At 48.4% G+C, this 109,807-nt stretch overlaps 5 protein-coding genes across 7 annotated transcripts; 2 read left to right on the forward strand and 3 right to left on the reverse strand.

Moving 5' to 3' along the window:
- Positions 1-752: 752 nt before the first annotated feature.
- Positions 753-10,801, forward strand: LOC122364431 (sushi, von Willebrand factor type A, EGF and pentraxin domain-containing protein 1-like). Its single transcript, XM_043334790.1, has 7 exons — positions 753-995; positions 2,485-2,679; positions 3,163-3,375; positions 3,793-4,664; positions 5,026-5,261; positions 5,679-5,845; positions 9,489-10,801. Exons 1-7 carry the CDS (start codon positions 911-913, stop codon positions 9,596-9,598), a joined length of 1,878 nt encoding a protein of 625 aa, XP_043190725.1. The 5' UTR covers positions 753-910; the 3' UTR covers positions 9,599-10,801.
- A 617-nt stretch (positions 10,802-11,418) lies between these two features.
- On the forward strand, positions 11,419-17,634 carry LOC122364432. Its single transcript, XM_043334791.1, has 9 exons — positions 11,419-11,577; positions 13,322-13,683; positions 13,891-14,013; positions 14,312-14,351; positions 14,515-14,645; positions 14,877-14,996; positions 15,253-15,331; positions 15,523-15,723; positions 16,100-17,634. The coding sequence occupies exons 1-9, from the start codon at positions 11,565-11,567 to the stop codon at positions 16,261-16,263; spliced, it is 1,233 nt and encodes a 410-aa protein (XP_043190726.1). The 5' UTR covers positions 11,419-11,564; the 3' UTR covers positions 16,264-17,634.
- A 7,816-nt stretch (positions 17,635-25,450) lies between these two features.
- On the reverse strand, positions 25,451-37,241 carry LOC122364428 (protein stoned-B-like). Its single transcript, XM_043334784.1, has 15 exons — positions 36,688-37,241; positions 34,870-36,275; positions 34,238-34,412; positions 33,571-33,731; positions 32,989-33,148; positions 32,540-32,664; positions 31,744-31,844; positions 31,167-31,376; positions 30,702-30,852; positions 30,246-30,415; positions 29,852-29,965; positions 29,286-29,452; positions 28,843-28,994; positions 26,978-27,173; positions 25,451-26,392 (listed from the first exon to the last, which is right to left on the reverse strand). Exons 1-15 carry the CDS (start codon positions 37,239-37,241, stop codon positions 26,242-26,244), a joined length of 3,993 nt encoding a protein of 1,330 aa, XP_043190719.1. The 3' UTR covers positions 25,451-26,241.
- Positions 37,242-37,315: 74 nt separating this feature from the next.
- LOC122364430 (protein stoned-A-like) lies at positions 37,316-49,903 on the reverse strand. 2 transcript variants are annotated; one of them, XM_043334788.1, is made up of 2 exons: positions 49,862-49,903; positions 37,316-40,647 (listed from the first exon to the last, which is right to left on the reverse strand). In XM_043334788.1, exon 2 carries the CDS (start codon positions 40,628-40,630, stop codon positions 37,316-37,318), a length of 3,315 nt encoding a protein of 1,104 aa, XP_043190723.1. In that variant the 5' UTR covers positions 40,631-40,647; positions 49,862-49,903. The 2 variants fall into 2 exon arrangements, with proteins under 2 accessions (XP_043190723.1, XP_043190722.1); XM_043334787.1 differs by lacking the exon at positions 49,862-49,903 and adding an exon at positions 46,800-46,919.
- LOC122364429 (serine/arginine repetitive matrix protein 2-like) lies at positions 49,900-72,088 on the reverse strand. 2 transcript variants are annotated; one of them, XM_043334785.1, is made up of 4 exons: positions 71,879-72,088; positions 60,257-63,469; positions 56,782-56,956; positions 49,900-50,127 (listed from the first exon to the last, which is right to left on the reverse strand). In XM_043334785.1, the coding sequence occupies exons 2-4, from the start codon at positions 63,421-63,423 to the stop codon at positions 50,083-50,085; spliced, it is 3,387 nt and encodes a 1,128-aa protein (XP_043190720.1). In that variant the 5' UTR covers positions 63,424-63,469; positions 71,879-72,088; the 3' UTR covers positions 49,900-50,082. The 2 variants fall into 2 exon arrangements, with proteins under 2 accessions (XP_043190720.1, XP_043190721.1); XM_043334786.1 differs by having other exon boundaries at positions 71,870-72,088.
- Between the last annotated feature and the right edge of the window lie 37,719 nt (positions 72,089-109,807).

A 109,807-nucleotide genomic window follows, 5' to 3' on the forward strand; every position in this document is an offset into this window, starting at 1 on the left:
TCGCGCACAAAACAACCCCGAAACGTTGTGCAAAACTTCGCAAACAGAATATTGCACTGTACAGTATTTCCCCAGATTGAGATAACCTCACAAGTTTCCCACAACAATCACGGAAATGTTCCTTATCTCAACTGCCAAGTATCAAAATTATTGTACCATATCATAATAATATCATAACGCTCGAAAATAATATTCATCGCCTTAAACTCAACAGCGTCGCCGCTCAACGCCCACGTTCCGTTGGTGACATGCACGCACTGGCGGCTTCATGTCACTTCATGAACTCGACAAACCCGCGTTGCTAAGCAACCGAAACAGCTGATGCGTACTCTTATCGCCCGCGTACTCTTACCCGCCCTTACCCTATCACTGCCCGTCCCCTACGCCACCCCCATGCTTGGCGCTTCGGTATGACGCTGACCGTATCACAGTGTATGACCGTATAACCCGCTGACCTCTGGCGAACACATCTTCAACTTCAGCTTCTCTTTGCCGTCGCCAGACATCAGAGTCTAGTGACGTCAGTTTTACGCATGTCACGCCTGACGCTGGACATTTGGAATGCTGTTCTACATACTCTGTTTATAGCCACTACCCTGCTCAATTGAATCCATTGATGAAAAATAATCTTAAATGTATGAAAAAAACATTATGAAATGTTCCAAGTAACTATGTAGGCAAAGATATCAAGAGGATTTTTATTACGTCATCAACCGGAGTTTTCCTCACTAAGTCTGAAAATGGCTTCATATTTGCTATCCTTGTTAGTATTGTTTATGGTGGTGTGTGTTTTATGCGATTGGTCGGCCATTGATAATCGGATTGTTACTGTTCATTGCAATGGATTTTTGTTCAATTGACCACATAAGCTTATGACTTTGCACAAGGATATATTGACAAAACATCGAAGATGCTGAAGCTAGCGCTGTTTTGCCTAGCATGCAGTCTGGCGCGACTATGCGCTGAATCTGTCTCAGTGGGTGATAATGAAGAAGGTAAGAGATTCCTGGTTTTCTTTTTCATGTTTATTGTCTGTATTTATTATGTATATTTCTAAACATCTGAATTGGTAGACCTATAATTTTTAGAAAGGTGATGTATAATTGTGTGGGGCTCTTCTGTCCATCGCGACCCTGAAATTCACGGCTTTCAGAATCAGTTCGGCTAAACAGTGATAAAAATTGGCACATTCGCGAGGTGTGATAGTAAGGTGGGATAATTTCAGGTTAAGCAAGTGGAGGGTGGTTGTAATAAGGTTTGTTCAGGTTGTTTTACACATTATTGCTGGAAATGTTGTGTATGGATATTGCACTTTATGATCTTATCTGAAATCACACTTTTTTCTAACTTGGTGATATTTCTGTTGTCATTTGTGGGTACATAGGTACCTTATTGATTGTTTGAGTTTACCAGATCATGGACACAAAAGCAGAAGAGAGGGCAGCAAATAACCCCAGAAACATCTATACTTTTAAAATGCACCAATTACGGTCTACTTCTTGTAAATCTTAATCAGTCCCCTAGTACTTAGGTACTTAAGCTAAAACTCCTTTCTCTGTTATATAGAGTGCTTTCTTCCTTATTGATAACTCTCAAGTTTTCTTCGACATCAGCAAGCCAGCATTTTTCATTTATAAATTTCTAAGATAGAGGGCTTGTATCTGAATTTCCCTTGCCCTTTGGATCTGTTGGTGCACCCATCACCCTGCCTTTTAAGGTTCCATCTTCCTTATGAAAAAGTTCACTAGGAATGGATCATGCTGATATAATGAAAACCATTATCTCTGTATTGTTTCATATGGTGAATTGGTTTCTGTTGCATCTGGTGTTTTTCCTGTATGTTTTTGTACTATGAATAGACAGCATCTACAATATTTTATCATGTCATGGTGGAGCAAAACTGTAACATCATCAGACTTTTGATTTAATTGCATAGTTTCACGCTGCAGTGAGCAGTCTGCACTATAAGGTTTATCTTTTCTTGATTACACCCTTTGTTTTTGTGCTTTGACTGGTACATAGCTTGTGGCTTATTTGGGTAAGGAAAAGGTGTTCCCAATAATTTTTTTTATGAATACAAACCTCAGTATGCACTTCTGCCTTCCCGCCATATCATATCTTATTGTTAATTTTAAGCTACTCTTGTGGCCACATATTTTTGGCCTACTTATGTCAGGCTATGTTTCTTATTATGCTATTAAACCTGTGGACTTATTTTATAAGTAGACATCTAAGCATGGTAAATGGTTAGAGTTGATCATATGAGCATAACCTTATTCTTAAAAGTTGATGGTTAAAATATAAAAAACGTACATAAATTGGACACTAGCAGCAAAATTCATTATTATTTTCATCATTATCATCATTACCATTATTTAGGTCCCCTACCTCGGCCTGCTCTTTGAAACTAGGTCTTGCTGCCGACTCCCTCCCCTGCATGGCCCGGTCTGACCTCCTCCCCCGGCGCCCCGTGTGCTCGTGCAGTGCGGTGCCCGCCGCCGGCGGTGGCGCACGGCCGGCTGCTGCAGCTGCAGGCTGTCTACCGGCCCGGTGACGACGCGCGCATCGTCTGCCGCGAGGGCTACCACCTGGACGGGCCCGAGCGGGTGACGTGCGACTCGGAGGGACGCTGGCGCAGCGAGCTGCACCCGGACCCGCACCGCCTGCCACAGTGCACCAGTGAGCCGTCGGCGGTGGAACGGGAGCGGGGAGAATGCACGGGAAGGGGAGGAAAATGTCGCTCTATAAATGAACAGTCATAGCTGGTCGTAACTCGTACGCATTAAACTCCGAAAATAGTTTGAGTTTAACAAAAATAAGTTTGGTGACCTGCAGCTGCTGCATAAGTTTGATTACTGGATGGCTGGTGTTGAAGCTCGGATTGGCTTTCATAAGCTGTTGGAAGTCTGCTAGACGTTTGAATTTTCAACTAAAGTGGGAGGATGCAGTCATTTGGTGCTGGCTTTCAGTACACTTCTGTGCTGAGGTCGTGGGTATGCAAAATGGTTTATCACTTGTCATATAACCACATTCATGGTAAGGGGCCATGGCCCACCCACTGCAAGTTCATGTCTCAGAAATCTGTGTATTTCCTTGAATTAATAACTTTCCCCGAAAATTGTACGCCGATCCGAGTTACATTTCCCATTTGTCTGCCCGCAGAGGTGACCTGTCCCAAGCCGCCGCCCCTGAAGGCCGGGCGATGGGAGGTGGAGGGTCTGCGCGCTGCAGACGGCACGCGCTTCATTCAGGGCTCCATGGTCATCTACCGGTGCGATGAGGACTTTGAGCTGCGGACGGCCGGCGGCGCGGAGCAGCGCACTGTACAACGCGTCTGCGTCAACGGCCACTGGCTGGGAGAGGAGGCCGTGTGCGGTAAGTGGAAGTGTATGTTGGGGAAACAGAAAGTGGATTTTTAAGGTGATTTTGTTTGGTTTTGTAGGGTTTGACTTTTAAAAGTGATTTTATTAGAAATGTTGGCGTTTATTTAAAGTCATATCATTGGCGATCTGTACAATATACACAGTGTAAACAAAAATGCTGTTTTTAATGAGGTAGTGATATATGAATGCTTTGAAACCAACCGTGGCGTTGTTGTTGATGTTAGTTATTCGTCGCTCGCCGTTTCGTTGTGCTGTGTCACGACCGCTACATGTGATGCATAAAATTAACATGCTAAACAGTGAGCAAGGACATTGCTCAAATCAACGACAATCGTTTCATGTGCCTGACGACAATGAGCCCATCGGTATATCCCTTCTGCCATGCTAATCTCGCCCGTACCCTTCCCAGCACGGACCGTGTGCGGTCCACCACCGTCGGCCAGCCAGGGCTACTTCATGGAGCTGCTCAGTGACGGATCAGCCGTCCTACCTCACCGCGACGTGTACCCTGTCGGCGCACGGGCCGTCTACCGCTGTAACCCGGCTCACGTTCTGGTTGGCACCGACACATACCAGTGTATGAGCGGCGGTGAATGGTCTCCTCCCGTGGCGCCCGGCTGCCGCGCAGAGCAGCCGGACGAGCCCCTGCCGTCTCCGGCGTGCGGCCTGCCCGAGCGACAGCCGCTTACCACCCAGCGACTGGTGCGCGGATGGCTCTCAGATGTTGGCGCGTCGGCCGGCGCCGTGGTCGAGTACGCGTGCACGGAAGGGACGCGGGACCGGGTATCGCCGTGTCTGCCGCAGCGGCTGACATGCTACGGCGGGCGGTGGGTGGGCCGCCGGCCGCGCTGTCAGCCGGTGGCCAGCTGCGTCTCGCCGCCGGCCGTACCGTTTGGAGAGGCGTATGGAGGCGGCCGCTCACCGGGCGCAGAGGTGTTCTACACCTGTCAGCCCGGGTACCGCCTGCTCGGCCCGCGCCGGCTGACGTGTGACGCCGGTGGCTGCTGGACACCGAACCGAATGGCCCCGGCGTGCGAACGACAGCCGGCGCCGGCCGCCGCCGAGCCGGCCCCGCTCCTCTCGCCCATCGGCGTCACCCTGCTGGCCGTCACAGTGGCCGTGGTGCTGCTGCTCGTCCTGCTGCTGGTGCTGCTGCTGCAGCGTCGCGCCTGGAAGCCGCTGCGCCGGCCGCCGCCGACCCCGCCGCCGCCCGGACCGCGGCGCACGGAGGACGCGGACCGGGTGGCGCTTATCGCCTACCAGGAGGGGTCGGGGTCGCAGGTGAGACGGTGCGGGCACTCGTGTGGGATGAACTATCGCGGTGGCATTGAGCCTTTGGTTTTGAATAGCACGAAAAGCAGGTTCAAAACAAATAACCGCAGCTGTGCTCTTTCTGATATTGAATTGGAGTTGTCTCAAATTTCGATTAGCCCATGGCTTTTCCATCTGACTTTTGACCACTTGATTCCACCTGGTGTTGCTTATCAGCTAGCTTTGCTATTCGATTGTTCAGACGACTGATGTCTAATATGTGTACTCGCTGGTTGTCGTCTACGTCTGACCTGACGTTGACCACCTGATCACACCACCCGACCTTGACAATTGGTGCCCCGCCGCTCACTTCCCCTCTCCCTCCCGGCAGTTCGTCCTGCCCACCTACGAGGAGGCGGTGCGCTCGGAGCGTGCCCCGCCGCCCCACTCCGAGCACGGGGCCAGCGGACTGACGGGCGCCCAGCTGGCAGCGCGGTTCCACCACCACCACCGCAGCCTGCCGCCGGCCTCCCGCCGGGAGCGCCTCTGGCGGCGGGAGCAGGAGTCAGATTCGGTGTCACAGCGCTCCGTGCAGAGCCACCACTCGGCCTCCAGACACAGCAATACGTGAGTCGGGGGGTGGGAATATAGTGGGGATGGGTTGGATAGGTGTGGCGATTGGTGCAGTAAGACTGGAGTTAGGATCTTTCCTGGATTCATTTCACTTTAACACAGGGAACATTGTGATGATACACTGTCACTCAATCAGTCAACTTTAGTTTTACACGAAATATTTCGTCCCATGGAACCTCGAACTCGCCATTCATTTCATACAAAGCACTCGTGCGTTCTTGTGATAATATGAATTGAATGGATCATTCCAGTCAGCAGCTGATGCTTGTGAACCGAATACAAAACTAGCGTAACTGTTCCTTCCTATGTTATCGTGTCCCCTGATGTTCAACACTAGTCACCCCTGACCGGCAACGTCGGGCGTCCCCTGAGCTCCGTCCCTCCCTAACCCCTCCCTCCTCTCGTATTCAGGACCTCCAACGCCACGCCGTCCCTGCTGGACAGTATGGGCTCCACGGATACAATGGCCACCAGTGACGCGGCATCCAACACACTCAGCGCAGCGGCCACGGCCAGTGTGCGCGGCATGTGCGGCAGCCTGGCCTCGTTTGACACATCGTCCGTGCTCAATACTGAAGGTGGGTGCATGGCGCAGCATTAATTGATGACGTGTGCGCCCACCCACGTGATGCAGACGTGTCCTTATAGCTCTGTTGATATTACGGGAGGTAATTGCACTCACATCGGAATTAGTCAGTATGGGTTTTGGCTCAAGGGGTAGACGTGTGTGGTGTCTGAGATGGGTGAAAACCTGTGGTGATTGTCACCGAATGCATAAACTTATACAGCCTCGTCTTGGACAAGACACTAACCTGTTCCTGTCGGTGCCAACTGCCATGCCCAGCTTTAACTCCTATATCGGGAGTCTTAACCCGCGCCCTGGTGGGGGGGGGGGCTATTTTTTGCCCCCCCCTCCAGACTTTTCGATATATCTCCAGAACCGCTGCGCCGATCGTCACCAAACTTTCAGTACCCTCCCGGACATCAATTTTACACATTGTGACCAAAAATTTATCCAAAGGCTATGATAGGTTGGCCGGAAATGACGTCAGAGTGACGTCATGTTCTGCCGTTTTCGACCCAAAAAAGGGTTTCGCGGGAAGAGCTGTCAGGCCTATAGCTTTGCAAATACAGAAAAACGATAAAGACATAAAAGCTGTAGAATCGACAGGGCTACAAAACTGCTATCTCGAATTTTTGAAATTTTTGGATTTTGACCCCCAAAAAATCAAAAAATAGATTTTTTGATTATAATAGCCGAAAAATCCAAAAAGTTTTTTGAATTTCGAAAAAACCGGAATATATGTGATAGTCCTTACCGCCTTCTATCAACATACCAAATTTGAGATCGATACCTCTTTTTTTGGCCAAGTTACAGCGAAAAAACTGTTCAAAATTGATGACGTCAAATTTTCAAACTCAATTTTTTTGCAATTCTAGACCTCGTAGCGCAAAACAAAGACCACCATTAGACTCCCCGTGACGAGCTGCATCGAATCAATACCCATTTTATGCAAAAATATCAACTTTGAAATTTGACCTTTTTTGACCTGACCTTGACCTGACCTCCACCAGAAAGCGGCCTAAGCCGTACCTGATAGTCTTATAACCAACACCATTGAGTTGGAAATGAAAAATTGGCCATAAAACATGCATCGCACAACCTTAGTACCTAGTTAGGTTCATGTGACCTGACCTGTGACCCTTGGTGACCTGACCTGTGACCTGACCTGGTAATGTCAGTGACCTCTTATAGCAATATATGTACTAGGCAACTGACGCCCTATCGCTGATTCTCGACAAAATGCGTTTTCTTCGGTGTTATAGCGCATTCCCTAGATGACCCGTGAACGGTGAAACATTTCATCTTTGACCTGACCTGTGACGTCATCGGTGACCCCGAGGTCAATGAAATTTGGTTTCCCTCGACAAATTTGACAGGCCTTTCGAACGCCGTTTGAATTTTGCGGATCCGTCCAGTAGTTTCGGAGATACGAGGGGGGGGGGGCAAAAAATAGCCCCCCCCCACCAGGTTGTTGTTGTTGTTGTTCTTCCCTCCGCTTCTAATGAAGTGTAGCCTGTCGGCTCTGGGCGCCTCTGGCGGCCGCCGCCAGGGCCGCCACCACGGCGGTCTCCCGGACCTCCTCCGGTTCCGGGTGGATGGTGTAGCACGTCCTTGATCTCGTCCCCATCAGGGCGGGGCAGCGGAGGAGGACATGGTCCGGCCTGTCCGGCTCCTCCCGGCACAGGGGGCACCAGGACTCTCTGCAGTCATCTCTGTTGCACCCCTGGCATCCGCCTGGGATCGGAGACGGGGAGCGACCGATTCTGTGCAGGTAGGACCGGGCACCAGACCAGTGCCCGGCCCTCAGCTGGTGGACATCCACCGCGCTGGACCGCTCCAAGCCGGTAACTCGGGGCGGTAGGCGGTCGCCCGTCACGGACCGGAACCACCCGGCTGGCCAGTTCTTGATAGTAGCCTCTCTGGCGGCTCTGGCTACTGCTCGGCAGATGGTCCTGGAGTCGACGGGGATGTCCTCCTGTGGTAGCTCCGCCGCTTCCTTTGCTATGGCGTCTGCCCGCTCGTTGCCTTCGATCCCGCAGTGGGAAGGCACCCACTGAGCGTGAATCGGGCGGTGACCCTCCCGGGACAGCCGCGAGAACGCCCGCCAGATCCTGACGCCTAGCGGTGACGTCTGCGCGGTAGGCCCCGCCCGGAGGGTAGCCAGGGAGGCCATACTGTCCGTGCAGATCACGATGGGGATGTCGCGGTCTCGTGGATTGTCGAGCAGGTGCTCAAGCCCGGACGCCAGGGCGAGCATCTCTGCTCGGTAGCTGGAGCAGTGTCGTCCGGCCGGTGTCTTCAGGTCTTCCTCCTCTCCGTCCGACCAGATGACTACTGCTCCAGAGCCTCCGTCCTTGACGCCACCCTCCACGGAGCCGTCCGTCCACAACCAGGTTGCTCTCTGTGGTAGAGCGGCAAGATGACGGGTGGCAGCCCGTATCTTCTCTCCTTCTGTCGCACCGGTTCGTAGTGGCCCCACGTCCAGGCAGAAGGTGACGTTTCCTCCGCGCTCCCACGGCGGGATGCGAGGAGGCAGCACCGGCTCGATCGGTGCGGTGACCTCCACCTCAGCCAGCATCTGGCGGCCCAGCGTTCGCCACCCCCGCACAGAAGACAGCCTCGAGGGCGCCGAGGCCTCAGCTGTCCTGCGCAGGGGGTCGGTCGGCGGTAACGCCAGGGCACGACCCAGTAGCCGAGCGGCGAGGACTTTCTTCCGCTCCTCCATGGGGGCCAGCCTCGCCTCCGCCATCACCGCGTGTGTCGGCGTGGAGCGGGGGCATCCGGTGACGATCCGCGCGGCCGCCCTCATCTCGCGCTCAATGAGCTCGGCGTGAGATGGCGCGGTTGCGGGCAGCCATGCAGCGGCAGCGTGCTCCAGAGCCCCCCGAACATATCCGTTGGCGACTGTTCTTAGAGCCTGTTCGTCCAGCCCCCAGCTGCGGCCGGCTAGGCGTCTCAGGTGGGCGACGCGGGGGCGGACTCGTCTTCTCAGACGGCGGCAGTGTGCTCCGAACTGGCGCGTTATAAACAGACCCCACCAGGGCGCGGGTTAAACAATCATTTGATATAAACCGAACCGAAATATTGGCAAAACATATAAAAGCCAGGTAGCACTTGATGGTTGAAAATGTTGAAAAATATTATCGTTACTTTTTTAAAGGCGCACTTTAAGTGTTTGATGCGGTAATTATAGCGATGTAGGGGAAAACCATTTATGCTGCTTTACAACCAGAGCGGGTTAATTTCTTACCAAGATAGCTGTTACATTCACTTTTTCTGCTAGCTTGAACCTGTCTGCTACCATGTATGTAGCCATGTAGCTATGACCTTCCCAGTTGAAAATGAATTGATGCAATTTAACTTACTATATATTTGTGGCGTTTGCTAATGGTAACCTGATTCTGTGTCTGACTGTTTTTTTTTTTATTAATTGAGAGCCAGTTGCGCTTCTACTAAATAGTAAATTGACGCCCTGTAACTGTTTTATGTACCGTTGCAAGCTGAAACTGACTTATGAATTCATGCAACATCCTAACTTGACACATCAAGCTACCATTTACGAGATAGAATATGTGGCTACTCGTGAGCTTATACTGTTTCTCATGTTTTCTTTTCTGTGTGATATTGCCACGCTAACGTGTGTTTTTCTCTGTCAGGTGAACCCCTGCTGGAGGAAAATGAGACTGAGCTGGAGGGCGCTGAACAAGACGACTCCCAGTCCTGTGGCAAATCTTCCTCCGCCGGGGACACCACCTCCAACAAGTAAACTGCGTTGTTAAAGCCGGGCGGCATCACCCTCATCGAGCGGATGGTAGCTGCCACAGAGCGGTGAGCCCCAGACGGTCGAGATTCAGTAGACTGAGCTGTCGGTCCCCGCGGCAGATTGGTCGCCGGCGGACCAACGGGCGCCCAGCTAGCGCTAAGTCTCTGTGCGAAGAGACAGCCGTGTATGGCGACGAGCTGACAGTTACAGCTCGGTCACCGTCGGATTGCGTGCGAACATGATCTGATGACAGAGGAGGCTGATGTACAGGACTTGCCGCCGTGACTGAGGCGACGACGCGCAGCTTTAACGAGATTATCGTCAGATCAAACTGCGCCGCTGTGCCGCTCGCGCCGCCGCGTGGCGTCGCACCGACTGCTGGAGCTGCGCGACATGAACTGATGCGTGGCGGGCGAGTGACGCACTGGACGCGAGCTGTGTATGTAAGAGGTGGCGACGACGCTGCACTGAGGTGGTACCATGGCACGGAGGCGTGATGGGAGCCCAGCAGTGCCCCGCCCACTCAGCTTCAGTGGTGCACACTCGCGGCAGCGCCCCCTGAGACTCACTGCTTATCGTCGGTCTGTCCCCTCGGTGGTCGCTGGAAGCGTAAAGTTAAACACATGTCTGCGATACTAGTCTATGTCAATCTTCTTCAGTGCGTTAAAACGTCGAAATGGTTTTATAGGTGCCGTGACATGCCTGGTAAATCAAACGCGATAATGTCCTCAGAGTGCGTCCCACGAATATTTGCGTTGGCTATGTATTCAGTCTGAATTGTAAGCCGGTCGTGAGCATATTTTGACTTCATTGTTTTTTTCGTGTTTGCTATAAACCTTTTTTGTAGTTGTGCTCTGTGCCTTTTGCGCGACAGCATGTTTACACTCCACGTTTTTGTCAATTTCTGGTGCGCCTGCCTATTCGCAGGCCTTGTTTTGTTCCAGTTCGGCAGCGGAAGGGGAGACCCGCCTGCGCGCCGCTCCGTTCAGACGTTGTGGCCCTCCGGTTTAGGAGAGCGGCCTCTGGTGATCTGTTCAGTATGTGTTGGCGAGACTGCCGGCAGTGCGGGCCGCTCTGTGATTGGTTGAGCGCCCGTCAGCTCGCACCGCGGTCTGTTGTCGGTAGTTGCGAGTCCCGGCCTCTGCATGGCCCCTGTTCCGCTGTTGTTGTCATTAGACCTCTAATAAATATGCCAGGAAGCCGAAACGCGAGTGTGGTAAGACGGCCAGGTTCGATGCGTGTTCAGTGGGTTCAAAATTGAAGACCAGCCAAGGTTTTGCTGACTTCTATCGACTTATCGTAGGAGATATTGATATAGTTTTTTTATACAAAATTTTCATGTTCATTGCTTAGTGCTTACCATTTATAGTCTTATCCTGCCAACCTAGCCCAGACATTCATAACTCATCATCGTTTTGTACAAACTCCTGGATGATAATCGAGAACGATGTAATCCTGTAGTCTTAGTTTGCCGGCGTTCAAGGTCAACACATGTGGCTACGAGGGACTATCAACTACTTTTAAGTGATAAAATAGCACGTCAGTACTCGCTACTCAGTCCCAGTCTTCACATGAGCCTTCGGGGAGCGTTTTTCAAGACGTCCACATTCGGGGGGGGGGGGGGGGGACTGGGAAGATCCTCTCCTGCTATCTCAACGTTGGTAACAGATACTCCGCCTGTTATGGTGAGGAGTCGAGGACACACTTCCTAAAGCCATTCATCCCGGTTGTCTGTGTGTTGTTGAGGCGCCTCACGGATGACGTCATCACTATAGTGACGTCGCCTCCAGTCGGTGTGACCCGCCTTCTGGGGCGGAGCTTCTGGAGTTCCTTCGATCGGAGCCATCGACTCGAGTCAGCTGGCTCTCCGGCGTCGCGCGCAGCGTCGCAATCGATGCCGTTTTGCGCGAGTCCTGCGCTCCGTTAGCCGCATTATACAGGGAGAGGGCAAAGACGAAGAGACGCAGCCATGGCAGTTAGAGGTGAGTGGAGGCCGTGTGTGCTCGGAATAATAGTATGTCTAATGTCTTAGTTGGTCTAAAGTAGACACTAGACGTGGAATCCGATATTGCTGCGCTTACTGGCATCATGACAGAAATTCGAGTGTATGAATGTGGGTCGAATGTTACTCGGTTAGGTGCTTCTTTGTATTTTTTTTTTTGCATTTGATGTTTCCTACAAACACAAAACAAAACAAAAGGTATGCTCAATTTATTACCAAATACCAGGTCATTTATTATTGAAGGTCAGAATCAGCCTAACTGAGCAGCTGTGGCAATCTTCTCATCTCGTTTCTCTGACGCACACATTATACAGATCAGACGAACTTGGGGCTCGCGATGTGCCGTGCGGCACAGCCTACATTCGCAGGCGCTAACTGCTGCTGCCATCTAGGGACAGGAAATCGCAGCATACGCTCGCAGTAGCGGGCGCCCGTCACGGAATCGCTACTCACTGAAATCAACTATAAATAGAGCTGAGCATTTATTGCTCTGAATGGTCTTCTTCCGCACAGTCCGGCTTGAATGTCAACTAACGTTTCGACTCTGCTCATCGGCGGTTTTTTATTTACCTCACAACGCGCGTCGCGCAGGCTGGAGGCTCCCATGGTATTGCAGTATGCAATGCCAAACAAACACTCCGTGCAGTACCAATAGTTTTGACGGTAAACTTAGGTAACTGAACATTTGGGAAAAGAGGATTATCATTGAAAACAACATATCTTATTTACCGCTCCAGTCGCTCAAAGTATACCTAACACGCTCATAGCCGTTCAAGATAAGCAAGATACGTAAAACGCCCTCCGAGTAGAAGATGGTTGCTAATGAATTAGCATTGAAATAAATATCCTCTCCACCTATTTTATGTCATGTTTACGTACGTTTCGAATGTTTTTCTAGCTCGGTTCTGACAGCCCCTGAACAATTATTTTGTTTTGCTCGGTGAGAGCATTACGGCAACTCTCGTTTCTTTATTTACCTCAGCCCATAAATTAGTTAAATAAATGTGCCGATTACAAATGGATCCCCGGCCGATGCTCATTACGATATCCGTTTGTTATTGTATTGCGCCGTGCGCACTGTTTACTCGTCTCTTGTATCTACCGTAATTGTCATTCTACACCGGTTACGTGGCACAACCATCATCTCCCCATATTCTGAGCGAGGAGCACTTATGAGAGTCAGACCGCCACCATTGTCTGTTGGCTCGAATGTCTCCTACGTAGCAGGCTTCTCTGGCTGTCTGGCTGGCTGGACCGGCCGTCTGGGCCGCCGGACGTCACGAACCATCGATCCTTGCAATTACAGTCTGCAGTGTCGGCAACATCGAGCGGCTCTCGATGGCGCCAGGCAAACGGCCAACTGCGCACTGGAATGGGTATTGTGTGACCGGAATGGTGTTTTGTGAGGCGGGTTTTGGGTAGTAACGACGAACGGTCAATGGCGGAATGGTCACCAAAGTTCTACGTGGCTACAAACTCCACGTTTGTATCAAGAACACTGTAGAATTTACGAATGAATTTATTTTGTTTATGGAACTTATGAGATAGCCTTATGCAGACAAAGACTTATGCACTTATTTTATGCAGACAAAGACTTCCCCTTTGTAGCCTGTCAGGTATTTCCTTTCATCGGGATCCCCCACATACAACCCCCGAAAAAGATGTTCGCCTCGTTGAGTGAGGTTCCGGCTGATTGTGACCCTCTCTCTTCGAATTTGTTCCAGACGCACTGCTGCTACTGTCTCTGATGGCCATAGCGGCCCAGGCCGTGAAGCTCCCAGCCCTAGAGCGCAAGACTGAGAGGCAGGAGCGGCGGTTTATGGAGCGGCACGGTCATCTCAGGACCACAGTGCAGCCACCAGCCCCTGCGCCTGGCTCACAGTCTGGCAGTCTGGACAGAGCTCCGACAGCTAAACCGGGGATACTGGTGAACGGAGACACCGAGAAGGAGACAGAGAAGGTGGCGGGTCAACAACAGGAACAACAACAGGAACCGAAACAGGACCCAGAGCAGGGACAGGAGCCGCAGCCAGAAACGGAGCCCGAGCGAGAGGAGACACCAGATAAAACGCCTCAAGAATCCAAGGTAAGTATTCGATAGGTTCATGATCGGTGTTCCAGTGCACTTATCTTGTTTTGACATTCATCGCAAGATATTTATCGTTTTTAGAGTTATGCAAGCCCGTATCTCTCCGTCTAGGAGGTGGCGAAGCATGCCCTTGGCTAACATTTACCCAGCTCCTCGATATATAGTCTGTAGTGTAAAATAACTTTTGACCTCTCCTCTCGTCAGCCTGAGGCGCCAACTGAAGACCAGGGAGTGGAGGGAGATGAGGTTCCCGCCGGATCTTCCAACCGTCAGATGGCGCCACAGACGCAGCAGGTCGACCAGCCGAGCGTCATCGACTCAGATCAGGTAGGCGAAACGTCCTCCAGCGGTTAACAAATTATCCCAGTTAAACGGTGTGGGTGGAAAATGCTAAATGAAGAGGCTTCAGGAGTCAGGACCCATGGTTGAACATATATTTTGTTCTATGGCTTATACTGATAAATGATTGTTCTAAAGAAAATAAAAAGAAGACTGATCTAATGTAATTTTTGCAGTAGGCACATGCACAGTGGTGTATGTAAGTACGTTCGAAATGGTCTTGTGGAAATGGAGATGTGCTTCTTGTTTCAATATGAAACTTAGGATTTTTGATGTCTTATTTCAGACAAACAAGAATGCGGCAAAGGAAACCACAACCACACCAGGTACTGTTTCGGTTCTGAGTCGACGTCTGTTGTAGCCTTTATTCTAAACATTTTCACGAGCTGGAAAAATCACTTTCACAGCACCTAAAAATCTCGTTCATGTTCAGCTCATCCCATATAAGATATCGGTACAGACACTTTGACCTTGACTTATTTTCTGTAGAGGTGGTAACCTACCAGCCGGTACCAGACAACGCGTACGCCGTGTTCGACCACCACGGACGGATCTGCATCCTGGCCACCATCAACGCAGACCTGGAGATTGTCTACTACACAGAGTACGACGAACGAAAGGTTAGTTATGTAATGTTTTCTTATGCCTGAAGTACGTAGTGTGATATAAGTTAGTTTGCTATAGATAGAAGCAAGATCAACTTTAATGTTGAAAATAAATCGTTTCAGTTTCCGTCACACAAAAAACTAACAGATAAAACAATGTCCATATTTCACGTACATACCTACTCTGCAAGTATCGTATACCCACTTATCATGATACTTTTTTTACGTCATACATTTCTGCCTCAGAAACTCACTGTTCGTCTGCCTGATGACGCCGAGGTAACGGGCGCGTGTGCCCGCGACAACGCCGAGCCGGTGATCAGCCTGCGCTGGGACCACTTCGAGTTCAGCATGTTCTTCAAAGAGGTCAGGCATTCAGCTTGGTGGCTGTTTTAAGTGGCTTACATTTGGGTCGATCTTGAGTGGTGAACTTGTTACCTGCTTTGGAAAAAAGCGCATTCGTATGAGCAGTATTCATGGTCAGTTGAAAGGCATTCTTCGAATGCATTGCTTCCTGGCTCATGTATCATTTTATACATAATGCTTATAACTTTAATTCGCATCTTGATATTCGCTGCCCTGGATAGTATACGGTGATGGTTATTTTTTCCTTTGTTCTCAGAATGACATCGGCAACACGTGGTACGTCAGTGACATGAAACTGGAGTACGACGCCGACCAGTTTCCCGAGGCAAAACCAAGTGAGTTATCGCGCTATATGTGCATTACGCATATTGCACACGCTATTGATTCCGCTTACGACGACTTGAAGTTGATGTCAATGTTTCACACGTTCCACTAATCAACCTTCTCCCCTCTCCCTCCTCAAAGGAGTGGGTCATCAGACACTCTCCCCGTTCCACTAACCCCTCTCCCTTCCTCCCCTCCACAGGAGTCGGCCGTCAGATGCTCTGGATGGACCGCCAGATGCTCCACACGCTCCACCTTTTCGGCACGCCCGTGGACAAGGCGTACTTCTGTACCTCCAAACAGGACCTCGATTTGTACAACGGTGACGGCGTCCGCTCTGCCAGCGTGATCCTGTGGGACCTGCACCTGCAACCCTACGTGCGCAACGGACAGTTCGGGGCCTGTGAGTACACGATAATCACTAGAGACGGCATTTAAAAAATGTATTCTGTTTCACTACACAGAGAATAAAATAAACGATGTCTGTCTCTCATTTCAAGCTTACTCGTTTCCACTCCGTTTTTTCCTTTTAGCATGGGTGATGCAGCGTTTAGAACAGGCAAACTTACATAGCTGCCGCTAGATGGCACTACTCGTCAACGCCTGAAGTGATATGCTGTACCGCAAGACCTAACTCTGACTAGCGCATCGTGGGCTGCCGGCGTGGAATGGGATATCACCCAAATGTCATTATAATAATGTTTACGTTTCTTTTTTGTGAGGCCATCCTAAAAGAACTTCAGATTATTAAATACGTTCCTGCTTTCTCATTCCGTCAGCGGTGAACTGCCCCGGCGTACCCGTCGGCCGGCGCCGTATCAACGAGACCGTGCCGCTGGCCGTCGGCTCGACCCTCGCCACCGTCACCGTACTGACCATCGCTGGCTATGCCGTCTGGAGACACTTCAAGGTCAAGAAGTTCAACTACGACACCATGGAGTGAGGCGTGGTCATACTCTGTCAGTGATAGGTTCAGTGAAGCGGCAGACAGTCCTTGTTTAGGAGTACGAGACTTGAGTTATTAGAGGGTGATTTTATTCACGTGCTTCTCACGTGGGTATCAATAGTTCAGGCTAAGGTTATTTTACAAATAGTTCTGCCCTTCATGAGGGCTTAGTTTCTTTGCACTGCCATAACATTTCGATAATGACTCTTGTAGCTCAGGAGCCGAGCCAGATATTGTGCATGATAAATTGCAACTGATTTTGTTGATGACGATTGCAAAGTCTATCAAAGCACTGCGCCTGTAGAGCGAATGTAAATTCTTTTCACCACTTTATTGCTACCGAGCATAGGTTTGCAATAGGTGCCCTAGGCCAGGCATATCACAGGGAATGTCTTCAGTCATGCGGTGGGGGAATTTGCTGAAAAGGAAAGGTAGCGCAGGGGTTACTTCGATGTTCATATGTTAGTTTATGTTTGTTGTGACGTGGTACTTAGTCTCTCCTGCTGGTATGTGTTGTTCTATTGCTTACAGCTGACAACCTAACAAACTCTAAAAACATATTAGTGATGAGTACAGTACTTCTAAATGGCACATTCTAAACGTTTGCCATTAAAAGTCATGTGAATCACGCAAGGTTTGACTGATATTCACATGCTTAAAGAGCACTGTTTGTACTTTTGGAACTCAATCTTTGCTCACGCAATCATTAACGTTAGTGACAGAACGTACTTTGTATCTTATTTGATCTTAGCTCAGCTACTGTATAGTGTATATGCGCAATTAAGTGGGTTATATTGCTCCTCTTCTATCATATTGTTTGATCTGCACCATTCCGCAGTATTGCTGCTGCTGCTGCTGTCACTATTCCTTACAGCGCTGCACATTGCACATGTCTTCCACGAGCACTTTGTTGTTCGCATGCGGTGGTGAGCTGAATAGTAAATGTTTGACATTTGAAAACGTTGGCCGGGTTGTTATTGTGGTTACTGAGAGGAGCGCCCGTGAGTGTCGTCTTTGTTGTTTTAATCATAAAATGCGCTTGAGAAGTGTGAAACAGCCTGCGCAGTGCGCACAGATCGTTGTTGAGGTGTTCAGTGTGTGCGCTTGAAAATTATGATTTGGATGCTTCAGAGGTGGGCTTTGCTTTATTGTAAGCATAACTGTACTTGTAGATACCTACGCTTTCTGCAGTAGCAAATGACGCTTACTTTTGAATATTCTGCATGCTGTATTACTTCGCTAAGTTGACTCATTTGACTAAAAAATCGCAAAAAATCGCAATCACACTCATTTGACTTATTGTTCCTAACCTAATCGATGTTTGCTGTTTGTTTTCGGAGTTGCACTAATACACGGGATATAAATATCAGTTTTTACAGGAAATTACGATTCTTTGTCCTTTTCCTGTACTCGTAGATAAAAATATGTATAGGCGTCTTTTAACGCACATAATAAGTGTGTCCAAATCGCCTCTAGATAAGCCACAATTCGCCGATCTGCGCGCCAGTCTACTCAGTGTAACACCCCGTCCACATCTGTACATTTATTAGTATTGTGTTGACGAGAACGGAATGACTACAGCCCCCCCGCGGAGGCGCGGCGGCGGCGGCGGCCGTCCCGGGTAGGTTATATGGCACGTCATATTCACGGGGATATGCAGCGACGTTCCGCAATACCATCCAGGGTCGGGGCGGCGCGCAACGCAGCGCGACACCGACCGAACAGACACAGACAATCGAGGGGGAACGCAGCAGTCCACATCACTACAGAACGAAACTCGCGCTCACTCGCTCACCGCGCCGCCACTTTATTGGTCTAAGCCGGCCCCTCTAGGAGAGACCGCGAACTGACGAGCGTTACCACTCACTCACCACTCGCTAACTCGCACTCCGGAGTCGAAGATCCGAACAAACATGGGATATATAACAGACGACAGCGTGGGCTACACACATGGTAGGCATTAACACGAGGCGACATACTGGACTCGCACTATAATGCTGTTCTATCACGACTAGCGCCGCGGCGACGACCGCTCGACTACACCGGAAAATAGTGTGGTAACATTACACCGTGCTGCTGATGCGGAGAACACGCATACATGTTCCTTACACGAGATTACACACGCTCGTAGATATTCACATCACTATCGTCTGGTTTTAACACTCACACCCAAATATGCACAATCCACAGTTACACAATTCGGTATGCTCACGCACAACGGGCTGGGTACACCAATATACGCATAAACTCGGAGCTAGCGCCATCACATTTTATTCCGTGCGGTCATCTTAAATCATCGGGCCGACGATGAACCGGCGGTCAACGCATGCTCAAACGCCGGGTGTTTGACAAAACTACTGCCGTTAACCCGCGCCCCACTGGGGTCTGTGTATAACACGCCCTACTGGGGGGGGGGGGCTATTCATAGCCCCCCCTCCTAACTCCGAAACTACTGGGCCGATCGTCAAAATTCAAACGGCGTCTGATAGCCCCGGAAAAACTGTCGAGCGAAACCTAATTTCATTGACCTCGAGGTCACCGATGACGTCACAGGTCAGGTCAAAGTAAAAATTATTAGCACTTTGGCTTGTTCACATTTTGGGCTCTGGCCGCCGTCTTACAAGTCAGATCAGGCTCATTTTTGGTTTCCACACTCGTGAACAGATGCTCTAGATACCTTGAGGGTACCAAACTTGTACTTTGATTTTCAGGTCAGGGTCAGGTCATCACAGGTCACGAAAATAATATATCATGCGTCGGTCACGTGACACATGTTTTATGGTCCATTTAGGCCATAGATTTCGAATTTGATGTCGTCTGTGTCATTCAAGGTCATTTTGAGTCGAAATTAGCTTAGGTCAGGTCACTTTCAGGTCAAAAAAGGTCAAATTTTGAAGTTGAAATTTTTCAACAAAAAAGTTGTCTATTGGATGGAGTTTGAGCTCAGGAACACGATGGTGCTATTTATATTGGTGTACGATGCGAAATACGTACTGAAAAATTGATTTGAAAACTTAATAATTGTGAATTTTTTGCAATAATGCGTATAACTTGGCCATTTTTGAAGATATTTAGCTAAAACTTGCTAGAGTTAGTCATAATCATGCGTTCTGTCACATATATTCCGGTTTTTTCGAAAAGTCAAAAACTTTTTGAAAAAAATATAAAAATATAAATTTTGAATATTATTATATAAAATTTTCGAAATTTTCAAAATTTTGAAAATCCGAGATAGCAGTTTGATAGCGCGGTCAATTCTGAGTCCTTTCATGCAAAGAAATTGGATCTAGCTTAAAAACTGAGCTCTTGGGAGCGATTGCCGTGGTTCAATGTTTTGCGTCGAAATCGGACGAACATGACGTCACTCTGACGTCATTTCCGGCCGACCTATGGTAGCTACGAAGTTCAAATTTTGACACAAGGTGTTAAATTGATGCAGCCGAAGGTACTGAAAGTTTGGCGTTGATTCGTCAAGCGGTTTGGAAGTTATTGCAGAAAAACGGGAGGGGGGGCTATAAATAGCCCCCCCCCCCAGTGGGGCGCGGGTTAACTGCATCACAATCACATGGCGCACAATATTGTACCACCAGATTTGATGTACGCTTGGGTTAATCAACATAGAAATGTGATTGAAGTAAATCGAATGACATTTACAACCACGTCTGAGCCTTAATTTACATACAAAACCGGGTTCTAAGTTTTTAAGTCCGTCTTAACTGTGCAATCGATGACAAATCATGCGATTTATTGGAAGGAAGACGAGGTGCACTATAATCCCCAACTCATGACAATCCTTTGGAAGCCTAGTAAGTGCTTTAAAGAAAAATTTTACGAATACATCATATAGACAAACCGCTAGCCCGTTATTACCGACAGACTATATGCAGTACGCACATCTCACGATTCTCTTGCACACGACCAATGCAATACACACTCACACAATCTCAACCCCCCACCCGGTGGATGTGCGCTTGTGTTCGCACCACACCGTCTTAACCTAATGACTAGATTGCACTCACCCGGCCCCCGTGAGCAGCGGCTTGCGTCGCCTCACATACCGGGATACGAACACGAATACAAACAACACGTCACTCACACACACAGTTTTAAATAAATGTTTAAATATGGGTACATTGAGATCAGTACGGAGGATATGTGAAAACACATGCAAAAATAAAACAATATACTGATTAAATAAATAAAATTCATTTCGAAAACAACAATGAAAATGCTAAAAGTGCAAAAAACATATAACACATCAATAAATAAAAATAAAGTCACCAAAATAACGGTAAAAATAACAATGATGATAACAAATGATAACTATTATTGATAATGCAATAACTCAAATTATGGTTAACATGACAAGTAATCACATCGCAAACCCGACCGCCATGTGTCATATTCGTCGACAAAATAATCTAAAGAATCACGAACGAATCATTAGAATGTTGAAAAAAATATGAAAAACGCGTATCCATATTAGCCGTTTTCACGACGGACCTTTCGCAGAGGAACTTATTTGATACCTGAAAAGTACCTACTCTTTGAGGCCTTAACATCCCTCAAACTGAAATATTTTATGTTCAAAATAGTTTTAGAAGTTTAAATCCGGGCATTCTTTGCCCTCAAATCACTTATTTATTTACAAACACAGCAATTTTCGGTTCTAGTAGCCCACCTTTCGACTATGAGGTATCAAATCAGCGTGGCAACTTGCTCCCTCTTTGCTCCCTCGGGTATCTAATTCCGGAATTCTTAAAAACAAGGAAAGTATATATCGAGTTCTCTTTCATACCTATTCAGTTATGTTTTAATGGTGATTAAAATATGGCAAATTTTTTAATTACATTTCATATAAGAAAACACGCAAAACAATGAAACAAAAATAACTACGGCAGATAATTACCTTCAGGTATCTAATTCCGACCAATCAGCACCTCAGTAGGGTATGACGTCATACAAGAATGGTGGTGAAGGCCGTTTGCAGTCCCGGCCGGTAGGTCACGTGACCGCCGGGCGCCTCGGGTCACGCGGCGGTCGGGAGTCGGACGCGGGGCGTGGTCGCGGGCGGACGCGCGGGGCATCATGCTTTGCTTTGCTTGCTTTGTCAACTTCATATAACTTACTATCGCATTCGTGTGAAAGCCAAACACTGCTCAGTGCCCTTAGAAATTGAGTTTTGGAAAGCTCAAGTCCCTATAGCTCCTCAGGTCGGCAACAGTTGAAGCCTCATCTGAACCCATGTGAAAAAACGAGGGTAAGGAACCTTGTGTTGCTTTTTCTTTTACCGTCATAATTATCTCAAACCATCACAATTTTGAGTTGCCACATTGTCTGCTTCACTACATTCGTGTAAAACTTGGGTGAAGGCTGGTGGCTCAAAGAAAAGTGAAGATATTTCTTTAAGTGCCTAATCCGTGAAATATCCCGGCTTTACAAATCTACACTTTTCATTTTCTCCACGATACATTTTTTTAAATTGTTTAAATTTAATCTACATTTGTTAAAATCGGGGCTTTGGTTTTGTGTAAACTAGATCATAAAGTTTACTATAGTTTTGTGTAACCTGATGGCTGAAGAAAATAGTAATTTTGCTAAAATGATGTGCGGAAATTTGTTGCTTTCCAAATCAAATTACTCATACCTATATTTCATTCAAAATTAGGAGGAATTATTACTGTTTTTTCTTGTAACATGAACTGAGTTTGGGTACGGTGCTCCGGAAACGTTGTGGAACTTTAAGCTAGCTAGAGCAGTTTCCATAAAAATTGTTTAGATAGTTGACATGGCTTGTTGACAACTCTTTTGCTGTTTCTAAAAAAGTGAAAAAAAAATATTTTCCTGCATTAAGCACACAAGGCATGTTATTCTCATAAGCTATCGAATGTGTGTGTGTGTTTTTTAAGCTGTTTTTGTAAGCTTTTAAGCTGTAACTTCAGTTACTTCACTTTAGAACATATTGCCCAGAATGCGTCACTGATCATGAGCTGGTATATCATATCATATGTAGCAAATACATAAATGAGAATAGTGTGTCATGAATTTTTGTGCATGCTTCTGGATCATCTGTAATTACATCAAAGGCTCGGCTCAAGAGTGTCCTGCCGACCAGCTTATGCCCAACCCTTTCTGTCCGCAGAACGTCGCCTGCGACTCCCGCACGCCGTTTGCCCCGGCCGTCCGTACTGGTCTTCGCGCTGCGAGCCGCGCTGGAGTTCGCGGCGGCGTCGTGGAGCTCCCATCGGGACGGCGTGTGATGCCCGCGTCGAGCTTATAAGCCGTGAGCTTCGATTGGCGGCTCACGCGGTCACCAGCTGTATGTACAGCCTCGGCCCCGACGACCCCGCTAATGGCCGAGACCGGCATACCCCCGGCATGGGTCCGCTGTCCGGCGCAGCGCTGGCCGACCGCATGCTACTTTTGGCTGTATCGCTGCCCAGCGGGAGCGCGCTCCACGCTGCGGAAGAGGTACACGTTGCGACCCGACTGAGGACCGCAACCGGATGGTGACACGTCGGCCTCTGCGCCCTGGCCGGGGCAGGCGTGACCGACGTCACAGTGGAGGAACGCCCAAACAAGACCAGCCCACCGTCGGAGCAGCATGGAAATATCATGTTCTGCCTGGACGTCGGACCCGGCGGCCGCAGTGCACCTGCACACGTGCGGAGAGGGGCGCTGGAGGCTACTCTGGAGCTTCTGCCATTCCGCGGCGCGACTGCTGGCAAAACGGCGGCGATTGAGGCGGTTGGGAACAGCTGCAGCAATGTTGATGGCGGTGATGGCGACATGGCGGTTTGGGACTTCATCTCAGCGCGGCCGCCGCCCAGGCGCCGCTGCGCCCGGCTGCTCAGCCACCTACCGGATGGGGGGGGGGGGGGGTGGCCCTTACGGCCCTCACGCCCGTTCGGTCTGCGGCCACGTTGTGGGGTGGCGGTCGCGGGGTTAGCGGCGTTGGACTTCGTCCTTTATCCAGACTGCACCGTACCATCTGAACGGATGGATCTGCCAAGAAAGATGACATCCAAGGCGGCTATGAGGCGATCACAAAGCTTCACCAAGAGCTTCTCCTTCATGGAGCCGGCCGGCCGTTAAGTCGCAACACCGGCTGCCGAGTGCCAACAGCTGCGTGCGCTGGCGCCGACGCGTTGTGGGCCGCGCTGCTGACGCCCAAGCTGCGATATCAACCATCTATGAATAAGTGGCAGCGGTGGCGGCTTGTCAGTTGTTAACGTGCCTTAACAGACGTTGCGAATAGCCCGCGTTGGAATCGCATGGTTGGCAACACAACGCAAGTAAAAATGGGCTTCCTTGATGAACCTACTTTTTAAGCATTGTAACCTTTGTAATTTTGGATGTTTTGCTGTAGATATTATTTTCTACATATATACTATATAGGCACCCACGTGCTTTAAATCGCGCAATGGAATTGAACCATGGTAAAGACAATGATAAATGAACTGAGAGCTGACATGCCCCATGCTTTGTGTGTGTATGTGTGTGTTTTTTTTTTTTTTTGGCGAGTCGATAAAAGTGGTTTTGGACACTGGATGAGTTTTTAGGGGTGTGGTGAGGGGGGATGTAATTCCACAGACCTTCTGTCAGATTCACTAATGCAGTAGGTCTGTGCGGTGTTTAGTTATCGGAGCATTCTTTGAAAGTCGTGAATAGGGCCACCGAGTACCTAAAGCCGTGATATTCCCCCACAAAAACTTCTTTTAAATAACCGGGGATAGGTACATGAGCAGAGTAAATGCTATTACGAACGCCTATCACAATGCTGAGCGAATAGGAAAATCCATAGATGGAGAATTGTGCCGCGTTACGGGTGCTCGGGCGCAGCCAATCCACCGTTACCCCAGCGGTGACCTTGACCCGCATCGTCTGTCTCGGCTCCAAAGCCAAACCGGCGTGGAATTGGGAGCGTTCGAGCACTCATGGTCCAGCGCAATTCTCCACCTAAATCCATTCCTGATACACATTTGCTTGCTAATAGTCATGTAACCCCGGTAAATTCACCCAACTTTCATATTGGTCGCTCCATAGACAGATGGCCACAGAGATCAACTTAAAAGGCCATTGTTGCATTCATTTAGTGGAGATCATTAAAGAGCCGTGACAGGCCACAAGTCGCGTGACATCATACGTGTAACGACCAATGACGTCGGCCTGCAAAACCCAATGGAAGCGGCTAGCAGCGTGCAATAAAACAGGGCGCTGCTTTCTAAATGTCTGTCGTGCGCCATAAATGAATATATTCTTTGTAGCCTGGCAACTCAGTATCTTTTTTTAACTATTGTACTAGTATTTAATAATTTCATAATTTTATAATTGAGCTTACGTTTTATGTTGATATTAGTGATAAATCCTTAGATAAAGTAAATCGATGTGATATTTAATAGAAAAATAGCAAACTAACGCACCATTCATTCGAAAGCTGGGGAACCTACTAAAAAGAACTACTAAAATTCCTGAGGAACCAAAGGATCAAATGGGGATTAAATAGATGCCTGCTATTCCGTCGTGAAAATGGCCATTATGTACATTTTCGTAGGGAGCTTGACTGAGTTAATTTTCACTCAATATACTTGTATCCATAGCAAAAGTGTTTGCCACGAACGAAATTATACAATGATCACAACCATGTGGGTGGCTTACGTTGACTAGGAAGTCAAGTTGACTAGAATACAGGAACGATATCATATTTTCACGTAATGCTAGTTCTGGGCCCTGTTTCACCGGTGATAGCAGCAAGCTGCTATCAAATTGCGCGAGCTGACGTAATGTGATGACGTCATACTGCTGACGTAAGGGGCAATTCTGGCGCACGATTGCCGCAATATTGTTTTACGTCATCAGCTAAATGTTCGAAGTTAATGTCAAAATTTTCCCTAAACCCAACTTCTTTTAAATACATCATATTGAAAAAATATATATCAAAAATATACATACTATCATGACTGCGTAAACTCTTACTTTTAGGCTCATACGTCACTTAATGCCGCCGCCAAGGTCGCGGCAATCGGGCGCCGGAACTACCCATTACGACAACAGTATGGCGTCACGACATGACGTCAGCTCGCGAAACGTGATAGCAGCTTGCTGCTATCACCGGTGAAACAGGGCCCTGACCAAAACACTCTTCATTCATCATCGGTACTCGATCGTCATTCCCGAAATAAAATTTGTAAAATGCCAGAAGCACATGTATCTAGAGTTGAATTGCAGTGCAGCTGGCACCATGAACGACTGTAGGCGTGGTATGTGGGGCACAGGATCTACATACTCAGCAGGATAGGTGTTTTCCAGTGATACAGGTCTCTCACGTGCACATTCAGCCTAATTTAGGATCCAAATTTATACGCAAACTGATTAACACTGCAGGAAGCTGCTATCATAAAACCACACAAACAGCCACACATACAATATTCACTAACAAACTCACTGGCATTAGCTCACTCACTCACTCTCACTCACACTCTCACACACAAACACATTCATCCCGATTTCCAGGGCACGCCTGTCGGGCGCCGTTCGTCCCCAGTGGCTTCTCGCCATGTCTTTGGTATCAGCTGCCGATGGCCCGTTGAGAGCCGGGCTGGACAAGCACAAAACACAACAACACGTACGAGCACAGTCTATACACAGGTGTAAACGTATTTACAGCGCGAGGGCCGGGCCCGCCGCCCGGTCCCGCGCGCCTAATGGAATGTTACAGTATGGAAAACGATCGCACAACACGCACATACATACACTGAGCTGCGGGCAAACAAAAGCAGCCAAACGCAGCAGCAGATCGCAAGACTCGAGTTACATCGCCATACTGTGCCCGATTACGCGAATACAGTCAGTCAGATCGAATTCCAGAATCGCTGATTTTCGCCGAGATCAACTCGAGATTACGTGTCGTCATTCAGAAAGCTCAGACGCAGGCTCACCCTTTCCCTCTGAGTCAGATGGTGAGCAGCGATCCGACTAGTCGGAGTCGGAGTCGGAGTCGCTGGACGGCGGCCGAGGAGGTGGTGGCTCAGCGGCGGGTTTGGAGGCGTTGCTCTGTGTGGCAGACAAGTACGCTGCCGGCTCGTCTTTGGAGTAACAGAACTCCATCTCCACCTTGTACTCATACCTGGGGACGAGGAGTGAGTCGTTTGACATCCAAGTTTACGTTAGACCCTGCCAGTCGATCAAAAGAAAGCTTATCGTTCGGTGCTATTTTTTGTTTGAATTATGTGTAGGAATATGAATATCCAGCGGCCCTGGCCGCCACTGCTGAGTAAAGCTGCCACTTTATCCCCTGGACGGCACGACCGGCCAATCGGCGGGCCGGGGTCACTCGGTCGATAGGAGGCAATCGGCCGCCTCGCCGGCTCAGAGACTGTCTAAGTGAGTGTCGGACGCTTGAGCCTGACGGCTACTCGGCACTCGCCCCCTATACACCACGAAACAAGCAGAAGACTGTTTGAGCGCAGTACGCTGCTGGCGCTAACTGAGCATTGAGACGCCACGCCCATGCCTAACCGGCATGGGCCGTTTAGGCATTAGACACTTTTAGGCCTAGACACCGTTTAGGCCGTTTGACACTTGTTTGAACAGTTTTATTTTTGTTTATCGGTTGTCCCCAATTGGTAGAAGGTAGACGTAATGGTAGGTTACTGCTACTTAAATGCTATTAGCAGCAATGGCTAGACATTTTGAATAAATGGTGCCTTACCTGGCGAGGTACCTGACGTATTTCTCGGGCGGGTCGCCGCTGCCGCCACTGATGGAGGCCGAGCGACACACGGTGTGTGACACAGTGGTGTGCGGCATGGTGTACTCCACAAAGCAGAACCTGTCGAACGTCTCCGGGATCTGGTCGAACGACGTCAGGTTCAGCTTGCACGAGAACGTGTGGTTCGTGTAGGCACCTGCCGGTTGAAACAGGATGTGGTGAGGCTGAGGCACTTATCACGCGTGGGCGTTAGCTTGTTTGTGTTGAGCTGGTGAAACGGCGCAGGGAAGAAAGAGGATAGGATAATCTCCTCACTTATGCTGTTTTAGCGTTAGATATGCACCATTTACATGCTGTTATGCTCCATTGAGAACCGACCAACCTTTGGAAATTAATCTGTCAATAAGGAACTATCAAAAAGTTCTACATTCTTCTGTATTTAGCTAGTTTTATTAGCCATAGCCAATAGCCATGTTATGTTAACCCGCGCCCCACTGGGGGGGGGGCTATTTATAGCCCCCCCTCCCGTTTTTCTGCAATAACTTCCAAACCGCTTGACGAATCGACGCCAAACTTTCAGTACCTTCGGCTGCATCAATTTGACACCTTGTGTCAAAATTTGAACTTCGTAGCTACCATAGGTCGGCCGGAAATGACGTCAGAGTGACGTCATGTTCGTCCGATTTCGACGCAAAACATTGAACCACGGCAATCGCTCCCAAGAGCTCAGTTTTTAAGCTAGATCCAATTTCTTTGCATGAAAGAACTCAGAATTGACCGCGCTATCAAACTGCTATCTCGGATTTTCAAAATTTTGAAATTTTCGAAAATTTTATATAATAATATTCAAAATTTATTTTTTATATTTTTTTCAAAAAGTTTTTGACTTTTCGAAAAAAAAAACCGGAATATATGTGACAGAACGCATGATTATGACTAACTCTAGCAAGTTTTAGCTAAATATCTTCAAAAATGGCCAAGTTATACGCATTATTGCAAAAAATTCACAATTATTAATTTTTCAAATCAATTTTTCAGTACGTATTTGGCATCGTACACCAATATAAATGGCACCATCGTGTTCCTGAGCTCAAACTGCATCCAATAGACACCTTTTTTGTTGAAAAATTTCAACTTCAAAATTTGACCTTTTTTGACCTGAAAGTGACCTGACCTAAGCTAATTTCGACTCAAAATGACCTTGAATGACACAGACGACATCAAATTCGAAATCTATGGCCTAAATGGACCATAAAACATGTGTCACGTGACCGACGCATGATATAATATTTTCGTGACCTGTGATGACCTGACCCTGACCTGAAAATCAAAGTACAAGTTTGGTACCCTCAAGGTATCTAGAGCATCTGTTCACGAGTGTGGAAACCAAAAATGAGCCTGATCTGACTTGTAAGACGGCGGCCAGAGCCCAAAATGTGAACAAGCCAAAGTGCTAATAATTTTTACTTTGACCTGACCTGTGACGTCATCGGTGACCTCGAGGTCAATGAAATTAGGTTTCGCTCGACAGTTTTTCCGGGGCTATCAGACGCCGTTTGAATTTTGACGATCGGCCCAGTAGTTTCGGAGTTAGGAGGGGGGGCTATGAATAGCCCCCCCCCCCAGTAGGGCGTGTTATACACAGACCCCAGTGGGGCGCGGGTTAAATTCTCTCGAGTCATATCATAGGTCAGGCTACATATGGTAGCGTAGCCCTTTTTTACAACAATGGAGCGGTGATTTTCGCTAGTCGCTACCGAAGTACTCTTCTAAATTGTTGATGCCATGATCAATACACATCACCGATACACCACGAATACGAAGAAGCTTTCTATTTACTACCGCTGTCACCAATCCCGACTGACCTTGTCCCTCCTTGGGCAGCCGCGGTATCCTCCAGGCGATGGCCCGGTGATGGTGTTCGTATTTGGCGCTGCCCGATGATACTTCCATCAGGCTCTGCTCCAGAGTGTCCACCGCTCCCAGGATCCGCTCAATGCCCTTCACCTTGCCCTGACTGTGGGCAAAGAAAGGAGGAAGTCAGCCGGTGCACTGCTGAAGGGCGAGGAGCGTGGTAAGTCTAATATTTTTAGAGCTGTGGCTTTCATGTGATTGATAAGAAACGTATACTTTGCGTGGCTATTCCCTGTATAAAAATAAATGATATGGTAATTTGAGCCTCCTACAAGACCTAACATATATAAACATTCGTCCACACAAATAATAAGGTCACGATTAATCACGCTGCGTAACATGTCAGATTCCATATAGCGAACGTACGTAAACAACGTATAAACAAAACACGTACCGGCGATGGGAGGCCTTCACTGATCCATAGCGGAAGTGTTTCTCGACCCGGAACATATAAATCCAGCACTCGGGCAGAGGCATTCGGACGCACACATCCTCGCACGGAATCTGGCCCATCTTCCTGCTGACGTAGCCCGGCACGAGAATGTCTGCGCTAATATCAACCTGTCATGAACAATGAAGACGTTATGAAACATTTGTGCACTCCGCTAATTTTAATGAAATAGAACTGGAAATTTAATGAACTACTTACAGCGAAGTTAGCATTGCTCGGCACTGTCAAGGCCATGGCACTGTGTAATTTCAAGCAATCTCAATGACCAATTATTTTCGGAAGTTTCCGAATGGGTTGCACGTGACGAATAAAAAACGACGCATGCTCTCGTCCTCTTGCTAAAAATATCGGCGTGCTGCTTATAACGATCTACCATCGGTATGCGGAGAATAACTCGTATTCTATCTTCTTTGAATATCTACTGGAACATTACATTTCAGAATTGCATAAGCATAGATATTATATAAGGCAAGTATGAGGACGATTGAATGGCCATGGCGCCACCTTACCTTATTCTGAAGGATGGTGTATTTGACTTTGACCTGGAGAGGCAGCTCCCGGCTCCTCGGTGGTCTGACTCTAAACCGCATCAGTTCAATATAACAGCCATCCGGCGGTTTGAACTGAAAAATAAACGTGTATTATCAGTCATCACAATTAACTAAATATAACGCTACGGAGCATGTTCCGAGTGAGCGAGGACCATATAAGTGGGTATTGACAATCAACGAATGCACCATCGACCCACGTCGAAATTAGCTTCACCGCATAAACCCACGCCTCAATGATTGCCCACTTATATAAAGTCATTCTATGAATAGCAACTCACACGTCAACGCCAAGTGAAGCTATTTCTGGCGCTCCACTCGCACCACCACGCGCTCGAACCACTCAGCCGCCTACCTTGAGTATCTGCGACTCCTTGAATGCCTGTAGGTCGATGATGTTGTGGAACTGCACGTCCTCGAGACGGATCCACTCCTCAGTGGCTACGGGGATGATGTCGTGACGGCCGACCACCTCCTTGCCCTGACGCCGCAGGTCATTGATGCCCAGCTCCACGTCAGGCATTCCTGGAGGAGGGATGAAACGGCCGTGATGGTCTGTCACTGGGACAGAACTTTAATGGAATTTAGCTTGCAACTACGACGTGCAGTACGCAAACATGTGTCAGTCACTGTCAGTAATAATGGAATGTGCGATTTCAGATAAAAGATGGCTGAGAACGTTTTTAAATTGTTTAGATATAAATTATTGTCATCTTTGTTCACTGAAGCCTTGTCAGTTTCGTTGAAATTTTGAACCCGCAACGTTATACCCGACATACATGCAAACGACAGCAACAGCATTTGCGCTTACCGGAGAGGAAGGCGAGGAAGAACAGCCGAACCCTGGCTAGCTGCTTGGTGACCGCTCCCGTCACGTCTTGTTCCAAGTAGACCTCGTCCACTCCCGATATCTGGATCTCCTCGGTCTTATAGTTGAGTGCTCGGTCGCGGTGCACGTTCACCTGACGGCGGTGAGGTTGGTATGGTGAGAATAGTTTACAGAATGTTGTCGGTGGCATGTGAATCAAGGACGTATAAGCAACTGAGATGGCGTGATTAGAAATTACCTGAAATATGCTGAATTCATCGTGATACAATTAATATTGCAAGGAAGCCACTTTGTACCAATCGGTATGAAACATCCAATTGACATGTTTGATTCCAAACATCAACGAGTGAAACGTTTTGTATCTTTTCCTCAAAGCAAAATAAACAGGAGAACTGCATCAAGGAAAACAACCAGAAAAAATCTTCAAAAAGCACGATCTTATCTTGCCTTGAACAGAGTTTCTTCCACAAAGCTGGCGAAGCGTTTGACATCCTCGTAGTGCTGGGTTCCGAGTTTCAGCAGCTGTGAGATCTGAGGCGCGTGCTCGACCGGCATTCCCAGCTTGCGGACGTCGCTTGCGAACTCCTTGACACGATCGTAGTCGCCCTCCCAGGCTGAGATGGCGAACTGGCCCAGCTTCTTGGTGATCCGCTCCGCCTGAGAAGGGAAAATATAAAGATATTCCATTGTGCATTGTGCAAACTACACGAACATCCCATCATATTCATAGTTAAATAGTGAGAAGTCGAAATGGATGGAAAATGCTGCTGCCATGGAAGCAGCGCGGGAGTTAAGACTAACTTAAAAGTGACTTTTCGCGAGACGCGAACAAAGAGCGAGTAATTGTAACTTGTGAGTAATTGTAAGTAATTCTAATTATCCGGCCGATACCTCGGCTGGATAATTAGATAATAAGGCCGGATAGATAATTCGGCCGATACGTCATGAAATTAGCTAATGCGATACAATACCAGAGCTCATAAAGGACACTGCCACCCGAACAGCGCCGTTGCTTAGTGCTTACCTTAGTCATCTGACCCGGCCGCACTCCAGGTCGCTCCTTGTAGAAAATGTACTGCAGCTTGACGGTAAAAATCTTCCCGTATTGATCGTACTGTTGAGCTCCTGTAATCCGGGATAGACTTTCGTCAGCAGTCATGTACTTTGGAAAGCAAATATTCTGACTCACACTGCAACGTCACGCAATATTTGAGTTTTGACTTTTGACGTTAGGACTCAATCTCTGGTAAGAGTTGAGAACAATAGATAATGTCCTGCTTCAATAGCCAGGCAGGGTCCATGTATATTTTGTTATAAGGACATCAGAAAATTAAAGCAGTTATTTTTGGATCAGGATCCGTGGGATCCGATCCCGGATCCATTTTCTCGGATCCAGGCACATGTCTGATAGCATGACAGTCGCTCGTATGCGATCAGTTGAGCGCTTATACAAATAGTTACTTATCAAGCACAAATATTCCGTTATAAGAAAGCTGACAGGTAAGCTGGCTGATTGGTCTTAGCCAGGTTAGAACGTCCCAGCCAATAGACTGGGCTGCTAGCCTGCCGCACAGCCCGGGGTATCGTATACTCGGGGTATCCTCCATGGTATCGAAAATCTTCCGTGGCATCGACACCAATAAAAGAGGCCTGGCTGGCTTCGCTAAAGACGGACAGCTGGCCTGGGCTCGCACGAGTTGTGAAGGCTTCAAACTGCGTGAATGGTATTCATGTGCACCTGAGGGATAGCAAAAAGACGCAATAGAGGGCCACAAAACGTTGAGTTTCGATTGAGATTGAGTTGTGAACTGAGTACTGACCGACATCGGAGACGGAGTAGCACGCCTGCAGCGGTAGCTCCTGGAACGGATCGGAGTCATTTCTGTCGTTGAAGAGCTGCAGTACTGCATTGTCCGCCAAACGAACAAACACCTTCTTCCAGAACCTGTGAGAGCAGTGCGAGATGTTGATATCATTTGGGAGCGAAGGTAGGTAGGCAAGGGCGGAAAGAATTCAGTGGTTGCTGCTGACCGTAGACGAATATTGCACAGGCCCTATAAATGCGTGGCTAATGATAGCTATCCCGAGATGGCCAGTGTGTCATCATGAGCTATTTGTGATATGATATTGGCATACCAGTAATGACCCAAATAATTTTGAAGCAAAAAATTAGCTCTATCGCAACATAACAAAAATAGGGCAACTAAAATAAGCAAATTTGCAGGAAGATGGGATTAGGTATTATACCGCTGGCGACCAAGCCACTGACCTCTGTCCGGTGATTTTCTTCTTGTTGGGCTGCCGGAGATACATGTCAAACTCTGCCTTGTCCCAGGTGGTTCTCGGGAACGGCTCCAGCGGCTGTGAGGTGTCCTCGTCGAACAGCGGGGTCTCCGGTGGGCTGCCCGATTCGGGCTCCGGACGCTCCACTGTGGACACAAAAAGGAAGTTCGTTGTGATATAATGAAAACAAAATCTGATTTTTGTCTAAAGCTATTGACGCACTTTCTCGTAATTTATCAATACAGCTTATCATTTAGTCGGATACCTGGTATCTAAGCAGGCAACTAAAGTATTGACGCAACAACAAAAGCAATAAGTGTAGAGCAAAATTTACTCCATTGCTTTATTCTGCCCGGAATAAGAAGCGTTTTCCCTCCCACTTTTCCTCGCCCCTCGCTCCCGTCGGCTCTGCGCTGTTGACACACCATTACCCAGTCATGCACAGTGGACCGTGCGTACTACACCCCTCCGCACACATCCTCCCCAGTCCCCAGTCCCAACCGTAAGTCTATCGCACTGCGCCTGACCCCCCCCCCCCCCACCACCAGCACTGTGGCTGACTCCTGACCTTTAGCCTGCGGTAGGTCCAGCGAAAGGTCGGCTGCCGGCACTGCGAACGGGTTACTGCCAAGGGTGTCGGCAGGGGCGTCCTGGAACGCAGCGACCGCTGGCTTGGGCGGTGGCGCCAGGGCTGGCACGGGAGCTTGTGACGTCCAGCTCTGCTGTGGTCTGGAAAGGTGCATTGGTGCACGATAAGTAAGATGTGTTTGTGTTGAGCTTTGGTCAATGGAGTAGTTCATGAACAAGTAGTTCATGAATAGAAGGTCATGCATGGTGTCCTATTTGAAAGCCTATACAACAGTTTAGAGACAAAGGTACTAAGCTCAAGAAAAAGCTTAAATTCATAACTGAGCTCATCTTTCATCCATGCGAAAATCACTTCCAATGAAAGTTCCTATTTCAACATGCTAGCCATCTTTGAAAAACTTCTGCCTTGGTGAAGCATTCATAATAAATGCAATGAGATTCATATTCCCACATCTGTGATCTGTGTAGGAAACACCACTCTTGTCCTGAAATTTATGAACAGTTAAAGAATTTCGTGATAAAATCAGCGAGCTAAAACCCAGCTCACGTCACCAAAACATCAGCAAGTCAAGCAACCTCTCGCTCTCAACGTTCTCTTCTTTATCTGCCCACTCCATCCCTCCTGAAATCCAGTCTATCGTTCGCACCTGATGAATACGTTGAGGTCGGTCGGCTCATCCTCCGAGTGCTGTTTGCTGGCGCCGCGAGCAGGAGTTGACTGAGGTACCGGAGGCGGCGCCGTCATCGACAGGAACGAGTCGAACGCCGGGTCCTCGAAGCCGCCCGGACCCGCAGACGAAGGCGCAGCGGAGTCGCCCCAGACTGCGGAGGAAGCGGTGGGGAGATAACTGATAAGGTAGAAAGGCTGCTGAAAGTTAGAGAGGCTAGAGAAGGTGACAGTGAAGCAATTACTGCAACGAGAAAATTGGTATGAGATACGCCCTTGGATGCTTGTTATGACTATTCGGCTCTTGATACATACATAGGCGAACACGAGAAGCAATGGACCCTGTCATGATCGTGGCCGGCAAATGTTAAGCTTTTTGTGGACCGATAACATATGAAACGCATTTATTATTTCGGAGAAGTCAAGTAATCAAAAAGGATAGCCAAGAAGCTATCATATGCAAAGCTGAGAAGCAATAACTGGTTCCTTTGATGGCGTAATGACATCTTCTGTTACATTTTCACTGTATGACTGACGTTTTGTATACATACACCAAACTTCTTTTTCTGGTCTGAAACATACATTCGTTACTCGACCCACAGATCAACTCACCTGACGCAGTTTTGTCGGCCGTCCCAGTCGCCGCCCCGAACGGATCCACAGCGCCACCAGTCGCCGCATCATCCGCCGCCTTCTCAAACCTCGCCGCAAACGCGTCAAAGGCATCCTCCTGCGGTGCAGCTGCGTCCGCTACATCGCCGGCTTCCACCGTCTCCAGGAAAGGGTTCGGCGAGGGCGGCGGCTGGCGCCTCGGTGGCGCAGGAGGTGGCGGACGACGCACTGCCGCCGGCTCTGAAGCCGCTGGAGCCGAGAAGATGTCCAAGGGGTCAACAGCTTGTGTGGTTGACGAAGCTGCTGCCGCGGTCGCTGGTGGAGTATCGAAGATACCGAGCGGGGAAGGAACCGGAGCGGATGGTATTTCTGGGGGCTCGATGCCTCCTCCGAAGATGCTGGAGGGTTCTGAAGGCGCAGAGAAGATGTTGAGTGGATCGACAGTCGGTTTTGGCGAGGCTGCAGGTGCGGCCGCTGTCACACCAGGCGGAGGAGGTCGGGCAGGGGGCGCAGCTGGCCGAGGCGGTGGCGGTGGTCTTGCCGGCTGGGTCGCCACCTCCGGCTCGGACGTGGGCTGGGGCGGCGCGGTCAGTTCCTCGGGAGGTGTCAGGGCCGTCGGTGGCTGAGACGGTTCGTACTGCCCAGGCGGCGGACCCTCGGCCAGTGTAGGCGTCGTCACCACAGAGGGGATCGGAGACGGTCCCGGTGGACTGAGTGGAGAAGGAGGAGTGATCTGAGACACAGGCACCACAGGCGTGGAGAACTCGTCCATGAAGGCGGCCGCCGTGTGGGCGCGTCCGTCTTCCTCCGGCGCATCCACCACGACCTTGGCGTCGGGCGGAGCGTCCAGCTGAAGCTCCAGCGGCCTCAGCGGCACCTCCTCTGACGGTGATGACTGATGAGGTGGCGGAGCCGGCGGTTGCAGACCCTCAGCACTGTCGGCAGTCCCATCCTCCGTCTCCTTCCCCTCCTCAGGCGCAGCCTGCGTCGTGCCATCCTTATCTTCCTCCTCTGTCGCTGCCTTCGGGAGTTCCGGCGTATCCCAAATCGTTGGCTCGGGTACAGCCGGGACGGAGGCAGGCGCTGCTGTCAACACAGGCTGTTCCAACATGTCCGCTCCGTCCTTCGCTGGTGGCATCGGTGGCCCGTCAGCCAGAAGATCTCCAGTCGGGTGCGCGGCCTCGTCGTGGAACGAACTGCTCAGCAGGTCCACCTCCTGTTCTGGTTTTCTGGTCGCCGGTGTGTTAAACAGACTCAAGATCTGATCCTTGGTTTTGGTGACCGGTGCCGCAGGCGCCGAGTCCCAGAGGTCGATCTCGTGAGCGGCAGAGTCCGTGGGCGCATGGGCGTGGTCTGGAGCGTCCTCATGGTCGCTCAGTTCCTCGACGGTCTGGCCGAACGCAGCGCTGGAAAAAGCGAGCCGATACTTGCTAAATTCGTTTTGGATGCCATTTACTTGAGCGAGAGTTGTTGAGATTTTAACGTTAACTGACTCACTTATGTCTCCATACGCTAGCGTGAGAAACAGCTTTGTATGGTCATATGGGACAAAATTGTCACACGGCAGTTGGCAATACACACGCAATCTGGCCATACAAATCATTGATTTTTGGACATTATCTGGCCATTATCGTCACTATCGTGACCGAATCAATACATGCCGCCACAATCAAAACCTTATGAGTCACGCTATCGACCAATCATAGACATGTCAAACACGCACGGGCCAGCAAAGCATTTTGGATTTGTCTTAGTTTCTAGCCTATATCTGGCATTATCAAATTAAAGGTAAAGAGAAGGGTGGGTAATTATGCTCACCTGAAGGCGACATCATGATGTTCCACATGTTCATCCAGTCCATCCAGGGGTGGAGACGGCGAGCGGGACAGCATGTGGGTGGGACTCTGGCGCGGCGTCTTCACGTTACTCAGCTGACCGAACAGCGAGTCGCTGGCCGCCTCCAGGTGACCGGTCACCGAGGCCAGCAGGTTCCGGGTCGCCTCGGGGACCGGAGGTCGCGGCGGAGGGGCCGCCGGCCCGTCCAGAAGGTCGGTGTGCGGCGGAGGCGGCACAGGAGGCGGCGCCGTCGCTGCTACACTGACTTTAGGGGGTGGCGGGCGTGGCACCGGCGGCTGAGGCCTGGGTGGCGGTACAGAGTCGGCAAAGGGATTGCTGAGAGCCACGTCGGCGACAGGAGCAGGAGTGGGCTCCGAGGAAGCCAGGAAGGCGCCGAAGGGGTTGTTGTCCAGAGCTGCACCTGGGCCTGGAGCGTCGTCCATGAAAGGGTTGCTGAGTGCAGCAGAGTCATCTCGCTGAGAAGCGTCAAATCCTCCGAAGCCGCCCATCTCTAAGAAGGGATTACCAGAAGCCATGGTTGATAGTTTTACTAGAAACACTTTCTAACACTCAACACTCACGACTATCGGGGCAGTGTTTGACTGACTTCTTATGAGTGCAGCAGTTCACGCTCAAGCGCCAGAATCTCTCCCTTTCCAGGTACCAGACTGTCGGCGATGCTTGTATCAAACGGATCGACTTCCTCGGGTTCTTCAACAGCCGGAGCTGACACAACAGTTGCCGTCAGTGTTTGCCCTGCGCCTGGAGCTCCGGTATCAGCGTCCAAAAGACAGCCAACCGCACCAGCTGCGGCCTTCGGGGTAGCCGGCCTGGCTACCTTCTCCTCTCCGCGCGGATCAAAATCAGGGTCGCTCACAGACCGTTTCAGCGCCGGCGATGCCGCCTCGTTTCCGGCGAACTCTTGCTCGAGGACGCGGAGCTCGGTGGCACCGTACTTATCGGCAATCGACGTGTCAAACGGATCGAGAGCAACTGGGGAAAGTGGTCGCGGTGGTGGAAGATCCGCGCTTGGCTGTAGCGTCGGTGCCTGCTCTGAGGTTGGAGTTACCGCAAGAAGCTCGTCTGCAGAAGGTGCCAACAGGGAGGCGGGCAGCTTAGCGGGCGGAGTCGGCCGGGGAGGGGCTGGTCGCGGGGGTGCGGGTCTTGCCGGTGGCTGTTGTGAGCAGCGTACTTCACCGAGAAGCTCGCTTTCGAGGACGCGCAGCTCGGTGTGGCCGAACTGTTCTGCGGCGGATGTATCGAATGGGTCGATTTCCTCTGTTTCTGACTGGATCCCGGTAGCAGAGACGGGCTGGAGCAGTGGATTGGGGTCCTCAGGAGTGGAGGCTAGCAGTGCTGCCGAGCTCTCAGATACACTCAGGGAGCTTGGTTTCGTGAAACGAGCGCCGTCAACCTCCGATGGATGTACGATACTAGCAGGGTCAACGTAAGACGTATCGAAGACGTCTCTTTCTTCCTCTTCTGCGCCTGGTTCTTCTTGTACACTGTTCGTACCGGACTTTGCAACTGTAATCTCTTCGGCTAAGTTGGGAAGAAGTTCGGTGAGCTGTTTTGGTGCCGGAGCGGGGGACGCTCCAAGCAACTCCTGCTCGAGCACCCCTACCTCAACAGTGCCGAATTTGTCGGCGATGGATGTGTCGAACGGATCGATCTCTTCAGGCGGGTCCTCCGGGCGCTGTGGAACTAGCTCAACAGGAGCCGCGTGCTCCTCTTCAGGAGTTAGGGTAAGGAGCTCTGGAAGAGGTTCAGGCTTTGGCTCAGGTGTCACGTCAAATGCTACCGGAAAGGTAGAATCACTCTTAGGAGCAGGTGGAGGAGGTCGTGGCGGTGCGCTGGTTGCCGAGAGATCTAGTTTTGTTGCGAGATCTGTTACTGCAGCTGGCTCAGGTGTTGTCAGAAGTTCGGTCTCTAGTACTTGCAGCTCGACGTTGCCGAAAGTGTCCGCGATAGATGTGTCAAATGGATCGACCTCTGCCTGTGAGGTTGAATCTGTTACCTGCTCCGTTGGTAAAACAACGGGCGTAGAGTCTTGCGTTGGCGTCGAGGCTAGAAGCTCTGCTGCGTCAACAGGTTTCGAGACAAACCCTCCGGCAAATGATGTATCGAACGGATCTGGTTCCGATTTCTCTTCTCCTGCACGAGGGTCAAAGTCAAAGTCGTCTTCGTTTGCAACGGGGACCGATGTCTGCTCAGATCCTGGTGCGTCGGAAGAGTCGAAAAGCTCCTGCTCGAGAAGCTTGATTTCGGTTCCGACAAGCTTGTCTGCAGCGGTGGTATCAAAGGGATCAACTTCCTCTTCTTCTTCCTGGCTGGTTTGATTGTTATCAGGCTTCTTTTCCTGTTCGTTTGAAAACTTGATTGGCTCGGGGAGAGGTTCGTAGTCGTGATGTTCGTTAGATGTCAAAAAGTCTGGTGTCTCTTTTTCTGGAGAAGTGATAATCACAGGCGGTGGAGGACGAGATGGTCTCGGCTTTGCTTCTCCAAAATCGGCCTCAAACTTGACTTCCTCTTCGTCAAAGTCAACTGTGTCAGCAGTCTTGTCTTCACCCAGGACTTGTGTGACTGCAGATGTATCGAATGGGTCGTCGTCACCGATGATTTCCTCGCGATCCTTGGCACGAAGAAGTGATTCGGTTGCAAGAGAATCAAACTCTAGATCGTTTTCATCAGGTGGTTTGGCTGTAAGAATCTGCTCGTTACTCCCAGCCTGAGAAGGCTCAGCCTTGGTATCGAACTCGCTGACAATATCACTGATAATCTGGTTGTGGGATTCAGTGGGGCTGTTGTCTTTGCTCTTTACGATTTCGGGTACTGGCTGCGGCTTGTGGAAGTCAGGTGTTACGGCTAGATTTAGCTCGAATTCTCCACCATCTTCAATGTCCTCATCAAGAAGTGTTTTCTTTGTCGGCGCCTCCTCTGTCGGAGAAACAGTTGCACTTTTGGTAACTCTGATGTCCTCCGAGGGTAGAGCCGCTTCAGATGTTTCAAGTAGGTCCAAGGAGCCCTTTCGTCTGTAAACACCTCGCTCCCGACGGCGTGATTTCTTAGGAGCAGCTGCAACTGGAGCTTCTACCTGCTCGTCGGACTTCTCACTATCTTTCTGGGTACCGCTAAGGACTTCAACTGCTTTGCCTAGCGCGAAAGCCTTAAGTTTCTTTTTCTTGATTTCTTCTGGCTTTTCACGTAGGACCTCGTCAACCGCTGATGTATCGAAAGGGTCGTCGCCGTCCTCTGTTGGACTATCAGGGATAACAGCGAGGTTGATATCCTTGACGGCGTCAACGTACTCGGTGTTAAAGACGTCCTCTTCGAAATACTGAGCACGTTCTAGCTTCTCAACCTCGGATAAAACCTCTTCAAGGTCACGCTTCTTCTCCGGAGAGGGTGTTTTCTGAGATTCAACAGGCTGTTCTACTGGTTCAGGCTCTGTCTCAGACTCTGGTGACTCTTCCTCAACATCTACGTCGACCCACTTCGGCTTGCTGACCTCTGGAGCAACTGGCTTCTTTTCTACCTCAGGTTCTTGCTCAGAAGCTGGCTTCTTCTTGATGAAGTAGCTTGTTTCCTTGATAGTCTGGAGACTCTCTTTTGTGCTGCTGAGAACGGAGTCGACGCCGGATGTGAGCGCCCGGAACTTGGCCCACTCGTCTGACTCTGCCGGCTTCTGCTGTGGCTTCCCCGACTCCTCTGGAGGAGCCGCTGCAGCTCCCGCTGCTGTCGAATCCTCGGCTCCTTCGTCACCCTGACCTTGTTCTTCTTTCTCTCGCTGCTCCTGTTCGCGAAGTTCCTGCTCTCGCTGCTTCTCAAGACGATATTGCCGAAGCTCTTCTTGCTCAAGCTCTTCTTCGGTAGGCTTTTTCTTGCCTTTAACTTTCTTCTTGATGCCTTTTGTTAATTTGTACATGTCCTAACTTGAAAGATCTGAAACAGATAGAAAGAAGTGTAAGGATGAATATTCGGACTGCCATGAGACAATAACTTAAGTAAGCGGCGATTTTTCGCTTGGAGATTCCGAAATGTGCTACAGTAGGCAATAACGCATATCTCATAAGCGTAATGCAATTGTACTGACATCCACGGAGCTCTGAGAAAGTGTGTACTGTCTAGATGGCGTTTGGAAATCATGAAATGAAGAAAAGCTTGTGAACGTTTTGCACACATATCTCCCCAAGACAGAGTTGCTGCCATTGGACACCGATGAACGTCAATAACGAAAACACTCTGTGGCTATCATCCACGGCTAAAAACAGACATTACTTTCAATCGTTTCACCATCGATCTGTTTGATTGTGTACCTATATATGTTCTCCATTGTGACTAGAATGCGCTCATTTAGCGGACTTGAATGACCAGTGGAGGTCAATAAGCTTGTAAATGGGTGGTATTCGATAGGCAATCACTGGCTCGCTCAAGGTCCACAGTGAACGTTTTACCAAAGTACCTTTCCTGATTGTGGACGGGAGAGACAGCGCTGTGAATTAGGCATGACTCACACATGTCCGCAGGGACTTTGCATCGGGTATTGCTCCCCTTCCCCTCGCCTGAGGAGTGAATCAGAATTCTCCCCTCGCCCCTCCGTGCTGGCGGACCAGACAACCTCCGTCTGGCTTTACCAGCGTCTCCCTAACAGTCCTAACATCGCTAGAAGCCGTGTCAGTTCACCGGCTTCAACGGACCCCGGCCGGAGACGATTGGACATTGTTCAAGATTCATGGCGGACAGAGCCAGTTTTACTGTCTGGGGAGATCAGGCAGTGTTGCAGCAGGAACAGACGGGCTGTCACAGGCATTGGCGGAGATTGGCTGGTGAAGTCAGGTGGAATTTCTTTAAATCGGGCAATATGCATGGTGAATTGGCGCATTCTGTATAAAAACTTATGGAATATGTTGTTATGTTATTTGATGCTTCATGGTTTACTTTTCACATCATTCGGGTATTAGCAGCATGTACTCGGGCCGTTACAATAACGTAATATAACAAATAGGTACCTGCTTGATGCGAGCAATATAATTGCCGAGCAGTATATGTAATAACAGAAGCGTCCAGAATAATCTACCTAGTTCCAATAAATTTGATTGGGCATGGAGTGCGATGACATTTTGTAAATAGACCTCTAAGGCCATATTCAGCTTTCGCTTACATTATTTTACGGGACATTCAAAACTGATAAACTGACGTCGCAAAGTTCCACGCAAGTCAGTAAATTGCAATGTCATGTCCAGTCGTCTGCTGGTGACTTCTTTATTCTCCAGTGCTGCGGACGACATTTCAAGCACCTGGTTTATTCACGATGATTACGTAAGGCTGTTGCGTCCTCGCATGGCCTTATTCCTCGCCCGTGTTCATGATCTGACACATCTGTTGCGTCTCCGCAACAGTCACGGCCCACCTGTGAGCTTCGGGGAAATGATAAAATGAGCCTTGTTCAGTGAAATATTATGGAAAACGTGTGTTTATAGGTCAGAAATTTACTGCTTGCGCTTCCGAAATTTGGAAAAATACGTTTACGACCGAATATTTGTATTGTATGTAGCTATCAACCGAATATTTTGCTATCTAACTATCAGAATAACATCAACACTTTCGACATTTCGCAACACAGCAGAATCATTTTACAACGCTGCATTATCATTTCGTAATCAACAATATTGAAAAAGAGCAATGCAGCGTATCAAACCAGGGTGGCACTACTGGCATATCTGATATTTCAAGAAAATCGATTACAAACCAACTATTTTACGTAACAATTTTTTGACACCTCCGCAATATCGATAGCGACTGCGCCTGACCATGGCTTGGCCAATCCTCCATACCCCGTCGGTGCCCGCCGTGCCTGAAGTCCAGCGACCCTCCCTACCCAGGCCGCCCCTGCCGACGGCTCGCGGCCTTCCCATGCGTCAGCCGACACCCCGGCGGGGTAGGCGCCGATCGTCGGCCTGCCCTCCCTCTGCCGACGCGACGTCTCGCGTCGGACGGCCATCGATCCCACGGGCGCCCCGTCGACGCCGACGCCGACGGCCGTCGCTGCCGATGCTACTGCCAGCCCGCCGACGGCGCACTGTTCATCGAGTGCTCGCCTGAGGTAGCGGTGGTGGCGGTGGGGGGGGGGGGGGGCGGTCACGACCAAGATGGCCCCCGCTGACGGCAGCTGATTCATTGTGACGTCATCAGACGGGCGCAGGGAGGCAGTGACGTCACTGAACCCATCGGAGGCTGAAGGGGAGGGTGGGAAGGGGAAACGATGGATTGTGAAGGCAGATCGGTATCTCCTCTAAGAGTTATCGAGCTCATGGTACACCGGAGATAGCCGTGGATGAATTTGGAGTTTGTTCGAGCCCGTCATAGGATACTTCTGCAGAACTGAATTTGCTTCACTGGGATGTTTTTTTATACCTCTGTGTCAGAAGTGGTATGATTATTGAAGTGCGTGAAATTATTCCACGCGGAAATAATTGTACGTGCAAATTTGTTTGGAGAATTTTGTGAATAAAAGAGAGACTTTTGGGCGCTACTGGTGTTCGGTTGTTTAAATTCTATTACAAGCTATTTCGGCCTTATCTCGGTCTAGTTACGGTATTGTATAAATAAGGGAAAATTCGACAGGGAAGATAAAGAAGCTAAAAATGACGAAGAGGCGAGGCACGACAACGAACCAACGATCGATTCGATTTTGTCCAGTTTGGATACCGGTGCTAGAGTCCGGTGATGGTAACCGGCGATGGAGCCCGGTGATGGAGACCGGTGATGGAGCCCGGTGCTGGAGACCGCGGTTATGGAGCCCGGTGATGGTGACTGGTCGTGGAGCCCGGTGCTGGAGACCGGTGCTGGAGGAGCCCGGTGATGGAGCCCGGTGCTGGAGACCGGTAATGAAGACCGGTGCTGGAGACCGGCGATGGTGCCCGGTGATGGTGCCCGGGTGGTGAGCGGCGAGTGCTCCGGTTTGTTGACCGATTAAGGTGCACGGTTTGGCCGCGGTTTTATGACCGAAGATAATGTTTTTGATATTTTGTGTGTGTGCGTTTTAGTGATCTTGAAGATCAGAGGGGCGTGTGTCAGAAGTGGTATGATTATTGAAGTGCGTGAAATTATTCCACGCGGAAATAATTGTACGTGCAAATTTGTTTGGAGAATTTTGTGAATAAAAGAGAGACTTTTGGGCGCTACTGGTGTTCGGTTGTTTAAATTCTATTACAACCTCCTTCCAAAGAATCATGTTCGGTAGATAACACGGGTTTCATTTGAGTTGATTATCTATTATGAATTACATATATTCTTTAAATCAATATTATTTGAATATTTTTTTTTGCATTATGATCAAAAGTAGCGGCTATCAAAGATTGGAGCAAAATTCAGTCATGATTTGTTGCCATTTTTGACAAATAGTTAGCTGGTTCACATTCTGTCAAATGCAGCAATTTACATCTAGAATTTCTCACGACGTTATATACGAATGAATACGAGACCACTTTTACTGTGATTAAAAGAAAATCATTACTTCAGAAGAACAGATAGCGTCAAGAGGGCAATCCACTTCCAGACGCCTACTTCCACCGAGCAGAAAATCCATCACCCCACCGCTCCTGCGACGGCGGGTAGGTGATGAAGATGATATATGTCGTAGCTGGGACCTGAGGATGACTCATCGTTTGAGGTGAGGTGAAATAAGATGAAAATGGTCAGGAAGATAAATTTGGCATGTGTGGTTCTCGTTCACCCATACCATTCTTAAGCATTGGCTGTTTAGTGTCCAGCCGACTCAAATCGGATGTCTGGAGAATAACGTAATGGAACATACAGACCAGGCCCAAGTCCTGCTTTGCCAACACCTGCAAATGCTCTAAGTGGTTGCATAAATTGGGAAATGGGAGAAGCACCCGATTACTACGCTAAGATTTACTGATGCATGTATTTCAAGCAATCTTATAGCAAGGTTTTCAATTTGTTTAAATCAATAGTAAGTACGTAAATACTGCAAAGCAACGTCACAGTTCATTTCCATGTAAATTCGCGGTGCTAGAGTGCAATCATAGTACGCCCCTCGCCTGTAGCGTTAATCGATCCAGTGCTGCTCTCTCAGGGCCCAGCCGACCATCCAATCTCACGCGGTAGACGACAGGCGCTAAGTAATCAACACCTTACCACTCCCTAGCAGAGCGCTGTGGCCTCGCAACATGTGCCAGTGTTTAGTACATCCTTGTAAGTGCGTCTTGCTGAGTAGCGGAACTCCTATCATGTTGATGATCTCGGTCTACTGATTACAGTGTACAATTCGACTGGTAATGGTCTGGCCCAGGATGGTAGAGTACAGGGGAGGCATCCATCCTCTTCCATCCTCAGGGCCTATCGTTGATCACCATCGTTACGGGCTGTCGGTCGCCTCTACCAGGCAATCGGCAAGAGCTGCTGCTTGCCGCTTGGGGAGTACACCCCTCGGGATGACTGTTTGAACGGCTGGATGGTTTGTATGTTCTATCGGGACACGCCAGTTCCAACGGGACGGATTCAGCCTATGTGATACACCAGCCAGGGGTTGCATCAGCTCAATGAATTCATTTCTTCTTTCAGATCGCCAGTCAAAAATAGTCTGAATAGACCGGAAGCCTATAAGCCAAACGGGGCAAACGAGGAAAACAGAGAGCGATGCGAGCAGGCTGGCAGACACTGATATTGCAACACGGCCCTGAATTCCGATGCATTCAACTCACGTCGTGCTGATGTTCCAACAAATCGTCAGCTTTTTGGGAAATGTTACGACTCCTCTAGCTTTGCTCTTAGACTACGTATCAACAGGCGATATGCGTCGTCTTTTTTACTGCTGCGTGGTTATTTGTAAAGCAAAGGATGACAGGTACCGTCATGAGTTGTAGTTAAGTTGTAAAAAAATAAAAATTTTAAACGCAAGCTTTATAATCAAAGTTGGTGACGGAAGTGGAATCGGCACACTGGAAACTCGAAGCATATTTAACAATAAGGCTTGCCTTTCATAGGCCTTCCACTAGACACCTCTCAATCACAAAGCATTGAAGTTGCCTTGACCTGATGATCTTTTGAAAGGTCATCTGCATAAAACTCGGCTTTCAGCATTTATTCCCCGCAGCCGACAACTTCATTCCAGCAGCCAAGTCTGCTGCGACATGAAGTTCAGCACCCGGCCGCTGGATGGCAGCACCATGCCTGCCTGAGGTGGTAGGCTGTACCGCTGAGCTCTGCCGGCTCATGACGCCTGGATGTTAGGCTGTGCCGCCGTCCGGCCTGGAGCGCACCAAATCGGACTGCAGCCCCGCCGGATCGATTGGCAGAAATGGTTTGCAGGGCGGTGGTGGCGCCGAAACTCCGCCGGCCGCAGGGGACGCGCCATCGAGACGACCCGACGACCACGCTGCCGGCTCTGGTCGCCGCCATTGCCCCGGCCGAGAGGGCGACTGCGACCGTGGGGCATTTCCGCCGGCCGAGTGCTCAGAGCGATAGGGTCGCGGTGACGGGATTCAATATCCTCGTTGTGAATGGGTCTGGGCCTGGCGATGGGAGCTCTGGGAAATGGTCGTCGGTGGCTCGATGGGCGGCTGACGGCGACACCGAAATGCCATTGCCGGAGAGCGGTGGAGGTCGTTGTTTTCAGTCGCGCTGAGAGTCTAAGCTTAAGCTTTCTGGTCTGCTGGTTGCATAAAACGTGACCTCCCATCTGGATAAAGTTTAGCCTTTAGCAGCACAGGACACTTCTTAATTATGCATTCAGACATGAATTTCAGACGAATATAAAAACCGATGAGAGCCCATCGACCTCTCACCGGCTACCCGAAAAGAAAACCAGCGGCGTGTTTCTCCAATCTTTCCTCGAACTTCGTACGACCTCTCCATCACGTAATCACTTGAGATTTCCATCTCTAATCACACTCTCCGACAAAAACAGGGATGTTGGACCAAACCGAACACCGCTCGATAACAAGACGACGACACGTCCCATTGAAGACCGCACAGTTCCCGACCTCCCTGCAACTCCCCAGCCGCCCGGCCCACCCAGCCGCCGCCAGCCGGGTCCAGCTGACTGACCTGACCTCTGTGGCGTCACGTACCTGAACCAGGGCATGTTTCTCTGGTGACGCTATGGTTGGTGAGACGGCCAACGGGGGCACACAGTCACACCGTCGTCGCCGCCTGCACCGTCCGTCCTGCCTGCCGGGTCGAGCCGTGCGCAGGCTCGGCCGTATTGACCGTCGGCGGCGGCGGCGCCGGCGGCGCTTCTGCGGCCTCCCCGTGGCGGAATGGAGAACTAACGGTCCAGGCGCGCCGCCCACGTGACGGCAAGGGGAGGGAGGGTGGGGAGGGAGGGGGGGACCTGGATGGGGAATCTCAGTAATTGCGAGGCGAGGCTGGAGTTTTGAAAGAAGAGTCGGGAACCAAAATAGGACAAACGATATACTAAAACGACAATAAATATTATTGATGATGTTATGTTCATCATTGTACAGTAAATCAGCGTGCTAATAATTTTTCCGTTTGGTATGCCCGGTAACGTCATTGGTGACCTCGAGGTCAACAAAATTAGGTCTCGCTCGACTGTTTTTCTGGGGCCAGTAAACACCAATTGAATTGAAAATTGGACGCGTAGTTTCGGAGGCAGGAGTTTGTAGAGTCCCTGTCACTTGCGTCATGGAATTAATTCCAGTCAGGTGCAAGTTAAGCGACACAACATAACGTTACTGTTACATGAATAGTGGCCAACTTATAATAACCGACAAGATACACTCCATAGTGTTTGATATTATTTCACAGAGGTTTTGGACAGCCATGTCACGATCGAGGGAGAGCGATCAGTTGCTTTATACGGATCACTTCACAAGTGTCAGCAGTGCTCAGAATTTCATAAATCATAAGCGAAAGGCTAAATCAACACCAAAGACTTCGACCACAGACCCCGCTTCATCTATGAAGCGGGATATATCGTTTCTGAATATTTGATTAATATCATAATGTTTCTATGTTTCAAATGTTATGGTATGCCTCAAATCACGTCCTTCAATGTGAGTATTAGATGCTGGTGTGGTTTGCAATTTCATACATTTCCCTGTGATTGCTGGGCCAAGATGAACTTTTAGTAAGGATAAATTTAAATTAGTTATAATGGACAGTCTTTATTTGAAATATAATGTGCTTACGTGTACGATTTTATCTGTTATTCCTTATCCTCAATACTTAATGATGAAATTTCAAAACAGAACCGTTCTCTCTCTCTCTCTCTCTCTCTCTCTCTCTCTCTCTCTCTCTCTCTCTCTCTCTCTCTCTCTCTCTCTCTCTCTCTCTCTCTCTCTGCCACCACAGGATGAGGAATTTCATCATAACGTCGCCTGTTCTCATAACTTCACACCGATTGCTTTGATTTATGCGCCGTGCGACGGGAATGTCGAAGTCACCTGGTACGGTCAAAATTGATCTCTGAGCCCACATCACAATATGCAGTGGAATTATTATACCATTCTGATCGTATAGCATCGTTCGGATTGCGGGCCTCAAATTTTAAGTGCAGTGGCATCTTCCGAATCAGAATATTTCAGAAGCAGGCTCCTCTGCAATATTTTCTTTATGTGATCGTTCAATCTCCTATTACTAATTAATGATTCAAGAAGAACCATCTTTTACAAAGGAATAAGCTTTATTCTGGACTGCATGAAACATTGAATTTTCTTCATATAAGGTTATACAATGTAAAACTTCTTTTTTCATAACGTGCCTAACATAAATCAAATTGGAGCTAGTAAGGTGCTTGCACTAAAACATGACACTCAATGACATACTTCTGTTATGGTCTGCGTCCGTGTGTGTTTGTGTTCCATTGCGTTGTATAAATGTGTTTCAGAATAGGCATTCAGCTGTAAGTGGGCTCACAGTCTGTGTTTAAACTGCGCTTAATAAGGAAATATCAAAAGCGTATTATACAATTACAAGTGAATTACTGAAAAAATTGCATCTTGGCCGCCGTATTTTATCTAAAGATATTGAGCATCAAACGAAAGTGAAAATGATTTATCCTGCCTTGCTGTAGACAGATATCACTGAAAAATTCCCCGCATGCCAGCGGCTTTTTCAAATGAAATCACGATTCACAGCCCAGCACTGCTTCAGAGCAGTTACGAAACCAGTCTCCGGGCGGAATCACTTTAGGAGCTGGGCTGTCTTCTGCCGCCTCGATACACTGGCCCGTCTATAAACCAATCCCCCTGACGCCCCCCCCCCCATATGTGGGTGTGATGCCATTCAGCGCTGCGCCATTATCGAGATTGACGCCTCCTTGTGCTCGCTTTCCAGGGCCGATTTGATTGTTAGTGTGTCGGTCATGGATATCAGCGTCTCGAGGGAAATATGGCATGGATGTTTGCGCAAAAGAGAGGAAAGGATGCCCCCAGAACACTACAGATGAAACTCTTGCCTGAAGAGTGAGCATGAATCTCGATGCAGCCACAATACCTATCCCAAAAAGTCTAAATCCCAGCAGTATCAGCATTCCCACCTCCAAGGGACCCAGCTTCAGACCCAGTCCTCGACCAGCCCAGCCCCAGTGTCCCCAGCCCCTGACATTTTGCAGGAGTCCGTCTCGGCGCCACTCCTGTCTGGGGGTCTAGGTGCCTGCCTGCTGTCTGTCAAGCTGTCACTAGAGAGACACTGATAGCAATGGACGCGCAATAACGAATGGACAAGTGGTGTAATTTTTATCGGTACTTGATGGAGAAGCAGCAACGTCAATAATCGATAAAAACAAACTTAACGGGCATACAAAATGTGTTCCGTGTCAATTTAAATCAAGTATAAATGCCTAAGAAAATGTCGAAAGATTCAGCTTTTGCCTTACAGCTAATGAAACTACATAGCAGTGCACACATATAACATGACCATGATGGTGTACACATAAAAACGGTCGACATGAACACTGTAGGTATCGCAATCATCGCTGCTATGCCGAATGGCAGTCAGTATATTAGGTATGCATGTGAAGAAGTAGGCCTATGCTGCTTTACAATCGGTATCTAAGAAGTGAATGCTCTGTTTAGTCGCTTTTATCGTTTGTAATCAAAATCAATTCATTCATTCGCATCAGTCGCACAGCTGATATCGCGACAGAGATGATAGTTTGAGTTCTTACCTGACAGATGGCGCTGCACACGGGGAGGGGACGTTCCTCTTCGTGCCAGAGGAAAACCAGGAGACCAGCGGCGGCGCGAAGCGAGCAGCCTCTTCAGACGGGCCGCTAACAGCTACAATGGATACTACAATATAAGGTAGAAAAGAGAAGGCTGCCGAATTGGCTAGGCCACCCCGGGACGCCTGCGCAGAGGCTACGGCAGGCGGCCGCCGGCGCAGAGGCTACACCTCGGGGGCCGGTGTGTCTTCGGGCGATGACGGCCAGCTCTGAAAGTGACAGAGGACAACAGTCAAACCATGATTTCCAGTTTGGGTAATTACCATTTTTACCATTTTTAAACCATTTGATTAATAAGTTTAGCTTGCTCCCAACACCCGAATGAGCTAGAGTATCCTCGCAAACCACAAAGGTAAAGCAGAACTCTAACGACTCTGGTACAGTGGAAGTGGTCGGTGACCTTTACTGGTTCCTTCAAATAACCGTTATGTAAGTTCGACGCCCAGCAACAATGGATCAATGCAGGGATTTGTAGAGCTTAATATATTAATGTGCTCATGCTGAGACTAGTTATGTAGTTCTTAATACGCAGAACGATAAGTATATCCTGTGCCTCGAATTAGCTCCCTAATTAGCACTCAGAAATGATGATCTATCAATGTTTCAAATTGCCTACATGCTATAAAAACGTATCAAATATCAGACTTATCTTTAAGCTTATATAACCTGTTTACACTTGGATGTGCTGGTGCACAAAAGCTAAGCTTAAATCAGCGTTGACATCTCTAAGAACAAATCCGCAAACAAATACTTATTGCAATCGTATATCCCAAAACAATCGAATATTTCAATCCCAGTACCAAATATCCCGCGCCCTGCTGGGGGGGGGTGTTTGAACACCCCCCCTTGTGGTTTTTTGCGAATATCTCAAAAACGGCGGCGCGGAGCGCCGCCGTTTTTGGTACACCTTATCATACATCAATTCTACACATGTTGTGAAAATTTCAGACCAAGGTCATTCAAGGTCAGGTCACCAGGTCACTTGAAGTGACCTCACCTCATAAAAACTTTCAATGTCTGTCATAGCTACACCGAGTGACCGATCGCTTTGAAACTTTCAGCGATTGCTGAAAGCAATAGCATGTACAAAATGTATATCTCAGAATTTTGATATCGATGACCTAAGGTCAGGTCAATTTTGCGACCTCCCCATTATAAGTCAATGGGAGAAAATTGAAATGCGCCTCTTTTGGATGAAAGACATTATAAACACTCCCAAACACCGAATTACAAGTGGTTTAGACACACTGAACTTGAAAATGGTGTCCGTGACCCTTGTTTATGCCCTGAGGTCATCTTAGGTCACGAATGGTATCTAACAGTTTTTCGCAAATAACTTTTGATAGAGGCATGCTAGAGCGATGAAAACGCCTTAGATGTGTTCAGCTCGACGATACGGATCGACTGATATGCAACATGACCCTTTCCGGTCAGGTCATGACCTTGACCTGAGGTCAAATTTTCAAGTTGACCTTTCAAGGTCAAGTCATAGTTCATTCGATGCGTCTTGACGAGAGGAACACGATGCCGGTAAATGTAAACTCGTACAAGGCTTGGGTCAAAAGTTATTGCAGAAAAACTGTTTTCGAAAAAATCGGCTATTTTTGCAGTTTTTGCCCCCTGCAGGCAAAACCGTTGACGTTAGGTCAAATCTGAGAGAATTACTCAGAAAGGGCGTTAATAGGGCTATCGAATGCGCTTTTCCGCGGCGCTGTAGCTCTATTGGTTCCCGAGTTATGCGTTGGCTTCTTGGAAATTTTCGACATTCGACCTGGAAATCGGCGAAATTTTGCCTTCAATGACCTCTGGTGACCTGACCTTTGACCTGACCAAAAAATTGACCGAAGTGATTTCGTCATTATTTTTGACGCTCTTTCGAACGCCGCCTTCCGCGTATCGCTACGTGGCCCAGGAGCCGAGTTACAAGGGGGGGTGTTCAAACACCCCCCCCCCCCAGCAGGGCGTGGAAATCCAGGACCCCCAGCAGGGCGCGGGATATAAAACATTTTGATTGTCAACTACCATACATCTCAATCATTATGACACTCTGATTAGCCTGGTATTTCGGTCAACGCCTCCCACGAGGGGCGCACCCTATTGACCCACCCATTGCCCAATCGCTCCCCTCATTCCCTACCCACCTGGGTATTGACCCTCCACGCCCCGACGCCCTGCGCCTGACCAAAGCGCCGGGTCAGCCCTGCTCACCGCGCGTGGGGCACCCACTAGCCCTTCACAGACAACAGCCCACCGCCCGCCGCTCGTTCGCTCGACAGCCGGCCGGGGAAAGTGCTCCCGGAATCGATCCTACCCAGCTGGGCAGAGCGTCCGCTCCGACCAGCCGGCCGGACAGCCGCGGAACAAGGTCGTTCCTCCTCGGCCCAGACCGGCTGATTGCACATCGTTCAATGGATGGAGTCCCGCCGGGTGCCTAATGGACACGTGCCACCGAGCTTTAATGGACAGCTAGACTGAATGTTCATGGAGTCGTTCTTCTGTTGGACATGGACCGGGCGGCGGCGCAGGGGAAATGGATGACAACGGAGCGGGTGGATTGGGGAGATGAAATGGGGGACACCGGAGGGGCTTATTCACGGGTACAGGACCACCTGTTCAGTGCCGTGGTGGAGAAATCGGGCGAATGGACATGTGTGAGCTATGTGTGCATGTGTCAGTGATAGATCGGTGACATTAGTGATGAAAATCCAGGCACCTGACCACGCGTCGTCCCAGACTAATTCAATTATTTTTGTAATATCTATTTATACCGGTTTCCCGTGCGATGCTGATACAAAAGTAGCATAAAACATCCCTCTTGTGTTAGAGCTATTACTCCGGTACTTATATTTTCGAAGAAGTAAGACTACAATCAAAAGCAGCCAAGCACATATCAGCATAAGAATGTTAGCGCTATGTTAGCCAACGTGAAACATGCGCAGAGTACGATGCAGGCTAACTAAATATCGATAAGGAAAGCTCATGCCAACCCTTTAATCTGATCAATGACCAACTTAGAGCTGGACTTCAATTAACTCATGAATAGGCAATGAACCGGATGCCTCGTATCTGGCAAACTGAAGGTCGTCAATGTATCTTGACGCAAACTCAACCAACTTAGAACGTGATAGTCTGAAGAGAACGTGTCTATTTCAGTCAGATTTATCGATTATATTTTTTTTTTCGCTGTACTCAAGAATAAGAAACACCATCCAGATAATTCTTTTTCGTTTTTTATTACTTCTTAGCCACTTCATATTCTTGTTGTTTATTATCAAGCCTTCCCACTAGGGCGAAGGCTTACTTAAACCATTTGAAACGAATTGAATCGAATGAATTTGATTCCACCATTTGCATTGAATGAGTCTAGTTTAATTATCGCATACATAACAAATATTCCTGCGGATACAGGAATATTATTATAATTATATAATGAACGCGAATATGCAAGTGCCTCAATACAAAAATAAAAAGTAGGCCGGTAATGTTGATGGCAGTAGCGTGGCATTGGCGAACGGACCCTATATTGACTGAGTGTAGTTCGGCATCTCGCCGCCAGGTGCTGCTGCCTGTCACGGGCGGATTCTGAGCCTTGCACGCCACGCTCGGAGCTGGCGTGGCATGCTAGCACGTAATGTACTCGTCAGCAGAGTCAACGCTATAAAAGCAGTCAGCAGAACTGCGAGAGCCCTTCACGCGACCCCCGACGACCCATAAGTACCAGACATAGACAATGATAGCCTGTAATATCCCATCAAAAGATTTTTATCATTTTTGTTAGCTTTTTATAAGACGTTTCAGCCCTTCCACTGTCTTTATGGCTTTGGTGGGGAGGACAGTGTGAAACAGATGTGTGGACAGATGTGTGTGAAATACAGAGCAATTAATAAAAAAATTGTTTCATTAATGAGAAAAAGACTTTCGAATCGGATTTGGGTTTCTGTTGTTCTCTATGGCAGAGACTACGGTCCAGGCTCTCACTCATTACACAGATGTGTTGCGGTACATGATCTTAGAAACTCGCTTACGCGTATGGGCTACGCCTAAAAACGATACATTTACGCGTGTAATTCTACCAGTGCGTTAGTTAATATCACAGGCGTATTTTACAAAGCGACGTGAGTGTATTTCGCCCGTCGTTTATGTTCACTACCGCCAGTAAATATGTCAGCGATTGGTTAGTAATCCTTCTATAGCTATAACTTACACGCACACCTGTTGGTAATAAATACAGGGTGTAACGAAATTATCCGGACATCTTTCTTCGCGCTGTAATTAAGAAGCAAGACATTCTGATATTTTCCCTTTTGAATTATTATATAGCCACCTTTCATAAGAGCGCAGGTACACATTTTTGGAGCATTCCAGCCACTGGATTTTCCAGCACAGTGGGTTTCATATAGAGTAGCGCCTTACTAACCTGTGCCCGCAGTTGGGCGGCGCTGGTGGCGGGTGTCCCCTCATTCATCTCCTGATGGACAATAGTCCATAATATATCGACGAAATTGCATGGGAACTATTTCAAAGCCATAGCCCTTTAGCCCAGAAGAACAAAAAGGTCCTCTCGGCATCACTTCTTATTCTGCTAGGGACTTGAAGGTGGTGCGCCGCCCCGTATGAAGACTGCGCGGCTTGAATCAGGTATCGGTACACGTTCAGAAACCGAGCCATCCTGTGCCGTCTGGTTGAGTGGCTCCAACCAATCGCTAGCCAGGATTTTGCGCCGGTAATACTCGTCACTGATAGTGGTTTTCTGTGTCGTCATGAACAGCTTGAATATTACACAGCAGCTGAACATGCTCCAGGTCTGGATTTTGGCCGGACGTTTGACGCCGGCGACGGCCGGCATATTCGAGTTGCTGGCAGCCCACACATGGCCGATTTGACGGTTCAACGGGTATCGCAGCTCGAACAGCTTCCCATCCGACCAGGTCACCTCATTCGTGTCTTCCTTCGACCAGTGGACACGCCCTGGCCTGAAGCCAAAGGTGGTGGACTGGTTGTTTTCCCGTCAATTTCATTGTCTTTTCCAGTTTGAAGGGCAGTAAAACCAAGCTAAAGGGCGGGTAACGGTGAATCATGATGTGGGACCTCTTATTATCTACCTTGGTAAGAATTCGAGTCAGTATGCGGATTAATTGGTGCCGTTTCCTTGTCGCTATCTTGACAACTCTCCTCACCACTTGGCAAAGGGCGCCTTTTGCGATCGAGGCCGGTCTGAGTCTGCCACCAAGTCCCAGCTTATTACGCCTCAGGCAGATGTGCTACTGGCTGCTGCTGATGTCCAGCTGCTGACAGACCAGCTTCTGGCTCATGCCACCATGCCACCAACACGTAGCCTTATTACGAAACGAGAGACTGTACTCCTTTCTCTCCACTGCCTTAAACGAAAACTATCAAATGAACCAGTCGGCGACTCGACTCTTACTCAGAGCAAGAGTCATTTCGCAAGGTCAGGTCACTGCTGAGTTGAGAGCAGATACCAGAGGTATGCATTCATCCAATTTTCCAGCTTCTGACATTAAAAGAGAAACTGTACGAGCAGATATGGCGAAAAAATAGATGTCCGGATAATTTCGTTACACCCTGTACATACATAGTGTGAAGGCAAATAATACAGCTATTCCAGATACAGCTTTACGCCCTACATCACTCACCAAACTCTCTACTGCTCGTCAATCTATAACCAATTTCTTCAGTAACTCATTAGCGAAATAGGAACGCATATTCGTGTCTCCTACCCACTCCATTATCATATAACCCAACCCGTTGAGGTGCCCGAGCCAGTACCGATAACTCCTCGCATTGATCCAATGTGACCTTGCCAGCGTAACAATATTATCGGCGTCTCCTGTCCTCCCTTCTCTCCCGCGATTCACTCTCCCCCTCGCCCTCTCTGCTCTGCGCCGTCTGTATATCCCGCGCCGTGCTGCCACGGCCCCCAGGGAGCCGTAGTCGGAACGGCAGACGTGAGAACGTGCCCTGGCGAGACGGAGCGTGATGCATTGCACCTCTCCTCGCCGCCACACGGCACACACTACAGCAGACTTTTCCGACGGAAGGAGACGACCAAATATGTTTCAGGAAAAAGCAGAGAGTGACGCGGTGCCGCGCGGCCTCCATGTTGTGACGTTGCTTTGGGTTCTGCTACAACTTTGGCAGTAAATGAAGAACTTTGGAGTCTACGAGTAACTTGTTGGGGGTCAGATGGGAGAGAGAGAGAGAGAGAGAGAGAGAGAGAGAGAGAGAGAGAGAGAGAGAGAGAGAGAGAGAGAGAGAGAGAGAGAGAGAGAGAGAGAGAGAGAGAAAGAGAGAGAGAGAGAGAGAGAGAGAGAGAGAGAGAGAGAGAGAGAGAGAGAGAGAGAGAGAGAGAGAGACATGTACCTACATGTAAGAATACAACATGTAAGATATTTATAAAAGGTTGAGGTTTAACATGAAAACTAGACGCTAAATGTCTGGCGCACGAACCACCAGTGCAGCGTTGAAATTTTGTATGGGATGGCATTTAATCCAAATGACACGTGTCTGGTGTTTGCAACACCAACAAAAGATTACACCACCTCATCGCGTTCCCAAGTGTCTCCTAGAGAGATGACACTACCTCATCCCAGTGAAGAATGTGTCTAGCGGAGAGTCGCCATATTAGCCCAGTTATATGTGTCTGGTGGAAAGATGACAGCACATGACTCCATGCATGCATGCGACTTTACAACTAGTGCCTGAAACGTCTGCATTAGTCACCCGGCTGGAATAACAAAAGGTACTTGCATAGGGATGACACCAACCCGTCTAAGCCACACATGTGTCTGATGGAGAAAGAACACCACCCCTCAGCTCAGTCCCCACACATTTCTTATACTAACCGGCGGCGGGGAGATGACACGGCTGCTCCTATTGCTGGGCACGTCCAGGTCCATCCCGAAAGGCGCCGGAGGCTGCGCCAGTAGGTACTCTGTGTCCCCCGACCGGTTCAGCTCCGCGCGGTCCGGTGGAGGTCGTTCTGTGCACGTTGGAGGCCCCGAGGAGCTGCTGCTTCCGCTGAGGAGACAAGGAGAGTCAGACGGAGAGGCAGATTGGTGTGTTTGTGACTTAAACAGACAGATATAGGTTAGTTGAATCTCATGGCATTTGCATGCCGAATTGACGAGTGCAAAGTGAATTAACCTTCGCCCCAGTGGGGGGGGGGGGCATATGTTACCACCCTGTCGCGTTTTTTGCGTGTGAGTAAAAAACTGCGGCGCGTAGCGCCGCGCCGCTTGGGGTAGCTTTTGGTACACCAATTTTGGACAATGTGTGAAATTTTTGACCCCAGGTCATGTCAGGTCAGGTCACCAGGTCAAGTTAACTGACCAAGCCTAAAAAAAGTTTGCAGTCATGTCTAGCCTGCAGTGTTTGTCAGAAAGGTTTCAAACTTGGTTGATTGCATGATGTTATGGGCGCCTACAATTTGTATATCTCGGATTTTTTATATCCGTGACCTAAGGTCAGGTCAGTGGCGTGACCTTTCCATTACAAGTCAATGGAGAAAAATGAAAATGCCTCTAGATCCGTGTGTACACATAGGAACAGTCCAAATATTTCAGAATCACAATGACTTGGACCGACCATGATGACCAAGGTGTCATTTTTGCTGATAGCCTCTAGAAAGGTCATCCGAGGTCATTTGAGGCTACAAACAGATTTTTGCCAATAACTCGCGATTGGAAGGAGATAGAACGCTGGGGATGGTCTCATTGTGTTTGTCTTGTTGAGACGCATCGACTGATATGCAATATGACCTTTTCCGGTCAGGTCATGACCTTGAGCTGAGGTCAAATTTTCAAGTTGACCTTTCAAGGTCAAATTATAGTTCATTCGACGCGTCTCGGCGAGAGGAACATGATTCTGGCAATAGAAATGTTGTAGCTTTTTGTAGTCGAAAGTTATTGTCGAAAATCAATTTTCGTAAAAACAGCTATTTTTGGAGTTTTTGCCCTCTGGAGGCTAAACCGTTGACCTGAGGTCAATTTTGATAATGACTGTATCAAAAGAAGAGTTCAAAAGCTATCGATTACTTTTTCATGCGTTTTTCTAGCTACCATAGTTCCTGAGATAACGGCATGTTTTCTGAAAAATATAATGACCATTGGCAAATTTTGACCTTTGATGACCTCTGGTGACCCCAATACTGCTCTGAGATGAAAAATGACGGAAATACTTTCAAACGTACGCATTGAGAGCTATCGACTGCTTTTTACCGCGTCTTTCTAGACCTCTTAGTTTTTGAGTTAGAGGTGGGTGGTAACATATGCCCCCCCCCCTCACTAGGGCGAAGTTGGCGGACACCGCCACTGGGGCGCGGGTTAATTTAACCCGGCGGCCGCTGGGCCCCCGCGCCACCCGCCGGCCGCTGGGGGGGGGCATATAGTTGCCCCCCCCCCCCTTTACTTCTGCGACGATATCGTCGCAACGCGAAGAGATAGAGAAGCGAAACTTTGTACACATCTTCCTGAATACCTAGCCGAGGTTGTGTCTAAATTTGGTGTCGATCCCATTTGAAATGACGTCACAGCGACGTCACAAGTGAAATCATAGATTTGCGACTCTCATATTCCTCACGATACATCAGATAGTGGGACCGAATATAAAGGGTCGATTATTGGTCAGAAACTAGATGGAAGTGTAGTTAGATGTTTTAGGAAGACAGCAGGTGCTGTCTAGTTCATTTTCAGTTGAGTTTCATGCTCAGCGTCATCAGAAACGGTCCATATCGGAAAACGACAAAACTTTATGACGTCACTGTGACGTCATCTTAGGTGCTACAACCACCAAATTTTCCTCAAACATTGCCTAGGTATTCATTTGAAGCTATGCCAAGTTTCACGTTCGTAGCTTATCAGGTTTCGGAGATATTTCATAAAACGTAAAGGGGGCAACTTTATGCCCCCCCCCCCCAGCGGCTCGTGGGTTAAAAAAAGATCAGTCAGTTACCTACGAGTACATTGAAAGGTAATTGGCGCTGGACATCTGGTTCGCCTTATTGTGCTCTTAGCGGATTAGTCAGTAAATCTGCAGGGAACTGGGAGTGATTGATTGATACGACGGTTTTATTGACCACTCAGCTGGGATGAAGTGCTCCGTCTCGGAAGTATTGTGCCATCAAGTCTGGCCGATAGTTTAGTAGCTTTCGCAACGGATTTGTGCTGACCTGAGCTTGAAGGAGCAAGAACGAATGTCGGTATGATATCGACATGAGCATAAGAACAAATAGTTAGTCTGGGCATTACGCATCAAATCCCTGAAATAATTCAACAAAATGGAGTTCTGAGGCATACAATACTTGGCCTTTAGCTATTGGAATCGTTTACAAAAATGCCCTGATTTTACACAACGGCACACTATCACCGAACATGACCACTTCTATGACTGCATTCCATCATCAATGACACCTATAGCTGCCTCTGTTGAGTAAAATAGTGGTCAGCCCCCTACTCTGTAATGAAAATGGAGTCTGCATCGCACTGTAACCGCCGGTGAAAAGGGTTATTAATCATTTACACCATACCGGAAGTGTGGTGGTGGTCAAGTTGTAGAGCCGTGAGTCAGGCGGGCGCAGCAGCTAAGACAGGAAAGGTTGAAAGGTGATGTCATGATCACTCATTCACTAGCGGTTATCCCGCGACAAACTGCTTGAGTATTTATGCTACGCTTTTAATAGAAAAGACAATTTTAGGTACCACCTTTACAGTCTTTTTCAACCGCCCATTTCTTGAGGGAGAAATTCTTGTCCGTGTGTAGAGATACAGGTAATTCGGACTGTACAGTAACTGCACTTTATCCACTTGGCTCGTAACACGATTTCATAAGTCCTTACACATCCACCTCGTTTCGCGTAGCTCGCAATGTGCACTCAGCCACTCCTAAGTGCATGTATTGTACCGTCCCACATTACTCTGGGGTCGGCCGACCTTACAGCCTCCGGGCAGAAAGGTCACCGGTCCGCGACTTTGCTCCATTGAGTGCCGCACTGCCACTGCATTACGGCGGCACCGGAACCGTCGAGCGTCGGCTGACCCACATCCAAAGCTAGGGAAACGTAATCCCCGGTGATAATTCGCGAGACAGCTTCGTCATTGCGTCACGAAGTTCTTTTGTAATAGATGTCGCAAGGACTGTGTCACCCTTGCGGCCTTCATGTGGGAGTAGGTGTAAAACGTATGTCTGCCTGTATTTTGTGCAACGAATTTCTGTCACTTGGATGAAAATACCACCTAACTCAATCGATTAGAGGTAAACACTTCCTAATCGGAACCGACTCCCTTAAAAATGTATACCCATTTCCATTTTTCAGTCACTCACCTGACGACGGAGAGTCTCTCGCGCAGTTCCTCCTGCCTCCTGTCCGTGTCCTGGTCGTCAGTGTCGCTGTGACAGCGGCACACGCAGCCGTCCTGGCTCTGTCTCCCGCTGCTGTCCGTGTCTGTGTGCAGGGACGCCGTCTCGCTGGGCAGGTGCGATATGTCCACCAGATCGTCCACCTCGAAGGAGCCCGGGGCCGGCACCGGCTGCCGGCCACAGAACGAGGTCTCAATCAGCATTTTGTGCGGTGATGGGGAGCGTGATTTTGCGGAACCCGTGGAGGAGAGGCGCGGCCTCGAGCCAGGCCGGTCGACAGTCAGCACGTTGCCGTACGAGTCCTTGCGGGGTGTTGAGGCAGAACGCCGACGCGCTTCGGCCGCCGAAGGGCTGTTCTCCTGCACAGTGCGGAAGTAAGTGAGCGTAGCATCTTCGAGTGTGTCCGCAAGTAGAGCAGTTTGTCGATGAACAGGAGCACAATCAGCACCGAGGCGAGATTGGATCTCTTCGTGTTTGAGCTCGCCTTCACGCAACTCTACTGGTGATCGAGGCAGCTGACTGAAGCTGCCGCTGGTGGGAAGTTCCTGAGATGACCCACTGGTCAGAGAGAGGCGACACGGACAGTCGGTACAATCCGCCGCTGGAGAGCGAGGCGTGGAGCGCGACGGAGGCGTCTCGGCCGGGTCTGATCGTCGCCGAGAGTCTTCGTCGACGTTGCGAGGCCGTCGCTGTGGTGCTGCAGAAGACGATCTGATGAGGTTTGTGTGCTTTGTGTCGGTTGAGGAATGTGTGGGGGATGATGATGAATGCTGGTGCACTGTAGCGCTGGTCGAAACCGAGCCCAGTTTTCTCGGAGTTCGGCGCGGCTCTGGGAGGTCGTTGACGCAAATCCAGCCTGGAGGTGTTCCAGGTGGCGTATCCGATAAGACCACTGGGCTCTTATATCCCTTCGCCTCTTCATGTTCTTCTTCCTCTTCGTCTTCCGCCAGAGATGACGCAGCCTGAATGACAGACATCCTAGGACCGTCTCCCGATGACGTCGTCTCAGTCTCCGCCGCTCGCTGCTGCCTTTTCAAACGAGGGCTCTGGAGACCCTCGTGTGCGAACTGCGACCAGCTCTTCATGGCCATTCGTTTTGGTGTTCGAATCAGCTTCAAACTATCTTGCGGTATCAATATTTTCACCCTTTGTGATGTAGGCGCGGGCTCAGTGCTGGCCTCTTTCACGTAATTGTTCAAATCTGCTGGTGTGACCTCTTTGGCTGATCGCGGACGCTCGACCCCAGCGGTGCAGCGCAGATCCGAGCCGCGCTGTTCGATCGGGACAATGGGATGTTGAAGTGGCCGCTCCAACGGCAAAGTGGTGGGCACGTACGGCAGCTCATCCTCGTCTGAGTCAGCCTGGCACAGCTGAGTGGCCTCGGCGTCCGGACCTACTGGCTCCGACCGCTCGGCGGCTGAGGACTCCTTGTCAGACCCTGAGGACCGCACTGAACGTACGGAGCGAACTGAGCGCACCTCGGCGTCTGCTTCGTCTGCGGCACTGCCGCCGGCCGGCTCGGCTGCAACGGCTGCGGGAGGCGAATCCGGGCGTGGCGCAGAATGGGTGTCGTTGGCTTCCTTCTCAGCATCTGTTGATAATTTCGGTTTTTCTTTCTCTTGCGCCATGGGTTTTTCTTCCGCTTTGGTGCTAGCTGACTTATTTTCATTGTCTTTCTTTTTATCTAATTTGGGAATGACGGCAGGTAAGACCCTTGGTCCTAGCTCGACCCCGGCTGGTCGTGGGTGATCATGCTCCACTGAGACAGCACCAAAGTCTCGTGTTAGCCGAGAAGGGGACTTCAGTGGTAGCGCAGGCGGAGGGGACTCGCCGGCTGGTCGTTGTGTTCTCTGCATGAGAGCAGAGTTCAGCTCACGCATCACATTCCCATACCCTTGGACGACCGGCGCATCTGGTCCCTTCCTCTCCGTAGACTCTTCAGAAGAGACGGCGTTATTACAAATCTGTTCGCTCGTGTTGGCAGATTCACCATCAAAGAACTTAAATTCAACTTTATTGATCTCATCTTCTAACCGATTTTCTAATGATGGAGAGCGTGGCGGTGAGCGTTCTCCGTCAGCTTTTCTCGGATGTGAGGCTTTTCTTTTGAAAATGCTCAAGATCGACCCTTTACCGTCCATCTCCCTCTCTTTTGACTTACTTCGTGACCTGCTTCGCTCCCTGAGTTCCCGTTTCGCCTCGCTGAGAAAGCGGCTGAAGGAGGATTTCCTTCTCGGTAGCGGCGAGTCTGGTGTCATGGCTGGACTAAGCGACTCCTCGCGTCGCCGCTGGTTCTGCCCCAGAGACGCTTTCCTCGACGATTCGTTGGGCGGCGCCTGATGGGGTGGCAGGGTGCAGGCTCGTCTGTCGTCAGGGGGAGAGGCACGACGCAACGGAGGCGATTCCTTCCGCAACGGCGGAGATTCCCGACGTAACGGTGATGACTCTCGACGTAAGGGCGGCGACTCTCGACGCACTGGCGTCGAGTCTCGTCGTATAGGCGGCGACACTGCCGGAGAAGGCGTGTGGTGACCGTTGCTTGCGAGGGCCGGAAGCCGCGGCTCCGGGATTTCAGTCGGTTCTTCCGGAGGTGCTAGCGGCCGACTACCGCAGAAAGACGTTTCCAGCATTGTCCGATAGGGTGACACAGATCGCCGACCCGACGCTGTGGAACAGAAAGACGAAATCCTGCTGCTGCGCCCGCTGATGGGCAGGATCAGCTCACTTCCCGCAGACGACACCGAGTCCTTTCTCACTGACATGTGTGGGGCGCCGAGCTCGTCTGTGGCCCCTCGCAGCTCACCAACCTCTTCCTGGAAGCCTCCATCGGCCTCGGGTGTCGTCGCTCGGCTTCCCTCGCTGGCCGAGCTGCTCGCCTTGCTGACCTGGATGGTGACCGCCGGCAACGCCAGCTTCTGGCAGTTGATTTCTGCCGGCGCCGCCTTGGCCATCACCCCACCTCCCTCAATATCGAGGTCGACACTCCGCTCCATGCTGCAGTCGACGCTGCGGTCCACGCTGATGTCTTCGAAGCTGGCCAGCGGCGCCGGGCCGCGCTGCCGCTGTCGCGCGCACAGCTCGGCTCGCTTACGCCTGCCGGCCTCGCTGAGCCAAGCACTGGCCGTGGCCATGCCGGTTAGAGCTCATGGGAGCCGCACATTGCACGCTGACGGTCACCTGGAAAACAGAGACGTAGGTTAGTGAGTGAGTGAGGCCTGAGGGAGAGAAAGAGAGATAAAGAGAGAGAGAGAGAGAGAGAGAGAGAGAGAGAGAGAGAGAGAGAGAGAGAGAGAGAGAGAGAGAGAGAGAGAGAGAGAGAGAGAGAGAGAAAGAGAGAGAGAGAGAGAGAAAGGGGAGAAAGCGAGAAAGAGAGAAAGAAAGAGAAAGAGAAGAGAGAATGCAGAGAGGGAGAGAGAGAGAGAGAGAGAGAGAGAGAGAGAGAGAGAGAGAGAGAGAGAGAGAGAGAGAGAGAGAGAGAGAGAGAGAGAGAGAGAGAGAGAGAGAGAGAGAGAGAGAGAGAGAGAGAGAGAGAGAGAGAGAGAGAGAGAGAGAGAGATAGAGAGAGAGGGAGAAAAGTTGGAGACGGTAGATGAAAGGATTGGAGGAAGGGGAGATCGATACTGAGCGATGATTTATTCATTACTTTTAGGGGATTAGTGTCATATGTTATTCGTAACACTATTATAAATTTCCAAAATCATTACAGTCGTATGTAGCGCGACGCTCCCCATTACAAAAATATTATTTTGTGTCTAAAGACCCACGACTCCGCATAGATTCAATATTGTGTCTAGTGGCTTAGTCGTATTATAAAACACGCAATCGACCTCAACTGCACACGTCTGATTCATGAAATATCCCCTTAGCTGACCGGAAAGTGGACGGAATAACCAAGCCGTATTGCGACACATTAGATGATACAACTTTATTCTCTTCACGTACGCTACAGCACTACATACAATATGTAAGCCTGGTTTTGAATTCACGTCGCCACCTTCAATGCACTGCATAACCGGGTACTAAGTCCACCGAAACGAGCTGACGCAACAGCACGTGCGTGCGTGTTCATGGCCTCAGCAGTGTGGTGCTCAAGCTATCAAGGAAGGAGTTATAAACTATTTAATTCGGGAAGCTCTGGAATGAATGGTATACGACGGACAACAAACGCCGAAAGGAATGGCGAAAGTTACATTCCATTGGAACAAGTCACACGTCAAAGGTAACGTAACATGTCACATCACATGCCACGTAACTCATCACATAACACAACATCCCGTTACGCGTCACGTCACCATTGCGTCACCGTTACGTCACAGTAGCCGTCACTATGTCCCGAAGCTCCAATCAATGTGCGTTACCGATACCGTGTGATTGGTCTTTCGGTCAATACACTGATGATCCGTGTGTCGGTGCTGAAGGTAAATCAGACATAGCTACCAATGAGGGTGGTATTTTGGGCACACGCTAGCACGGATGCGTGACTGAGGACATCGGTGACGTGCATGGGCAGTATGTGTACGTGCTTGTTTGTGGTGGTGATTGAAAGGTAAATAAGTAGTGAGCACAGAATTCAAGCTACGTTATTACGTATGGATTCCGAAACCATGGATGTACACAAAGACGCACATTTTACGGGATAATAAAATATAGCATTGGCCTAAAACCGTGCAATAGCCATGTGATCAATGTTGCCCTGACTAAATAAATAACTATCTTAAAAATATCTAGCCACTGGTTACTGCTGTCCACTAGCCGACCGGCGGAATCAATGCAAAGTCGGGAATTCGGCGAATCGCCAGAGTTTCGGCGCTGTCTGGTTATTGAGGAACCAGCTCATCGGGTCAGATTTAACGGTCCTAGTGATGGTTTCCATCTGTTGACTTTAATGGAGAAGAGGCATGTGGGCGATTTTCCGATTGTAGATGAAATTTGTGGTGAGCAAATTTAACTTGGTACCTGTTATCGCTATCTGGCACGGCAAACATGTCATATTACCATAAATTGTTTGGATTTCCGGCTTTCATGGACATGCCTGATAACAATCATGCAGTTTTTTAACCCTCGCGGGCCGGGGGGGGCGTTTTTCGCCCCCCCCCTGTCGAATATTTGCGATAGCTCCCGAACGCTTAGGGATAGGAAAGCGAAACTTTCAGTACCTTTTCTCCCATCAATTTGACATCTTCTGAAGCAAAAAATTTGGACCTAGCCCCCTTGATGACGTCACAAGGTTCATTTTTCTAGACCCCTGCACGGCAAACTTCGGCGTCACAGACGCAAACTTCAAATAGCTGCTAAAAATAGAGTTTTAGAGATAAAGACAAATTACGAGCACGGTTGTGTAGCGTTTGACCCAGAGAAAAATAGAAAATTTGTTTTGGTGACCTGAGGTCAGAGGTCAGGTCAACGACCCCGAAATGTGGTTTTAGTTTTTCGCAAATAACTTCAACAAAAATGGTCCTAGAGCTACGACAGTGGTACCATCGCATTCGCCTTGTCAAGCCGCGTCGAATGATATATATTTTGATCGTAAAAGGTCAAGTTTTATGTTGACCTCATGTGACCTCGAATGACCTCTGGTTGACCTTGACACATGAAAGGTCGTTTATGATGGATTTGTACCCGCTGATCACGAATCTGGCATCTATTTTCCTCTAAGCCTTCATTTAGAGCTTCCGGATGGCAAAGTTGTCTTATTTATTATTACTAACTTGAATTAGTGAAATAGCAGGGATACTCTTCAGTGACCTTGACCTTTGAGCAGCCTTGTATCGTAAGAGGAACCACAAATATGGAACTGATAAGCCTCAAAACATTTCAAAACATCTTGAAAGTTAGCACGCAAGATGTGCAAAAAAGTGCCAAGTTTGAAGTCAATTTTGAGCGTGACCTTGACCTTGACCTTTGATTTAGAGCACATTTTCGGAATCCTCAGATTCTCTTCTTTTGTTTGACACCCAATTTTGCCGGTTTGATGCCGCCTGCCGTCCTCTAGAAGGCTTACTTTGAGATCACTACACATGTGCCGGTTTTTGCCTTTGACCTTGACCTCTGACCTTGAAAATTGACCTGAGGTCAAACATTTTAGGTGCTTTAGAATCGTCTCGTAAGGACCTTTCGTTTGGTATCGCTTTTGTTTCCGTAGCTCCCTTATTTACGGAGTTAGACAGGGGGGGGGGCGAAAAACGCCCCCCCCCCGGGCTGCGGTGGTTGGGATTACCCCCCGGGCCCGGCCGGGTTAAATAAAGACACAATTTTCTGTTGAATAAAGTTAAACAATCTATCTAATATGTATATTGTATAATCTTTGACAGCAAACAACCATCTGGGTAATATTCAAGAAGTTTGTCACATCCACAAAACCATTGATGAAGAATACATGCCTGTCTCTCCCTGCGGAGAATCGCCCTACATCCATCCAACCCCAATTTTCTGCCGATGCGGTGACTTCGTCACACCTGGCAATATCGCCTACACTACCTCTCCTATGCCATGCATGGCGAGAATCCGCGAACTCAGCTCATCAGGCTGCGGTATTTCCATCTGCGCTCAGCGCAGGTCTGCAGCCGATATATTCTGAGGGCGCCACGCCTCTCCAGTCAGGTTTTAGTGGCAATCAATGGCGCCGAGTGCCCGAGCCAGCCACAAGAACAGGTAGAGAGCCGAGAAATACAGAGAGAGACTGTGGTTCTGAGGAACGAGAGCGTGCTGCTGAGCTGCATCAAAGTCTTCGGGGATAAAGCAGGGATGTGAAGATGATCAAAGCGTTGTCGGTGGCTTCATTGTTTCTAAGACTGAAAATGTTGATAAAATCAGGACACTGATAAGAGCGCAGAGCTGTTCACGAAAAGGAATTGGTAAAAGCACCGTGATAGAAACAAATATGTTAAAACCACTAGCGCAAAGGAATAGTGATCAGTCATCATTACTAGCATTGACGGACGGCGCTGTCCTGGATCAGCTCCCTTGGGACAGGATGTCGGTCTGTACGGCAGGACAGGGACGGGGATAAACGCCTTCCCAAGGGATCGCTACGGAGAAAAATAATGCCAATATACCAGCAGACCACACTGAGCTACATTACTGTCTGTGGCGCCTTTCCTTAAAGTCATTTATTTCCACAACCAACACCTATATCCTTGGCTTTTATCGCTTCTCCCTCTTGCCCTGGCCAGTAGCCGGGTCGGCCGCACAGCAACGCCAGGCCGGCGGACGGAGGGGAGGGCTGATCAGTCCGCAGGGGGAGGGGACCCGGGGGGGGGGCACCACGCCACCGCCAAGACCCACTGGCGTGAATCGATCTGCACCAGCGCCGGTCAGCGACACTTGTGTGGCTCGCCCGGTACGGCACACTTGTTCCGCCCTGGCGGTGACGGGACGGACGGCTGTCGGCGTCGACGGGTCGACGGTAGACGAGGGACCTCATGTTCACATCAGACGCTCGGTTAACCCCGGAAGGCTCAGCATGTCGCCCCTATCCGACCAGCCCCCCTTCCCCCCCTGTCCGGCCGATAAGCCTCAGGCTGGTCAGCCAGCTCATGACAGAATCAGGCCGCCGGGCAGATCGGACGAGCAGAAAGAGCAGGGGGATAAAGCAGAGAGAGGAGGGGAGGTATAGGACAGAGCGAAGAGATAGGGGATTAACAGAGAAGAGCGGATGGGAAAATTATAAAGAAGAAGGCAAAGAAGGAAATAGGAGCAGGAGCATGCAGCTTAGCATGATACATGAAAGAATGGACTCTGGACATTGCGCGACAAGAGCTTTATTGGAGCTTTCTTTTAGAGACGATGTTTCCAAGCGCTTGTGAAACAACTACCTAAGGCAATTTTCCGTCTCTGAAATCCAATTTTGTCACCATTAGCATTTCAGCACATTGAATGTCGACCCAGAGCATTCGTTGCGCGACCGAGGCCGACACCACGCAACCGGCAGAGGGCAACACAGGAAGGCAGATCAATTCACAAAATGGATGATTTACCTTTGAAAACGGATGAAAAAAACGTATGGATGGATGAATTTACTGGAACATTAGCCACTCGCTCCACTGCCATACTACTCAGAAGTGGACGCCCGACGCGGAACCAAAACACGGCACCTCTACAGCGTCGAGCTGACCACCGCGCTGGAAAGTTCACCTGCACCACAAAGTTCCAGGCGGCCGGCTGACCTGTGACCTATACCGGCGACCCAGCGCCGCACGACACTCCCTACTCCGCCTAACGCAATCACGTCAGACCAGATTGAAGCCTGGAACGGCGACCAAGGTAGGCAGAAAGAGGAGAGCGGAGGGAAGGAGAGTGAGAGGGAGGAAGACACGTGTGGCCTGACGGGAAATATTAGCATGATAGCTGCGCAGATGTGTGGGTAACAAAGTTACGACTCGGGCACTTACAGGCGGTTAGCGAGTGATAGATCTAATAACAGATCGCCTGTCAGTGGTGTATGCAGATATTGCACGCCAATGTCATTGAATATGCACGTAGTAACACTGATCACTCGTTGCATTGAGCTCATGCATTTTCACGATTGAAAATGTTAGTAATTTTTCTATTGCACAAGCACGATTATTGCACGAGCATTTCCGACAAGATTGGTAGGGCGATGAGAATGGCCAGGTTCATAGGTTAGCTTCGATTTGTCACGCCTTGCTGGGCAGGACCTTTGATATTTTTGGGGAAGTAACAACTGGACAACCCAGTTATGCTCGATGTTCACAAATTCAGTTTCATAAATGATGACCTGCAAAAATTACCAAATCAGCTGCCATTGCTTGTAAGCTGAGCAGTTTGTTGGTGTCCCACCAACAAAAAATCTACCGATCACATTCAGCGAGGGTGGTGTCGTTCGCCAAAAAAAAGCTGCATTTCGTTTCCCGTCATCATAAAGCAGCATTAACACATTTTTCAAAACCTGCAATGAGCAAAAAGTGTATATATTTGAATAAGCATTTCATATGAAATTTGTCTGCCCAACATGTTATTTACGGTATAAAGGAACTATGTATTTCCTCTCGGCGCATTGGAAGTTTCACACCATCAGATGAGACCAAGGTTCGCTGGGTTCGATTGCTCCCTGTGCGCCGTGAGACGACATCGTTACCCTAACGAGATGTTTTCATTTCCGGGTTCGACTGCGTGACCTCAGTAGAGGTAGTGTCCCGTGGGGTCATCGTGTCTTCGTGCTATTTAACCAGACGGCGACATGGGGCAGACGCCATTTTCTGCTGGGATAGGTTGGGACATGACGGCTTACCACGCTACGTTACGGCAAAACACTTCCAATTAGGACCACACTTGCCGAGAAAAACTAAGTCGTCTCCCAAAACAGCGTTGCAAGTTTCAAAAATTAATATTTTGGCTATCATTTGCCTGGGGACCGAAGCAGACGTTAATAAGTTTTATTACGTCTCAGAGAATCTTGCTGGATGATTGAGGGAGACAATCTGAGTTGGAGACTGCACGCTTGCCCAGCAGATTTATCGGATTTGATTTCTGCTGCAATCACCAAATGACGTGTTCGCTTTATGTTCCTGCGATGCCAGTCAGTAAGCGACATTTACACATGCCTCCTGTCCATAGGAGTTGAGCTGGTTTCATCTCATACTGGACACAATAACGGGAGAGCATTCAAATATGCACATCATATAATGTTAAAGACAAATAAAAGTGCAATATTGTTACATAACGTTGCTTACCAAGGTCGTCGCAAAGAGCTGGGTCTGATTGTTAACAGAAAGAGTGGAATGGAATGTGCTTGTCTCACTCTAATGAACGCATTCCTTTTTATAGGTACTGGAGGCAATATAAATGCTTCAACGTGTCGTGAAGGGTCCGGCATAGAATGTGCAAATAACGGAAAAATTCAGTTGGCGGATGCAAGAAGATAAACAAAATTCATCCGTTTTCACTAGTGGATAGACGGAAAGATTGTGCAACAACAACAAAAAAATAAAACCAGTAAAACGCCTTTTGGGCGAAGAACGAGCGAGCGAGATAGTGAGCCCTGCATGTGCGGAAGGGCGAGAGGGTACTTCCAACGGGCTTGTGCAAAGCACCCTTCTAACCGGTCGCTAGCGGTGTGCCAAATTTGAACGCAATCGGCCCAGCCGTTCCTGAGATCTGGAAGCGGCATCCTGCACGTGCGCACGCGCAAACGGGGTCCAAAATGACTTTTGCACGGCACCCCACTAACCGGTCCCCAACCGTGTACCAAATTTGAGCGCAATCGGCCCAGCCGTTCTCGAGATCTGGAAACGCCCCCTGCACGTGCGCACGTGCAGTAGCACCCTAACCGCAACACATGGGAATGCATTGCCTGGTGGGTGCCTACCTGTATGCCAAGTTTCAACGAAATCGCCCCAGTAATTACCGAGTTACTGAAATGGGAACAAATTTGGCACCTCTTCTTTTTGTATTTTGCACGTGCAGTGGGGGTCACTCACATAGATCAAGAGCATCCGACCTTTGGTAGAAGGGATGCAGCTACCCTATACAAATTACCGCAAGACAATCGCTCAAGCCGCTGCTGAGATATGGGCCTCTCAAAATCACTACTTTTGCAAAACTGCTTGAACACCCTTGACTTTTCACGTGGCACGTGCCACGACGGTCACTGAGATGTATCAGAAGTAGTCAATTACGGGGTAGAAGGGATGGGGCTACCCAGCAAAAAAGACCGCAGGCCAATCGGTCCAGCGGTTGCTGAGATATAAGCCTCTCAAAAGCGTTACAGGCCGGGCCGGGCCGGGCCGGGCTGGGCCGGGCCGCTCATACTGAGATTTTTCCGTTATATTGAAAAGACTTCGCTTCGCTCGCTGCGCTCGCTCGCTCGTAATTATGTTCCATCATCAGCGAATAAAAAGTAACACTGATCGCTGGAAAGGGAGAAACAATTCGTCCGCAAAAATATCACAATTACAAAAATATCCCGCCCTGATTCAAGCTTTTGCTTTGCCGAAAAATGTAACCATAAGTTTTCCAGCGTTTTCTTTGTTTTTCTCATTTGCCGAGGCCAAATTCAAGAGTTATATTTTCACAAATGCTGTCCGCCTACCTCCTATGAATTGGCTGCATACATTTTATTCGATTTCTTTTTCATGAAAGTTCGCAATTTATCTATATAGTTCCAATGTATGTTTACCATTTCACTGGACGACCTTGAACAGAATTGCTCATTTTGAACGCTGCGTATTGAAATTCGTATTTGATAAGCTCATTTGTTTGCAAATTTTGAATCATTTGTTTACATTGCAAATCATAAAAAGAGTTAATTTTGACATAAATGTTATAATACGCACTGGCAGGATAATGTAATGGGACCGCAGAAGGAATTCGCATGCCATTTTGCCGTGTTTTCGCTCTAAAATCGAAAATGAGAGACTGTGAAAATTCGTTCAACATCCATTACCAAAGAGCAAAATCAAAATCATTGAATATTTGACAACAAAAACACATAGATATTCACTTCAAGTCAATTTAGATGAAACAAAGCACCATGCTTTAGTATCTTATACATATTATTGCCTCATTACTTACCCCACACAAAAGAAAGAAAGCATTTCTCCCATCCCGATAACTTACAATGCTTACCAAAGCTCCAGACAAGCCAGCAGGGTCGGACGCCAGGACACCTTCTCGCCTCTTCTTTTCTTCTCTCCCCCTCCTCCACCAGCACGGGAACTCCTCCTTCAACCCCGCACTGACCTGACCTGACCTGACCTGACCCCGAGCCGGCAGTGCCGCCCCGCAGCACCTAGCTGCCGCGCTGCGGCATGGGCGGCCGGGCTGCACTGTTTCCCTGGGCGGCGGCGGCGGCGGCGGCGGCGGGGTCCGACGGCCGCCGCCGCCGCCGCCGCCGCGCAGTCGGTCGATACGAAACGGCTAGTGACGAGCCGGCCCGGGGTCCTCGTGGCTACTGGCGGCCCGCCGGTCACGACATTCGGGGCAGATGGAGGGACGGAACGGGAGGGATGGAAAGGGAGGAGAGGAGAGGGGAACGGACGGAACGACACGGGGACAAACGGGACGGTGACAAACTAAACAGATGTGTGATGGACGGAGACGGGACAGAGGAGCGAGACGGGTAGGGACGGAAGGGAGGGAAGGGATGGAACGGAACGGATGGGAGGGAAGGGATGGAACAGAACGGAAAGGGATGGGAGAGGACAGACGTAACGAGTTAAATACAAAAGGAACAAAGGTGGGATGAAAACGAGACGTGGCATGGAGACGGAACGGAGAGGGATCGGTTATGGGACGGAAAGGAACGGAATGGAACGGAACGCAACAGCACGGAATGGAACGGAAAGGGATGGGAGAGGGTAGGGAAGAGACGTAACGAGTAGGAGACAAGCAAAACAGGCGTGTGATGAAAACGAGACGTAACATGGAGACGGGAGTGAGACGGAACGAAGACTATTCGGAGACGGCACGTAGACGATACAGCAATGGACAAGACTAGTGATGAATGAGGTAAATTTGTTCACAGAATGGTCAAATGACTCCAGTGAGTGATACGGTTCATCCACCTCAGGCAAGTGCGACGCAAAATACAACCAGTATAGCGCCTTTTGGGGCGACTAACGGAGCGAGCGAGGGGGTGAGTCTTGCACGTGCGAAATTTCGAGGGGGTACCTCCAACTGACTTGTGCACGACACCCTACTGACCGGTTTCTAGCGATGTGCCAAATTTGAGCACAATCGGCCCAGCCGTTCTCGAGATCTGGGAGCGGCACCCTGCACGTGCGCACGTGCAAAATGGGTCCCAACTGACTTGTACACGGCACCCTACTAACTGGTCCCTAACTGTGTACCAAATTTGAGCGCCATCGGTCCAGCCGTTCTCGAGATCTGGAAACGACCCCTGCACGTGCGCACGTGCAGCAGCACCCCAACTCTGGCACATAGATATGCAGTGCCTAGTGGGTGCCTACCTACATACCAACTTTCAGCGCAATCGGCCAAGTGGTTACCGAGATATTGCAACAATTACAAAACTGACACCTCTTCGTTTTGCACGTGGCACGTGCATAAGGGGTCACCCACATGCATCGGGAATAGTCCAATACTTGGTAGAAGGAATGAAGCTACCCTACAAAAATTACCGCATGTAAATCGGTCAAGTGGTTGCTGAGATATAAGCCTCGCAAAAGCGTCCGCACGGCCGGCCAGCCGGCCGGCCGGCCGGCCGGCCGGCCGCTCATACTCAGAAATTTCCGTTATTCTACGTAAAGGCCTGGCTACACCAGTATAGCGCCTCTTGGGGCGACTAACGGAGCGAGCGAGGGGGTGAGTCTTGCACGTGCGAAATTTCGAGGGGGTACCTCCAACTGACTTGTGCACGGCAACCTACTGACCGGTTTCTAGCGATGTGCCAAATTTGAGCACAATCGGCCCAGCCGTTCTCGAGATCTGGGAGCGGCACCCTGCACGTGCGCACGTGCAAAATGGGTCCCAACTGACTTGTGCACGGCACCCTACTAGCTGGTCCCTAACCGTGTACCAAATTTGACCGCCATCGGTCCAGCCGTTCTCGAGATCTGGAAACGACCCCTGCACGTGCGCACGTGCAGCAGCACGCCAATTCTGGCACATGGATATGCAGTGCCTAGTGGGTGCCTACCTACATGCCAACTTTCAGCGCAATCGGCCAAGTAGTTACCGAGATATTGCAACAATTACAAAAGTGACACCTCTTCGTTTTGCACGTGGCACGTGCATAAGGGGTCACCCACATGCATCGGGAATAGTCCAATACTTGGTAGAAGGAATGAAGCTACCCTACAAAAATTACCGCATGTAAATCGGTCAAGTGGTTGCTGAGATATAAGCCTCGCAAAAGCGTCCGCACGGCCGGCCGGCCGGCCGGCCGGCCGCTCATACTCAGAAATTTCCGTTAATCTAAGGAAAGACTACGCTCGCTTCGCTCGCTCCGTAACTATGCGTTTTCTTCGTGCGTTTTTGCGTGTTTGCGTGTTTTGCGTGATATCGTTCTGGAAAAAAGAACGATATTACGTTTTTGTGATGTTTTTCACCTTAAATTTTAGTTACATAAGAGTTATATTAGCTTTTGTATATAACCAAAGTAAAAATTATATTGTTTATAACTTTTTTCGTAGAACGATATTACGCAAAACACGCAAACCTGCAAAAACGCACGCAGAAAACGCATAGTGTAGCCAGGCCTTTAGACTCCGCTCGCTTCGCTCGCTCCGTAACTATGGCTCATTATCATTTGAAATTTTCGGTCTTCACTGAAACGGCACGCTGAGCCTAGAAGTAGAAAATATTGATTTAATCCAGAACATATTTGCAGCGGAGAGGAACTTAATCCTTCTTGGCGACCAGCCGAACGTGAAGAGACCGAAAGTGTGAAAAGCTGGAGGTGGATCCAGATAGAACAAAAGGCGATGCGGGAAGCCTCTCTGCATGTAATGTCCATGTGGGCCCCTGAATGCGACGTTCACGGGTGCGATGAGGCAAGACAACGATTGAGCATCTTGAAACAGCAGAGCTGCTGCATTACAAGTCGGGTGTGTACTGCAGCTCTCCACATCCCCTCACCTCGCTACTCTACTACTCCGCAGCCAACCCCACCAGTCCCGTCATCCTCACGCCCCCTCTGCCGCCGACCATCCCCCCCCCGCCGTCCCGCCCCCGCCGCCCCGCCGCCGCCCCCGCCATGCTGCCGCTGACACCGGGGCGGCGTTCCACTGATACAGGTGGACGATTAAGGTGGAATGTGGCGTTCGAACGACCCTCAGCTCGAAGCCCCGAAAGGTACGCCACCACGCGGCGAGTCGTTTACGCCGGCTGTCGCCGCTTGTCGAGGGGTGAGAAACTGAAGAGGATGGATTAAATCGGAGGATAGGAGTGACGAAAAGATTGAGAAATGTTAAATGTGACAGGATCTCGCGGGAGGACAGTTTTCGTTCAGGCTAAAAAAGAACAAAAAAAAAGCGTGCCTTTGTTTTTATTTGTAATTGCGCTCTCATGAGTGACTGATATGAGTGACATGCATCTTTCTCCTTTACATTCTTATCTTTCTCCTGATTCCTCAAGGCTCAACAACCTCATTGATAGTAAAGCTTGAGCGATTTGTCGACAGTACAGTTGCAATCAGGAACCCAAAGCTGGAAACCCTATAGAAAGTATGAAATATTGCGCATCGCTCGCAAACCACGCGGGGCATTGGATTCTGCTTGATTGGGTTTAGCATCAACATTTCAGTAGCTGACGTAGCCTGATCGACCGCACCAGATTCCGCCTGAGTCATGGTGACGTCTGTCGTAAAAGGAGCACCGACCTCAACATTATCCAGCGGACAGGGCTGAGTTATTTCGCATTAACCCTCGCACGACCAGGCCATTTCTCATAACACGAACGACCAGGGGGGGTTGTTACGACCCCCCCCTGGCGTTTCGAAACGGAAGGTCGTAGAGCTTAGCGGAAAAAACCAACGGATTGCTCTCAACGAGATCTCGCGATTGGTGGTATATTTTTTGGTCCTAGGTCAACATTTGACCTACTTTTGACCGGTCAAAGGTCAAATTTTCGGAAAAATATTTTTTTTTCAACTTTCGGCGGCGATTGCGGCAAAACGGTGGGAGATATCGACTTGAAACCTTCACTATCGTGTTCCTTGATCAATTCTCTATCGTTTGGTATGTATTTCGTTTCCCTAGCTCTAAAAATGGCGCGTTGGGAGCGCCGGAAGTCGGTAAGGTCACAGTCGGCGGCAGAAATTCGAAAAATCAAAATTTAAATTTTTGAAATCTGATTGAATTTTTGGATTTGGGAGGTCCATTTGCTCCCTATAGAAGCTAATATTGCTGCATATTCCCATTGAGGTGACAAGAATTAGCAAAATAGTGGTTCGGGCGCTTTTCAAAAATAGTACCGGACGCTGTTCCTCTTGTGACGTCATAGCTCCGTGACCTGACCTGACCCGGTCAAATTTCTTATACCATATGATAGCCAATACTTGCCCCAACATGCATGGGAAGTTTCATCACGATCCATCAACCGATGTCCGTACCACCGGCAGGAAACCTCGGGCGTTGGCACTCAGTTTGTGAAAATCCGGCCGGAGGCTGTACCTCTTATGACGTCATAACTCCGTGACCTGACATGACCCGATCAATTTTTTTCGGCAAAAGATGCGCAAAGGTTGCCCCAGAGGGTATTGAAAATTTCAGCCCGCTACGACAAGCCGTTTAGCGTGCACTTCGAAAAAACCTCAGGGGGGGGGGTTGATACAACCCCCCCCCCCTAGGCGTTCTAGGGTTAAAGTGGCATGACACACTCGGATTTAAGGAAATCCTCGGTCAAATTACATCGGCCGAACGGCGTCACGTGGAAGTGTTATTTCATTTTGTGCCATCAAACGTTACAAATCATACAAACAGGGATGCAGAGCTGGAGCCGTTGGAAAATTTCGCTCCGAGTTGGAGACGGAGCCGAAGCAGGAGTTGTATTTGAAAATAATCGGATGGCCTTGGCTCCCCGACATAGATTTAAGTACCTTTTTTGTGATGTTAAGCTTTTATAAGGTTTGTACATAAACCCCTTTAACCCTATTAGTGGCAGGCTCCTGGCTACCCCTACTAGTGGCAGGGGGGGGGGGGGGGCTGTTTACGACCCCCCTTGATATCTCGAGATCTAACGGGCCGATTTTCAAAATTCAAACGGCATTCGATTTCGCTCAACGTGCTCTACATTTCTAAAAAAATAAAAATTAAAAAATGTCAATAGGGGGGGTAGAGGGGGGTAAAAACGGGCAAATTGCAGATACATTTTAGACTGTTTATCACGGCCAGGTTTCTGAACCAATCTTTGCCGCAACTTTTGCCGATCGGTAGAGAATGAACCAGGAATTCACATGGATCCTAAAAATATGCATTTTCAAAAATCATAGGCGGATACAGATCATTGAGATTGGGGGTACACAAAATGTATCCTGAGTAAATAAGGTTTTTGTTGGTACTGTTTCTAAAAAGGGTGGTAATGGTCTTGTTATGTTACAATTTTCTTATGAGAGAACGGCTACAATTGTATTGGTCATGCATAGGCGGTGTCAGGGCACCTACAGGGTGGGGCAGCATAATCGGGAATAAATATCAAACGGGATTATTTGGTCATGAATTTAAAAATATAGCTCCAAGCACTATTTTAACAACATCCCATCAATCGGTCACCTTTTACCTATCCCTCATCCTATTTGACCGCCCTTCGCGTCGATGACCTTCTCAAGGCGGGTCCAAAAGCACGCGCATGCACGTGCAGCCTCCTGCTTGTCCATGATCGCCCATCAGCTTCGTACCTTGCACTGAAGACCGTTTTTACTGATGATAAGTTGTTCATTAAACTTCTGCCAAAAAACGCTCCATATAAAGAATTTGGTCGGATTTAAATCGGCGGAGTTGAAGGACCAGAAGTTTTTGGTTCATCTCAGGTGGAGGTGCCCTACACAATAACATGTCGTCCTCACTGCAGTACCAGCACGGACAGAGTCCTCGTAAGACGTGATCTGGACCGTCAGTGATCCTCTCTTCCGACGACTCCACGTGAGTCTGCCAGAGTGTGGATGTATTTACCAGAGGTGCTCGTTTTATCCGGGCTCGATGAAGTAGGGTGCACCACGTGCACCTCCCTTGAAGACCACCCATAGGTCCATCACCTCAACAGGATGTTTACTTTGCATGACCGCTGCAATATTCTCGATACAATCCCCTATATGGCATGCCATTCTTTTTTATCGTATTCCAGTCGGTGATAAGATTTTTGGTCGCTGAAGTTTTGAACATTGTTTCTTTTTAATATGCTCAAGAGCTTCTTCCTTATATTCAAGTGAGTCATCTTGTATGTCCTCTGCTAAGAGTTATTTTACGACGATTACGTTAACTTTTTGTCCTAAGTATCCCCACACAATCCTTATCGTCCGTGATAACACGTTGACCTGTCCAGCAACCTTTACGTGGAATGGCATTGTTTTAAACAAAATGTTCTTGTTTTACTCGTTTAACATTAGTGTCTATGGGCGCGCGCAAAGCACTTGGAGCACCGTCGAACTATTTTGCTGCTCTTTTCCAGGAAGTTGCATGCTCATGGATGTAGTCATGTCAGATGATGCACAACTTTTGGGCGTTTCATTGCCATGATATAATTTATCAAAATAATGCCATGCCTACTCATGACCAGAGCCCAAAAAGCATTCCCGATTATGCTGCCCCACCCTGTATGTTGGGAGGTAAAACATAACCCCCCTTTTTGGACGCCTGGATCCGCCTTTTATAGCAAAAACGTGTTAAAAGAGGATGCACAATAACTGTATATGTTATCACATGATACCTTTCATTCACTGTTCGGAAAACTGGTGCAGCATCGTGATCTTCGCCCAAATGACTAGCTTCACGAATAGGACCCCCCAATTCCCAGTGCTCTGGAGCCGCCCCTGGTAAAGTTATGAACTTGAAATTTTCAGGGAATGTGCCCAATTTAGTTTTAGGAAAAGTCAGAAAATTTCAGCATCGTAGCTTCAGCAGTTTCGGAGCTATTCCCGAAAAACCTGAGGGGTGGATAAAAACAACCCCCTGCCACTAATAGGGTTAAACAACCCCTGTTTAAAGGGGTCTATGGTTTGTATTATTATTTTTAGCTTGAATTAACAATTATTTGCCAATTTAAGAAAGTATATTGCTACGATTGCCGTCACTGAACACGGGAGACCTAAGATGACCCATGATGATCCGGAAACTTTGTACGTGAAGCTGTTATTCAGTGGCATGGCAGTTGTGTATTGTGTAATGGGTTTATTGTGGCTACAGCAAAATGAATAGGATATTCAGTCGAGACCGTGCTATAGCAAGAGCGGTTATCGAGATGAAGTGAGGCTCCAAAAAGCAATATAAACGAATCCGAATAAACCACTAATCGCGACCAGCAATCGATGCAGTTGTTCCCAAATTAATCACAAGTAGTGTAACTTCAACTTAACCCTCGCCGGCCGAGGGGGGAGGGCGGGTGCCGCCCCCCCCCCATAGGTTTTTTTCGCGATAGCTCCGAACACGCTGGCGATAGAGAGCTGAAACTTGGCATACCTGACCTTTGATTCGGGCCGGATCTTTTGACACCAACCGCATTTTTGGGTCCGGTCAGGTCACTGACCTATGACTGTGGAGTGTGGGCCCCTGCAGAGGTAAACCGGCAGCTCTGGCGCTACGGTCGGTGCTAGGCAGCGGTGGCGTTCTCCCCTCCCCTCCCCACCGGGACCCATCCGCGACAGTCCCGGCGTGACTTGGTGTGCCGCCGCGTAAGAAATGTATTTGTGTTGTTACTTGTTATCGATTGTTGTATTTGTTATTGCGTTGCGTGCCACGGGGCTGTAATGCTTGTGTGCCTTGTATCGCGTTGGTGAGCGTTCCGCCGGCCGCTGCCCGCGCTCGCTGTAGCGCCGGCCAATCGGAGGGCCGGGCCGGGCGGCTAGCCCCAGGCGCCGGCCGAACTGACCTGGGGTCGGGACTCGGAGCGGCAGTCAGTCGGCTCTCGATACTGATGACTGATGATACTCGATGACTGATGCGTCGTTAAACAACCAAGAAAACAAACAAACAATCGGCTCTCGATCTCTGCGTGGTGCGTGCCCGTCTGGACACGTGCTCTCGGAGCTCGGGCGTCGTTCCGGCAGTTGAGACCGTCCCATTAACTTAATACTGGCGGTGCGCCCTTATGGACGACCTTTGATGCCAGTATCCCCCCGAAAATCCAACACGTTTTGTCTCCTTTCTGGGTATGGTTTCGACCGTTCGGCCGAACCTACTCATGAAATTATCTTAATCTTTCACCCCTCTTATATTCACTCTTAATATAAGCTAAGCTCCAGTTTAACTCCGGCCATAGCGCCGTTTCACCTCAGGGTTAAACACACGACATACGATCGCACACATCAGCGGGATGCGCTCATGTTCGACAACTCGATGCGTCTGACTCGTTCTTGGATTCATGTTTGTCTCTGCTGGCAAGTGTCTAACCAGCTCATGTCTTGTTCTTGATTTGTCTTGATTTTCGGCACGCATGAGTAAGACTTGTGCGGAGGTTCCTCCGACAAGGCTTTGACAATACATTTAAGACGTGCCAAGTACAGCTTTGACCTGGCGGTCGCGGTGATCAGTCGGCTAGTCCATTCTCTCAAATGATACAGTCCACTTAGCTCTCCACACCCACTTCGACTGCACGTCCCCCGCCACAGTAGGGTGCCAACTCGGGCCACTCTCTGCGGACAGCGGCAGGGCCGCTCCAAGTTTCGACGTGCAGGGCGATCTTTCAACATCAACACGGGGTAGCGGCCACGACAATGACGTCATAAGTAAACCTCTGCACGGTCTTCAGATGTCGCAACTTCGCAACGCCCTCACTGCCAGAGGAGATGTCACAGGGAAATGAAACTTGCAGGATCTAGTATCCATTATGAGTGTCACAACTTGTATATCTCGGATTTTTCCTAAAGGTCATATGAGGTCAGGCCATTTTCGTGACCTCACCATTATAAGTCAATGGGGAAAAATGAAAACTGCTATTCTGGCGCCGGGAACGATCTCCAACTATCTCAAGCACACAGAATCGTGATTTGATGCACTCCTTGCAAGGTTAGATGTGTCATTTTTGCAATGTTGACCTTGCGTGACGTCATTTATGACGTCATCAAGGTCATATTAGTTTTTCGTCAATAACTCTTGATCAAATTGAGCTAGCGAGTCGGAAAAGCCACCAATGGACTCAGGAAGACCTGCCGAATCGAATGATATGCGACATGACCTCTTTCGACCAACTTCGTGAGCCGGGGGGTGCTGACCTGACCTTGACCTGAGGTCAACACCCCAAGTTGACCTGACCCGAACAAAAAGTATATCATTCGACGCGCCTGAGCGAGGCGAACACGATGCTGCCAAAATCACGGCTCTGCGGCCGTTTTTTGCGAAGTTATTCGCCAAAAACTGAACCGTACCTTGGGTCACTTGAACTGACCTCAGAGGTCACCGGTTGATCTAGGACCTTAAAATCGGGTACCAATCTCTACGTCTCGTAACGGCGCACCCGCTCGTTTTTTCCGCGACGCGCTAGCTCCACCAGGGGCGAAACGGCGAGGGGGGGGGTCGTACCCGCCCCCCCCCCTCGGCCGGCGCGTATGTAGAAAACCAATAGGTCCGGCGAGGGTTAAGAATATGTCACATAAAATCTGATAATGCCTTATGTTATCAAGTTTTTTAATAATAAATTTAGACCGAACCTTTTGATAGGAAGGATTCACAAGGACAGAGCCACCGCTAAGCGAAGCTTGTTGCGGTGATCCTGCCCTCTGCCCTCCGATAAGTTTGTCTGATAGATCAGACAAATTTGTTCCAACAAAACTTTTCGAGAGCAAAATTGAGAGGAAAGTCGACATGTGACAATTTATTTGACGATATTTCCATTCATTGTCTCGCTTCGTTACTGTTAACCCGCGCGGGGCTGGGGGGGGGTAAATTTTACCCCCCCCCTCGCGAATTTTTGCGATATCTCAAAAACGGCGGCGCGCAGCGCCGCCAAACTTTCAGTACCTTTTCTTACATCAATTTGACACGTTCCCTGAAAATTTGAGCGAAATCCGTCGGAAATTTTTTGAGAAATTGACGTTTTAGTGACGTCATGTTCGTCATTTTCGCCTCAAAAACGGCAAAAGTTCAAACGCCGCTAACATCTTCATTTTTAAAGGAATCAAGACGTAACAAAAAAGGTTATACGTAATTTTAATTTGTCTATCAAATGGCTATCTCGGTTTTTTGAAAATTTTGGATTTTGGCCTAATTTTTTTTCAAAAAACTGCCTTTTTTGGGAAAATCATTATAAAATCCAAAATTTTGAGTCTATCGAAAAAAACGGAATATATGTCAGAGAAGTGGTCTATGTGCACCTACATACCAAATTTTAGAAGAATCAGTTCAAAAATGTGGGAGTTATTCAAAATTTTATGACGTCATGACACACAAAAATTTTGAAAAATGACTTTTTTGGAAGTTCTAGACCTCGTACGGAAACAAAAATAGCACCCTTCGATTCGCCGTGAAAAACTGCATCAGATAGACACCTTTTTAGGCCCTAACAACCAACTTCAAAATTTGACCTCACTTGACCTGACCTTGACCTGACCTCGACCTGAAATTCATCCAGAGGTGGTCCATATCACCTATTGAGTGTGCCTATTGAATTCTATGAGTAAAATGACCCATAAAACATGTGTCGCACATGCCCTTTTCTATATTTTGTTTTTTGGTGACCTGACCTGACCTGACCTGACCTTGACCTTGACCTCTGAATGATATTGTATGCAACGAATATTGTCTTGGTAGCCTAAGAACACGTTTTGGGCGATCAGTCTCAGTCCATGACTCCATTCTTCGGCAACTACGATGCAAGGCCGATACTGTAGAAACTTGCAATTTGTACCCTTGACCTGACCTTGACCTTGACCTCAAACTTTAAATTAAGTACATGTTTTTAGTAGTTCGTGATGAGAGCTTTCGATTGGCGTTTGAATTTTCCAAATCGGACCGTTAGTTCGGGAGATAACAGGGGGGTAAAATTTACCCCCCCCCCCAGCCCCGCGCGTTCGGCTGGAGACCCCAGCCCCGCGCGGGTTAACTTCGCGATTACACTGATTGCGGCAATTTTTTTTTCTTATCTGTTGTAAGATATCAAAGAAGCCTTTCGCCTTTTCAACACTTTCCTGGTGCAAAAAGACTGAAACAATAAATTTATCCAAAGGATAAAAACTGATCACCGACTGTTGATGAAAAGTGGGTGCCAGTCCCCGAAGACGGACACGGGAGCCGAAGCCGCGCTAAGCCCGCTAGTCGGCAGGCTGAAGTCGGTATGCATTATGAAATTTCGGACACCTTGCTTAGGGCCAGACGCGGAATAGTTATGCTTTCTTTTTCGACACCGTTGTCGCTCGCTCCTTTGTCTGTCCATACACGCGGCACTTCAGTGCTCCCTGCTGAGCACTGTAGGTTGTAGTCGTCAGCGGCGTCCGTGACATCCAGACCGTGGCGTCATCTATAGCTGCGGTACAGACTACTATAGCGTCACCTGTTTGATATCCGACGCCCCGCTGGGGGTCCTGGAGCCCCCCCCACACACATACAAACACTACACTATTGGCATTTAAATTTGAATGTGTAATGTTTACCTATGACCCGATGTTTGAGCGTGTTATGCGTGATTTTTCTTCTCAAAAGAAGCGTAATTAAATTTTCTCCCTCGGACTTATAAAGGTACCGTCCCACCTTCAGCAAAAGTTAATGGATTGGCATAAAAGTAATAGGTACACCGTCATTCAGAAAGAGCAAAAATCAACATCTAGGTACTAAATTTCACCGAAAAATATTCATCGGTTTTCAAGATAATACACTTCAACTTCTGTTTACTTTTTGATGCACCCGCTGTTCCTACAACAAAAGACAGCAAAAGTTATTTACGTATTAGGTATGTCCTAAGTCATCATTATGTATGACGTCATTAGAAAGCAAAACTTTGGCATCTTAAAAGTGCGGCAGGTGTAGCGCGCAAGGCAGTACATACCACCACGTTTTACCAAGGTTTTAATATGATATTTAAAAATCATTAGATCTGCTCTGACGTTACAAATTCTAAGGGGACACCAAATGCTAAATACCTCGGAATTAAAACATTGCTCGATGTTGTGAGTGCCCAAACCGGTAATTGTAACTCAAGACTAATACAGGGTGGCCCAAAAATAATATCACACCTTTCCAGCGTCCATTGCATGAAAATAACAAACACTGAGAGTTGCGCTTTTCTTACATATGTATCCCCCTTCTCCCTGATACAGGCAAGCATACGGTCCGGTACGCCAGACATCAACTGGTCCAGCTTCTGTGGACTGATCTTGGACCCAAGGCCATATATAGAAGGTACAGTCACTCCCCCGCCGACCAATCAGAGACAGATCCTGAGTGACGTCATCCCTGATGCTCGCAAGGGGTACTCCATTCCTTAACAACGTAAAAATGACAAACTTCATTTGAAGATTATTGATGGTACCTTTCAGTTATTGCTTAACCGTTGATGTCACTCGAAAGCCCAACTAATTTTCTAGCGACAAAAAAGAGCAACAATATGCTAAGAAATGGCCGGTTTTGAAGATATAGGCGATTTAAAAACCCTCTGCAGTAGCAGAAAAGGCAACGTAAAAATGCATCGAGGTTATATTTTTACTATAAATAAATCATTTTTCAGTATGTTTTTCGATAACGTATTGATATGATTAACAACTTTATTTCAATATTTTCTTTTATTTGAAACTTCATTTCAAAAAAATATTTTCAAAAATGGCAGGTGGTGGCAAGAAGCTTGGAAGCGATTGTGGCGCACCACGCCATTATTGTCTTGAGGCCCCCTTATGATGTCATCAAAAGTGGAGTGACATGGGCCTGCTTGGACCAGGCAGATCGGACGTTTCTGGTCAGCGTGCCTTCGGGTATTCCTGGCGCCGTTTTGTTCACCTCTTCCCAGACGATCTCCCTCAGAATTTCTATCGGCGACAGGTCGGGGCTATTCCACGGCCATTTGTCCTCCCAGCTATAGAGTGCCGGGAAGTGCGATCGACACCACTCCTGTGTGGTTCTAGCTCGATGACTTGGGGTGCCGACCTGTTGAAAGATGGCCCTGGACATGTGGACATGTTCAGGCAGAAGTTTTCGGCTGGAGAGGTGGCTTGGTGGGCTGCAGGCTTAGAGACAACCTCAGGTACCGATGGATTGCCGACTTGGAGACTGGGTGACCGTTGGCAGTCAGCCTCCTTGCCAGTTTGCTGGTGGATTGACTTTTAGCACCGCGCTTCGCGATGGCGATTTGCGCTACCCGGCTGACGGAACTCTTCCTGCTCCGACACAGCTTGTTCTCAAGCATCTGTCCGCCTCTGTCGCGTGACAACCAGCGCCAAATCGTGCGGCGACTCACGCCCAGTGCCCCGGCAACCTGGCCGTGGGTCATGCCAACGGCAACCATGCCGACAGCCCGGCTGCGGGTCGATTTGCTCTGCTGCTTTGCCATTCTGGACACATGGTAGGCACGCGCCGGGTACTGCCCTGGATATGACCTCCGTTCACCCCCTCACCGGTCAGGGTCACAAAATTCTAAGTTTACGTGACCTGAATATAACCAATATGGTTTGGAAGCCAGTGCCGGTGAAATTATATTTAAATTGCGCCGGCAACATCAAGGTTGTGGAAGGGTGTGACATTAATTTTGGTACACTCCGTATCAAGGTGGGATGGTCACTTTAACCCGCGCCCTGGTGGGATCTGTTTATAACGCGACCTGGTGGGGGGAGGGGGGCTATTCCCCCTCTCGTATCTCCGAAACTACTGGATGGATCTGCACAATTTAAACGGCATTCGAAAGCCCTGTCAAATAAGTCGTAGGAACTCCAATTCATTTACCTCGGGGTCACCGATGACGTTACAGGTCACTGTCAGGTCAAAAGTAAAATGTTTTGCCGTTCACCGGTCTTCTAGGGAATGCGCTATAACAGCGAGTAAAACACATTTTATCGACAATCGGTGATAGGGCGTCAGCTGCCTAGTGCATAGGTATGTTGCTATTAGAGGTCACTGATAATACCACGCACATAAACCCAATTTTACTATATAGGGCTGTGCGATGCATGTTTTATGGCCAATTTTTCATTTCCAGCTCAACGATGTTGGTTATAAAGACTACCAGAAACGGCTAAAGGGACCCTCCCACCTTCAAAAAAGTTAACGAATCGGTACAAAAGTGATGTCGCTCGGTTCAGAAAGAACGAAAACAAATATCTACCAAATTTTGCCCAAAAATATTCACTGGTTTTTGAAGATATTATACTTTTCATTTTGCTTACTTTTTGGGATCTCCGCTGTTCCTATAGTGACCTTATTTGGAAGAAATAATTTGGCATCGATATAAACGTTGGTATGTGGATAGAAGACGGTAGGGGCTGTCACATGTATTCCTTTTTTTTCGAAAACTGATTTTTTAAAAAAATTTGGGCTACAATATTTAAAAAAAATATTTTGGGGGATGAACATTCAAAAACTTCAAAATTTCGAGCTGGCAGTTTAGTAGCCCTAGTAACTCTACACTTTTTATTTCTTAAACGTTTTTCTGTATATTCAAAGTTATAGGCCTGACATCTCTTCCCTCGAACCCTTGTTTTTTTGGTCGAAAACGTCAGAACATGACGTCACTTTGACGCCATTTGCGGCTTACCTGTCATAGCCTTTGGAATTTTGTTTTTGTGTAACAATGTGTAAAATTGATGCCCGGGAGGGTACTGAAAGTTTGGTAACGATCAGCGCAGCGGTTCTGGAGATATATCGAAAAGTCTGGAGGGAGGCAAAACATAGCCTCCCCCCAAACAGGGCGCGGGGGGAGGCCCCCCCCCTCGGCCCTCGCCGGCCGAGGGGGGGCGGGTGCCGCCCCCCCCCCATAGGGTTTTTTTCGCAATAGCTCCGAACACGCTGGCGATAGAGAGCTGAAACTTGGCATACCTGACCTTTGATCCAAGCCGGATCTTTTGACACCAACCGCATTTTTGGGTCAGGTCAGGTCACTGACCTATGACGTCATAAGTGAACCTCTGCACGGTCTTCAGATGTCGCAACTTCGCAACGCCCTCACTGCCAGAGGAGATGTCACAGGGAAATGAAACTTGCAGGATCTAGTATCCATTATGAGTCCCACAACTTGTATATCTCGGATTTTTCCTAAAGGTCATATCAGGTCAGGTCATTTTCGTGACCTCACCATTATAAGTCAATAGGGAAAAATTCAAACTGCTATTCTGGCGCCGGGAACGATCTCCAACTATCTGAAGCACACAGATTCGTGATTTGATGCACTCCTTGCAAGGTTAGATGCGTCACTTTTACAATGTTGACCTTGCGTGACGTCATTTATGACGTCATCAAGTTCATATTAGTTTTTCGTCAATAACTCTTGATCAAATTGAGCTAGCGAGTCGGGAAAGCCACCAATGGACTCAGGAAGACCGCCGAATCGAATGATATGCAACATGACCTCTTTCGACCAACTTCGTGACCTGGGGGTGCTGACCTGACCTTGACCTGAGGTCAACACCGCAAGTTGACCTGACCCGGACAAAAAGTATATCATTCGACGCGCCTGAAAGAGACGAACACGATGCTGCCAAAATCGGCGCTCTGCGGCCGTTTTTTGCGAAGTTATTCACCAAAACTGAACCGTACCTTGGGGCACTTGACCTGACCTCAGAGGTCACCGGTTGACCTAGGACCTTAAAATCGGGTATCAATCTCTGCGTCTCGTAACGGCGCACACGCTCGTTTTTTCCGCGACGCGCTAACTCCACCAGGGGCGAAACGGCGAGGGGGGGTCGTACCCGCCCCCCCCCCCCCTCGGCCGGCGCGTATGTAGAAAACCAATAGGTCCGGCGAGGGTTAATGGAAAGGTCGCAAATTTCACCGGAGGCCAGTTTTACCAACTGAAAAACAGTTGACCGGCACTGACATTTTATTTTCTTCAATTCTTCGTCAAGTTAACCCTCGCCGGAGTTTTTTTTTTACATGCTTCCCGGCCGTGGGAGACGACCATTCCTCGTCGTTTCGTCCCTAATTGAACAAGAGCCTCGCATAAAAAGGAGTGGGTGCGCCGTTAGTGTTACGAGACGCAGCGATTGGTACCTAATTTTAAAATCTCAAGTGAACCGGTGACCTCTGAGGTCAGATGAAGTGCCCTAACGCACGGATTCGGTTGTTTGGGTGAGAGCCGCAAAGAGGTGTTCAAACAACCCCTCCTCCCCCTCATCAGCAGGGTGCGGATTAAAAACAAGACAACGGAAGCAATACGGTGAACAAATTTACTATTTAGCTCATGCTACCAGCTAAACAAATGAGGAAGTGGTCCAAACAACATTTGGAAAACCCAGGCAACTTCACAAGCAGGCTGCACAAACAAACTGCCTCTATTTAGCTAATATTCGACTTGGTTGTGGCCTGGGTTAATAACTGTCATCCGGTATTTTATACGTTTGTGCTACAGGAACTAATCAACGTCGTTTGAAATGGCCTAAAGACCGAACAGACCCAGTGTCGTCATCTTTCTGCAAAGCATATCCTGGCACGCAGATGCAATACAACCGTGGCTGCTTGCGAAGAGGCACGTGGCTCGGAAGAACCGTCACCGGCCACGCACGATACCAATGACGTCTGTAAAACTTCCCTGCGGTGGCACAGTAGATGATACAAGCAAGATCCAGACGAGATAGCGGCCGCGGGATTCACGTCCGCAGCTACTAAGCTGGGACAGGCTGGCAATCTTTTCACAATTGCGTTCCCGTAGGGGATGTCCCGTGATATTTATAATCGTCTTCTCCCAAGTCACAGCGGACGAGACCATGGAACGGGTTGAGACTTGAAAGGAAGGGGCTCAGTTAATCCGGATTTGGATTGACATGACCGCGGGGCTTGGCTGGGACCGATACCGGGAAGCCAGATTATTTCGGGATCATGTTTGTTCTGGTGTGTCAGACCAAGGTGAGGCTATCAGGAACGTTGTGGTGGAAGATGTGCGCCTGACCTGATCATTGTCTGCATAAATATTTTCGTTCGTCAATCCTTCTTATTTAGCAGAACACTTTTCTTCAAGACTCACCAATATGAGAAAGGTGTTACGAGACAGCACCGTTCAAGCAGTGAAAGGACGGCTGGTAACTACACTGTGACTCATTTCCAGAAGAGATGGCGGCCCGCGGGAGTGGCCTAACACGGAATGCGTCACACAATAGGCCGGTAGCGGGGACAACACGTAACCGCAGTCGTTCATCGTCACAACACGACCTTTACATCCCAATGTCGCATTGCATCACTGAAGGAAAGCTCATCCGTTTGTCAGGACAGTGCAAAGTGATGCAACTGCGGCTATCCCTAGTGTAGCTATGTGCATTCAGCTTTAAAATTCTTAGTGATTGACATCCATAACATGATGCAATGTCGATAAGCTCTGTGAGAACTAAAACAATGAGGTTCATAATCCACGGTCAAATGTGGCAGCTTATACAAAGAATCGGAAATGTCCTCTTCAACGAAATTAATCCGACAGCAAAGCCTAAGGCTTACAGACAAAAATGCTACATTTTGTTTTGTGGTCATTATTTGGTACGGAGAGGAAAGCAGGGAGAGAGCAAGGGAGGAAAGTGGAAAGGACACACAGAAAGAAAGAGATAGAGAGGGAGAGAGAAAGAGAGTGAGAGAAAGAGAGACAGACAGACAGACAGACAGACAGACAGACAGACAGACAGACAGACAGACAGACAGACAGACAGACAGACAGACAGACAGACAGACAGACAGACAGACAGACAGACAGACAGACAGACAGACAGACAGACAGACAGACAGACAGACAGACAGACAGACAGACAGACAGACAGACAGACAGACAGACAGACAGACAGACAGACAGACAGACAGACAGACAGACAGACAGACAGACAGACAGACAGACAGACAGACAGACAGACAGACAGACAGACAGACAGACAGACAGACAGACAGACAGACAGACAGACAGACAGACAGACAGACAGACAGACAGACAGACAGACAGACAGACAGACAGACAGACAGACAGACAGACAGACAGACAGACAGACAGACAGACAGACAGACAGACAGACAGACAGACAGACAGACAGACAGACAGACAGACAGACAGACAGACAGACAGACAGACAGACAGACAGACAGACAGACAGACAGACAGACAGACAGACAGACAGACAGACAGACAGACAGACAGACAGACAGACAGACAGACAGACAGACAGACAGACAGACAGACAGACAGACAGACAGACAGACAGACAGACAGACAGACAGACAGACAGACAGACAGACAGACAGACAGACAGACAGACAGACAGACAGACAGACAGACAGACAGACAGACAGACAGACAGACAGACAGACAGACAGACAGACAGACAGACAGACAGACAGACAGACAGACAGACAGACAGACAGACAGACAGACAGACAGACAGACAGACAGACAGACAGACAGACAGACAGACAGACAGACAGACAGACAGACAGACAGACAGACAGACAGACAGACAGACAGACAGACAGACAGACAGACAAATAAACAGACAGACAAATAAACAGACGGACAGACGGACGGACGGGCAGGCAAAAGTCTAGACAGAAGTGCAGATAGAAATGACAGAGGTGCAGACGGTAAGATAAGAAGACTAAGACGGACAGACGGCAAGATCAAATGAAAAGACGGGCGGAGGGAAAGCATCCGTCATCTCTGATGCCGTGGAGCTGGCGTGCTCGAAATCGATTGTCACCCAGCGAGACGCAGCTCGCGGGCGTTTTTAGTGATATTTCTCTCTAATTCGACTCCTAGGCTGCATGCACATACTCCTAACATCAGTTGTAGACGGAACTCTAAAAGGTGTAAAAAACATCAGGACACGACTTGTGCATACCCCGCTTTAGTTTTGGCTGAAGGTCATGTCGTGAAGTCGCCAAAGCTCAAATTTTTCTAAATCTGGCGAAAAAAGTTCCTAACTGGTGAGATAATCGAGCTGCATGATACCAAAAAATATGCATAGATTTTGCTCAGTGATGCTCCGACACCAGCAGTGTAGAATTTCCAAGATCTCAGGGTGCAGCGATTTGCTGATGCTGACGTCTTGGATTGAAATGGTCTGCGCTAAATTAAGATCCTACATATAAACAAAGATCCTACGTATACACAAGCAATTGGGAAAATATTAGACCCGTGCGAAAATGTACCTACATTATAGTATGGAGCACGTATACATAGTATGAAGTATCATCTGCAACGAACCACGGTAACACGGTGGTAATGCCTGAATGAGCAAAAATCCGTGCACTTATATCTTTGAAAGCGATGCAAATATGCCACCAAGAGCCGAAGCCGGTGCTGGAAACTGTTTTATACAGCATTACTATCATGGATGTTCACTACAGAGTGATACATTTATCTGCCTCATTGAATCGCTTTAATTAGGTCATTGTGGACCACGGTGGCCAGTGTGTTGTAAGATGTATCAGTGTCACGTGTTTGGCGGTCAATATCATATTCATGTCTATCGCGGCAATCCCGTGAGCTTATCAACACATAGGAGACGCGAGGCGACTTGCAAAGTTTATGCAGCGCTAATCGGTAGCAAACAAAACTAAAAACATGAAACATAATCATTAGTTACGAACACAAAAACGTTCGTAAATTGTTTTTATCCTTGAAACCGTAACATTGGTAGGTACCTGTTTCAATGCCTCGCACTGATAGGGGATCGAACGAACCCCCTCTCGGTTTTTCAGGGATAACTCTCGTAAAAAGCGGCCGATCGGGACAAAACCTTCAGCTCCCTCGAGATAACCAATTCACAATTGTACACCTATCCTACAAATTTCATGATCCTTACCTAAATTACCGTACCATGTCATGCCAGAATTGCGATTCGGCGTGTCAGCGTAGATTATTCGTGCGCCTCCAGTCTTATTGTATTTGTAAACGTTTCAACATGTGAAATGATGTTTTTTTTTTCATGCAGTAAAGAAGGTGTCAGTGTCATGCAAAGAGCAGGTCAAGGTCATTGACCTTGGCTCACTTTTGTAGTTTAACATGTTTTTAGGGTGTTTTTGGAGCTGATTTCGAATTTAGCAACCATTTTAACAATTAAAGAGCATTTTGGTGCTTATGTGACATGTAACCAAGTTGTCAGTGGTGGTTTAAACCTACACACAGAAAAATATTGACACCGTTAGCGGTGTAATTGCACAGTACATATCTGAGCACTTGAGGAAAGTTAATTTAGTCCCTTCCCCGCTTAAATTACTCGCGCTTCTAAATTAACACCAGGAAGAAGGTAATAGAACACTGTTAGGAGGGTTGGGTGTTTTACTACATGCACACAGAAAAATATTAACACCGTTAGCGGTGTAATTGCACAGTACATATCTGAGCACTTGAGGAAAGTTAATTTAGTCCCTTCCCCGCTTAAATTACTCGCGCTTCCAAATGAACACCAGGAAGAAGGTAATAGAACACTGTTAGGAGGGTTGGGTGTTTTGCTACATGTAGTAAAACACCCAACCCTCCTAACAGTGTTCTATTACCTTCTTCCTGGTGTTCATTTGGAAGCGCGAGTAATTTAAGCGGGGAAGGGACTAAATTAACTTTCCTCAAGTGCTCAGATATGTACTGTGCAATTACACCGCTAACGGTGTCAATATTTTTATGTGTGTGTAGCAAAACACCCAACCCTCCTAACAGTGTTCTATTACCTTCTCCCTGGTGTTCATTTGGAAGCGCGAGTAATTTAAGCGGGGAAGGGACTAAATTAACTTTCCTCAAGTGCTCAGATATGTACTGTGCAATTACACCGCTAACGGTGTTAATATTTTTCTGTGTGTACTATGGATAGCCGGCAGGACGCTAACTAATTGACCTGACCTGACCCGACCTGCCGAAAATGCATAAAGACATTATCATTCATCAAACTAACATGGATTTCGTAATTAGGAGCCTGTAAACCCCTAAAGAACATCACTTAACACGGCTCTAGCAGGTCCCGACTTTCCCGACTTTTGGGCCATTGCCTAAGCTGGAAGGTCACCCGTTGATCTAGGAAGTTAACATTGGGTATTATTGGGTTCCACTCGTCACGAGTAGCACGCTCGTTTTTTTTTTTCGCGAAGCTTCTCAATCAGGGACCAAAGGGCTGGGGGGAGGGGGTTCCAACGAAACCGAATCGACATGTTAGACGCTGCAAAAAGGCCAATATGAGCGAAGGGTGAAGCTTATGTCTGTGACATCGAAATTTGTTTTGCAATGTTGCTGGAAAATCATGGTGTGTCAAAAGTGGAAATAGCCGGTGCGCCGTCTGGCAACCCGGCAGCCCGCCGCCATAGGGAAATTCATGCTTTTTGTCTCTTTTTCGCTCCTTATGAGTCACTTGATCTAATTAGAGCTTAACTAGGAACGACGCGGGTCACTTGGACGTATTCGGGAGCCGAATACGGTGTTTTGGAGCCAATACCTGGGAAACCCTACCCGCCCAATGCGAGTATTTAAGAGTCTGCATGCCCAAATTAACGCTGAACGCGGCCGTTTTCGGTCGGTTTTCCGCGACCTTGTGGCGAAATCGCCTTATTTATTCAAGCAGGGTGGGCTAATTCGCTTAACTAGGAATGAGGCGTTGAAGAGAATTATTCAAGGAATAGAGTTGTGCAAAAATATTTTTGTATTGTTAAAACTGTATCCGCCCTCGAACGATAAATATTGTTGACCCATCAGGAACACATCCCCTGGAATGCGTTTGGACTTGGCTGGATCTAATATTAGCGAGTATCTGCTAATGCAGTTTCTTGGCTTACACAGTACGCACACAAGCATACATACTTCCTGCCCTTGGTTATCCCTCACTTGAATGAAAATTTTGCTATAATAACCATTCCAAGCAGTTAACAGGTTTTAGTGCAGTGCCAAGTCGGAACCGTTCAGCGCCGCCAGTCTCCCAGGCGGCGCGTAACCGCCGCCGCCGGCCGCGCGCCGACGCTCTGGCAGGGTGTTTGACTTCATATCTCTGTTGCTAGAAAAGTTGTGGACCGATTTTCATGATTCTTGCATGAAAAGATCCGCCATTCAATTCTTAGCAGATAACGAAAATTTGACGTCAATTGCACGATCCACTGCCATATTGTTGTACTGCCATCTATTGACAAGGCTGGCGAACTAAAGCCGGGCGGCTATTTCCACTTTTGACACACCATGTCGAGCCTGTTTTGTCATCATGGGACTAGATTCAAAGTTTTTGTTTCAGAATTCAGAAGATGTCAAATGGATCGGAGGAAAGGTAAGGAACGGTTCACCCGAAGGATCCTCTCTCCAGACCCAACTATGTAAACCCACTAGAACTTGCTGTTTCCGTGGGTTTGCATGGCTGCTCGACGCTCGCTGTCTCGGTGGAATCAATTGGCGACTGACTGTCTCTGCCTATTTAATTTTGTTTGCCTGTGTGAAAAATGTGAGAAATGCACAAATATTAATGTATTTTACTTGTTAAACGGAGAACGAACAACGAACTCCGTAACGTTTTACGCAGAAGAACGGAGAAACGCGTTACGATGGTACAACGTTTGGTTCCCACCTTGGAAAGTATTGAAAATAAGCAGAAACCCTTCAACGTGTGGAGCCCATAATACATAATCTCAAAACCCTCACTTCGTGCATGTATGCACGAGACGGCGTATTCTTTGAAATACGCCGTCCTTATTCATTTTAATCAGTTTGAAAGGCAGGGATAAGAAATGAAGAATGTATTTCATACCTTTGAAACACACATAATGTTAGAAATCCTTACACCAATAGGTCAACAACTTTGCTATGATCAGAAATATGATACAAAGCATACGATCAAATGGCATTCCGTTGTCATGGTTTCAGTCACGGCAGTTCTGCCATCCGTTGGCAATTACGACGACACAACGTACATAATAACACTCAATAACACGAAAAGATTCAGCTCACAAGAAGCTCAATATTCGCACATGCCATGGTTGAAAAGCTAGCTTGCTTGTTCATACACCAAGAGACCAACACAATATTTGATCGGACATACAATAATAGCATCGTAAGATAAGCGTCACGTTGTAGCGTATCACGAGGAAGCAGTATGGAGATGTTGCTCTTAGATGGACTAAACATGAACGACCATTAAATCTGCACTGTTCGCATTAACTATTTCCACTTTTTTGTGCAAATATTAGCATATCACTCACCAAATAAAAAGTTGAACATTGAATTCAAGTGCAGAACAAAACACAGTTATATACGCTTCCAAGAATGTGTTCACATTGAGATCACAAATATTGATGGATGTGGCATTTCAGGATTGCTTTATCAATGTAACCTATCGTATAAACGTTAAATAATGAAGAAAGCTGTAATTAGCCCGCCACCACCATTGCCACATCAAAGTCCAACAAACTTTGGCTGTCGGTCAGAACCACAACGGGCCGGGCCCCGATTTGTCCTTGTTATCCTGCTGACGTTTGGACCCGTTCGCTTTACTGCTGGAGGAGAAGCCCCAGCTGACCGTGGTGCTGTAAGAGGACCTGCCGCCCGAGCTGGTGGTGGACGGCGGCATCGTCTTGTTGCGCGCCTCGGAACCCAGCTGAGACCAGCAGGTGGAGGTTTCCCGGCCGGACTTCTGCACCCACGGACCCTGACTGGACTGACCGCTGGCCATAGCTGAAGTCTCAGTCAGTCGCTGCTGCTGGCAAGCTGGAGGTGGTGAGCTTGGCCCTCTTCACTGCGGTAAGAGTTGCTGTATCCTTTTGATTCTTCCGAAGCCACTGTGTAGCACTATTACACTGACTTAGCTTTACACTCGTTCGTCTGCACTGCCAGCGCGTGGCACTTGCACCAATGCACTCCCTGCTGTGTGCACTGTCAGCTGCTGTAGCTGCTCTCCTGTCGCTGCTCTATCCCCTGTGACCGGCGCTGGTCCTCTGGGCCCGGTGGGTCTCGGCTGACTGCTGTCTCCGTCTCTCTGCGCTCCTTCAGGCGCCCGCTCAGAGCCAGTGTTGTGTGTTCAGCGACTGCACGCTGTCCCGCCGGTGTCCGAGCACCCTCGACAGGCTCTCGTCGCCGCCAGATTCTGAATGGAGACCGACTTCCTTGGCGGTCGTATTTAACGTCCTTCACCCAGCAGCGAGCGTCTGGGTGGCTGGCGGCGGCGGCGGTGGGCGGGGCGCGGTGGCCGGTGGGCGGCAGAAGACCGAACGGCGGCTAGTAGGAGTGACTCACCTCTTTGATCGTTGCGGGGCTAGCGGCGCTCAATTCCGGCTCAGCAGTGCCGAGAGGTGGCACCGTTCACAGCCTCGCGAACCGTCCGAGTGAAGTGCTGATGTAACCCGCGCCCCGTTGGGCTCTGCCGAGCAACGCGCCCGGTTGGGGGGGGGGCCATTTTGGCCCCCCCCCCTAAGATCTCGAGAACCACGCAACATAGCGACAAGCGGTAAACGGCGTTGGATAGCCCCAACGGGAACTACCTTGTGACCCAATTTTATGACCTAGGTCAAACCGATGACGTCACAGGTCAGGTCAAAGGTCCAATTTTCACCGTTTACAGGCACTTCAAGAAATGCGTTGTAAAATCGAGTAAAATGCATTTCATTGAAAATCATCGATGGGGAAATGTTCTTCAAACACATTTTTGCTATTTGAGGTCACTGATATCAGGTCAGGTCACAGAGGTCAGGTCACGGGGGGTCACAATATGAAAGTGTCGTGTGATACATGTTTTATGGTCCATTTTACATGACAAATGCGATTATATGGGTCAGGCAGCCTTTGGGGCCAGCTTAGATCACGTTTTGGTCAAGGTCAGGTCAAGGTCAGGTCAAGGTCAGGTCAAATTAGGTCAAATTTCAAAGTTAATATTTTTGCATGAAATGGGTATCGAATCGATGCAGCTCGTCACGGGGTTCAATGGTGGTCTTTGTTTTGCCGTACGAGGTCTAGAATTGCTAAAAATTGAGTTCAAAAATTTGACGTCATCATTTTTGAACAGTTTTTTCGCTATAACTTGGCCAAAAACGAGATATCGATCTGAATTTGGTATGTATATAGAAGAGCGCTGGGACTATCACATATATTCCGGTTTTTTCGAAATTCGGAAAATTTTGGATTTTTTCAAAGTTTTTCTAAAAAATCAATTTTTTGATTTTTTTTGGGTCAAAACCAAAAATTTTGAAAATCCGAGATAGCAGTTTTGTAGCGCCGCCTTTTGTCTACTAGACCATATAAAGAACTTTGAAATTGCTTGATAACTGTAGATTTGGTGAGCGTTTCAAGATTGCATGTTTTTTGCTCATTTTTGCTCGAACATGACCTCAGTTTGACCTCAATAACTCCTGACCTAAGGTGACCTAAGACTTGAAATTTGGTGTGAAGGTGTCAAATTGATGCCCGGGAAGGTACTGAAAATTTGGCGGCGCTGCGCGCCGCCGTTTTCTTGCTATTCAGGAAAAACCACAGGGGGGGCCAAAATGGCCCCCCCCCAACGGGGCGAGGTTAACGCTACGTGGACGGGTCTCGCGGCTCGGATAATAGCCCCTGCGATACTGTGACGCCACCCGCACGGTACGCGCTCGGCTGCTCCTGAGGGACGCGACCTCCCGGCGTGACATCGCTGGATGACTCACCCCGGTCGCCGGACGAACAGCTGACACAGTCGACTGGAGTCAAACAAACGCGCACCGGACCGTAAATCGGCTCAATCGCTTGTCCAAGGTCCATATGAGGTCTGGACATGGTAAAGTTAGCGTGAGTGGGCATGAAACAGCAACGCTACCGGTTGCAAGAGTCAGGGAGGCTGGCGCCGAGAACCTGGCGAGATCAGATGACGGTGCGGTGGTGGATGAGAACGGGAGGAACGTCGGTTCGACGGGACGCCGCGGGCCACGAGGCGAATGGAGGAGCGACGGTATCGACTCAGTGAGTAACGCCACGCAATGATGACTTGCAGAACCAACGGCGAGGGACACTGTGGCTCGTGCCGGAACTAAGATTCGTGCCTTTCCAGTTACTCATAATAGCCCCCCGTGCGGCCCCAGAAATATAGGATAATTTCGATTCATTGGCATTCTGAAGCGCCGTGATTGGTGTCAGATTGAGCAATGAAGCATGCATGTTCAGAGTGTTCACTTAACCCTAGAACGCCTAGGGGGGGGTGTATCACCCCCCCTGAGGTTTTTTCGAAGTGCACGCTAAACGGCTTGTCGTAGCGGGCTGAAATTTTCAATACCCTCTGGGGCAACCTTTGCGCATCTTTTGCCGAAAAAAAATTGATCGGGTCATGTCAGGTCACGGAGTTATTACGTCATAAGAGGTACAGCCTCCGGCCGACAGTTACCAAACGTGTGCGCCGAATCCCTAGGTTTTCTGCCGGTGATACCCACATTGTTTGATGGATCATGATGAAACTTCCCATGCATGTTGGGGCAAGCATTGGCTATCGTGTAGTGCAAGAAAATTGACCGGGTCAGGTCAGGTCACGGAGCTATGACGTCACAAGGGGAACAGCGTCCGGTACTATTTTTGAAAAGCGCCCGAACCACTATTTTGCTAATTCTTGTCACCTCAATGGGAATATGAAGCAATATTAGCTTCTATAGGGAGCAAATGGACCTCCCAAATCCAAAAATACAATCAGATTTCAAAAATTTAAATTTTGATTTTTCGAATTTCTGCCGCCGACTGTGACCTTGCCGACTTCCGGCGCTCCCAACGCGCCATTTTTAGAGCTAGGGAAACGAAATACATACCAAACGATAGAGAATTGATCAAGGAACACGATAGTGAAGGTTTCAAGTCGATATCTCCCACCGTTTTGCCGCAATTGCCGCGGAAAGTTGAAAAAGTTTGATTTTTTCGGAAAATTTGACCTTTGACCGGTCATAAGTAGGTCAAATGTTGACCTAGGACCAAAAATATACCACCAATCGCGAGATCTCGTTGAGAGCAATCCGTTGGTTTTTTCCGCTAAGCTCTACGACCTTCCGTTTCGAAACGCCAGGGGGGGGGTCGTAACAACCCCCCCCCCCCCCCCCCTGGTCGTTCGTATTATGAGAAATGGCCTGGTCGTGCGAGGGTTAACTTTTTTTTGTTTTTGAGACAATTTACTTATAGATCAATTGCAAATTCTTATTTGTGATCATCTATTCTCGGAAAATAAGCATTTGAAATTAATGAAATTTGTCATCTTTGAATCACCATAGGCCTACATAAACCCACAATTTTTTTTAGTGTTTTAACACGCGCAGTGGAAGGGTTGCGAGTACTACGCCCAGTGGAAGGGGGGGGGCGGATGTCGTCCCCCTAAGATCTCAGCTCCCACTAGAGCTAGAAAGACGAAATTTGGAGGGCAGGTGCTGTAGGCCCTGGAGAACTCTGTTGCGTGTGAATTTCATGACCCTAGGTCAATATCTTTAAGGTCAAATGAGGTCAAATGTGGTCATATCTGCCATATGAGCGACTTTTTTTGCGTTTGCACGCCGATAACTCAAAAAGTTACCGGCCGATTTTTCTTTTTCTTTTACTATACGAAAGAATATACATTTTTGAGTATGCATGGTGAATTTCTAGTTAATTCAACAATAATATGCAGTTAGAAGCCTGTAAAGGTAAGATGTCGCCGGCTGAAGTGGGATCGGCCGACGCGGGAAACGCGGTATTCACAATTTTGTGTTTACACACTCATTACTCAAGTTGTTACCGGCCGATTTTCAAAGTTCTTAAACCATAAGATTGTCTGTCCATTTCTTAGTTTTTCACAAAATTTGACGCGAATCAAATATAATCAGCGGTAAGGAGCGCGATGTAAAGACGGAACCGTCCCGCCCCGGCACAGTCTACAATTCAGGCGGCGTGCAACGGCTAGCGCCGGCCGCCGCGCCGCCGCGGCGCCGCCGCGGCAGGATGTATGACTTTACACCGCTATTTCTAGAAAGTTGTGACCCGATTTTCTTATTTCTTGCACGAGGAGATCCGCAGTTCAATTCTAGACGGTAGCCAAAATTGCACATTAATGTTATGTTTGCGGCGCGAGTTATTGGCGAAAAACAGGAGGGGTGGGCGAAATCCGCCCCCCCTTCCACTGCGCGTGTTAACCCACGAGCCGCTGGGGGCATAAAGTTGCCCCCCCCCCTTTACGTTTTGTGGAATATCTCCGAAACCTGATGACCTACGAACGTGAAACTTGGCATAGCTTCAAATGAATACCTAGGCAATGTTTGAAGAAAGTTTGGTGGTTGTAGCATCTAAGATGACGTCACAGTGACGTCATAAAGTTTTGTCGTTTTCCTATATGGACCGTTTCTGATGATGCTGAGCATGAAACTCAACTGTAAATGAACTAGACAGCACCTGCTGTAATCCTAAAACATCTAAGTACACTTCCATCTAGTTCCTAACCAATAATCGGCCCTTTTATTCGGTCCCATATACCTGATGTATCGTGAGGAAACTGAGAGTCGCAAATCTATAATTTGACTTATGACGTCACTGTGACGTCATTTCAAATGGGATCGACACCAAATTTGGACACCACCTTGGCTAGGTATTCAGGAAGATGTGTGCAAAGTTTCGCTTTTCTATCTCTTCGCGTTGCGACGATATCGCCGCGGAAGTAAAGGGGGGCAACTATATGCCCCCCCCCCCCAGCGGCCGGCGGGTGGCGCGGAGGCCCAGCGGCCGCTGGGTTAAGGTTTCTAGTAAATACTTATGCAACTCAGTAAATTCAGTTCAGCCGGTCGTTTGCGTGCTGTATTACTGCAACAACACATCAGTTTACGAGCGAGCTTCTTCATGGGCGCTAAGTAAGCAACAATTTATCTTCTGAATACTCTTACCGTTCCAGGGCTTCTTAATCATAACTCGCAGTGCATAGAGGAAGCTTTCGTAGCTTCAATATATATACATCCCTGTCTATAGCACATGGTCACACCCAGAAGTCAGACGGTCTGACCGCAACCGCAGTCGATGACCGCAAAACCATCCAATCCCAGCCAAGGACGAGCAGTGGCGGCACGAGTTGCTAAGCCCATTTGCTAATCTGTAAGCAAGCAAATAAACAAAAAGCTTTAGGACGAGTTACTTAGTTTTGTCCTTCGTTTTTACTCGGCAAAAAGTCGGGCAATGGCCCAGAGGGATCGACACAAACTCAAGTGGATTATTTCTCAAACGGGGAGCTTCGAATGCCTAGTATGCATACATAGTTATCAGGATATTAACATGAACCAACAGCATAGATCATTTCTATTGTGCTACCTATACCTAGCAGTCGCGATGACACATTCAGAGCAAAATCGGCCATCGTAGCTGTTACAAGGGTGTATGTTAAGACGCATCCGTGTTGCTTAGCATTGAATGTGTGTTTTTATAACGTGAAAAGTTAGCATAAAGGCCTGGCTACACATTACACAATTCGTTTTCTGCGTGCGTTTATTGCGGATTTGCGTTTTTTGCGTAAAAGTATTCTAGAACAACGATATTACGTTTTTGTGATATGTTATTTATATTAAATCTTAACCCTCGCCGGCACAGTAAGGTTTTTCGCACATAACTCGCGTAAAAAGCGGCCAATCGTGACGAAGCTTTCAGTACCCTCGCATTGATCAATTTTACACAAACCCTGAAAATTTCATGACCCTGACCCAAATGACCTTTGACCTGTGATCTACTTTCCGAGACCATGCTTGACCGGAATCGCGATTCGGCGAATGTCGGCTCGCATTAACCGCGCATTTGCAAGCTTTTCGTAGCTTAAAATGTTCAAACATGTGATTTGATGTTGCTCCCATGCATTAGGGTGGATGTCAAGGTCACCTGAAGGTCAGGTCAGGTCATTGGCCTTTGGTGACCTCGGTTCACTTTTTCGAGTTTTTCATGTTTCTAGCTAGTTTTTTAAATTGATTTCGAATTCAGCAACCATTTGAACATTTACGAAGTAGTTTTGGTGCCCTCGTAACATGTTACGAAGCTGTCAGAGGCGGTTGACACGTACTACGAATACCCGTCACGACCCCTACCGGTTGACCTGACCTGACCTGACCCGACCTGGTCTAAATGTTTAACCCTCGCCGGCACAGGGGGGGGGGGTTGATGCAACCCCTCTAAGGTTTTTCGCAAATAACTCGCGTAAAAAGCGGCCGATCACGACGAAACTTTCAGGCCCCAGAGTTTGGGGGAGGGGGCAAGCTGCCCCTACTGCCCCCCGGCTCCCGCGCCTATGGAGATATGACAATGAGCTACTGAGCTCTGATGACCTGGCGGTGGCGCACGGTTTTGGCCATTGCATGGCTCCATTTTTACTCGTATGCTGCGCCACAGGTTTAGGTGGTCTCTAGGAAAAACGGTGATAGCCCAGAGCAGAATGAAGCCAACAACATCTGGTCCTCTCCAGAGGAAATAACATCGGCGCATGTGATGACAGTAAAAACGCATACAAGTGCTTACACTTACACCCATCATTGCTAAGGCCTAAGGGCGCTTCCATTATTTTATGGTCAACCGTAGTAAGAAAAAGAAATATTAGATACTAAATTTTTGTCCGATTCAGAAAATTTAAACATTTATAAACACAGAGAAATACAGATATTGCACTACGCGTAAGTCCATCTTCAATGTGTTCATCAAGCATGACGTAATATACCATGACTCTTCGTCACCATGAACTTCCAAGCCCTCATAGTCTACCGAGAAAATGCACAATGAATGAATGAAAAAAGTCAACAGTTCTACTGCATCATGTCATATGACAATCAAAATCATTGCATTTCATACTGTGTTGCTATGAACATAACAAACACATCTTATCTGCAATGTGACCTAATCATTCTTACAATAGGTATGACGAACGCGAACCACTCAAAATTGTTCTTGAAACACACGTAACAGCCGTCATCAAGTGTGACGTAATCACGCTCGAGCTAAGCAGCTCAGCCCTCAACAAGAGCAGGTGGCGGCGAACAATTGTTAGTCATCATCACTGGGTCCTCAAGCCCAAAACCGGTCAACGTTACACACGTGTTCACTTGTGTTTACTCGGTAAATCTGAGTACCGGCCCGGCAGACCTATCGAGTGTGGAGCATCTGCCCAGCATGGGGCGAGATCGTGCCATTTGATTATGACGTAGAGCTCTGCTTGTTGAGCTCTTATCATCTCATGCTTGACGGGCATCCTTCAACGATCATGGTGGTCTAATAGCAAGACTGTACAGTGAGCTGATGTATGATTACCATGTACCAATTGAACACATGTTTGCAACATTAAAGGATAATGGTCGGAGCTTTGTTTTCCTGTTGTCAGGACAAACACGTTTGCATTGATAAGCATTTGTTCAGGCTCTGCGCAGGCATCGCATGCTCTACATTCACAACATCCTAGACGATTGTCTTCTGCTGAATTTTCAATAAGAAATCGCTCGAAACGGTTTTCATGATGACTTGTAACTTCTTAACCGTTACCTCCAGATTCATTTCAAGAGGAAGCGCAATCCTTTAATTACCATCATAATTTCCCTGTTCTGGTTGTAAAAGGCCATAGGCCAGTTTGCAATAGGTACAGAATTGCCATCTGTTGAGCAAACAGAGGAAACTTGGCGCTCCTACCGCGAACGTACCGGGTAGCCGGGGGGCCTGCCAGCGCATTGTTTCTGTGCGACCCGCCAATCGCTAATCTCTGCAGCCGGAGGCCGTATGTCATTTTTGTTAAATTGCACCGGGAGGGTCAAAGGACCAGCCAGGCAACGAGATAGACTGATGAAATTTGATTACCGCCTTGACCTTTGACCCCTACAAGCGTCGTTCGAGTGCCTGAGTGAGCTGCTGGACGTCTGGTGGGCTAGCTCGGGTGTTCAGGGGACTTCCCCCTAAGCCCAACTGCCAATGGAATCCCGGAAACAGTCATGACTGTCAGTTTTGGTGCCGTGTGCGAGGTGATAAAAGACACTGCTTTCCGTCATGAATTTGCATTTACTGTATGCCTGGCCTATTCAAACATTAGCCTGAGGTGTGGTAATAACTGGTGTAAGCAAAGTGACCACGGTCAAAACGAATTACCAAGTCAACATTTTGGGATGTCCTCGTTCAAAAAACGGCTAAGAGCTTCGGTCTAGACAATTACTTTATCGTTGGCATACAGTAAAATACATACCAAACTCGGCCGGTGATAAATTTTCAAGACCTCAGTCCTTACTGATTTTTGAACTCGGCCTTCGGCCTCGTTCAAAAATTCAGTAAGGACCTCGGTCTTGAAAATTTATTTACACCGGCCTCGTTCAGTATTACATATTCTCGAGAACTGGGACATGCGATCTGATGCAACAATTAAATCAGGAATATCGATGCCGTATACCGTGTGAACGATGATGCATCATTACTTGCATATTGCTTTTTTGCACTAAATACAGGGTGTCGAAAGAGAGTGTGATGGTTTTGAACATATCCCATGATCCCATTTCCTAACTACATGACCTACGTCATTTCTTGTCAGTCGCTGAGAGTTTCAAAGCGATCGTTCAGTCGGTGTAGCATATGACGGGGATTGTAACTTTTTTTTTGAAGTGAGGTCACTTTACGTGACCTGGTGACCTGCCCTTGAGAGACCTGGGGCCGTATTCACATCGATCATTTTCGTAAGAATTTTCTTAAGTTTGACCTACTTCTTAAGTAATTTTTTTATTCACGTGAACTCCGTCGATAAAAACTTAAGGAGTGTCGACGTGAATACTTAATTATACTTACGAAAGATTATCGACTTACGGAGTCGAACTGAATACGGCCCCTGGGTCTGAAATTTTCACAACATGTGCGTAAAAGATGCATGAATAGATGTTTCAGAAACAGTGGCGCTCTGCGCCGCCTTTTTGAGATATCTGCGAAAAAACGCAAGTAGGGTGCTCAACCCCCCCCCCTCCCGCCCCGGCACTGGTTAACCCGCGCCGTCCTGGTGGCCGAGTCCTCCGTGTTGTGCTGAGGGGGGGGGGCGTTTTCATGCCCCCATTTAACTCGGCTCCGGGGGCATGTAGTGACACGTTGTAAGCGGCAATCGAAAGAGCGTAAAAATAATGGCGGATATACTTTAATCATTTTTAAGGTCAGGTCAAAGGTCAAGTCACCAGAGGTCATCAAAAGTCAAATTTTGTCTATTTTAACAAGTTAATGTTTTAACCCTCGCCCGTAAACGGTGTTTTGCCACCTTTGCCCATGCAGGGGGAGGGTTGGTGCGACCCTGGCGTTTGAAAACGAAGCGTCGTAGAGCTTAGCGGAAAAGACTAACGGATTGCTCTCAACGAGATCTCGCGATTGGTGGTATATTTTTTGGTCCTAGGTCAACATTTGACCTACTTATGACCGGTCAAAGGTCAAATTTTCGGAAAAATCTAACTTTTTCAGATTTCCGCGCCGATTGCGGCAAAACGGTAAGAGATAATGACTTGAAACCTACACTATCGTGATCTTTGATCAATACTCTATCTTTTGGTGTGTATTTCGATGTCATAACTCTAAAAATGATGCGTTGGGAGCATCGGAAGTCTGCAAGGTCATTTGTGCATTGGGTCACGTCAGGCGTGTGACGTCACTGACCTGACCCTGACCCAAAATGAACTACAAGAAACAACCGACGATGCCTGAAATGGATAGCAAATTCGAATTCAGGGCATCAAAATACCCCGAAAAGGCATACAAGTGCAAGAAGTCATTACAGGTCAACCGAGGTTACTGACCTTACCTTGACCTTTAGTAACCTTCAAAATGTCAACGGACATTGTGCCAATGTCAAATCAGCCAGTTGTGATTCTAAATCTAAAACAATCCATCAGTGTGTCAGGTCAGTCGGCATTTATACCAATGTGAAGCAATCTCCAATTTAGCGTAAATCTGGCCGGAGGCTGTTCGCTTTATGACGTCATAACTCCGTGACCTGGCATGACCTTGACAAAAAAAAAAAAGTTGTGCAAAGGATGCCCCAAAGGGTACTGAAAATTTGAGCAGGCTCTCTGAAACGGTTCGGCGTGTAGCTAAGAAAAACCTCAGGGGGGGGGGGTTGCACCCCCCCTACATGGGCGAGGGTTAAGTTTTTACGAAAAATGTTTTTCGGTAATAACTTTTGACTCAAGAGAGCCACAATGTTAATGTTGCAAGCATCGTGCTCCTCTCGTCGAGACGCGTCGAATGAACTATAAGTTGACCTTGAAAGGTCATTTTGAAAATTTAGTCAATAAACTGCTGGTGACCTTCCATGACCTGAGATGACCTCAGGGACACACCAAGGAGTCACTAATGCAATGTTCCGATTCAGTGTGTCATATGTTTACCTATAACCGATGTTTGAGAAGGTTTAGAACGACATTCGTCCAAAAGAGGCGCATTTCGATTTTCTCCCATTGACTTATAGGATAGGTCGCAAAATTGACCTGACCTGAAGTCACAGCTACACAAATTCCGATATAATTTTTGGGATAGGTATACTGCTATTCTTATCAATCGCTGAAAGTTTCAAAGTGATTGTTCAGTCAGTGTAGCTACAGCGAGCCGCCGAAGGAGGTAAGGTCACTTGACGTGACCTGGTGGCCTGAGCTTGAACGACCCGGGTCTGAAATTTTTACATGTGCGACAAGATGTATGAACAAGTGTACCGAAAACTGCGACGCTGCGCGCCGCCGTTTTTTTCTTAGATATTCGCGAAAAAATCTGAGGGGTGAATCCCCCTCATGGCACGACGCGGGTTAATAAACTCTACCTTGCCTAACTTTATGAAGCAGTACCGAGTAGCAATGCAACAAGGAAATAAAAAGCATCGTTTCCAAACAATCAACCGTAAAAGTTGTATAAATCAGCATCACTAACATCCGCCTTACTGGGTCACTACACAGTCACTACACGGCGTTCTGCCGCGCCCCTGACACTGACCAATGGTACAAATTCGACAACCACCACGTGGGTCGTGGACCACTGAAAAGTGCGCCGTGCTGGGCTCGGTGGGCTGCACACCTACATCCTGTTCTTCTCGACCCTTCAGGAAGTGACCAACCGCTGTCCGCCCGAGCCGGGTGCGCCGACCGCCATCGGCAATGCATTCGTATTCGTCGAAGTCCGTGGACTCGCTGGACGCACTCATACGCTGATGAATTTGCATTAGCTGTCGCCAGTTGACTGATTAAAAAAAAAAACAATGCAGTTCAATTGATGAACCGCGCCCCACTGGGGTCTGCGTGTAACACACCCTACTCGGCGGGGGGGGGGGCTATTCATAGCCCTCCCTCCTAGCCCCAAAATTATACTGGACCGATTGTCAAAATTCAAACGGCGTCTGATAGCCCCAGAAAAAACTGTCGAACGAAGCTCGGTATTGACCTCGAGATCACCGATGACGTTACAGGTCAGGTCGAAGTAAAAATTATCCATGTTTGGCTTGTTCACATTTTGGGAACTGGCCGCTGGCATACAGGTCAAATAAGGCTTCTTTTTGTTTGTTTATGTACGCACTTGTGAATGAATGCTTGAGAGTTGAGATACCCTGAGGGTATCAAACTTTTACTTTGATTTTCAAGTCAGGGTCAGGTCATCACAGGTCACGGAAATCTTATTCATGAATCGACCATGTGACACGTGATTTATGGTCCATTTAGGCCATAGATTTTAAATTTGGTGTCGTTTACCTTGTATGTCATTCGAGGTCAGTTTGAGTCGAGGTCAGGCCACTTTCAGGTTAAAAATGTCAGATTTCAAAGTAATTTTTTTTTTTCAACAAATAGGTGTCTTTCGGATGCAATTTGAGCTCAGGAACACAATGTTGCTATTTATATTGGTTTACAATGTCAAATGCGTACTGAAAAAATCGATTTAAAAAATATAATAGTGAAATTTTTGCTATAATGCATATAACTTGGCTATTTTTGAAGATATCTGGCTACAACTTGCTAGAGTAAATCATGGGTATGTGTTGCTATCACATATATTCCGATTTTTTTCCGAAAAGTCAAAAAATGTTGGAAACAAAGATGAAAATATAAATTTTGAAATTTTGATTTGATAATTTTCAGAATTTTGGCACTTAAGAAAATCCGAGACAGCAATTTGATATCACAGTGTATTTTGAGCCCTCTTATGCAAAAAAAAAAAGGATCTAGCTAAAAAAAAACTGAGCTCTTGAGAGCAACTGCCGTAGTTCAATGTTTTGCGTCGAAATCGGCCGATTATGACGTCACTCTGACGTCATCTCCGGCCGACCTATGGTAGATACGCAGTTCATGTTTTAACCCTCGCCGGACCTATTGGTTTTCTACATACGCGCCGGCCGAGGGGGGGCGGGTACGCCCCCCCCCTCGCCGTTTCGCCCCTGGTGGAGCTAGCGCGTCGCGGAAAAAAACGAGCGTGTGCGCCGTTACGAGACGCAGAGATTGTTACCCAATTTTAAGGTCCTAGGTCAACCGGTGACCTCTGAGGTCAGGTCAAGTGCCCCTGGGTACGGTTCAGTTTTTGGTGAATAACTTCGCAAAAAAAAACGGTCGCACAGCCGCGATTTTGACAGCATCGTGTTTACCTCGCTCAGGCGCGTCGAATGATATACTTTTTGTCCGGGTCAGGTCAACTTGGGGTGTTGACCTCAGGTCAAGGTCAGGTCAGCACCCCCAGGTCACGAAGTTGGTCGAAAGAGGGTCATGTCGGATATCATTCGATTTGGCAGGTCTTCCTGAGTCCATTGGTGGCTTTCCCCGACTCGCCAGCTCAATTTGATCAAGAGTTATTGACGAAAAACTAATATGACCTTGATGACGTCATAAATGACGTCACGCAAGGTCAACATTGCAAAAGTGACGCATTTAACCTTGCAAGAAGTGCATCAAATCACGATTCTGTGTGCTTGAGATAGTTGGAGATCGTTCCCGGCGCCAGAATTGCAGTTTTCATTTTTCCCCATTGACTTATAATGATGAGGTCACAAAAATGACCTGACCTCATAAGTCATATGACCTTAAGGAAAAAATCCGAGATATACAAGTTGTGAGACTCATAATGGATACTAGATCCTGCAAGTTTCATTTCCTTGTGACATCTCCTCTGGCAGTGAGGGCGTTGCGAAGTTGCGACATCTGAAGACCGTGCAGAGGTTCACTTATGACGTCATAGGTCAGTGACCTGACCTGACCCCAAATTGCGGTTGATGTCAAACGATCCGGCTTGAATCAAAGGTCAGGTATGCCAAGTGTCAGCTCTCTATCACCAGCGTTTTCGGGACTATCGCGAAAAAACCCTAATGGGGGGCGACACCCGCCCCCCCCCCCCTCGGCCGGCGAGGGTTGACAAGGTGTGGCAATTGATATAGCCGAAGGTACTTAGTGTTTTGTGTCGATATGTTTAGCGTTTTAGAAGCTATTGCAGAAAAAACCCCGTGGGGCGCGGGTTAACATCCCCGATATCGTTTGCTCTCATGTTACCGTCATATTCACGCAAAGAACAAGACGATGTATTAGATACACATTCATTCATTGCATTTAATGTTATGCTGTTTTGTTGTCAAAAAGCGCCGGTAAAGTCACATAAGCATCACAACTTCCTTGTCGCCTTGCCCTGTTCCGCACAGAGTTGCACCAGCTCCTCCTCCATGCTTCCGGGTCCATCCTCCTGGCACGAGTAAGTGAAACTTCCTCGCGGTAACTGCTGCCTTCCTTCCCGCTGCAGCGGCGGGCGCTGGTGGGCACTGAGCGGCACTCCTCAGATGCCGGCCTCTGTCGCATGCCAGGCAAGTAGGTGAGCCGACCTTTGTAGGAAGATCAATTTGATCGGCGCTGAGCAACGCTTACATGCGCTGATGAAACGGGGAAAGGATGGTCC

Source organism: Amphibalanus amphitrite, unplaced genomic scaffold (genome assembly GCF_019059575.1).
Source record: "Amphibalanus amphitrite isolate SeventyFive unplaced genomic scaffold, NRLGWU_Aamphi_draft 000676F_arrow, whole genome shotgun sequence".
In the NCBI taxonomy this organism is placed as follows: domain Eukaryota; kingdom Metazoa; phylum Arthropoda; class Thecostraca; order Balanomorpha; family Balanidae; genus Amphibalanus; species Amphibalanus amphitrite.

Excerpts from the sequence above, each read along its gene's own strand:
- LOC122364431 (XM_043334790.1), top strand. The coding sequence starts at position 911 with ATGCTGAAGCTAGCGCTGTTTTGCCTAGCATGCAGTCTGGCGCGACTA. Across the intron at positions 4,665-5,025 it reads AGGAGGGGTCGGGGTCGCAG|TTCGTCCTGCCCACCTACGA; the intron begins GTGAGACGGTGC and ends CCCTCCCGGCAG. Across the intron at positions 5,846-9,488 it reads GTCCGTGCTCAATACTGAAG|GTGAACCCCTGCTGGAGGAA; the intron begins GTGGGTGCATGG and ends TTTCTCTGTCAG.
- LOC122364432 (XM_043334791.1), top strand. Across the intron at positions 14,014-14,311 it reads GCGTCATCGACTCAGATCAG|ACAAACAAGAATGCGGCAAA; the intron begins GTAGGCGAAACG and ends GTCTTATTTCAG. Across the intron at positions 14,646-14,876 it reads CAGAGTACGACGAACGAAAG|AAACTCACTGTTCGTCTGCC; the intron begins GTTAGTTATGTA and ends TTTCTGCCTCAG.
- LOC122364428 (XM_043334784.1), bottom strand. The coding sequence starts at position 37,241 with ATGGCTTCTGGTAATCCCTTCTTAGAGATGGGCGGCTTCGGAGGATTT. Across the intron at positions 29,453-29,851 it reads ACACCATCCTTCAGAATAAG|GTTGATATTAGCGCAGACAT; the intron begins GTAAGGTGGCGC and ends TGTTCATGACAG. Across the intron at positions 26,393-26,977 it reads TACGTCAGGTACCTCGCCAG|GTATGAGTACAAGGTGGAGA; the intron begins GTAAGGCACCAT and ends CCTCGTCCCCAG.
- LOC122364430 (XM_043334788.1), bottom strand. The coding sequence starts at position 40,630 with ATGTACAAATTAACAAAAGGCATCAAGAAGAAAGTTAAAGGCAAGAAA.
- LOC122364429 (XM_043334785.1), bottom strand. The coding sequence starts at position 63,423 with ATGGCCACGGCCAGTGCTTGGCTCAGCGAGGCCGGCAGGCGTAAGCGA. Across the intron at positions 56,957-60,256 it reads GAGAGACTCTCCGTCGTCAG|CGGAAGCAGCAGCTCCTCGG; the intron begins GTGAGTGACTGA and ends TTGTCTCCTCAG. Across the intron at positions 50,128-56,781 it reads GTGTCATCTCCCCGCCGCCG|AGCTGGCCGTCATCGCCCGA; the intron begins GTTAGTATAAGA and ends TGTCACTTTCAG.